A 106841-nucleotide genomic window follows, 5' to 3' on the forward strand; every position below is an offset into this window, starting at 1 on the left:
TGGGTTTATGCAGCCTTCTCTTCTCCAGGCTGACCCAGCCCAGCTCTCTCAGCCTGGCTCCAGAGCAGAGCTGCTCCAGCCCTCGCAGCATCCCCATGGCCTCCTCTGGCCTTGCTCCAACAAGTCCCTCTTGTGCTGTTGCCCCATAGCTGGACCAGGACTGCAGGAGTGGGGGGTTCTCACAGAGCACAGCAGAGGGGGAGAATCCCTTTATTCCACCTCAGACAACTCCTTGCAGCTTAATTTCTCCCTTCCTTCAAGCAGAGCCGTGCTTGGGAGGCTGGTGGGATGCTGTGTGTGAGGGGCAAGCACTGGGTCACAGGGCTGCTGTCTCACTGGTCAAACACTCCATTAGTGTGCTCAGGCAGGGGTACAGGACGTGTTGTTCACAGCATATGCAACTAGAGATGTTTTATAGAGCACCATTTCCAGTAAGGAGAGGAGGAGAGTTTACTCTTTGCCTCCTTTTTGGCCAGGAGTTGAAAAGGACTCAGGGGTGCTTTGTATTCCTTGATTTATGGAGAGCTTTTTGTCTTTGCTGTTTCCTTCCTCGATGAAGGGTTTATTATGGCCTGGATAAGTGTGGCTTTGCTTTTGAAGGTGGTGGGGCCGAGTGTGGGCTCAGCAGGGAAGGCAGATGTGGGCTCATGCAGGTGCTAAAAGCTGAGCGGGGGGGGGGGGGGGTAATCTCTCCAGTTGTTTCCATTCTTCTCCCTGTGCTTTCTGTAGCTCTTGCTTTGATTTTCCAAGCTTTAGCTCCAATCTTTTACAGTCTAAGCACTGCAATGTTGCTGAGCCCTTGAGTGAAGGATGTTCTTGTGGTTTGAGGCACAATTTGGGGAGGAATTTGGGGGACAAGCACTGTAAAGGGAAGGATGGTGATTTAAGTACCAGCCCTTCTCCATTTCCTAAGAGGCAGAGGCTTGAATGCCTTTTGCATTTCCAGATGCTGCCTTTTCCTTAAATCCTTTTAGGTCTCAGGGGCCTTTGAGCTCCTGCTTAGCCATGGTAACTGCCCTGAGGGAAATGGAGGCCGCCTTCTGGGGTGGCAAGGAGTAGATGTTGAGCTGGAATTGCTACTGTTTTGCACAGCTTGCGTGTAGTTAGTTTGTTATACACCTAAAGCAGATTAGGAGAGGTTTTCTTGTCTCTGTCTTACTGTGGTCTCCAGTTTGTGTTTGTCTGAATCGTTGTAATTCCCACTTACGGGGGATTCACAACTGCTGGTCCATTGTTCTTTTCCAGCCTAAGCAAATCCAGCCTTTACTTGCTGAGTTGAGCTTGCTCTATCTGCAGGTGAACCCTCTGGGGATTCCACTTAAGAAAGAGCACCCAGCTCACAGGAAGCAGGTAAAAGCACATCCATGCATTGTATTTTGCCTCTTCCTTACTCTTAAGTCTGCCTTTACCATGGTCTGCTCCATCTCAGCATCCTTTGTTGCTGCTGGGTGCCAGAAGTTATCCAAGATACATCTCCCCCAGGCCTTTTTTTCCTCATTGCTGGGGCATTTCTGCCTTTTCTATCTTAATGAACCCCTTCATCTGATTTTGGAGTTCAAGCCTAAGCCATGGCATTAAATCAGCCCTTTTTTAGGAGTCATTTCATTCCTCCACCAGCAGCTATTCCAAAGAGGACCCTTACAGCATGGGCAAGTTATGCACCTCCAGGACTTTGTAGCCTTTGCAGTCTGTCTCTTTGCATTGGGCATTATCGAAGCATTTGCATGTCTGAACCCAGGAGGTCACTTGGTCTATTTGTGGTCTCAAGTGAAGTGTAAGGAGATGGTTTGGTGATGGGTTTATTTTGCTTGCTTTCTTATTAAGGCTGCTTCTTCATGAAATAGCAGAATGGAAATAGTAACTCCTCAGCCATCCAAATGACTCTATTTGTGTTTCTTGCTGGATTTATTTCTACCTGGAAGCAGGGGGAGGGTGTGTGCTTCTATGTGGCACATGGATCTCAAATGCTTAGTCCTTTAATAGTACTAAAAATCATCTGTGATCTGCTGGCAAAGGTCAGCTGTGGACCAGCACATAGTTGGAGTTCCTGGGTGAGAAGTGTGAGCTGCGACTCGTGGTCCTGCGTCTCCCAGATGGAAAGTCATAGGACGGAGAGGAAGACTCTTGGTGGCAGGTTACTCTTTCCTTTTGAAGAATCTGAGAGCATCAGCTGCTCTCCCATGGATGCTGAGCCAGATGGACCAGTCCTGACAGTTCTTTTCCCAGTGCATTTGGAATGGGTCTGTGCCCTGATAGACAGGAAACAGGGAACCTAGAGCTCAGTTACTCCTTCCGTTTGCACCCACTTTTGATTTCCTTATCTTTTTCTTGTCCCCTTCCCTGTCTAGTTTCTTCTTTGTATGTTTTTGGTGGTGTTTTCCCCTCTTCCTAGCAGCGAGCATCCTGCTGCTTGAGCACCTTGTGGTGGACCGCGTCGGCCTCTTCTCGGGAGCATCCACACGGCATACAATGGCACACCATGGGATAAAAGCAGCAGAGCCCTTCTCAGCTCCTGCTATGTGCTTCCCAAAGCAGAAGGCAGAGAGCTGCCAGACTGAGTAAAGAATCCATCAGGGGTGTTTTGGTGGCTTTTATGGAGATGAGATGAAATGATAGGTTGGTTGTGCAGGGCCTTCCAGCAGTTGTCAGCTCAGCCCACTGAAGCCAACAGCTTCAGATGCGTCTGGAGCCATGCCGTCTTCTCCAGGTTCAGTTTCAGCCCACTATTTGCTTGATTTCTTGCTGGTTTAGGAGCACTGCTAAGACAAAGCAGGATGATTTGCTTTCTGCACTCTTGTAGAGCATGGTAAGTGACTTGTTGAGATGAACTGCGAGTCAGTGTTCAGTCTGACGTCCCTCGGCGCCTGGTTGCGCTGCTTGCAGCGCTGTCCCCAGGTCTCTGAGCTTGTGTTGCTTGTCAAATGGTTTCTCCATTAGGAAGAGCAGGTTGTATAAGAAACCATGTTAATGAAAAAGCCTGATAATGAAAGCTGTTGCCCCTGGAGGAGTCTCACTTTACTATTTGAATTTGGTTGAGGATTTAACATGATCCAGGGTGTTAAACTCAAGTGCCGGCTGGAGATAAAAACCCTTCAAGCAACTAGATTTTAAACAGGCAACACTGATGGGACAGTTTGTCCTCTAAAACAGGTAGAAAGTATGCTTTGGGTCTCTGACACTGTCTGCTGGCTACGTCAGCACACCTCATGAGGCTGAGCATTAATGTATTTCCCCATTTCCAGTGCTGTTACTTGGGATGACCCAGGAGCATTGCCCTTGCACCAGTAAGACCTTGCTTTGAGACATAACAGCTCTAACTGCTGCATCAAGGCTCATTGTCAGGTTCTTTGGTGCTCTTTGCTTCTGCAACCCCATTTCCTCCGTCTGCATCCTTCAAGACTTGCAGTTTGGCACCTTATGCTGAAGAAGGGAGCATCTTCTTGCAGCCTCGGTCCCAAGGATCACTACCTGCTCTTTCCTTTGCCCCTTTAGGTGTTGCTATTCCAGCTCCTCCACTCGTGGTGTCCCAGTTGTGTGGGGAAGGAAGCCCTTGGCCTGGCTGCCTCGCCTCAGAAGAATGCAGACAGTCTGGCAGAGGGCAGGTTAAATAAAGTTTGCCTTGGCAGGGCCCGTGCTCTTGGATGTACTATGAGCTGCCGGGGCGGAGTGGTGAGGGAATTGCAAGCACGAACACAGGCTGCCAAGAGGAACGGGGCTCCTGGCCCTGCTTCCCGACTGCTCTCCCATGGGACTCTTGTACTGGCCACATCACAAGCCTTATCTGTATGCCTGTGCCTATCCCAACCCCTTGCTGATGTTCCTTCTTTGCCCTGGAGGATGTTGCCAGCAGTGCTGCACCAGTGAGTCCTGGTCTTGCTGAGTGGATGGGGACCCTCCTGGTGGGCTCTGTGGCATCAGGGATTCAAATCCTTATTCAAGGGGGAAGGATTTTAGGCAGTGGCAAGTGTTTGACTGATGGCTGTAGCTTTTGCTGTGACATGGGGAAGTGATTTCATGTCTGGGCAAGGGGGTCTCACACCACTGGTTTAGTCACAGACTGGTTTGGGTTGGAAGAGACCTTAAAGCCCATCTAATTCCAACCCCCTGCCACAAGCAGGGGCACCTTCCACTAGAGCAGCTTGCTCCAAGCCCCTGTGTCCAATCTGGCCTTGAACACTGCCAGGGATGGGGCAGCCGCAGCCTCTCTGGGCACCCTGTGCCAGCACCTCAGCACCCTCACAGGGAAGAGCAGTTATAGGGCTTGTTTCAGAGTTAAAACACGACTGCCTGCAGCTCTCCGAATGGATATGACTTAGGAGGTTAAGGCCAGTCATATCCTTTAGCCATGCTCCCTTTAGGGACCAGTTATTTGGTTGCCTGTGACAGAAGGGTGATGGTGCTCCCCATGGCCTTTGCTTTTCCCCTGTGACTTTACAAATGTGTTTGCCTGTAAATTAAGGGCCATGTGTCTACTTCTGGTACATGGGGAGACTCTGTACTTGTGACACTGGTGTATAGACTTGCAAGCTGCATGTGAACTTCCCCAGTGAGCTGCTCTACCCCTCTAGGGCCTCTGATGGGCAGAAAGCTCCCACGTTGGTACCAAGCCTGTCTTTTCCTGACCTTTCCTTCTCTTTCCCTCTGCCCACAGGTGGCTGGAGGTGCAGGTAGTGAACCTGACCTGCACCCAGCACTGGGTCCAGTACCTCCAGTTGCTACAGGAATCCATCTGGCCTGGAGGGCTCTTACCAGCAGTGCCCAAACCAGCCAGGACAGAGGAACAGAAGAAAGCAGCAGCAGAGCAGGCCCTGCAGAGCCTCATGGGCATCTTGCCTAGTAAGTGTGTCCCAGGGATGTCATCTGCCCTTGAGAAAGGAGCTGTGCACCAGGCTGGGGAACCCTCAAGTGCATTGGAAAGGTGGTTAAACACTGGGAAATGCTCATGGCCTTAGGGTTGCAATGGTTTCCTGCAGGCAAAAGCCACTTTTCCGGTTGCATTTAGGGAGCAGCACAGCATAGAGAGACCCAACATGTGTCCTGGTGGTTCCCAGCTGAGGGTGGGCTCAGCAAAGCCAGCGCCACATTGTGGTCCCATCTGCTGCCAAAGGATTCCATTGCTGAGAGGAACTGTAAGGAAAAGCCTTTGGCTTCACTCTGAAGAGTGGCTTTTTCAATTGGGTTGCAGTCGTGCTGCAGTGGATTCCCCTCTCTTGAAGCTTGACACAAGGACCTTTGGCATTAAAGCAGCTGCTGCATAATCTATGTGAGTGTGCTCTGAACTTTGAGCTCTTTCCTGCAGCATAAGAGGCCTTTACTATCCTTTGGGGATGAAAAAGCACTACCATTAGATGCCCTTCCAGCCTGGAATGCTTTCCTGGCATTCAGTGCTGTCCCTGGCTGGTTTTTGTCATGGTAATGCTGAATGGGAGATGCCTCAGGCTTGAAGCAGCATCATAAACTTTGATTTACTATCCACCAGCTTCAGACTGACGCAGTTTTGCTACTGTGGAAATGTGCCATTCCTAAAACTTTCTCTGTTATTGACAGATGTGGTCCAGGAAATCCTTGGAACCAGTAAATGTCGGATGAGCTGGAATGTGGTCCTGGAGTCCCTGAGCCAGCCTGTCATCAATAGGTATGTGGGTTATGGTCTCTTTACCCTGATAGTCTTTGTGATAGGGATTGTAAGCTCCACTGAGGGCTTCACCGTGACATGAATGCTGCTTGGCACAGAACACATCTGGCTCATGAGGATGGATTTGGACTGTGAGAGGGCATCCGGCTGGCTTAGTATGAAGATGCATGTTTAGGACCTTGGTCTGGCTGGAGAACATGGAGCCAGTGTTGTTCATGAGTTTGTGGATATCAAGGGACTGTCAAGAGTTAGAGAACTGCTGGTTTAGTTTGGTTTCAGCTGAGCTTAGGGAGCTGCATTTGTGTTTGCTGTATACCCAACACTATGGAAAGCAATGTGATGAAATCTGTGTCACCTCACTCCAGGAGGTGCCTTTGTGTTCAAACACCCACTGCTTTGTGGGGTGGACAAAACCTGACCCATCCCTTCAAACCCTGCTTCTAGGGTACCAGATCTTTGGCACTCAGGCTACTTCTTCCTTGCGTGAGCTTTGGCTTCTGCATGTGTGGAGCTGCTCTCCCAGCTCTGCTCTGCCCTCACCAGCCTCAGCTTTGTCTTCTCTCCCTTTCAGGCACCTGGTTTTCTGCCTCTTGGACATCCTGCTGGAGTTCTTGGTTCTGAAGGGCTCCAGCGAGGAGCCTGGGACCTCATCTGTGTCACCATCAGCCCCCAGTGGCCTGGACAAAGCCCATTGAGCAGGGTTGCTGTAGCCAGCAGTGGAGGAGAGAAGCAGCCGCTGGCATGGGATGGTTTCATTTCCAGTGTTCACTGAACACATCTGGGAGCTGCTTGGAAAGAAATGGCCCAGACAGTGCTAAATGAGGCTGCTTCCAGGCTTCTTGTGGCTGGGTAAGGGATTCAACCCAGTGCCAGGGGCTATGTAGCATCTGTCCCATTGTTGGAGAGCCTGCAGTGAAGATGCCTGACCTGTGCTGAGCTGGACACTGAGGAGGATACTCAGGCTGCCCTCAAAGCCTGTTGTCTCACTGTGTTTCTAACATCTAAAGGCAGATGGCAGGTAGGGTTTGTTTCTGGCACACCATCAAGACTTGATGTGATAGGATGTGGATGATGGATGTTTCTCCAGGAGGACCAAATGCTCTCTAAGCAGCCTGCCCTGTGCCTCTGCCCCATCATCTCTTCTACGAGAAGGAAGCATGTGGAGCTTGGGAATGTGGTGACAGCCCTGAAGTGAATGCTAGGGACCCATCCCCACTGCCCAGAGAACTGGGAGGTGTGAAGCAGTGCAGACATCCAAGCTGCTCTTCTGCTTTAGGGACCAAGATAAGCTCCTTCCCACTGCCACTGCTCCTTCATGGTTGTGTTCTGGCATCTCTTCCTGCCTCAGTAGCAGGGTACAAGTAGGATAGGCTGTGGTTCTGATAGAGCTGTCCCCAGGCTCAGGAGGAGTGTTAGCATAGCTGCACTGCAGGATCACCTTGTGTTTTGCCTGCTGGGTCATGTTTTGAGCCCCAGAAGCTGTCACTTGGAATGCACAGGAGAAAAGGAGCTGCCCCGTGTGTGACGCTTTGCAAGTAAAGCAGCTCCTGCACACAAGTGCTTGTCACAGCAAGCTCTGGAAGAGGAGAGAGCACCTCTGAGCCCAGGAAGAATACCAGAGGCCTGGCATAGAGCACAATGATGGGCTTGAGAGCACCACCTCAGCTCTGTTGGTCATTGCTGTGTCACCGTGCCTTGCTGCAGCTGCAGTGTGCAGAGGAAGCTGCTCAAGGTCATGATGTCCAGTGCCACCCAGCACAGAATGAATGGCATGTCATCTTGCTAGCTGCTTTCCCAGCTCATCCAAGGCCTGAGTGGTTCTGCAAGCATATGCTGCCTGGCTGGCAGGTTTGGGACAGGGCACATGGACACAATATGCAGCAGCAGAGCAGTTTGGGGACTTGCTCCTGGTGGGAGAAAGATGAACCGAGCAGTGCTGGAGCTTCCTGATGGATAGGACACTGCTCTTGGTGTTCTCTACACATCAGAAGAGACTTTTCAAGAGGGAAGCCTGCAGGATACCAGCTAGTTCCTGTGTTCTAATGCCAAACAGTGCATTCCATCAGCGCAGTTCCTCAGACCTGGATACTCAGAGGCATTTTTGGAGAACAACATGGAAATCCAATGTGCTTACTACTGGAATTACTACAATACTTACTCCATTCTCCTTCCCAGGGACAGCTGCTTAATAATGGACACGCATAGTGTGTGCTGCTTCATGCTTCTGGTGTGTGAAAGTACAGGGAAGGATGAGCTTGCTGCCAGCATGTATGTTTTCAGGGAGCCCTAAGGCCATCCCAAGACTAGGCAGGTTCCAAGGTAATGAAGCAAAGAGGTTTGGCATCATTCAGCAGTGGCACTTGTGAGATGATGACTTGCTACCTGCTTGGAAAAGGAGGGAGTATGGCTTAAGTAGCTTAAGAGTAGGTTAGGCAAAGCATTGGAGATGGTCCCAAATGGCCAAGCAGCAGGATGGGAAGCAGGACTCCCATGTATCTTTAAGCACAATGTGTGTTTCACTGCCAGGCTTACTTCCCTTCTTGTTCTTACTACTTCCATTTACTCCATCAGCTCTTGAGGAGTGGGAGAAGGAGCCCTTCTGTGGCCCTGTTGAGCTTGGTGGCTTCCTAGGTGCTTGCCTGTTGTTTCCTTATGGATTTAATGTGTTTGGAGCTTCATGGATTTAGGGGTATCATCAGGAGGCTAAAAACCATCATTCAGAGATGGACTTCACACCATGGATGTGGCTTTGGAAGGATGAGCTCACGCTTCTCCTCCATTCAGCATCCCTGCTGTGTACCCTTATCTCTGACATAATGCACGTAATCCATTGTTCAACCCTCCTGATGGACATAAAGGGTGGTTTCTGCTGGAGTGCAGCTGCAGAGCCAGTGCTTCACTAGGATGCTGTGACAGTGAGCAAGGTTTGATCCCAAGGAAAGGCTGCAGGCTGCTGTTACGTTAGCTATAGAGCAGTAAACAGTTGGATGCTCATCTGCGTGTACAACACTCATTGCAGTGTATAGAGCTTCGGGACCCCACTGTAAGTTACATAGGAGTTGTGTTGAGCCAGAGCTTGGTGTTTTGGGGGTAAAGAGCCACCATGCGCTGACTCCCTGTTGTATTTCCTGTGTTCAAACCCTTGTAGCAGGTATTTGTGGTGCGATGCTTCAAGTCTGTGGAAGTGCCCTGTCTTGAAAGCCTGTTTTGTTCTGAAATGGGGAGCAAAGTGATGCTCCCAAGTACTTGTAACTTATGTCTCTGTGTACAATAATACTGCCTTTCAAACTTGTTTCTGTGTTGGGGTTTAAAATGGGCCTTTGCTCCTAAACTGCTTGTAAGCCCTTGGGAAGAGTAAGGAAGGGGGAGAGTGGGAGGGTGGGTGGCATTGGGGCTGGGATGCTCCTGGAACACAGTGGCATATCCATGGCAAAGACCCAATTCCTTAGAAGCTTGGTGAGGAATGGGGACAGTTTTTCCCCTCTCTGGTAGCATCAGCACTGCTTTTTCCTCCCTGACAAGCAGGGATTTAGGCTCTGCAGTGAGTGTGAGAGCAGAGATGTTTGGCCTTTCTCCTGCAGGGAAATGGAAGCCACCCAGGGTGATGCAGCCCCATCTCCACATCCTTTGGGCAGTGCTGCTTAGGAAGCTCCCCTTGCTATTGGGCCGGGAGGAGGAAAACTGGGAAGCTAAAAGGAAATGAAGAATGCCTGAAAATGAGCAATTCCACGTGAAAAGTGAAATATTACCTCTGAGGAAAAGAAATAGAGGGGAGGAAGCAAAACCTGATACAATGAGTACTTGGGGCATGTATTATTGTGGATTAGTTCTGCCAGTGGAAAGATCCCATCCACCCCATGAAATGCATTACCTCCGAGCCAGGGAGCATTTGTACAGCACATGATGTGGGGAGCGTGGTCGAAGCCAAGTTCCCCTTTATAACATCCACCCCAGGGGAGATTGGGCCATTTCCAGTGTCAGCAGCCAGAGGATGAAGCATTTATCTCTGCAGAGCAGTGGCTAATGAATACCAGATCCATTTAGGAGCTGTGCTCAAGAGAAGGAACCTGCTCCTGCCTATATTTGGGACTGAGTGGGGCTTTATTGCTCAGTGATGGGGAGTGGGATGCTCTGTTCTCTGCACTGCAAGGTTGAAGGCATTGCCTTGAGATCCAGGGATGCGATGGGAGGGCTTCCCAAAGGAAGCTGGGGGTGAGCTCTGCCTTTGTGGCCACGGGGATAGCTTTTAGGGGTGAAAACCTATCAGGAGAGCTTTCCTTCCAGCCCAGAGGTGGAAGAATGGAATCGGGATGCTGCTATTTGCCATCTTTCTGGATTTAAATGGAAAATGCAGGTTTTGGCCCTTCTGGTTTCTTGCAATCATGCTGTTGTGCTGGCCACAGGCCAGTTCAGGTAATTATATTCTTCCTACCTTAATGCCACTCCAGCCCCCCTGTCTCCACTGGATATTCTATACCCTAATTCCTGTCTGGAACTTGCTTATTATGTTACAAAGTCTTTATTTTTTCCCTCCTCTGGGTACAAGTTGTGCACGGAGCAGGAGCCAGCCCCAGCACTGCTGAGCTGCTAAAATACTTGAGAGAACCTGCATTAGGCATTTCACTGGGCCTGGGAGCATCTTCTCCTGAGCTGGGAAGGTGGATGATACATGAGATTGGAGAATCATGGAATGGTTTGTGTTGAAGGGACCTTAAAGCTCATCCACTTCCAACCCCTGCCACGGGCAGGGACACCTTCCACTAGAGCAGCTTGCTCCAAGCCCCTGTGTCCAACCTGGCCTTGAACACTGCCAGGGATGGGGCAGCCACAGCTTCTCTGGGCACCCTGTGCCAGCGCCTCAGCACCCTCACAGGGAAGAGCTTCTGCCTAAGAGCTCATCTCAGTCTCCCCTCTGGCAGGTTAAAGCCATTCCCCTTGGCCTGTCCCTACATCCCTTGTCCCAAGCCCCTCTCCAGGTTTCCTGCAGCCCCTTCAGGCACTGGAGCTGCTCTCAGGTCTCCCCTTCAGGAGCCTTCTCTTGTCCAGGCTGCCCCAGCCCAGCTCTCTCAGCCTGGCTCCAGAGCAGAGCTGCTCCAGCCCTTGCAGCAGCTCCATGGCCTTCTCTGGATGCCAGAGCTCAGTGCAGGACTTGAGAGCAAGTGTTGCCCTCCCATTGAACACAGTGGACTGCTAGAGACCCACTTCACAGTGTGCTTTAGGCTGGTGAGTGTGTTAATAGGAGGAAACTCGGGACTCCTGGATGCTTGTCTTACCTGTGTTGCCGTTGTTTCATGCTCAATTATGTCCTTACTTCCAGGTGGGGGAAGAGTCCTCATGTCTTTGAGAGCACTGTAACTGTGCCCAGACCTCTCTACTGATGCAGCAGCTCAATCCTGCCTTAATTTGAGGTTGGCATCCAACATAAAGAAACCCCATTTCCTGTCATGCATAAGCGATGCTGAAACTTGAATACCTGGTTTCCCTTTTGGAGTGCAGCTTGTCTGCATTGGTGGCTCGTTGGCCTTTCTCTCCCAGTGTTTTTCCCTTTGTACAAGTATTTCAAGTCTCCTTCATTCCTTTTCAATTAAACTTTCTTCAGGTCCCAGCCTCGCTGAGCACTTGAAAAGGCTGCTCAGGCGGTACTTGAGGAGAGTGTCCTGTAATTCCATGTACTTCCTTCCTGTTCCCAGGCCCCTTCCCTCTTCCATGGCCCTTGAGGGCAAGGAAGGTTTGAGGGATGTGCTGGGGGGGGCGGTTAGGATCAAAGACCATAAACTACTGCTTAAACCATAGGGTTACATTGGCAGAGCCTCATTAACCCACTGCTTCCCCTTCTTCCTCCTTTGCCCCTGCACTTCCACCAAGGCAAACATAAGCTGCCTTGATGGCTGAAGGCTCCAGTGTGGGTGTGCTCAGTGTGGCAAAGCAAAAGCAAAGCCCCTTTTCCATGCAGGCCTCTTCGCATTTATCCCCCCTGGAAGATGGAGCTCTTGAAATCCCGATGCTCTTTAACTTTGTCCCTTCCTCCCTTTGCAGGCTTCATTGTCCCCTTCCGCTCCACTCCTTGCTCTTTTGTCCTGGGAGAAGGAGGCTTTTAATCCCCTTGTACTGCAGATTAAAGCCATTAGAGCCTCCCCAAGCTGACAGGTTCTCAGAGGGGCTCACAGCCAGGTCTTTATGAGTGTTCTCTCTCTGTCTGCTGCTGCCTTTCTTCTCAGCACACGAAACCTCCCTCCCTGACCTTTCCCTCCAGAGGCAGGGGCTGTAATGCACAATCCCATGTAGGCAGTGACTGGGCGCAGCAGGGCTTGGGCTGCAGGAAATGAAGAGCATGGAAATGAGCAAGTAAGTAAGGAGAGGAAGGAAAGATGATGGGAATGAAGAGAGAGAAGCAAAGCGAGAGCCGTGTTTGGGAGCTAAATGCCAGGCTTGGGGCTGTGTATTGGGAATGCTCCTGTCTTTATCAGTAGCCAAACAACAAACCTGGGACTCATTTTTAGTACCTGAACCCCCAAATCCACTCCCACTTTGCATTTGGCCCAAGAGTAACGGATCCATGCACCTACATGTGCCCTTGTAGATGTTGAGTTTGTGAGCTTTTGGGTTCAGGGATGACTGTTAGTACTATGGGGCCCTGACAGCACCTTTGTTACTATGGGCCATCACATGATTGTACATCACCCCCTGAGACTGCAAAAGGGATGAACATGCTCCTTTGATGAGGGTAGCTGGCTAAAAGTAAGTATGCTGATGGCAGAAACATCTTTATTACAGGGTCTTCTGGCTCTTTCCATCAGTCCTGCCCCTGCAGAATGTGCTGCACGTGTCCCACAGTCGTTGGCAAAGCACCAAAGAAGGTGGAAAACTGGCCCTAAGGTGCATTCCCTAGGGAAATGGTGTAGAATTGCCTCAAACAGGTCCCTTTTCAGGTCAGTGTGCACCATACAAGGATGTGTTAGGGCCCAGGAGTGGTGTGTGATGCCAACACCCTTTTTGAGCAGGGAGGAGGCAGTTTGGATTCCTGTTCTCCAGGACCTCCTGCCTGATTTTGGCCATGGTATCAGGTTGATACCCTGCTCCAGAGCTGTGCAAACATCCCATTGCTGCAAAGCTTTGGATGCTGTGCTAACCCCTTCAGCTTGAGCTGAAGAATATCACGCAGTACCTATGGCGAGTGAGTCATGCTTCAGTCTTCACTCGCATCCATTTATCTGTGGGTTATGTTTGTACCTCCCTTGTGAAAGGACAGAGAGAGAATGTGCTTGTCTTTACAAGCACCTTGAGAGCACAGCCTGGCTTGAACGGTTCGCTCAGCATCTCCAAATTCAGCTAAAATAGGTGCTGACCGCATAGAAGAATTCCCATCCTTAGTGGCTGTAATAGTGAGCCAGCTTACAGCCCTTGTCCTCCCCATCCGAGGGCAGCAGTGAAACGCTTTCAAAGCAAGCAATAAAAGTGCAACTGTCCCCTTCTGGGAACTCATTTTGGGGCACAAGTTCCCCTGCCAGCCCAGCTGGCTGGGAATGAAATGGAGCCGGGAGCTCCCCTCCGGAGGGGCCGTACGTGTGAAACGTTGCCATGTCGAATCCATCCGAATCCTCCACCGGGGAAGCCCCCAGCTCTGTAATTACTGGGTTTCAAGCAGGCAGCCTTTTCTTTCTCTTTGTGTGGGCCTGCTTGCCCCCTGTGTGTGCCTTATAAGAGGATATCTGTAATGAAACTCACTGGGCAGAAGCAGGGAACAAAAGCCGGGCGCAGCGCGCTCGCCGGTGGGGATATGAGAGGCGCTGGGCTCCCAGTTGTGCCCAGTCTCTCTCTGCTGGGGCAGCACGGTGGGCTGGGGAGCCTCTTATTAACCTTAATCTGCAGAAAGGGGCTGGAGCCCCGCTGGGGCTTGGTTTCATAGCTACAGCAGCTCGCTCCCAAGCGTGCAGCCTTATGAAGGACCAGTCTCCCCAGCAACTCTTAATGCGGTTTTGCGCCGCGGTTGTCTAATCTGAGGGAGAAATGTCACCGTTGGCAGCTCCCAGCCATGGCCAGGGCTGGTAAGCACATATCCAGCTTCAACCTTCTGGTTGCTGGGGTGAAAGGGCCTCTTTATCTCCACGGGGAGAGGCAGATGAATCCCAGGCTCGAACAAGGAACCTGCTTTCCCTCCCCAGACGCTCCCCCTCTGCTTCAAGGTCTCTTTATTGCGTCTTTTAATTCTCAGCTGAGTGGGAAGGAGCAATAAGGCTGGAGAAATGGGGGGGGGGCAATAAGCCCCTCACAGTGGGGAAAGGCCCCAGCCACTGGTGTGTGAAAAGGGAGGGCAGCGCAGGGATTAAAACTGTCAGCTTCATGGGAAGCACTTGCTGTTTAATAGCTTCACTTGATTGCAGGGATGTGCACAATGCTGTAAGAGCAGCTCTGAGCCATGCCCCTCGGAGAAGTCATCATAGAATGGTTTGGAAGGGACCTCATCCAGCTCTAACCCCTTGCCACAGGCAGGGACACCTTCCACTAGAGCAGCTTGCTCCAAGCCCCTGTGTCCAGCCTGGCCTTGAAACACTGGGGCAGCCACAGCTTCTCTGTGCACCTTGTGCCAGTGCTTTTATAGTGAAGAATTGCAGTGATTCTGTTTCTGAGTGCCTTCTGAGCTATCATGATACAGGCTGATGAGAAAGAGTAGTTGAAACTGAACTATCACTTAAGATCAGGTTGTCAGGTTGCTTGTTCATCCTTTCATGTCTGGTTGATGCAGGATGCTCTGCTCCTTCTGCCACTAACCAAGCTGACAGCTCATGCCCTCCATCTGATGGCAGGTAGCAATTAGGACTTGTTCGTTGCACAAACCCCACCGCTGGATGGGCTCTCTGCATCGTGTTCTGTAGTTTGCTCATCTCTGAGGCCTTGTGGAGCATTAGCACTCAGTGATCTCTTCTCTGTGTGCTCTGATGCTGTCCAGTCGTGGCCACTGGAGGAACCTGTGTAATGGGAACATGTTCTTGTGCTGGTAAGGATCTTGTCAACGTCATTGTGTGAGTAGGCCAATATAAATCCTTGGATTGCCCCCTTGTCTGCACCATGCACATGCTGCAAGCACCAGTATGCTTAATTCCTCACCCACCTTGCCTCCTGTGCCTCTGTGGATGCGGTCTTGGGGGAGGAAGATGCTCCCCTAGGGAAATGACTGTTGTTACAATTGAGAGGATGGAGATTGCTCCTTCTGTGACAAAGCAGTGGAGACAGGTGATGACTGACTGGTAAAGAGCCTTCACAATGCTTTACATTGCTATCTGAAGAGGCAGTGTGCTGTTACTGAACAGCTTGGGGCTCCCTACACTCCATCAAGCTCTATTAAGCTCTTGCTTTTGTTCATGTAGGTGAGTTGTAATAAACTGGTTCATGGACTCCTTTTCAACACCCTGCAGCACAAACACATTCTGACATGGTTCAGGAGCTTTATTTATCTCAGATTGGTTCATGTTTATCCCAACTTTATGTGCATCTCCAAAGCAGCCCCTATGGACCACCTGAAAAGCCCCCTGTGCTTTGAGGCAATGGTCCTGTCATCACTGGCATGGAAAAGCAGGATGCAGGCCCTGTCCATCGCTTTGCTCTCCTGTCCTGAGGTATAAATAGCAGTATAAATAGGCATGATGGGCTGTGATGCTCCACCACCGAAAATAACCTGTTCTACCCTCCACCCCCTTCAGCAGGGTTCACCTGAAGCCCTAAAGCTGCCTTAGAACAGCTTGTGTTCAAGTACTTCACACCCCAAGGGCTTGGAAATCAACACCAGTGATGGTTCTTCTTGATCGCATTCCTTTCCACACCAGGCTGCCCATTTCCAAGCCAAGAATGACACTAACCTCTCCTGTTTCTCCTGGGATGCAGATTGAAGAGGCATTATCTCATCCATACTGAACAAGTGTTTGCAGGAGGCAGAGGATGCAGAAGGGGTGAAGGTGGGTGCACAGTGGTTAGGAATGAGGAAGTGGGATTGCACAGAGGAAGTGATGTGGGTGAGGCGAGGAATGGGCGTCAGGTACCCTGAAACATCCAGAGAGCAGATTAACATGAGAAACTGGCATTCCTTCTCTTGTGTTGCAAAGATGGAGCTAAAGCTCCATCTAAAGCTACCAATTCCCTTTGAAAAGCTCTTGGTCCTGTAGCTCATATTGTCCTTAAGCAAAGGTTCGTGGTTTCAGCTTGGCAGCAGCTCTGTTTGGCCTGGAGTGCTGCCCCAGCACTGGCAGATAAGGCAGCACTGAGGAGCTGTGCAGTCTGGGAACCCTCTGCATCGTTCCGGCCCCAGTTTCCCCACCATGTGGAAGTCAGAAGTGGTTGGAGTAGGGGAAGAAATCACTTGGGAAAGAACAGGGACTGCTTCATGTAAGCAAATCTCCCCCCGGCTCTGTGCTGAATGTGGGGCCAGCTTTGAAACTGCAGGTGGTGAAAGCCTTGGGACCACCATCAGCATGTTTGCAGTGAGCATCCTTCTGGAATAACCCTCAACTGCCCAAGAAGGTGGTATTTAACTCCTCCTGCCTCTAAGTTTTGCAACAGGTCATGGATGGAGAACCTTCCTTTGGCTTTGAACAGCTCTTGAAGGACCCTCGAGATGGCTTTTTGGAAGTGGATTTAGTGAATCAAAGAATCCCAGGCTGGTTTGGGTTGGAAAGGACCTTCAGATCATCCAGTTCCAGCCCTCCTGCCCATCCTGGTAGATTCTGAAATACTGCTCCATGCTCTGCAGCAGCAGGTCTGAGCCATCAAATCCAGACTTGTCCACCCATAGCATGGATCTCTGTCTGCACGATGAGGACCCAGGTTGTTGGGGATGGATTTGGCATGAACGTGCCATGTCCTGCTGCTCCAAAACGCTTCGCTTTGAGGAGCTGGCAAGCTGCAAGCTCAGGTTTGCCTTCGCTTCTTAGCCCCGCATATGAGGGGATGTGCAGAGCAATCTCAACCTGGTCGCTGTGAGCTGCGAGCTGCAGGAGCCGCGAGAGGGAGCCTTAGGGTTATCCCTTCGCCTTTTCCTCAGGCCAAGCTAAGGCACAAGGTGGTGCTGTTGTCTCAGCCATCGCTGCTGATGGGACACCTGGGAACCCCACCAGGCCACCACACCAACCTATAAACTAAGCGTGGGGCAGGTCCCAGGTGGGAGCTTCTCCCACACTGAAGCCCTTTTCCAGCTCTGTTTCAGGATTATACAGCAAGGTTCAGGAAGAAATGAGTGCTGAGGCACTGGAACACCCAGAGAAGCTGTGGCTGCCCCAGCCCTGGCAGTGTTCAAGGTGAGGCTGGACACAGAGGCTTGGACCAACCTGCTCTAGTGGAAGGTGTCCCTTCCCTTGCCGTGGTGATGGGGAGCAGAAGGTTCCAGCCTGGGTTTGAAGAACCTTTTCCCATGCAGTGGGTACGTTCCCACCAAGGGATTTGGTTTCAGGGTATCGGCATTTTCCGATGAGAAACCATCTCCTTGGAACATTCCCAAGCAGCAAAGAGAAACTCCCCAGTGGAGAAGGGAAGGGATCCTGTCGCATGCAGCGGGAATTCAATACCAATGGATTCTTGTGTCTGGAGGCCCTGGATAAAGAAAGACAAAACGCAGCCAACACTACTCGTGGCAGGAGGAGAAGCTGTGAAGTGCCACAGTTGAGCAGCTCTGCTGCTCCTTTTCGCACTTTCCTCTTAGTATTTCCCTTCCTCTGGGATGCTGCTGCTTCCTGTGCAGGCAGAGGATGCAGCATGCAAATGTTAGAGACCAGTGGGGCTCTTTCTGCTGCACTGTGGGACATTGCTGATGCTCTCTTAGGGGTTCTCTTATTGAGCAACCTGGTCTAGTGGAAGGTGTCCCTGACCATGGGACCACCACTTGATGATCTTCAAGGTCCTTTCCAGCTTAAACCATTCGAGGATTCTCTTCCTTCTCTTCTTAAGTGTCTTCATTGACTGCAAAGGAGGCATCAGTCTCAGATGTCCTCACATGGACTTGAGTACCTGCTCAATTGGAGGTTCCCTCTGCTCCCCGGGTGACCTGTGCTGCCTGCAGGAGGATTTCAGTCCTGCCCATGCAGTGCTATGGGCCTCCCCCACTGGGTATCCTCAGGGATAGAAGTGACACAGGGAAAAGAATTGAAACCACAGTCATGTTCTTTAATCCCCTCTCTCTGCCTAGGGTCTCCAGGCACCAAGGAATGTTCTTCCATCAGCCATCAAGCTGCACAAGGATGGAGGAGAACAGACCAGTCTTCTTTGTCCAGCCTGGTTTCAAGTGACTTCAGCCCCCATGGGATAACATACCCCAGCCTGCTGCATCTGAGCTGGGAAGCATGGCAGGTACTGCATCTGGGCTCCAAGTCTTCCTTCCCTCCGCATTCCTGGCGGCTGTGTCTCCAGCGGAGGTTAACACGTCCCTTTGTGAGGCCTGCACTTCTCACATGTTATGTCTGGAAGTTTGCTCTGGTTTCTTGCCTTGGGGGCCCTACAGAGGCTTTTCTGGGAACCCAAGTCCCCTTTTGACACCACTTCCTTGTGCTGTAGTTGCAGGTTGAGTTGCAGACGGGAACACTTTGGGGTTGGATATCTTTCATTGTCAAAGGGGATTAGGGCAGTGATTATTTACATGCACCTCTGTTACACTGGGTCTGTTTCTCTTCTGCTTTTTGCCTTTTCCCATGTAATTCTACATCATCTAGAAACTAAAGCAGGGGAGAGGGAGACAATGAAACTCCTACAAAGCGAAATGGGTACACGGAGATCTGTGATGCTAGGGGGAGCATCTTCTTCCACCCATACATAGACGTGGTGGCCGGGTTCATCCCAGGGCATCCCCTTTTTTCCCTGCCCTGGAGCTGGATACAGCAGGAGGCTGAATGCTTGGCATGATTTGGCCACTGGTTTGATCTAGGGCGGCTCCTCTGGAGCTTTGGCTCTTCCCCAAGAAAAGGGGATATTTTCCTTTAGAACCCAACATGCATGGCTTGATAGAAGTCCCATTTAGTCCTTTATTTGGCTTGGGAGGCTGCGGTGGAACAGATTTCTTTACATATCCTTGAGTGTTATTTGATGAAGGTTATGACTGCTCATAAACACTCTGAGGCTATTCTCCTTCCCCACCACTGGTGCCTGCATGGCACTACCCCTTTGTGTACCGCTGCAAGGGATCAGAGAGCTGATTCTGCTCCAACTTTACTCCATCGTTCTAATGGAAGAGAAACTAGACATGGGAGGGATGCCAGGAGGGATTCTGGCACAAGAACCACTTCACTTCCTTTTCCTCTGCCATTCCCAATCACAAGTTCTCCTAGAAAAGAGAAGAGCAGCCATTGCCCAGGAGGAGGAGAACTCCTATTGCTATGTGAGAAAATCTGTTTAATGTTTCAGGAAGCAAAAGAAGGGAAGCAATCGAGACACCTCAGCTACCCAGCACCACCCCAAGTGCAGCAGGGGATCTTGGGCAGTGCTTGGAGAAGGCTGGTAAGTGATTCATAGCCTTACTGTGGAGTAAGGAAAGATGCTCAGGCTCATCTAGGGGAACACAGACTGTGTGGAGAGAAAGAAGCAGAGCCTCAAGATGCTGCCTGCAGCCTGGGCAGTAATCAGGGATGCTGCAAAGGGGTTTAAAGTGATGGATGTGCCATTAGAATGAAATGAAACTGTGCCTGCAGGTACCCAGAAGGCAAACTCCGTGCAAATGAAACTTCACTCTGCACTGAGAACACACACTGGTGGCCAGCTCTGAATCCATAGGAGCACAGAGGTTGGAAACAGATGATCTTTAAGGTCCTCTCCAACCCAAGCCATTCAATGAGTCAATGATTCTGTTTGCACCAAGTCCTCATGCTCCCCTTTTCCCTGAAGGTCTGGGGCCTTGATGCCCTTTTCCTGGCCATGAAGCACAGTCTCTCCACAACATTGTGTCTGCACAGTGCTCTAATGGAAAGCTGTGTGGGCCAGTCCCTAATCCCAACCATCAGCTAAGCTGTCAGAGGGAGCCCTCACCCTCCATTGTTTCATTCTTAGCCTTAGGGCCTTGATGAGCAACAGTCAGGCATGAAAGGGCAACCTGAGCAGAGCATGGAGCCCTCCACTCCCTTAAAGCTCAAGGGGTTTTAGTTCTAGGCCTGGTTTCTCAGGTCTGGGGTTTACCTGTTGCAAGGAGGGAGCAGAAAGAGCTCCACAGGGCATGGATCACTTTGGGCACAAACAGCCCTTTTTCCACACATCCACCTTTTCAGGGCCTTCATGGTTTTGCAGACAAGAAACCATCCCCTTCACCTTAGGCTCCCTCCATAGAAGCTGAAGCACTTGCAGCACACTGGGTTTAGGTAGCGATGAGTCCAGCTCATGGTGTCTTTCAGCCACATCTGGATTTTAAAGTGCTCCAAAGGATGCTGTTCTCTGCTCTATGGTCCCTTTAAATTTGACACTAGAAACCAGAGCTGCAGCTGGTGGGGTTTAATGACAAGAGCACCAGTTTATTTGAGCTGGGGTCTTGATGGGGAGTGGTGTTTGTTTTCTCAGACCACACATTATTAACTGAGCCCTCGACTTTGTTTTCCCAGTCGCGTTGTGTGCAACCTCCCACTCTTCACCCCTTCCCTCTGTCAAAACGGCTTCGGCTCTGCGCTCATGGGGCAGCATCGTCCTAAACTGCTGCTGCCTGGGATGGATTTCCAGGCAGGGGTCCTGCCCCGGCTCCACTGTCTGACTGGGGAGGTCAGACTGGGAATGTCCTGGTGCTCTTTGGAAATGATCAGCTGTGGTCATTGCATATTCTGGTCTCTCTTGGTATGAAGGGGTAATAATATTTCATAGCATCCCAGAATGGTTTGGGTTGAAGGGACCTTAAAGCTCATCCAGCTCCAACCCCTGCCATGGGCAGGGACACCTTCCACTGGAGCAGCTTGCTCCAAGCCCCTGTGTCCAACCTGGCCTTGAACACTGCCGGGGATGGGGCAGCCACAGCCTCTCTGGGCACCCTGTGCCAGCGCCTCAGCACCCTCACAGGGAAGAGCTTCTGCCTAAGAGCTCATCTCAGTCTCCCCTCTGGCAGGTTAAAGCCATTCCCCTTGGCCTGTCCCTGCATCCCTTGTCCAAAGCCCCACTCCAGGTTCCCACTTTAGGCACTGGAGCTGCTCTAAGGTCTCCCCTTCAGGAGCCTTCTCTTGTCCAGGCTGACCCAGCCCAGCTCTCTCAGCCTGGCTCCAGAGCAGAGCTGCTCCAGCCCTCGCAGCATCCCCATGGCCTTCTCTGGCCTCGCTCCAACAACTCCATGTCCTTCTTGTGCTGTTGCCCCAGAGCTAGACCAGGACTGCAGGGGGGGTCTCACAGAGCACAACAGAGGGGGAGAATCCCCCCCCTTGGACCTGCTGCTCACGCTCTGGAGCTGCAGTTACACTCCCCTTCTATATGTGCCAACACATCCACCACATCCCACGCTGATTTCAACCCAGAGCCCTTCCAGCCGCAGCAGTGGGCTGTGAACAGAGTCTGCGTGTACACACACCCGCACACGTACGTGCACACACACACACACACACAGAGCACACACGTGCACACCCTTGTGTGCAAACTGCAGTCTCCCCTTTGTGTTTGCCTTGGCTGCACAGCCTGCTCTCCCCAGGCTCGGCCAGGAGATATCCAGGCTAAGATAAACAGCACACAGCTGCTGGGAGCCGGAGAGATCCTGTGATTAACAGCTGTGTGGGGCTCCACAACAGCCCCCCGACCTCCAGCAGCCCTCCAGAGCAGGCTGCTTCATGTCAGAGCTCTGTATGGATGGGAGCCATCGCAGGAGATGGGCTGCAATAGGCACAGGTGGGAAACCTGGTGAGGAGAAGCTTTGCCCCCATCCCTTCTCCTGTGCCAGCCTCATCAGTGCCTCTTGCTTATCACAAGGTTTCCCAAATCCATGAAGGAACAGTAACAATCCTAAGAGTGAAGCTTGTTCCCGAGGCATTTATGCTTTAGCATCACTGGGTACTTCAGAGGAAGGGCTTGCATGGAAGTGGTTCACTTTGGGCTCTTCACTTCTAGTACAGGCATGCAGCAAGTGGCAGTTGTGTCCTGGAAGAGGAGAAGGAGATAGAGCTGGGCTTTGGGATGAAACCAGGGCTGGTACATGGGGAAGGCAAAAGCAAAGAGAAACATGGAGCTGCTGGAATGAGTCCAGAGGAGGCCATGAAGATGCTAGGTATAGTGGAAGGTGTCCCATGGCAGGGTTGGAACTGGATGAGCTTTAAGGTCCCTTCCAACCCAAACCAGGCTGGGATGCTAATGTGTATGTGTTGTATGGGGTTTTAGGTGCGACTCACATAGGATCTCTTGCACAGGCATCCTATGGGCTTTGCAAATACATTGGAAAACCCCAGCACTTCCCAAGCCCCTGGTACCACTCAGCCATAGAGGGTTTAAAGTGGATCCAGAGGCAACTCCCTGGGCCACCTCTGCCTGTTTGGGCAGCAAGGAAGAAGAGAGCTGACGAAGCAAACTGTCCCACCTGCAGAGGTGGAGGAACCCGGTGGCTCCCATTAACCTGTCCTGCAGGGGGTGAGGAGTTTATAAACCAGGCTCAGTGGAGGCTGAGTTCTTTAGGGAAGGGATGAGAGAAGCAGCTCTCTTGGCATGTTTGAGATCCCCTTTGTGGTGAGAGCTTGCAGTGACCTTAGAGGTGGAAGACTTGAGGAGCAGCAAGGAGGCTGGGATTTCTCTGAAGACTTAAGCCTTTCCTTCCCCTCTGTTTCCAGGTCTTTTCTCCAACACTGAAAGCATCCTCAGCTACCACGTGGCAGCTTGATGCAGCAGAGAAAGCCCTGCTTGGATCTGCATTGCTGCGTGTGTGGTAAGGTAGGATCTGGGTGAACTTTGGGGACGGTTGGAACCAACGGGAGCTCTCTTTGAATGCCTTATCAATTGCTTGTGTCTGAGGAAGCATGAGGTTGCATTGCTGAACGCTGTAAAGCTCCAGACTAAAGGTTTTGCTGGTTTCACTTCCCTTTGAGTAGTTGGGTTTGTGTTTAATGTTGTTTTGGAGTGAAGGCTCCAGGTTTGCTGTTGCTGTGGCTCTCCCCTGAGGTTTCGAAGGCGAGCTTGAGACTGCTGTGTGCTCTGAGGGAGGCTGCAGTTGTGCTGTGGCTTCCATTGGGTGTGTGTGTGTGGGTTGGGGGAAGCTGGAGCCTGTGCTGAGCTGTGTTTTGGGCTCTGTAGCACTGAGGGGGTGTACTTCCTTAGCCCTCATTTCCCTCTGAGTACAGTGAGTGCCTTGAGTGGAGATTGTGCAACAAAGGCCAGGGCTTCTTCCCAAGCAGCTTGGCTGTGAATGCCCAGCCTTCCTTCAGGTTCAGCTCTGGTATTTATCAATCCAGGCACTCCAGAGCCTGGGAACAGCCCCAGCTGTCCTTCCCTGCAGTGTAGAGCACCCATTTCCTCCTGCCTTACCTCATCCTGCACTTACATCCCCCAGGGCAGCAGCCTGGACATCTGTCCCGTGGACATCTGTCCTCTGCATGCAGCAAAGCCTCAGAGGATAAAGGAATGGAGGAGGAAGGAGCCAGTTGCCCAGGAGTGGTGTTGAGGCAGATACAGGCTTGTGTTGTCCACCTGCAGACAGTGGGGGTTTGGAAAGCAGAGCTGGGGCTGAAGTGAAGGTAAGGAGCTGTCAGGATGCTTCTGCTGGAGAAAAGGAGTCACAGAGCTTGTAGTGGCTCCCGTTCTCACCAGCACTGACAAAGCCAGAGCCTTTGCTGTAGGTGAGAGACTTCTCCAAAGGGAGAGACCAGCTTTCTGGAAGGCAGAGGACAGGAAGGGAGGAGTTCATCTGGACCAGGCTCTGGTAAGTGACTAGTCAGCTGTTTCTGAACGTGCTGAGAGGATGTGGGAGATGATGCATGTGCAACGATAGCTCCTCCTGAGAAGCCAAGAGCCTCTTCTACACCAGAGGTGCAATCCCCTTCCTCTCCCAGTGCTTAACTGGAAGCCAGGCAGGGCAGGGTGTTGGGGATGGCCACACACCAGGGTTAAGATGCAGCCCTAAAGAGTGGAGATGGGGAGGGTTCAGCACTGGAGAAACACTCTGCATAGAATCACTGCTGTGCCTTGGGGAGATGATGGTGGGAATGGCTGAGGAGGCATTTGATGGCAGGCAGAGCTTGGAACTCTGCTATGGGGCTTTAATTCTTGCAACCTGATTGCCAGGGAGCATAACCTTCTGCCAAGCTGCATGGAGCTGGCAGGTTGGGCCTCTGCTTTTCTACAGAGCAGGAAGGAGGTGGGGGGATGTTTCTTAAGCATCCTGATGCTCAGGATCTATGTGGATCTATGCATCCTGAGGCTCAGGATCTATCCCTGTCCATCAGGTTGGGATGGGGCTTGGATGCCACAAACACTGGTGATGGGCCCAGATAGATCCTGACCATCAGGATGCACCTCTGCCTCCCCATCTTGGTGAGGGATATTTGTGCTGTTCCTAGGCCCTTCTCTCCATCCTCTCCCTGTCCTTCTGCTGCTGGTTAGTGTCAGCTGAGGACGTTTGGTAGCTCACTGTGGGGTGACAACATGCTTCCCATAAACCCAGGGGCATTGTTGCCTGCTTCAGTGTGCTCTAATTTAACCAACATGGGTGTTTTCCAACGAGTTTTGTTGCAGGAGTGACTCTCTGTGGTTAGAAAAGGGCTGTTTTTAGTGGAGAGGGTGTTCTGCCTTTGAGTTAAGCTTGCAGGTCTTAGAAGCAGAGCCTGTACAGAAACACACATGAAACCTCTTGTAGCAGCAGGCCCTGCAGCCCTGAGAGCTTCAGCCTGGTGGAGAGGGGGATTTCACACTGGAGTCCACTGGCACTGGCCCAAGGCCACTTGTATTGACCTGAGCTGCACTGAAAGCAAGCACTTAGGTGTGAAATAAATCCCCTGCTGCTCCCTGAGCTCTTTGGTCCCACCCAGTGTATTTTTGCAGTGCTTCTAATGAGCTGTCATTGAGCCAGGGCTTGCTTTGGAGCATTAAGGATGCTGGTAACAATGAGACCACGATGAGAAGGAGCAGAGGGCTTTGTGCTGGTTGGTTTTCTCTCTCCCTGCTTGGTCTGTGGCTGCTGGAGCCCTGCAGTGATGTCTAACATCTGGCCCAGCATCAACCCCATCCTATTGCTCTGTGCTGTGGGGAGCTGGGGGGACTTGGCAGCCAAGCAGCTGTGCTGGAGCCATGGATGAGCTCAGAGGGGGAAGGATTGAGGCTTGGATGGGAGAAACTCCATTTGTGGTGGCTTTTGACTTCCAAGGGAGAGGCTGAGAGTGCTGAGAGGATCCAGGCACGGCCTCAGCAGGTGCTGTTTGTGCTGCACCCTCCACATCTCCCCATTGCAGCACTTGGGGGGCTGCAGCAAGCACCTCACATCAGCCTGTGTGTGTGCCCCATGGCTCATACCTGCCCTGGAGCTCACATGCCGCTCTGCCTATGCACTCCAGGGCTGATAAGCAACAGGTCTTGGCTCTTCCCACTCTCATGCCCCACACAGGGTTGTTTGTGAGCTGTATTTCAGACCTGCTGACAGCCTGCTTTATGTTTTACGCTGCAGGACCTAAAGGACAGCTGCATTTCTTGCCACCAACATCCACAGTGCCTCTTGCAGCATCCTTCCTGTCCAGTCCCTTCATACCGGCACAGATCTAATATCTCAAGCTGGTGTGGTGTGGTGAGGCTGTTTTGGTACCATGCACAAGGCAGGGGTGAGTTTTCAGCCCGTATGCACGTCCTCCTAGATAGATCTGATAGACCTTGTGGTAGATGCTACATCGAGCTTACGTGGTGTGCAGGGTGTGTGTTTAAACAGCTTCATTAAGCTGTATAGACCCAGGTAAGTTCTAGCACAGTGTGAGGTGTGATTCCTGTCTTGCAGAGCATAAAGAGCTCACCAAACATAGTGATACCCCTCAGTAAAGCTGAGGGTAGGGGAGGTTCCACGTTCACCACAGTCACCTTGGGATTCTTTGGGCATGTTGATGATGTGTGGCAGGATGCTCTCCAGGACACTGCATGCATATGGTAGGGAAGGCTGAAACCCAGACTCCTGGGAGGCTCTGCATGCTGTGAGCGTTCATCCTGAGGAAGGTGAGGGGTTACACTGCTTCCCTCTGGATGTGGCAGTGTGTCTTCACTAGAGCTCTGCTCTTCCCCTTCCCTAGCAAGCCTTGACTTCCAGTGTGCTGGAACCCTGCAGAGGTGCAGGGTTGGGTGCTCTACCTTCATCTTAGCCACTGGCATCTAGAAAGCAGATGTTACTCCTGACCTGCCTCTTGATGCTTTTCCCTTGGTGACACTGCTCTCCTTCGCTTCATCCCCCAAAATGATGCAAAGGGATGAAGTTCTCTTGGACCTCTGGGTGCTGATTCCTGCAGGTTCTATCCCCAGTGATGCTCTGTGGGTGCTCAACCCCTTCTCCACTGCTGTGCTAAGGCATATGTGCCCTCATGTGCCCTCAGGAGAGGTGTTTGTGCTGCACCGCTTTGCTTTTGGAAGGGATAGACTAAAGAAGCCAAGCCTAATGCTTCCTTAAGTGGTGGTAAAGTGGTGGTTGGGTTTGGGCTTCTCAGGGCTTGTTTTCCTGAGGAACCACAAGAGGATGAAAGCCAACCACAGTGTTGGGGCAGTGGCAGAGTTCAGGGAGCGTGCAGCTTGGGACAAGCAACCTTTTGTAAGGGTTTGTTTAACCTTGCTGGTTATTGAAGGTCCCAGCTCCACATTTGTGGCTTTCCAGGCATCTGCCTGCAAGGAGCAGGCCAGGAAGCAGCTCTGGTGGTGGAAAACCAATATGTGGGAATAACACTTCTGGGTTTATTCAGATGCAAGTGCCCTGATGCTCTCTGGACCAGGCAGTTAGAGCAAGAAGCCTTTTGCTATGTACCTGGAGCAGCTTGGTTTAGGGGTGGGAGAGGGGGCCAGAGGAGAGGGATGTGGACTAGGGGAAGGTGGTCCTGGCTCTTCAGCATCCTGTGGACTTGCAGTAGTGAGGTCCAGGCTTACATGAAGGCAGCTGAGTGCCAAAGGGGCTGTTGGATGAGCTCGCTGTGTTTACCACAAGAGGGCCACCCTCTGTCCTCCTGGTTGTGGCTGCACACACCATAGATGCCTTCAGCTGTCTGGCACGCAGCTCTTTGTGCTGAGGGTAAGTTGAAACTGGAGTTCTACCAGTGTGACCTTGAACTTTGAATGAGGCTTTGGCTCTCTCACAACTTTCCCCTGCAATTGAAGAGGGAGCTGAGGCCTCTGGTTCTTTTTCTACCAACAAACCCTGCTTTGAGGTGTCCAAAGAGCACTAAAAGCTCAACTGCCTGAAAGTGGTTTCATTTGAGCTCTTGATTGCATGCATCCCCTGTAGAAGCCAGGATGGATGATGGTCCATCCTTTTGGAGCCCTCTAACATCTGTGAGTTATTTCTTTGGGGTCTAATCAGTTAATGTTTTGGTGGAGTGCTTTGAAGAGGTACAGCATCCTCAAATGATGAGTACTGTTTCATTCTTATTCCTATTTAACATCCCTCCATAGCCGAACTACTGTCAGACATCCTCACTTAAGAACGTATTTGGTGTCTGGATCTCTTCTGCAAAGGCAGGTTTTTGGCAAGGGGGATGGTGGGATGATATAATGGAGGTTGCAGTTATATACTACCTGTCAGCTGAGGCTCTCAACATTACTTTACAGGCCACTAGTTAATTCTCACCACTTGGTAGGGCAGGCTGGTTATCCATCATCTGGGATTCTGTGATCTCTGTGCTGATGGGGGAAGATGTGAGACCTTCTTGGGGTCAGACAGGAGGGGATTAGACCCAGACCCTCCAGATCCTGCTCTCCCCATTGCAGTGCCCTGGGCGAGTATGCCATTGCCTTCATCAGAACCCATCCTGCCCCTTAGGGACCTGGCAAATGCCATCTTAGATACACTTAGAGGTGCTGTTAGCAGCTGGAGCAGGCAGTCCATCATGGTTTAGACATGAACATCAAGCCTAGAAGACTTGGGAGGCACTTCTTCCCCCCAACCCACCCCAGGGACAACACAGAGCATGAAAACCCCCAAACTCACATGAAGTGGTGCTGCTTTTCTGACAGCTAAAGAGCATCTCTTCCTACAGGACCTCTGGGTATTCCTTGCTGCCGAGACCCATGTGAACAGGGGCCATTAGTGCCTTATCTCCCTGCAAACACAAGTGAGAGCTGACATCTCGTCTGTGAGACCCCATCACTCAACTGTGCTGTGGTGGAGAACATCTGGCTGGAGCTCCAGCTGTTCGCACCCTACGTGCGGAATCCTCCCTCCCATAGCCACGTGCTGGGACATGGGATTTACAGCTCCCTCCTAAGGGCTGAGGGACAGCGCCAGCAATGGGAGCAGGGGAAATGCCTCCTGCTTACTCAGAGCTCTTTGCAGGAGCTTTATCAAAGCTCTGCTTGATAAGCAGGCATTACAAAGAGCGTCGGTGGGGCTGGGAGTTGGGCTGTGCATCCTGAGGGCTGTGTTAACCACTGGCAGTGGATTTATCTTCCTAACATGAAGAGAACAGTGTTATCTGCATCTTAAAGGTAGGGAATAGAGTGTTAGCTGCCCTGAAGCCTCCTTCAGCCCTCTGTCTCCTCTTGGTGCTTTATTGGTGTCTGGCTTGCTCTTAAATGTCCCTTGCTCCCCCGTCTCACTACGTGCAGGGATTTGAAAGGGATTTAAGCTGGCTAAGTATGGTCCTTAAGGACTGCCCTAAAGTGCAGCCCTGGGAAGGGATGCAAACCAAAAGCTTCAGCCCTCAGCCCCTATAGAATTGCATTCCAAAGCCTCACAGGGTTCAATGGCCAGGTTTGGCAGCTGAGGGTTTTGAGGTTCAGATGTCTTCTGAAGGCAGCGCTGTGCAGCAGCATCTCTTATGGGCAGCTTCATAAGCGAAAGCATCCTAGAGTCAGCGTGGAACTTAAAGGCTGGGTCCTGCCTGTTCAGCTTGAAGCCAGTCAAGCCCATCTTGAAGCCTCTCTACGTTCTGAACTGTTCTTTCCTTGCTTGTTCAGCTCCTGGGAGGGAAGCCAGCTCTGGGAGTGAAGTAACGTTTGCAAATGGCTTTCTCCCCACAAAATTCCCATTGTAATTCCAAGCGGTTTAAAAACCACTCAGGAATCAACTGTTACGAACTTGGCCTCTGGATCTGTCCCTCCCAGCTGTCCTCAAGTGAAAAAAGAGGGGGAGAAAAAGAGACACTGGCACTGCAAGGCTCTTTTATGACCCAGGTTTTATTGTGTGGGATTCAGCGCATTGACAGGCTATAAAAGCTGATTGAAAGCAGACCCGGGCTGTCAATGGGCTGCCCAATGCCCCTGGCTGGGCTGCATCCTGGAGGAAGGAGCTGAGAGTTTGGGTTTTCCCTGCTTTTTTGGCTGTGTCATCCCCAAGGAGTGTTTCCTTGGAGGGGGGGGGAATGCCCACTGTGAGCCACCAGCGTTGGCAGAGGGCTGTCGTTCCTGTGTGGGGATCCATGGTGTTGATGACTGGTGTGGTGAGTCTTTTGGGCCTAAGCCCGTGCCTGAGGATACACATGCAAGTTGGTCTTTCTCACTTAAACTACTGCTGCTGTTAATGCAAGAGAAGCCTCAGTAGCTCCTCAGCGTCCCATATGGAGTGTACAAGGAGCATCCAGATCTCCAAACCCACCAGCTGAAAACCAAGGTCTCGAAGCACTTGTGTGCAGACAGCACCTGCCTTTGGCATTCTTCTGACCATGGAAGGGAGCTTTTCCTAGGAAGATGACTCTGTTTCAAGGGAAGGCTGCTCTCAATCTTGGATCATGGAATGGTTTGGGTTGGAAAGGACCTTAAGATCATTCAGTTCCAACCCCTTGCCATGGGCAGGGACACCTCACACTAAACCAGATCACCCAAGTTAGATCATATCACCCAATTCCTCCTTGCTTCAGCAAACCACCGTAGCATTGAGTTCAACTCTGGATGTACGGAAGGCTTAGGAGATGCCACCAAAGACGGTGTTAACTCATCCCTCTGGGCCTTCACACTTCATTCCAGCACCAGATTGATGTTCCTTATGAGGACCAGCAGCATGGACCAGCTCCATGGGGAATTGCTGCAGCAAAGCTTGTGAGCAATGGAGTGCAGGTCCACCAAGTGAGGAGCTGGGTGCCAGATGTGCATCACTCCCAGGTCGGTGAGCTGGAATAACCATATCCCTTGGAGCCAGGTCAGATCCTCCCAGCAGCAAAAGGCTGCAGCCCCCTCACCTTGTTGGCCTGTGTGAGTCTGGATGTGCTGTTGGGACCGGCAGAGCAGCATTAGGTCAGAGCCCTGCGTTTGTATCCACAACAGCGCGGGATCAAGGCTGCCGCGTGTCATCCCATCCCTCTGGCATGGGAGAAGCTCAGGTCTTGGAGCGGGGAACCTGGGTTTTAATAAAGGGAAAAGCTTTGCACTTCTCTGGTGCATCTGTCAGCACTTGGCTGAGCCCTGGAGCAGCTCAGCAAATGAGTACAGATGGTTTTGTGAGAGCTCGAGGGCTCGGTGATTTAATCCTGCCTGATATTGGATAGGGGACGCCCAGGGAATACGTGCTGGAAACCAGGAAGTAATCTGACATGAAATCCAAATAGAAACATGTTCCGAAAGGGTTAGGTAATTCCTTGCAATTTCCCCTCGTAGAGTTTGAAATGAGGTCTCTGCTTCTCCTCTGCTTCCTGCACTTGTTACAGGAGCAAAGGGGTGTTCCTCCGGAGCTGCATTCAGAAAGCCATGGGGTAAAATGTTCTTTTTCTGTGGGTTTGGGGTGGGGTTTGTGGGGTTTAGCTCAGCTGAGGAGCACACATTGAAAACACAAAAGGGAAACTCGGAGGTGAAGGAGGAAAGTAGCTTGAACCACCTTCAGGAAGCATTCAGGCATTGAGGCACACCATTTGTTGTGCCCTTTCTCGTTATTCCAACCCATAGAATCCCCAAGGATCAGTTGGGAAAATACATGGAGCTGGAGTTCTAACCAGGGGGATGAGCTGGATAAAACCTGAGCCCAAAAGCAGCTTTGATTCGTGGCTCAGGTATGTGTTGTAATGCTCTGACGTAGCCTAACAGACCCGCATCAGAGGAAGAGATGCATCTTCAGGAGGAGAGAGCACAGTGGAGGGACATCACTTCCCATAGGATCAAACTGGGTTGAGTTGAAGGGACCTTAAAGCTCATCCAGTTCCAACCAGGAGCAGGGACACCTTCCACTAGAGCAGGTTGCTCCAATCCCCCTCCAGCCTGGTCTTGTCTGTTGACATGCTTTTTTCCTGCAGGATTTGGAGGTTTCTTGGTTCCTGGTGGCCTGAAGGGCACAGTTCTGTTGGCGTTTTGCATCCTTGTATGAAACCAAAGGTAGAAAGGCAGATGAAGTCCTTCTGCACAAGTATTGAGCTGAGGCAACTTCTCTGAGTAGATGTATCATGACCATAAGCAGTATCTGCAGGTCCAGGTGCTTCTGACTTGACATTTAGGACCTCCTGATGTGTCACAGTGGTGTGAGTCTTTGCCCCATCTCCTGCATTGCTCAATGGCTTCACCGCTGCTGGGTTGGGTTTACCGATACCTCAGCAACTCACAGCAAGAGAATTCATTCCCACCCTCCAGAAACCACAAGATATGGAAAATGCATGTTACTCTTGACTCCCAAAAAACATAACAGGAACTGAGATGAAATCATGTGGGCTCAGCAACGGCCATCGGGGGATTCAGGGATTGTTCGGAGCCCCTTTGGAGGTGCCCAGGTGTTTGGCAGGAAGGGGATGATGCCCCGTGTGCTGTGTGCCTTTAGGGTGAAACATGGCTTTTCACCCCGACCTGCCCCTGCTCCACCTGGAGCTGGCAGGGATTCCACGCAGCAGTGCATCAAGAGGGAGATGACAGGGTTGTGGCTGTGTTTGGCTCCTGGGGTGGAAAAGTGGCTCTTTGCTAAAGGTCACACCATAGCTCACCTCCCAGGCTGGGCGAGGGATGTTGCTGGGGATGGAGCTCATCCTTTGTGTAACATCAGACCCAAATGAGGCAGTTTGGCTCTTCATCCCCCATTGCTTCATAGCAGAGCATGACACAAGCAGCAGCTTTCCCCCCACCACGTTTCTTGGGCAAGGACTCAAAACCTGCCTGATGTGGAATGAATTTACTAGTCCCTTACCAGCAGGATGCTGCTCTGTGCTGGCTCTCACTGCCATGTCTGAGCATCAGAGGCATATCTTCTGCTGCGTACCTGGAAGCATCGCTGCTCTTGACGCTTGGCCTTCAGTTTTATGGGGTTGGGTTCAACTAAATGAAGCTGTTACCAATGTCCTGTTGCTGCTGCACTGAGGACAAAAGGGATTAGAAGCCAATGGGCTTCTCCGAGGTGGAGGTGTTGAGCCAAGGAAATCCAGGGCTGGGAGTGATGATGTTGCGCGCTTCACACTGGGGAAATTCCTCTGATGGCTGCTCCTTTCCCAACGCAATTGTGCCTTTCCACAGCCATCTGAGGAGCTCCCATCCTTCTCCAGGGTTTCCTGGCTCACACAGGGATGCTGTAACTGTTTGGGTAGCCCTTGTGCAGGGATTGGAAGGCTGAGGTTTTGTAAGGCCTCAGCTGGCTTCAGCTTGTGTAAACTCTGTTCTCCTTTTACATGCAGCCTCAGGAACACGTTCAGCTCCCCCTAAATTCCCCAACTTAGTGACCAATCTGCTTCCTATAAACCCGAGCTGCTGGCATTTGCTGTTACCCTCCTTTAATGCTTTCTTAATGAAGTTCTTTTACAGCTGTTGCATTATTCCACCTGGGATAGAGTCAGGGTCACAGGTGGAGAATGATGTGGGTCATCCTGTTTCTATCCTCTTCAAACTCTGGCACAATATGAGCTTTCTTGCAGTGTTCCAAAGCCCTATTGCAAGCCCACATTAATGATTCAGAGCACTCTTTGGCCAGGTCCCTTTTAAATCTCAGATACAAGTTCTCTGGGCTTTGCTGCTTTCAAAAGACCTCATTTACTGGCTGTGGCTTAACATCCTCCTTAGTTCCTGTTGGATTAAGAGCTATTTCATCATGGCATGATACAAATAAAACCCACGGCTTCCTCTCAAACATAGAGTTGTTGTTTGTGGGATTACGATGCCTGGGTGCTGTGGATATATCCCTTTATTTGCTTGGCTAATTGTGGTGGTACTCATGGCATCGAGCCAGTCCTGTTGTTGAAGGGGGGGGGGGTGTTCCTTTAGAGTTACTTGAGGGGTCTGTCCCAAAGACATGGAATGAGACCCAAGGAGATGGAATGATGTGGAAATTATCATCCCAGACTGGTTTGGGTTGGAGGGGACTTATCCAGTTCCAACCCCTGCCATGGGCAGGGACACCTTCCACTAGAGCAGCTTGCTCCAAGCCTCATCCATCCAGGCTGCCTTGAGCACTGCCAGGGATGGGGCAGTGAAGAGTATGGCTTAGTGGGAGGATGGAGGGTGCCTTCATCTCCAGGCTCAGGCATCCTCTTTATGCTGGTAGAGTTTAACCCAGAGTGAGTCCCATGGACGCTTGGAGAGAAGCTGCTAGCACAGAAGTGGTAGGAGAGGAAGCAGACAAAGGAGCAGTGATTTAGGGGAAGCAGCAGCAAAACAGAGGCAGAATGGAAATCATCCTTTAATTACTGCCACATGGCTGTGCAGAGCTTGGCTCACCAGTGGAGGGACTGGCATTGCGCATCCCAGTGAGCTTGTGTTCTGGGAAAACTCGTGGAAGTGGGATGTGGAAAATCATGGCCCACAGACAGGGAGTGGGAGCAAGTGGGCAAAGTGGTGCAGTGTGGGTGTTGAGGTCTCTAGTCATGGAAAACTCAGTGAGTCCTGCATGAAATAGGAAGGAGGATGTTAACCGGTGTGTGGCTTGGCCAGACTGGTGAGCAAGGGGGAGTGCTCTGTACGTGGTGGTTTAGAGACGAGCATCGTGTTGGCAGAGTGTCACAGGGAAACATCTGCTGCATCACTTCTGCTGCTGCTTGTGCTTTGTCACAGGAGGTGTCTGAACCTTGTAAAAGAGGGAGCACTGCATTGGATGTGGGAGAGCTGCTTCTGGCACTCTATAGGTGAAAAGCAACTGCGTGCAGAATGGGAGCTCAGTGTCAGAGGTGGCTTCCAGCTTCCTATAAGGATGCTTTTCTGTCTGCTTGAGACAGCTTAACAGTAGCCTGGTTATAAATGGTGTGTTCTGGACACCTATATGGAGATGAAAAGCTTTATAGTGCAGCAGGTAAGCTGTTTGGGAATAAAAGCATGCCCAGAGCTTCCTTGCATGCTTCTGATGGCTTTTCCGGTTCATGGTTTGGATGGAATCATCTCCTAATGGAGTATGTGCTGTCCCAGGGTTTAACCTATTATAATAGATCCAGAGATAGAAATCTGGGGCAAGTTCACCATAAATAGAGCCCAGTTCACACCAACCTGCTCCCTGAGCATCTTGCCCATAACCATGGGCAGAGAAACTGTCCCTGTGACCTTGTGTTGCTTGTCATGACTCCGAAAGGGGGGTTGATGGATGTTTGAATTATGTGGGGTTTTGCTTGGTATTTACTCAAGTACTTGCTGTGATATAGGAGAGAATAAGGAAATCCAAGGAGTAATGGCTCTTACTGGGGATTTACTGTGAACCAGGTGACTCAGTTGCCTTTCCTGCTGGGTAACCAGATCTAAGGACAGGGAAGAGCAAACTTATAGGTCTTCAACTTGAAGACAGTCAGTGCTGCGTCGTGGGCCTTTCTCCAGCTTGGGAATCACAGCCTGGGTGCTGCTGCTAACAGGTAGATGTAAGCAGGGGAAAGCAGACAGAGCTGCCAGCGTAGGCTGGGATGTAAGGGGTTATCTTGCTACATGCACATCCACACTTAGGTGGGCAAGTCAGCCATATGTGTGTCTTAAGCTCTACATAAGACTTAAGCACGCACAAGGAGTGATGGAGAATGAGCCTGGTGGCACCTTCCCTCTGGAAACCAGCCTTTTGCTAAGCCTTACAGGAGAAAATGGTTCTGCTTCACAGCAGAGGTGGGAACTGGGCCTCTCCTGCCTCACTCTGCCAGCTTGGAGCCTGTGGCTGACCTCAAGCAAGGATGTGAGTTCCATCTGTGCCACCTCCTCACTATAACTCATGTGGAAAACTTGGCAATAGGGCCACGCTGGGAATCCAACCCCCAAACACTGGAATAGGTCACTGTGTTGCAAAGGATTTGTTCATTCTGCTTAAGGAAAACACCTTTAAGATTTCCTGGAAGGTGCTGGGTTGTTTCAGGGTTGCTGGAATCACTTGAGTGTTCCCATAGGATTTGAATGATGTGTTACAGAACAGTGTGCAGTGTCCAGTGTGCAGAAAGGAAGATGTTTGAGCTGGGAGTTGTTATAAACCAGGGCTCGATGTCAAATACTAATGAAACTGGAGGATTTGATGATAACATGAGTAGCAACAGGGCCCTTTCCTCTATGAGATGCCTTCAGTCTCCAAACCTGCATGGCCCTGCTAGTGGGGAAGGTGTAGGGAGAAGAGGTGCTGAATCCCAGCACGTGGGAGGGATGAGAACTGGGATGCTCAGCTCCTTCCCAGCACTGTGTGAGACTCCTGGGTAAGCTCTGAGTCCCAGCAGCCAGTGCTAGTGCTGATCCTTTGCTCTGGGAGGGAACATCCTCTTTCTATTCTCATCATTACCCTCATAGTGATGCTGTGGAGGGGGCCCAGTCCCAAACTTTGCCATATCTTCATGTCTGTTACTGCACTGTAATGAAAATGGCCCCATCTTCTAAGCAGCATCAATGGGAGCTGGCTGGAAACAAGCACCAGGCATTGATTGTGCTCCAAGACACCAGTGCCTTGGTGTCCCCAAAGGCTTCTGACTGCAAACCCCATCTTTCCCTCCATCTCTTAACCCAAAATGAGGTGTTCCCAAATGTCTGGGAGGAACATGAGTGCCTGGTGGTGTTGGGAAGCAGGATGTGAGTCGGAATGTTGCCCTGAAGAGAGGGGATCACTTAACATCCCAGCATGGAAAGGAGACTCAGCAATGCAAAGGTCACCAAGGAGAGGTTGTGCTCTGCAGGGTACCAGCATCTCTGCTTTGGTATCAAAACTGTGAGCAAACAACAAGCTAAACCACATCGTGCTGGTTTCCCAGGCCTGTGTTTGTGCTGGGGATTAAGCCTGGCTTAAGCTGTCAGGATAAACCAGCACAGATAGAGAACTGCTGATGTAATATTGGGTGTCAGCAGGCTGGAAGCAGAGGAAAAACTGGGTTCTCTTCTATTCTTTGTTACTAAAAGCTATGCAAGTGGTGGAAGATGAAGCACCTCATGGTTTGGCATCACTTGGCACTGTTAAGGATTCCCTATGGCACAGGGGTCAGGAGGAGACCAGTGTCGAGGAGGTCAAATGGAAGATGTGAATGGTAAGGGTGGGCTTGACAGTGTTAAAACATGTAATCCCAGCCTGGTTTGGGTTGGGAAGGACCTTAAGCTCATCCAGTTCCAACCCCCTGCCATGGGCAGGGACACTTCACATTAGAACGTGTTGCCCATAAAGCTTCAGACCCTTGGTTTTATCTGAATCCAGGCATAAAGATAAAGGGGTTTATTTTTCATGGAAGAGTTAAATCTGTTTGCCTTAAATGCTCTTGTTGGGAACCAAACCAAAGCAATCTCAAGGAAAACTGCCTTTCAAAACCAGCCCTTCAACCTGGGAAATGCTTCTTGGAGGCTGGTATTGAAGCAGATGCCAAGTTTCCCTCAGTGTTGTCTTTCCAAGTGCCTTGTTTAGTTTCACAGCCCTTCCTGGACACTGGAGAGAGGAGGAGGAGGAGGGAGATACTGCATCAACTTTGTCCCCAGCATCCAAATGCCGTAGTCCATAAAGTCGCTGATGTGCTACCTGTTATCCCAGGTAACTTTTCATATCCTGGTACTGAGACTCCTAAGCATCACCAGTGCTCTGAATGGAGTTAGCAAAGCAGTTGCAAATGGTTCTTCTCGTTGCATTTTTGTGCTGAAAACCAATCTGTTAGTTGGAAGTGCTGACAAAAGAGGGGGAAATCAGTGTTTCTGGGGTGGGATGCACAGGTAGGACCCTGCTGGTGATGTCTCCTGCAGCCCTGTGTTAGCTGGAGGCAGGTCTTTGTTTGTACCATCAACTCAAGCCTGTGGATCCTTTGTAGCCAAACCTAAGGGGAGAAGCTGTTGAGCACACAGGGCATCCCATGTGAAGGTGGTAAAACATGGTACTGAGTTGTGTATGACAGCTTTGTGTGCTCAAATCTGCTTTGCTTTACTTTACCATCAGAGACTTGTCTTGCCCTCTCCTATTTGCCAACTGTTTCCCCCCAGATAGCCTCATTTGGGGATGCTGGTGCCTCTTGAAGAGCTGGGCCCAGGCTGTTCCATCACCAACCACCTGTATTCCACCAGTGAGTCTTTGCTGATGGCTGCTTGCTGCTTCTCCTCCCCACCTCCTCCTCCCGACCATTGGCTGCAGTTTGCATTTCCCCTTTTATTGCCTTTGGCTCCGTTGCAATGGGCGGTGCGGGATTTGTGTTCTTCACTTCATAATCTTCTTGGCGGCTGGTGGACATCATTTCTCATTGTATTGGTGGAGGATTAGCTGAGATGATGGGAGATATTTCCTGCCTTAGCCAGTGGGATGGGCTTTGGAGGGCTTGGGCCTTCCTTTCACATAGTGTAATGCTTTGTTTGGGAATGTGCACAGGCAGCTCGTCTATGGGAAGAAAGCACAGCCCCTGCAGCACCGTTGCTTTGAGTTGTGGCAAGGAGCCATGGAGCAGGCGAAATTCCTGGTATTCCCAGGCTGGATACGCCACAGGGCTGGGAACTGGGTCCCTGAGGTTTGCTCATCCCCTCTGCATTGCAACAAGGAGGCAAGAGGGACGTGGAGCTGTTGGAGCAAGGCCAGAGGAGGCCATGGGGATGCTGCGAGGGCTGGAGCAGCTCTGCTCTGGAGCCAGGCTGAGAGAGCTGGGCTGGGGCAGCCTGGAGAAGGGAAGGCTCCTGAAAGGGAGACCTTAGAGCAGCTCCAGTGCTTGAAGGGGCTGCAGGAAACCTGGAGAGGGGCTTGGGACAAGGGATGTAGGGACAGGGGCAGGTGTCCCTGCAGTGGAAGGTGTCCCTGCCCATGGAACTGGATGAGCTTTAAGGTCCCTTCATCCCAAACCATTCTATGAAATAAGTTCCCTCTGTTTACCCCAAGCTTGTATCTGATCACTGTTCCTCCCTTGGAAGCATTGCTCAGCATCGGTGCTGCTGGTGCATCTGCTTTATACCTCAGGCTGTTACAGGAGTGAGGGGATGCTGCAAGGGCTGCTTTGAGGGTGTCTGCAGATGGTGACTGATGAAGGAGCAGAGGGGATCCAGTCGTGGCAACCAAAGTGTATCACAACAGGCACTCTATAGGGTGATGGTGAGCAAACTTTGCTGCACAACATAAAGCAATGCCTGGGAAAAGGGTAGAAGTCATTGGAGAAGGGTGGGTTTAGCTCTTGGTGACACTCTGAGGGTGCTTCAGTAACCTCAGCCCCTCTCAGCTTACTGTAGATTGGCCCAGATGGTATCTCCAAGGGAAGAGATGTGTTCCCTCCTCAGCTCTAACCACAGAGCCTTGTGTTTGCTCTCATCCAGCCGTAAGGCTTCACTGACTTGAAACTCCCTGAGGCTCTTTCTTCCTTGTGCTGTGTGTTATCAGAACACGAGGTAGTCTCCCTGTCCCATGGAGTCTGGAGTCCTGGATCCTGTATTCCTGTCTGCCGGCCCTTCCGTGGCTCTGGAAGGCGCTGGTGAGATCAGATGCCCAGTGGGGCTGATGTTACTGGAGAGAAGGGTTTAATGTTACTGGAGCTTGTAAGTGGAGACAATCTTAAGATGAAAAAAAGACCTTTCCTGCTTCCAAAGTGATGTATTTTCTTGTAACAATAAGTGATAGGTGCTGGGGGAGGGATTAGCCATGACATGATCCTTCTGCAATGCTTTGGGAAGGCAACAGCTACAGGCTTCTTTCATCTCCCTGCCAATTCCGAGCGTGGGATATGGTACCGAGTGCTGCAAACCCAGACAGTTCAGGAGGAGAAGAAGGAAGTTTCTGGAGGAAGCTGGGCTAAAAGTGCCTGGTGCTCCTTGTTGTATGGAGCTGATCTAGTCCCTAGGTGTACACTGTCTGTGATCCACAGCTCTAGCAAGCGGAGTGCTATGGGATTGGCATTCCAAGTAGTGCAGGAAAGCAAGGATTTGACTTCAGCAACCCCTGGATTTCTCTTTGTGGCCAGGTTTGCTTCCTTCCACATGAGTTTTTGCTTGCTTTTCCCAGTGAGCAAATGAAGAGGAACTTCCACACAGGTTACTCAGTGAGACGTGATGAGTACTCAGTGGTGGGACTTGGATAGGGCTGTCTTGTCAAACCCAGCTCCGTGCTGCTCGTTTGCAGTGATCAGAGGATGAAGAAGTGATTTCTTGGCCCAGGTTTGATAGACCACACTTGAAGTGGACATGAGCAGCAGAAACACACCTACAGGAGCTTTCTCATCTCTCTGAGAACAAGGAATAATTCATCTGTGAGAAATATGGCAAAGGGAATAGCTTGGAGAAGGGAACAGGAGCTCAACTGGGCTCTAAAAGCTCCTGCTGACGTTTCTAAGCTGTGCTGCTGTATCTCCCATTGACAGATGGCTTCAAAGTGCTGCTCGCTGCTCATGCTGCTCCTAAACCCACCTCTATTAGGAGAGAAAGACACTCTTCCAAAGCAGCTTATTCTATTCCCAGCCTAACACTGCAAACTGAAGAGCTTTAGAATAGAGCTGGCTGCAACTCCAGCATTTCCCCTGGAAGTGAGTTATGGGAAAATTCCCTTCTTTGACAGCTTTCCACCAAAACAAAAAGGGAATCCATTTGGATTTTCCCACAGGAAACTTGCACATTGTGGCTGAGTGGGGTTTTTTTCCTCACTTTCTTGCTCTTTCTAACTTTTTCCAGCTCAAGCTTCATGTTTTGGAGCATTCCTTTTGTTCTGAGCTGGCAGCAGTTGGCCAAGGGCAGTAGCATTGAGGCTTTTCCTCTCTGTTGGAACTCCGTGGATGTAGGCACCATTTGGAAGTGCATTTTGAACTGTACTAAAGTCTCTGTCTCATATTCTTCTTCTGAGATGAGAACTGATCCCTCAAAGGGGAAGGTGCCCTTGGTGGCTCTGTTGTGGGACCTGCAGGAGCATAAAGGCTCACTTGGATCTTCTCTGTACTGCTCTTCATGCAGTGAATGTATTCAGGGGTTACTGGGGATGAGCTGATGTGTGGTCCTCATCTACAACGGGATCATGAGGTGCCCTACCAGTGATGTAAAAGTAGTAGTCATAGTGGTCAGTTTGGCTTTTGCCATGTGAAGAAGTCATCTTAGGTTGAAACAACCATCTCCATGGTGGCACTGGGCTCTGTTACAGCAGAAACAAGGCACTGGAGAAGAGAAGATCCTGCTGGGGGCAGATGGACCCCTCAGTGCTGATGCTGCCTGATGTGGGTGAGGAGGTTTAAGCAAACCAAGCTGCTTTTCTCCCACACCAGGCTCCAGCTTTAGACGTGCAGCGAGAGGAGTGATGCAGAACAAAGGTCCCACCAGAGAGACCATCTCCTCGTTCAGTCTGGCAGACAGACCCATGGAGCATCCCTCACATAGGGAATGTTAACAGGGGTGTAATTTATGCGGGGCTTGGACTATTATTATTGGAGCTGCCAAGAGCTCCTTGCCAGCTTTCTCTCTGTTGGTTATTCTTAATCCTTGCTTATTTGTGTGCTCTCTCCCAGCCTCCTCAAGCTTTTCTGACCATGCGCTGCAAACACATGCTTCATAACTTCACTCACGTGAGTTGGCTTTGATGCTGACACCGAGTTAACTATGTGCTTTGGTGTTTATAAGACGGGGTCCTGAGTTTCTTAACCCTCAGCAAAGAAGTTGAGTTCCTGCAATAAATCCCTGTCTGCTCCATCCTGGAGAACAGCTTTGTGTTTCCCCCCACCTCTATTGGGAGACACGACAGATGTGTGATACTTGGCACTGTGGCCTTTTCCTTTCCTGCCCTTTGGTTTTGCTTAGGACCCGGTCTCTGGGTCTCCAGTATCATGTTTTCCCTCCTCTATGGCTCTGAATAATCAATTTGGAAAGCCAGGAAATAAATCAAAGCCTCAGATAGTAATGGAGAAAGAATGAAGGGGAAAGCAGACATATGGATTTCATCACCAATGCAGAATAACATGTCTAATCATAACAACAGAGTGTAAATGAGTCTATGTACTCACAGGAGGCTTGGCCAAAAGGATTGGGTTTGTACATGATTGGGGAAGTGAGTTTGTGGTTTCGGAGTTCCTTGGAACAACAGCATCCTGGCACTGCCTGAACTCCTTCCCAGCCCTGTTCTATGTAGCATGGCTCTGGTTGGGTGATGCTAAAGCTTTGCTGCACCCTGGGCTGGGTCCAGCACTTGAAGGCACTTGTCTGAAGAAGTGCTTGTGAGTGCTCAGCAGTGCTTTGTGGGGACATCAGTGGGGCTTGGAATTCGCTGCCACTCCCCGAAACGCAATCCATCCGAGTGCAAGTTCATCCCTGGCCAAGATAAATGCTGGAGAGGACAGTGTCCAGTGGGGGAAAGCAACCCCAGCTTTGTGTGTTTGCTTTGAAACCATAGATCCCTGTGCTTGTGTCAACAAACACAGTGGGTGTTGGAGAAGGGGCTGCAGAGCCCCTGCCATGGGGATGCTTCCTTGACTTGCACAATGGGTGTTGGAAACAGCGGTTTTGGTTGCTTTCCCCTGGAACAGGGTTCTTGCTTATATGTTCTTTTGCTTGTGTAATGGAAAGGCAAATAGGATGCTGGTGGGCACCATGATCTGGTAGAGCTAAAGCTATTGCAGACTTTTAGGCTGAAGTCATAGAATCACAGATGGTTTGGGTTGGAAGGGACCTCAAAGCTCATCCAGTCCCATGGGCAGGGACCCCTTCCACTGGAGCAGCTTGCTCCAAGCCCCTGGGTCCAACCTGGCCTTGAACACTGCCAGGGATGGGGCAGCCACAGCTTCTCTGGGCACCCTGTGCCAGTGCCTCAGCACCCTCACAGGGAAGAGCTGCTGCCTAAGAGCTCATCTCAGTCTCCCCTCTGGCAGGTTAAAGCCATTCCCTTTGGCCTGTCCCTATATCCCTTGTCCAAAGCCCCTCTCCAGGTTTCTTGTAGTGAAATCGGTGATGCTGTAGCATTTGGATGGGTTTAGAGGTTGCCTTTACCCCGCCCCTTCTTGGACATCATCTTCTCAACCTCTATCAATGGAGAAGTTGGCTTTCTTTTTCCTCTGTCTCCAATAAAATGTATGAGCTGATGCCCTTTTACTGGCTGGGTGGTGGGTGTTGAAACCCAGATGGCTTGTTTTTACAGCTTAGGGGATAATACCACAAACCATGACACCATCGAGAGGTGGGGAGATAATAGAAGCCAAGGGTGAGTTGTTCTTCATGGTGTGCTCATATGCAGCTGGAAAATGAAGCTCGTGCACTGTGCTGGTTACTAGGGTCTTGTAGAAGGGGTTTGGTGATGTGTTTCTCAGTCCCTGCAAATCCCTGGGGGAAACTTGAGGGTTTTCTATGGAAAAATCCAAAGGGAGGAATATTGAAGTCAGATATTGTGATTTCTGGTAACTTTATCAAAGCCCTTGTCAAATCCTTCTTATGAAACAACATCATCCTGAGGTTTTGCTGCTGTGATGTGGATCCTGCCCCACTTCATCCCATAGGGTCATAACTTCTCCCCAGCTCCTTTCCCAACCCTTTGAGTGCACATCCAGCCCCTTTCACCAGCAATAAACCCCACACATTGCTCTGCTTTTGCAACCGCCCCTAAAGAAACTCTTCCTGGCAGGATCCTGTCATTGCATTTCATTGTGAAACAGCTTTTCCTCAGTGAAACTCATGCCCTCTGTGCCAGTTCCGGCTGGGATAAGCTGGATGTGGATGTCAAAGCCTGAGCTTGGATGGGCTCTGGATCCTGTCAACGCTTGGAGGTTGTGTGACCACCTTCCATGGCCAGTGGAGGTGGGGAATGAAGGTAGGTAGGGTCAAAATGACAAACACATGATGGAGTGTAGGTCAGGAGCTCCAAACTGTCTCTCTGTGTCAGGTTCTGCAGGTCCAGAGGGTTTGTGGAAGCCAAACTTAGTTCTCAAGGCTTTGTCTGGGATGTAGCTCCTGGCACTGGAAGATGAAACCATTGCCAGGAGTGGAGCAGGCACTTTGGGTGCATTTAATGGTAGGTAATCTTTCACCCAGTGAAATTCACTGTCTCATCTGCTTTGAGTGCAACCCTGCAGCGTGGACGCTATCAGCAAGCCCTGAGACATCCATGCAAGGTTGGCCCATACTCTTAATACTGCAACTGCCGCGGTCCAGCCCTTGGGTTTGTGTTGTGCAGTGCTTCAGAAAGACCTGTGTTAGCCAGTATTTGAGTGTCCATTTCCCTTGCAGACCCCCCAGCTCCACCAAAGGCAACATGTACCAGCACGTCTGCTCTCCACAGTCTGGATTCAGCTTGGAGTAAGGGTTCCAGTTAGGAAATCTGTGCTATGTCTTACTGGAGAGCCCTTTATTGAGGGGCTGGAGGCACAGATGGGGAATTCACTTGGGTTTCTGGTACCATTAATCATTAATTCCTCAACGTGGGGAAGTCATAGAGCTTGCTCAATAGCATCGCAGTGCAGGGAAACATGGATTTGTCAAGCACTTTGGATTGGGTGGACACCTCTCAATACTTCTGGGTATTAAACTCTGAACTCAGCTTAAATTACAGTGGGCATCTCTCATTGTGGGCTTACGCCTCAGTTTCCCCACTCAATAAACGGCAATAGTAGCTGCTTCCAAAGCTACATCTCAGTCTCCCTTCTGGAGGTTAAAGCCATTCCCCTCGTCCTGTCCCTCTCCAGCTTTCTTCCGTGCTCCTGATCCTTTTGGAGCACCCCAGGGCCTCTGCTTCCCTCCCTGCCACCTGAAATCAGAGCCTTTGCTGGAGCAGGGACTGGATGCTTTGTTACCATCACACTGCAGAGCTGTGATGACAACACAGGGACCCTCCTGGGCTGTTCCTGCCTTGCACTGGCACCGTGTTGGGTCGGAGGAGTAGAAACACGTGTGTGTGTAATTCCTGCTGAGCCAATATGACTCACCCCGAACACGCAGGGCAGATGGTTGTGCTGATGAGGTGTCACTTTTACAGTTGCTTGCTGAATACAGCCGCGTTCGGAGGCTGCTTTCCATGCCTGAGGAGCACTTGTGCTGGAATCAGGGAAAGACACTGAGGCTGGAGTGGTCCAGAGCAAAGCTTCTGCATTCCCGATGAATTGGGAGTCTGTGGTTCATCCCAGCGTGGCTTTAGGGCCTTGGGCTGGCAGTCAGCGGGGTATAGATGATAGATCCTCAGTTATGTTGAAGATGATACCTCTGGTCCACTGTGATCTATTTATGTAGGCAGAGTACTTAGAAGTTCTTTAACCTCCCAGAACTTATGCGCACCCCTCACAGTGATGCAGATGGATTGGAGAAGTCAAACTAGCCCAAACCCAGCCCAAACCTTCAAATCAAATCAAGTAAAAACTCTTAAAGGAGTTCGCAGCACCAGTCCCCAGGGTGCTTTTGACCATCTTGCCAATGCAATATATGGTTTATGGTCCTTTTACAACGTGGGGAGTGTAATTGGGGTCAGTACATGTTTGCATTAGGAGCGGGGCTGCTGAATTAACCCTTCCAAGGTCTCAGCTACCTTTCCTCTTGGGCTCAATGTTACGTTTCCTATGGCCTTTCCAGGTTTCCAAGGGTGATATCTCCTTCTCCATGGCCCATACTGGACCTTCTCAAAACCCCTGTGCCATGATATGAGCGTGGCTTTAAGGAGATGGTTTGGGAGCATGGTCCCAATTCCTTCCCCTCACATTGGCAGCTCCTGGTTTCTGGGTTGTCTGGATCTGAGTCTTGTTTGCGAAGGAATAGGAAAGAGAGGATTCCAAAGTCTCTCTGCCTCCAGTGTAGCTTGGTATCTTCCACTTCAGTCCTTAGTTTTTCGGGAGCAAACCTCTATTGATCTACTTGGCAAACTCAAGCATTAATGAAGATGGGGTGAACTCTGCTCCACGGTGCATCTGGAATATCCCCTAAGGCATGAAGAGTGCGCAGAACTGGAGCTTTTCTCCTACCTACCACAAGAATAATGCTGAAATGATGCTTTTTTACCCAAGCTTTGGTGATTACAGCTCCGTAGTTGCCTTTCCCAAGCCATTTCAGAACTGGTTTGTGGGGATAACGATCACCACAACCCAAGCTGTCACCTCCTTGTATATTCATTGAGGACTGAGCAATAGGACAAGGGGTGATGGGTTCAAACTGAAACAGAGGAAGTTCAGGTTGGAGATAAGGAAGAAGCTCTTCCTTGTGAACTGGGACTGGCACAGGGTGCCCAGAGGAGCTGTGGCTGCCCCATCCCTCGCAGTGTTCAAGGCCAGGTTGGACCCAGGGGCTTGGAGCAAGCTGCTCTAGTGGAAGGTGCCCCTGTCCTTTCCAACCCAAACCATTCTAGGAGTCTATGGTTTAGCATCCAAACACTGAGGCCTCCAAACGTGCAGGCTCCCTTCTCAAACTATGGGCTGGAAAAACCCTCTCTCTGTGCCTTGGCTCCTCCTATGGAGAGAGGAGGACTCCTACCTCCCTCATAGAAGAGTTGTGGTCGATAATGTTCACCAAGTGCTTTTTAATCCCCTGCTGACAGGTTCTGTGCAAGTGTGAGTTATAATTATTACGTCAACGTGGCTCAGATTTTCCTGCACGAGCCCTCAGCTTGCCACAGAGATGTTTCCCCAGCCTTTATGTGGATGCCATTGGGTTTGCAGCTTCCTGGCCTGTTGCAGGCAGCTCTAGGAAGGCCCGAAAGAAAGAATTCAATCCTTCTCATCAGCTGTGAAAGCCAAACCAAACCCCACTCGCAGCAAGACTTTCCAAGAGGAAAATTGATTGGACATCAACAGGCAAGAGATGCAGCTTCGTTAAGGATAGGTGAATGGCTCTAGCTCCTACATCCAAGTGCCCATCAGGTTTAGCCCGTAGGTCACTTGGGTCTCCATGGGCAGCTGAGAAAACACGTTCTCCATCACATCAGCTCATCCAGCTAAAGTAAACCATGAGGTCATGCCACCAGCATAATGAGCACCTCTGCTTGGGTCCTCTGCACCCCCCAGCCCCAGCTTGCATACAGGTGTGTTGTTATTAAGCAGCTGGTATAACAACCCCATGCCAGTGCCAAGTATGAAACAGCTCTGGCCCTGTCCAAAACTAACACAGCCGGGGCTGGGAATGGGGTCCAGGGGGTGCAGTTCTGCCTCCTGGAGAGGAAAACAAATCATCCAGGTTCAAAAGCAGGAATTGGGGCAGCAGGCTTGGAGGAATCCCTGTGCCTCCCCCCAGGAGAAAAGGAGTTAATAGGTAGCCAAGGCAAAGGTTTAAAAATAGAGCTCTTTGCATAGCTGTTTGGTGAGGTCTCTGTCAGGTTGGCTGTGTTTGCTGCTCCGCTCTGGTCCCAGCAGGTTTGTCCTGGTGGGTGTTTGCAGGGATGGGGAATGGGGAAAATGGCCTTTGGAAAAAGTGATTTTGGAGCGCAGGTGATGGGCTGAGGTCTGGTCCTTGGTCCCCTTGGCACGGTCCCGCTGGAATGGACCAGGTGGATTTGAAACTGGAAGGCAGTTCATTGAGCCCGAGGTATGTTTCAAGGGGGGGGTGTTCCAAGAGGTCCTCCCTTCCCTTCTTGCATGAGGTTATTCCTCTTATTCTGTGGTCTTGAGACTTGCCTCACCCAGTGGAAATGCAGCTGATGCTCTTATCAGTGGGGATGTGCTGATTGATAGGAGATGTGACCACAGAGTGTCACTGCTGGGAGCTGAGGTCCCCAGAAGACCCCATTGCTCTCCAATAGGGGTTGGCACTGAAATGAGCTGCTCCTGCAAGTCCATTACTGAGCTGACAGCAATTCCTGTGTGTTGAGCACAGGGTATGATTGCCACTGAATGGGAAAGGTGATGCTGAACCTGGATTTGTGGACATGGGCTAAAGGATTGCTGTGATTTCCCCCCCCCATCCCCTTTTTCCCATTTACTTCACACACATCTCTGAGAGCCTGTTTAAAGATGCCCTGGGGAGATGGGGGATTAGATAGGAAACCAGATTAGCCCCTTAGGAGTTCAACAATGTGCTTTTGGTTTAATATAGAAGATATCATTTAATATGCATGTAGAAAAATGCACTGTTGCATAGCTGAGATGGCATTTTCCCATCCTGCTTCCCCTGCCATGGCTTTTTCCCCACTGGAGTGATCAATAAATACAGAGCAGGTGCTCACGGAATGTGGTCTGATCCGAAGGGAAGAGCTGGTGTCCGGTTTTATACCAGGACTTCTCGATTCCCTGCCTTCACTGCAGCTCGGTCCTGCTCCCATCAGGGAGGAGAGGGGGCTTGGGACGGAGCCTGAGCCAGCACAAGGTCTCATGCTCTGTTAACACTGTCCTTGTGCATCCTTCTGTCTCTGACACTGGGGAAAGGATGCAGAGAGCTTGGCCTGCCCATGCTAGAGCTTCCAGAAGGGTTTTACTGAGTCAACTGAAGGTGGTAATCCAAAGAGAGAGTCAGGGCACACTGAGAGAGGACTGCAGAGGCCTCCAAAGTGAATGGAGACTTGAACCACTGCACAAGGAGCTTGATTCCTTTAAGCTAATACAATCCAGAAAGACTCAGCTGACTATTCCTTAGTGTCCTGTGTCAACAAGGCCTTATCAGATGGTGGATCCTAGAAGCACTTGGGACGACCATCTTCCATGTGGAGTAAGAAAGAGGCATCCCATTGCCTCCCCTTTAGTCCCCATCACACTTGATAGCAGAGATTGCTGCCATGTAGTGTAGTTGCCAGTGAATTCTAGCCATATGATGTGTTTCTTTGCTGTCACACCAAGACCAGCAGGGAAGAGTATTCCCTAATCCCTGACCATGATGTCACCTGACATTCCAAGACCACTGAGTGTCCTAAATAGGCAGGAAGGGACCAGGAGCTTTGTCAGCCCATTCCTCCCACCACAGTGAAGGCCTGGCTGCCAAAAGCCTGTCACAGCCAATGAGGAGAGGATGATGCTTACATAGCCCTCGAGAGCAGGAGAAGGGATTCTGTGGAATAGCATGGGGAATGGGAAATGTCCCACAGATTGGCTTTTGTTACACCCCTGGATTGGATGGGGGGTTGGATTTGGCAGGGGTTTGAGTGTGTACCTAGGGTTAGAAGACCTAAAGTCCCTTAAACCCCAGTTTGGGATTGGAAGGGTTAGGACTGACACTAAGAATTTCCTCAGTTTTAGGCTGATTTATAGAATTTAGGTCAAAATTCCCAACTACAAATGAATTTCTCCATTGCAGAATGAAGCCAGGGTGGGCTTTAACCACAGATTTGGGAATCACCTTGCTGTAGGTCAATAGGATGGGATGACCAAGCCGTGCAGGCCAGAACTAAGGTGCCATTAAAGACAAATGGTGGTGAAAACCTTTCTCTTGGTGGAAGTTAGAGAGGAAGATTTAGGTAGCCAGAGCGTGAAGGGAAGGGCAGGGAGGTTAATTCCCATTATCCAGGCCTTGTAGCATCTCCATGGCCTCCTCTGGCCTCTCTCCAGCAGGTCCAAGTTGTGCAAGAGCAGAGAGAACAGGAGACTCATCTTGAGTGCCAGGATCCAGCTCTCGACTACTCAGACCTCCCTCCTTCCCCATTACCCACCCAGCAGCACCACTGAAAGCATTCCTGCAAGGACCAGCACCATTTCCCATCCATTGCCTCACCTTGGAGGAATGCATTGCCTTCCCAAGCCTGCCCTTGAGGTGGAGCTTGTGTTGCAAACACCCCTCTCTTGCTCTGGGATGTGTTTGGCATGGCTCCTGCTCTCCTGCTGGGATAGTCCTTGCTTTTCCCATTCGGGATGTGCCGTGCCGAGGCTGGATTTATTATTGGTGACTGGCCTCTGCTGTTGCCTCGCTGATTCCTGCTCTGATCTCAGAGGATAACTCTCTCCTAGGCTCATCCCAGAGCATTCCTTCCTTATCTCCCACCACCATGAGTTATGCTTGCAAGAATCAGCCCTTATTTCTTAGCACAGCCCAGCCAAAAGCCATCTCCAAGGGTTTCCAGTTGCATGTGCAAAAAGCCCACCTCCCTTTTCTTGCTCCTGTTAGGAATAACCTCCCCCTTCAGCGACCAGGATGCTCCTTCAAGGGTGTTGGGCTTCCCAGAGGCTTGGAGATGGTGTCCCAAAGGGGTTAGTGTATTCAGCTCATGTTTTCCCTTAATGGAGAGCAGTGAAATAAACACCAGGTCCCTTTATCTCTCCTTTAAGCTGTAAACTGAGGCAGGAAAGCTCAAATCCTGGATGCTCTGCATGTTCCCTGCTCCAGATTCAATCCAGCCTGGAGAAACTGATAACCTGCTTCTACTCCTGGTGCTTCCAAAGTTAAAGGAGAGGATCGTGGAGCCTGCCTTCAGCCCCATAGCGAAGCATCCTCCTTATTCCTCAGTGCTGGGGTGAGATGTGAAACAGAACTAATGGCAAATCCAACTGGATGAGGGGAGTTTGGCTTCAGTTGAAAGTCAGGGGGAGCCTCTGGTGCACAGAGGTGAGGAATTACAAAGGCAATGGAAGGGGCTGCAATCAGCAGGGGAAGAATAGGAAAGAGCCGAGGGGAAATTAGGTAAATCATGGTATCAAACAGCCTGAGAGTGTCAGCAGCTCCCAGAGACCAAGCAATCACTAGATATAGAAACACCAACGTGTGGAGGTGGTTGCAGTGCAGTAAACACAACCTGAGGAAGCCCTGGTTGTAGCTACAAGCTGCTGGAACTCTGCTATGGGGGAGCTGAAGCTGTCGGGAGCACAAAATGAATCCTGGGGCACGGATGCAGCAGGACATCAATTCCCCTCCTCATTTGGTCCTTTACTAGTGTCGCCCCATTGGTATGGGGAAAGTTACTCTTGTGTAGCGCTGATAATTCCTGCTTATGGTCCTTGCTGCCTCCAAGTGCATTGGCTTGGGTGGGTTTCCATGGCCAAACTCCTGCTGCAGGTAATGGAGAGTTATCCTGGATGCATGGTGTGTGATAGAAGGGGGTTTCATCAGGGAACGTGGAGAGGAGATAACCGAGCGCAGAGATGGTGACTGCTTTAAGAAAGTGAGCAATTGTGAAGGGAAAGGAGTTAAAAAGAACCCAGTTATTTAAAGAACCCAGATTATTTGGCCTGTGCTTCCCAGACAAGACATTTTTGATTCCAGTGCAAAGGAATACAGGCAGGACATCAAGTTACAAGCCAGAAATATCATGTAACCGGTAATGGCCCTTTATTGACATAGGAAATAGGGTGGTTTTGATCAAATAAGAGCCCACACAAATGATTTTCTGTGCTTAGGATTCACAAGGAAACCCTTTGAGGAGGTTTCTGGAGGAATGTGCTTGCTTATTTTGTTCCTGTGTTCTTTCAGCTTGTTCAGTTATTAAAGAGAGGAGTCGATTGCAGGAGGAGCTTCAGCATCCCCTCATACCCTGAGGCTTGCCCTCAAGTCCATCAGGTAGGAGCCTGGCTGAGGTGTAAACGGTGGGAATTGCTTCTCCCTAGTGGGAAACACTTGGAATAAGGCTGAATGTCCCTTTCCCGGGTGCCAGGCTTCATCCTCTGGCTGCAGTGGTTGTCAGGGCAAACACAAGTGCCCTGTTTCACTGCTGGAGAGGTTTTGGGGTGCTATTGGTGATGTCTGTGTTTGCAGGGGCAGCAGAACTAACCAGCCACTGAAGCCAGCAGTCCCGGTGTTGTGGTCCATCTCCGTGCCAGTTTTCCTCACCCATTTGGAGATCCAATGATTCATGAAGACCTCAATTAATTTGGGAAAGGGAATAAAATAGCGTTAAACGTGATGAACCTCGCGCTGCTGCCAACCCCACAGTCATTTCCGGACTCTTCCAGCTGGATTTGTGGATGGAATCCTTGAACTTCTTTGCTGACTGGCATCATTACAAGGTCGGTTGTGTTCCACTTCCTTCATTTCCTTTGGTGGTGGTGGTTTGGGAGGATGTGAAGTCACGAATGTAGGGAGAAGGGGAACGGGTCCCACCTGATCCGTGCTCCCTGCTTTAGTTGGCTGTTGGGAGGAAGAAGTAAACTCCGAGTGCCTCCATCTCACAGTTTACAAACACAAATAAGCCCTGCACAGCAACTTAGGCCATGCTGAAAGGTTCAAATATACACAAGGAGAGTGTTTATTTGAGTGGGCTCTCGGTTCCTCTGTCATTGTAGGAGAGCCAAAAAGCTAATTCCCGACAAGTGGTGCTCTGGAAGCAGCAGGGAAGGGCCTGAAGTTATTCATGGATCTGGGTTTTGGTGTCTTGAGTCAGTTCTTGGACAAAAGGTTGTTTTGGCTTCAGCCAAACCAGCCCTTTCCTGAGCTCTTCATTTAGATGCTCTGATGCACAACTGTATCCCAAGCCAGGCTCAGGCTTTTCTGCTTGCCAGGGCTGTTTTCCTCTCCACAGAAGGGTCTGCACTGCAGGGTCCAAGCCATGGACGGGTTTCCCTGGGATTCTGTTGGGTTTGGAATGGTGTGTGGAGCAGTCTTGGATCTGCTGGAGACACTTTCTCCTTGCTTAAACCTCTGCTGCGTGTAAGTGCACAGGCCTTACGCATTAGGCTGAGCTTTCACAGATGGACTGGGAAGAGTCAGTGCTGAAGCTGAAGCCAGCACAAGTGGAGTTTGGGAATAGCTGGCTCAGCAGGGAGGAGGGGTATAAACGGCAGGAAAGGAGGCAGATGAGGTGGGACAGTGCATCAAATCAGGGGAATGGGAATTATCTGTTATTAGGATGCACTGGAAAGCATCTGGGTCTGAATGGCTTCATACAGGGAGTTTGTCACATAGAATCATGGAATCCCAGCCTGGTTTGTGTTGGAAGGGACCTTAAAGCTCATCCAGTTCCAACCCCTGCCACGAGCAGGGACCCCTTCCACTAGAGCAGCTTGCTCCAAGCCCTTGTGTCCAACCTGGCCTTGAACGCTGCCAGGGATGGGGCAGCCACAGCTTCTCTGGGCACCCTGCACAGATTGCCTATGGATGATGTATGTAATAGTTCCCACTCCACTTGCTCTCGGCTACCTCCAGCCTCTTGTACCTATTTTAAAGGGCATCCCACAGCTGTAGGCTGCCCATGGCCAGGAAATGACCAGAGCATTCCACTCCCTGCTACCTTCCTGACAAGCCCTGAGGCTTTTACTGCTTTCCTTAGCTTGGTTCTTCCCCCCTGGAAGCTTTTCATGTCACAGAGTGTCAGGATTTAAGGCCAGCTTCAAGAGGCACCTCTGCTTTTCTTCCTTCAGCCCCATGTTGGCCTAGGTGGGGAGAGAAGGGGACCAAGAAGACACTGAGAGACCTCTGGAGCAAAGTGATGTGGGCTGTAGATCTATAGATTAAAGCAAGGGTGAAGGCCAAGTGGTTGTGTCAGTCGCAAGAGCCAGGGCCAGGAGCTGGCCTTAGCAGCACAAGTCTTTCCATTGCTGGTGAGTCACTTGCTGACACTTTTTGGCTGCCCTCCTGGGCTGGAAGGGGCTGAGGGAGAGCCATAGATGTGGGTTGGAAGGGACCATAAAGCTCATCCTTAAAGCCACAGGCAGGGATACCTCCCACTAGAGCAGGTTGCTCCAAGCTGGTTCTTCTAGCCACGGATAGAATCCCATCTGAAAAGGTTAAATGCAGCTTGTGTGTGCAAAGTGGGTTTTAGTGCTTGGTGGTGGGATGCTTTGAGAGGGAACCTTCCATCTGCGGGTGCATCCTCCTTTCACACCTGCAGGGTTATTTGCTGTCACGCTTCTAAAATAAGCTTTAAATCTGCACTTCAGTTCAGGCTTTCCAGATTTGGGAGCTGTGACAGAGTCAGAACTCCTCCTCTCGGGTGCAAATACCAACTCTCAGCTTTCAACAACAGGTTTGGGTTTGCTGCAGGGAAGGCATTTCCCCTTTTGGAAACCTCTTTTCCACGTAGAGGAAACAGGGAGAAAAGCAGGAGGGAAAAAAACCAATTTGGTGCAATTCCCTTTCTATTCCCAAAGGGAGGAACACCACAGGCTTGTGAGCAAAGGGACAATTCCCCTTTGGTGTGACCCTGGTGCCCAAGCGAGCGGCAGTTCCTTGTCTCATCTCTGGTCATTCCTTGTGCTCCCCGTGAAGGCAACAGAAGCCTTGCCATTAATTCCCAAGGCTTTCAGATTGCTGTACTCATGGAAATTAACGTGAGCATTCCATATCCTGTTGAGTCTGCTTGGCTCTTCCCAGCAAACATGTCAGTTAACGAAGCCCTTTCATTTCAGATGCTGTTTAGATGATGCATAGAATGGCCCTGAGAGCGCAGGCATCCAGCTGGCAGGCTGCTTAGAGGAGGTGTAAAACATGTTAGGAAGAACAAGACCCTCCTTAGGTCTGGGCTCTGCAGTGGGGTGGAAGGGGCCATGCATTGCATGGGGGTTAAAACCAGCTCCAGGCATCATGGAGCTGTCAGGGATGGCAGAAACCTTGGACCTCTTCTGTCTCGGATTGTTGTGGAATCCCAGAGTGGTTTAGGTTGGAAGGAACCTTTAAACTCATCTAGCTCCATGCCTTCCACTAGAGCAGATGCTCCAAGCCCCTGGCCTTGAACACTGCCAGGGATAGGGCTTAACTTTGGCTCCTTGCACCACGAATAGGTTGGATCTATGGGATGTTAGTGGGTTTAATCTCTCAGTGCAGGATAACCCTGGGAAGGGATGATTCCCACTGCTTTGGCACCTCGTGCCTGAAGTGATAGGTGAGCCCTGGGGTCCTCTTTGCCCAACCCTATTGAAAAGAGCTTTTTTGGGATGTACGAGGTGGCTTAGATCAGCTTGCACCAAGGAGGAGATACAAGAGCAGGGCTCTTTACCATGCCCTGCTGCCTGTTGGATGACTTCTGGCTCCTTCCTCCCTCGGTCCCCTCCACTGCATCCATGTGCAGAGCACGGAGCCGTGTGGAGTGTCTTTGGGAAGGGGCCAGCTCCATGTGTATAAGATTTCCATTAACTCAGGGAGTGCAAAGCTTGGGCTCAGGGCCCAGGCCATGCTGGAGAAGGCAGCGTGGCTGCAGTCATGGTACTTGTGTAGCACCCAGGACCACAGTGAGACCCCAGCATGGGTTCTCACACCTGCTTTGATGGGTGATGCCTTTACATGATGTGACAGCTCCTGGGACAGCATCACCCATCGCTGAGCTCCTCCTGAGCTCCTGGGGGATGTGGGTTGTGCTAAGGATGCTCTGGGTGCTGCCAGCTTCCCAACACAGCCCTGCCAACACAAGGCACCTTCTGCCAGCCCCTGGCATCATCCCTCTCGGGGCTGGCAAGGCAGGGAAGTGACAGCACTTAGCCAAAGGAGCTGGAATTCCTTCTCCCAGGCATGTGCAGAGCACATCTGGTCAGCAGGGACGCATGGTTTTGGGACCCTTTTTTCCTACACTGTGAGGCTGTCCCAGCTGGAGCCAGAACTCCTTTCCCCTGGGGACGTGCTGTGCTGACACATCCGCTCTGGCCACAACACAGCAAATCCTGTTTTCCTCTCCTTTTTAATCCTGCTCCAAGGCAGACAGTGCTCACTGGTTCCCTTTTCCAAAGGGTTTGGCCACGTCAGGTCCTGTGGGGATGGTGCTGTCTTCTAAAGGGGCTGCAAGAAACCTGGAGAGAGGCTTTGGATAAGGGATGTAGGGACAGGACAATGGGAATGGCTTTAACCTGCCAGAGGGGAGACTGAGATGAGCTCTTAGGCAGAAGCTCTTCCCTGTGAGGGTGCTGAGGTGCTGGCACAGGGTGCCCAGAGAAGCTGTGGCTGCCCCATCCCTGGCAGTGCTCAAGGCCAGGTTGGACACAGGGGCTTGGAGCAACCTGGTCCAGTGGAAGGTGTCACCAGATAGCTTTAAGGTCCCTTCCAATCCCAGCCAGTCTGTGATCTATGATTCCCTCCTTCCCATGCACACCAGAAGCCTCAGAGAGGGATGCGAGTGGGATGGGTCCCATCTCCAGCTGAGATGCCACCCATTTAACCAATGAAGCATCCCTGCTTCCATGGAAAACCAATACTTCCCCCATGGGACTCCACCTCAGGATCAGTAGTGCCCACCAAGAGCTGCTCCTGGTGTGCAGACCTTGCCCTTTGTGCTGTGGCTTTATTTGGTCCCCCCTAGTGCTCAGACTGCAGGAACTCCATCCTGGATCCCAACAGAATCCCTTTGCTGTCACTTCCACTTACAGATCACAGCGCTGACGTTGCTGCAGTGCAGAACAACAGGGCTTTGGCCACAATGGAATTGGAGAACCTGTATCTGGAAGAGGGACCTTTCTCTGTCCAGCAGAACCCTCTGGACCCCTCCAGGAAGGGCAGGACAAGGCAGCACTGATGCTCCCCGCTGTGTCTTTGCAGCCTGGCTTGGGTTGGTTTTGCTCCTGCAGCACAAAAGGACATTCTTGTCCCAAAGCATTTTTCCCTGCATACTTGCAGCGTGAGCAAAGCAGGAGGGGAGGGGGGGGGGATTGAAAGGTTGGGGGGAATGAATCTCACACAGGGCTTAGTTTACAAGGGACAGCTGAGTGTATAAACCCCGTCTCCAAAGAGGGCTGTTAGGAGCTTTTCTGGCAGCGGTTCCCCTCCTACCCCAGCCTCTGGCTTAAGCTGCTTGGAGGGAGAAGAAAAAGGGGAAGGATGGGGGGAGCAGTTGTGACTGCTCCAAAACTCAGGGCTCAGAATGAAACCCCGTGGGGCTGAGCACATAAACAGGGGGCAAGTGGGCTGAGTGGCTCTGGGGATGTGGGCAGAGTGGGGAAGGTGAGGGTTGTGCCTTGTGCAGCTGAGACATCGTTGTGTGATGGGGTGAATGGGTCCAAAGAGAGACAAAGGCCCCCTCATAGAATCCCAGAGTGGTTTGGGGTTGGAAGGGACCTTAAAGCTCATCCTTAAAGCCATGGGCAAGGACATCTTCCACTGGAGCAGGTTGCTCCAAGCCCCATCCATCCTGGCCTTGAACACTGCCAGGGATGGGGCAGCCACAACTAACCCTGGGCTATGGGAAGCAAGAGGCCTGTTGTTTGTAAAGGGCTTTGTCCTTCATATTGATGCTATCTCTGCATCTCACCAAGTCGTCTCTTGGGATAAAAACTCATTTTGAAGCCCCATGTGTAATTAGGGAGCAATGCTGGGCAGCAAGGGGGATGCAGCAGGGTTTGGACCCTGCCCTGTCCATCTCCCATACCAAACATCCTTAAAACTGTTATTAATGCAATGAAAAATCTCCCTTTTCCGAGGTAATGTATTTCCATCCCATCCCAAACAGCCACTAATGCTGCTTCTAAATGTGCATTTCATTTCCATCTCACAGGTCTGTGTGCACTGCCTCAGCTGGGGCACAAGTGCTTATTAAAACCATACTTGCCGTGCATTAACAACCCCATACACATGTATCTCTCATTAAACACTATGGGCTGGAAGGAGGATTGGTGCCCCAGGCTCTCTCTGTGAGATCTCTCAGCACCACATGCAATAAATATGGTTTTAATAAGCAGTCATTAATAACTGGACAATAACAGCTTTATTAAGCTTGGGAACCTTAATCCAGGACTATATGGTGTAATGGAATATACTGGAATTCAGCTTCAGTTTTCTTTTAGGCTTCTTGCTATTGGGGGGGGGGGGAAGATGCATTCCCTGAAGGTCTGATCCTGCCCTGGGATCTGCATGGAGCTCTTTATAGGGCTGGAGCACTCGAGCATCCTTCAGAGGAGGGATGCAGTGGGAACACAGCCACTGTTTGACTGGGGGGGATACTTGATACTGGGTAAGGAAGGAAACTGCTGTGTTGTTGATCACTGCTTGCAATAGTGATTTGGGAGGAGGAGGAGGCTGCTTTGGCCCCGCTGGCTCTTCCTCTCCCCATCTCTAGCAACTGCAGCGTGTTGCAACGCGACGTTAGGTCCCGACCTCGCTGCGTCTCCATGGGTGGGCATTGCAGAACCGGCCCTTTGGTTCCTTGTGGGGGCTGCAGCTCCTTGAGCAGGCAGATAAAGGCCACAGCACTCAGGTTCTGCTGCCTCTGCTTAACCCCTGCCTACCAAACCGCAGGGCTCTTTGCAGCATCAGGCTGGGTCTGGGCTCTGCTACCTCTCGGTTGTCTTTACCTTCAGGAAGCAGGGAGTCTGGAACGCAAGCCAGGGAGCACACATCGCTCTGGGACCCGAGCAAGGAGGCAGGAGCCAAGGATGCCAAAAAGGAATCCCACTCTTCATTAGATGATGATAAAACCATGGTAAAATAGCAATAAGAGCCTGGCACAACTATCCAAAGTACATTAAGCACAGAGGTTTGGCTGGAAAAATCCCAGGACAGCCTACAGCGCAATCCTAAGCTGTTGGAAAGCTATTGTAGCCTATCCCACCACTGGTTTACCACCCCTGCCTGCCTTACCATCCCTGACTGCCGAGCTCTGCGTTTTGCTTTCTTCGATGGGTTAGTTTCCATTTTACACTGTCTTCCTGGCACAGCAAACTGGTTTTCAAGCCTGTGACCATCAGCTCCAGTCCTTCCTAGGATCTCAATCTTCCCTGTATCGGGTTAAAGCCATTCCCCTTTGTCCTGTCCCTACAGGCCCTTGTATGCAGCAGGTTGCATTTCCCTGGCTGTGTTCCAGTTGCAACCCTGTATTTGGAGCTGATGTGGGAGATGTGTTGATCCAGGTAAGCTCAAACCTGGACCAGTTTGTACCCAGTGTCCCTGCTCCAGGGGTAAAAGGCACAGCAGGGTTGCTGGTTGCCTTGCTTTCAAAGACCTTAAGCTGACCTGCAAAGCTGACTCTGCATTGGTATGAATCAGACCTTCCTCCAAACCCAAAGCATGAGACTTGCATCAATGCTGTTCCCTTAAATCCACTTACATGTCCCTGTGACCTGGACCCCTTGAACTCCCTCTGCTCCTCTCCCGCTGCCTTGTAATCCTCCAAGCCCCAGCTGCATCCCCGGCCAGCCCTCATCCAGCATCTCCTGCCATCTGGTTGCTTCATTGACTCTCCAGCTCTTTATTTGTGAGAATTCCCCTCACTCCCAGTTCTTCCTGCATCCACACTAAGTGGATTACTGTGTCTCCAGTGTTCTAGGAATTCTATTGCAAAGTACAAGCTGTATTGGAGAAGCATTGGGCTCATTCAGCCCAACATGTGTTGTGCACAAGCATGTGTGAGCAGAGCTCTGATATCTGTGCTAGCTCAGAGCACACTGAAATCAGTGCAGGGAGGGCGTGAGATGAGAGCTGGGCTCTGCACTGCCTGTTCCTCTGACGTCTCTGCCTTCTAACTGGACAGAATGAACCCAATTCCTCCCTGAATCCATCGGCTCCTTGCCAGGGATGAACGGGATCCAGCAACAGGGAACTGGCTCTGGAGCTGGCTCCCTGAATATTCCACTTGAGAGTAAAATGGGTCGTTGCAGCATCAAGCATTGCTCTGAATTGGCTGGAAACCGAGAGGTTTCTGTAGAATAATTCAGTGTTTAATGGGAAAAAAAACCCAGTTGTGATGGGGGGGGGGATGAAAACAACAATAAAGCAAGCATCATGGTTGGCTGCAGCTCTTCCTGTTGTTCTTTCAGGGTGGCTTTTGAGGCTATTGGTAGTGTTCAAGTGAGGTGGAGTTTATTTGCAGAAGGTTCTGGGCTGTTTTGCTGCTCTGGTCTAAGATGTGTTGGGTTCAGCGCCAGCTACAATGTGGATGTGTTTAGGTCCTGTGTAACCACCAGCACCACTTTCCCCTTGTGGAAACAGAAGGATACAAAGCAGGCAAAAGGCTCTTTGCTTCAAAGCTTGTTCAGCAAGAAAAAACAAACTTCCCACCTCTGCTTTTTACAGGCTGCTTACTCCAGGCACGCCAAGTATTTGGCTCCAGCAGAAAAGCCTCTGTAGGGAATGGCATCCCGAAAGAGCAAGCTGAAGTGTTGCTAGGTAGACTCTGAGCTGGCTCCAGAGCCATCCACAAAGGTAAGGAGAGAAGAAACCCAGATTTCATATATAAAACTATAATGAAGGGTGGTGTTTTCCCATCAGTGAGAGTTTAATGATGCCCTAAAGTATCAAGCTGGAGGCTTCAGATTGATCCAGGTGCCCTGTGCAGATACAATACACCCCTTCTCCCTGCACTGAAGTGGGAGAAGGTGAGAGAAAGGGGTTTCCAGCCACTGTCCCATTCCACCCCGAGCCTGGAAATCCCATTTTGGTGTTAGGAGGTGACTAAGACTTGTCACACTTGGCAGTGTTGGAACTGAATGAGCTTTAATGTCCCTTCCAATGCAGACCAGAATGGGATTAATACCCAGCCTGGAAAGAGCGAGTTCTGTTCAGGGGTGGTAGAGTGGGGTTAACTTGAGTAAGGCTGAGCTTTGTAAGTCCTTCACACAATCCCTAAGTAAGTGATTTTGCTCAAGTGATGCAAGTGGTTTTGCTTAGTGTGAGTCACCCCGTGTCCTCCAGATCAAGAAGTGTCATGTGGGGCATGGGATAGCAGGATCAGGACCTGTTTCAATGTGAAATAACAGCCTCTTCCCATGTAAGCACGTCAAGGTGCTCTGTAGAATCAGGACCTGGAGTGCAAAGGATGGAGATCAGGGGCCTCACAGAAGTACAGAACAAGAGACAATTTGGGGCCAGGCTGCACTTAACTACTGGTCTGTTCCCTCTTAGGAACCATCTCCCCATTGCAGGGCTGGAATTTCAAGCTCCCATCAGAAGGGAACCTCCTAAAGCCAAACAACATGGTGAATCCTGGTGGGACTCCAGCCTTTGGCTCCAGTGTGTCTGGGGACAGAAAAGCTGATGATTAGATAAGTGGAATCCATCCTGCTGTTCCAGCTCCTGCTGGCTTTGATCAGGATGGGGATGAAGAGCACCAGGCTCCAGGCTTGTGATGCAATGAAGCCTCAGTTTATTGCAGCTCGAGTGCTTCACCTTGCCACTGGGTTGGGGCAAGCCTGGTTCAACGCTGGTTTGGTCTCCCCAGTGCTGTTGCTTTGGTTGCTTCTCTTCTCAGTGCCTAAGCCAGCGAGGAGGAGGATTTTCTGCTGGTGAAACATCGAGGCTGTTTCTGCTCGTGATGCCTTGAAAAAGCCTTGAGTGGAAGTGTTGGTCTCATCCCACACATGCTTCTGCTGCAGCAGAGAGGTCAATGGGGAAGATGGGACAAGCAGCAGGAAGGAGGAGGTAAAAAAGGATGGACAATGGGATTTAAGGAATCTAATGAAGTTCATCAGGGTGGGAGTGGGATCCAGCACACGGCCCAAGCCCCATCTGAGCCTCTTTCATCTCTCCTGGTGCCCATGTCCTTATCACCAGGGAAAGGGTTTGTTTCCTAAGTAGTCAGCAAGCCCATCTGTGCCTGGAGTGGTCTCCAGCTTGTGCTGCTGTGTTTTGCCTGGTTGCTAAGCTGGTCTCATGCGTGGTTAATGCCTGATGAGATCATGGTGCCATTGAGCACTTCATGGATAATGCGGGATTATTCATTAGCAGCATCGGGAACAAGCAGGTGCCTTCATGGAAAGAAGGAAAACAACAACTTTGGGGAATGGCATTGAGTTATTCAGGGACAACTGAAGTGGTGCTTGAGCCAAGGGAGCTTCAGGGAGTGGGGAGATGGAACTGAGTCTATTTGTGGCCATCTCTGTATGTGAAGAGGTCTTATCCCTATAATGTCCCTATAATGTGCTCTGGTGGTCTTGGAAGCATCGCCATGCTCAAGCATTGCTTTCAGATCCTTATCCAGGCAGTTGGAAACCAGAGTCCTGCGTGTTTCCAGTCCCATGGAGATGCCTGAATGTGGAGTTGAGGCCCATGTGCTGTTTGCCCAGGAAATATGTTCATCTGTGATGTGTCCAGGACAAAAGAACAAGGAAAATGTTGATTTTTGTTGGAAAAGCAATAAGGTGCCAATGGCCAAAGCTGGATCGTTCTGTGCTCGAAGTGGAATTTCTCAGTTTACAGGTTTGGGGCTTTTCCACTAACTCAAGTGAAACACTTTCAAGGAAATCAGATGTTTTCAGTGAGCTTTTCCCACTGAAATGAAAGCACGAGCTTCCCTTGGGAAAATGACCTCATGGACATCTTTGAAGCAATCCTAGCAGGGATTTTTGGTGTTGAGCCTGAAGGGAGGAAGCTCCATAGAAGAACCATGGAGCAAAGCAGAGCTTGGGGACTCTGTTATCAGCACCTGTAATTCCACCTCTTGCATTTAAGCCTTCACTGAGTGTTCAGTTGTCCCAGTGGTGTTTTTCCTGGGGCATGTAAATCCCAGGGGCAAATCCTAACTTGGAGAACTGGAGGCTTTGCCACAGGCATCCCAAGTGACTTTGGGCTGATTCAAAGAGTTGGGCTATTCCTGGGCTGTTGATGCTGCTGAGCCTCCCTAGAAATGCTCTTCTGTTGGATGAGGGAATGGGAATGGGCCACAAATGGTTTTGGGGTAGTAGAAGGGGGTTTGGTGTAGTAAAAGGGGGTTTGGGGTAGTAGAAGGGGGTTTGGGGTAGTAAAAGGGGGTTTGGTGTAGTAGAAGGGGGTTTGGGTCAGCAAAAGGGGGTTTGTTGTAGTAGAAGGGGTTTTGGGGTAGCAAAAGGGGGTTTGTTGTACTAAAAGGGGGTTTGGTGTAGTAGAAAGGGTTTGGGGTAGTAAAAGGGGGTTTGTTGTAGTAGAAGGGGTTTTGGGATAGCAAAAGGGGGTTTGGGGTAGTAAAAGGGGGTTTGGGGTAGTAGAAGGGGTTTTGGGATAGCAAAAGGGGGTTTGGGGTAGTAGAAGGGGGTTTGGGTCAGCAAAAGGGGGTTTGTTGTAGTAGAAGGGGTTTGGGGTAGTAAAAGGGGGTTTGGGGTAGTAAAAGGGGGATTGGTGTAGTAGAAGGGGTTTTGGGGTAGCAAAAGGGGTTTGGTGTAGGAAAAGGGGGTTTGGTGTAGGAAAAGGGGGATTGGTGTAGTAGAAGGGGTAGCAAAAGGGGTTTGGTGTAGTAAAAGGGGGTTTGGTGTAGTAAAAGGGGGTTTGGTGTAGTAGAAGGGGGTTTGGGGTAGTAAAAGGGGTTTTGTTGTAGTAAAAGGGGGGTTGGGGTAGCAAAAGGGGTTTGGTGTAGTAAAAGGGGGTTTGGGGTAGTAAAAGGGGGTTTGGTGTAGTAGAAGGGGTTTTGGGGTAGTAAAAGGGGGTTTGGTGTAGTAGAAGGGGTTTTGGGGTAGTAAAAGGGGGTTTGGTGTAGTAGAAGGGGTTGCGGGGTAGTAAAAGGGGGTTTGGGGTAGTAGAAGGCATTTTGGGGTAGCAAAAGGGGGTTGTAGTAGAAGGGGGTTTGGTGTAGCAAAAGGGAGTTTGGTGTAGTAGAAGGGGGTTTGGGGTAGCAAAAGGGGGTTTGCTGTAGTAAAAGGGGGTTTGCTGTAGTAGAAGGGGTTGTGGGGTAGTAAAAGGGGGTTTGGTGTAGTAGGGGTTTTGGTTTAGTCAAAGGGCGATTGGTATAGTAGAAGGGGTTTTGGGGTAGTAAAAGGGGGTTTGTTGTAGTAGAAGGGGTTTTGGGGTTGTAGAAGGGCATTTTGGGGTAGTAAAAGGGCGTCTGAGGTAGTAGAAGGGGTTTTGGGGTGATGTGCAGGATAGGGGGAAACTAATACATATTAAGGTCCTATTAATGCTTGAACTGGCTTCTTTGCAAGAGAGATGCCAGCACCACCAGTGGCTTTTCCTGCTGACCAATCCCATTTGCCGTGCCCTGCTTTGCCATGGAAATAACCCTCAACCCATATCTGCTGGACTAAGGTCTTCCTGCAGGTATATGGACAGGGAGTGAGGTGCGAGGGGGTTAGTGCTGGGTTTCATCTCTATTTTACACCCAGTTCACGCAGGGCCACGAAACAACAGCGGAGCACATAGGAGGTCTTTGAAACCCCTTTTCTTCTCCAGCAAGCCTGTTGCCGTGCCCCTGAGGTATATGTGCTCTCATTAGAGTGAGGTTAACCTTTCTTTTGCCTTGACAAATAGTAAATTCACTCGAGTACGTGCTGGAGCAATGAGTCACAAATACCAGGCTCATTTGGCAAGTCCTTTCTGGCCAGAAAAAAAAGGTCTCTTTTTATGATGATTATTATTATTTTGGATGGGGAGCTGTTTTCCTTCAACATTTCTCTAAATACACCCTTTTGACCCTGCTTTCTGGATGTGAAAACGTTCGCCTCCACTACAAGCATAAACCCAATTAAAAGAATGAATCAAAGGGGAACACAACACTGGGTTAAAGCAGAGAAAATATTACATTGACCCAAAGCAGTTGTGTGGAGATTTGCCTTTTAGCTCCTGAAAGCTCTCCAAAGACTCACTCCCTTTTGACCCAGAGTGCTTTGTTGTCTTTTTTTTTCCTTCCCTTGCCTCTATTTTAACCACTGAGGCCACAAACCTCTTGTGTGGAGCAGGAAAACTCCCCTCAAATCACAGCCGTGAGCTCTGCTCGCTCGCTCTTTTCTTCCCTTTGTTCCCATTTACATGGGTTTGCTGCTTTTCTGGTCAGGGAAACCCACTCTGAGGGCAGGAATGGTTAAAAAAGGAGTAATTCCATTAAAAAAGGAGTAAATCCATTAAAAGCTCCCTCCCGGCTACAGGAGCTATGGGGAGTTCATGGAATACCGGCTATTTCCCACATATCTGGGGGAAAAGCTGGAGGTGTGTGGCTGAAATAAGGAGCCCCATGCTTTATTTCCACCCTGGCTCACTGCTCTAAGGGGGTTTTAGAGGCCTCAGACCCCCTTGGGTATCATTACGGGCAGGCTTCCTCTAGGCTGCAGCCCACCGCATCCAGCACCCAGGCCCACCCAGCCCCACCACGCCTGCTTTAAATCATCCCCAAGCCATGTAAGTGGGGCTGAGGTCAGCCCTGCCGTGGCTGCCCATCACCTTTGCAGCTCGGGGTCCACCCAAACTTCCCCTCTCGACCTCCTCTGCTGCCAATTCCCACACCCCGGGCTTGGATACGAGGGGAGAGCATCCTGCATCCAAAGCACGTGTCGCAGGGATGACCGAACCTCGGTCTCCGGCACATCTGTTCTTTCCACACTTAGGAACTGTACATGGAAACAGCTTAAAAACTGCCTTAAACTTGAGCTAATGCTGTCATCTCATTAAACATGGAGCTTTTTTTATGAATGAATACCTAAAGGGGCTACGAGAAAGCTGGAGAGGGGCTTTGGATAAGGGATGTAGGAGCAGGACAAGGGAAATGGCTTCAACCTGCCAGAGGGGAGATTGAAATAGGGTATTAGGAGGGCAGTGAGGCCCAGAGAAGCTGTGGCTGCCCCATCCCTGGCAGTGTTTAAGGCCAGGTTGGACACAGGGGCTTGGAGCAAGCTGCTCTAATGGAATGTGTGGGTTTAAGGACGAGCTTTAAGGCCCCTTCCAACCCAAACCAAACCATTATGTGAATTCCAGCCCAAACCTCCTTATGGCATCTGCAGCTCTTCAGCTTAAATGGGCTGGAAGGACCCATCTGAAAAGCTTGGCTTAGCCTTCAGCAAGTCTTCAGCTCTGCCTTGTGCGAGGTGTCCCAGGGCAGGTACACGGAGCCTGACCTGGGTGAATGATGGTTCCCGGGGGGTTAAAAGCATTAAGAAAGTGTTTGTGGCTCAGGCCAAATCATGCTGTTGGCTTTTCTCAGCTAAGAAAAGGGCAAAACCTGAAGGGTTTCCTATCAAGTCAAGGCTTCAGCCTGTTGGGAATGCCTTGTCCTGTTTCCATTCCCATTCGTGCCGCTAAATTTAGGAGGTGACAATTTAGAAGTGCCGTTGTGCTTCGGATCACAAATTACAGGGCTGAGAGAATCCAAACCTGGGCTGAAGTTATCTGAAGAAGTCCTAAGGGACTATTTTTACCTTCTCAAAATTGCTTCCTTTTTGGAATGCTTTCCAAAAACCAGCGTGGACTTGTGGTTCCTTGTGCTGTTTGAGGACAAAACTGGCACACCGGTGGATCCAAGAGGATAATCCAGCCTTTTCCCCTCCTCTATCTCGCCATTCCAGTCTCCATATACCAGTGTTTTCCCTACAGGATGGCCAGTGGGTGCAGCGAACCCCTCAATGCAGGTGAAGAGTGGCTGGGAGCGGTGTAACCCCTCTTTTTGGGGTGGTTTTCCTGGCTTTTCCTGGCTCCTTGGCAGGAGAAGAGCATCCTGCTGTGCTGGGGGAGCTGAAAGCAAGGGAACCTTTTACTCGAGGCATCCAAAACCCCTCCTTTGTGTAGTGATTTGGGATGTGTTCAGTTACAGGCATCTCAGTGGGGCTATTCAGCTGGGAGCCCAAAGCCCTTTGCAGGGCGCAGATCCTCGGTTCCTGGTGGGGAAGCAGAGGTGACATGGCTGGGGAGCAGCCCATCACCATGTCCTCTGGTCTCACCCCCCGCTTTCATCTCTGCTGGATGCTGGTAAACGATGCTCCAAGGATTGCAGCAGCTCTGGAGCCAGGCTGAGAGAGCTGGGCTGGGTCAGCCTGGAGAAGAGAAGGCTCCTGAGGCGGAGACCTTAGAGCAGCTCCAGTGCCTAAAGGGGCTGCAGGAAACCTGGAGAGGGGCTTGGGACAAGGGATGCAGGGACAGGCCAAGGGGAATGGCTTTAACCTGCCCAAGGGGAGACTGAGATGAGCTCTTAGGCAGAAGCTCTTCCCTGTGAGGGTGCTGAGGCCCTGGCTAATGCCTTGGAAGAGCTGTTCTCCATCCCTTATCCTGAGTGTGTTTACTAGAAGGAACAACAGTGCTTGTGGTAGGGAAGGATTTGGCTGTGATGCTGTGACTTGGAAATAACCAGAGCAGAGGCTTAAAGCCCAAACTGTGGCTTTATTTTCGCTCCAAATGCACCTGAAGCTGGAACTTTGGGGAGAGTTTATGCCCAATGCTGAGAGCAACAGCAATGCAAAGCTTGGCATTTAACCCAAAGCATTGCAGGATCCTAGGATGGAGAACCAGGGAATGCCGCAAGCATCTCTTTGCATTGCAGCGCCTCATCTGCACCTTTGCTTGGTGCCACTTGTACATTGAGCTGTGTCTGGTAGGGATTAGGCAGAATTCCCTTTGCAAATCATGGAGCCTGGCATTCCAGAGTGCCCATTTTCTATCTGCTTGGTATTTCTTCCCTCTTCCCAACACTGTGGTTAGAAAAGCAAGAAGAAAAGGAGGGGGGGAAAGCCACTGTCAGGCATCTGTGTGAAGTATTCCTATATTTTCCCTAACCTTGTGCCTGATGTTTTTACCAAGTGCTTCCAGGGGAACTAGGCTTACTGAGTGCTTTTTCCACAAGTATGGAATCTCTTTGCTTTATGTATGGAGAGATATATATCCGTGTATGCACATAGAGAGCTTTATAGCACTGAGTGCGGCACGGGACATCAAACCTCCTGTCATTCCCCCCACCACCACCCCCCAGACCAATGACACATCTCTGGCATCCCGATTCCTTGAGCTATTCCAAAAATGTGGCTGATGTCTGCGCTCGGGATGGATGGAAAACTCCTCCTGTCAATGGCCTTTCCAGCTCCTCGGTAGCAGCTGTAACATTACAGTAGCTGTTAGCAGCTCGTATCAAAGAGGGGGGCCCTGTAGCACTGGGATCATCTAAGCAAAGGCCAAATCCATGTTACCTGCAAGCATCCATGTGGAAGAGTTCTTTCAGGAGAGAAGGAGATGGTGGTGGTCCTTAAATCCAGCCCAGTTCACACACAAAGCCATGCAGTGGGGTGTGAGAATCATTCCTGGGACGTGCTTCCAAGTTGTTGAAGAAATTAAGCCCTAAATCCCATTAGGATTAAAGGCTTTGGGGCACTTGGGAAAATGTTACTCTTTGGGAGCCAAAGAGCTGTGACTTTAGGCTGCAGCTCCAAGCTTTAGCAAAGGATTCCCTTCAGAATCATCCCAGACAAACCCCTCCACTCCATGCTTGCAGAGGGTTCGCAGTGCTCTGTCTGCCCGTTGGATTTATCTCTATCTCAGGCTGGATCTCCCCAGCAATGTGATCCTTTCGGTGGGAATTCGGCTCCCAAGAGGAGTTCTGGTGCCAGAAACCAAAATGCTTTTGGCTTTGCTGTGTTCCTTTTTAAAACAAAGGTCTGCAAAACTTGAAGGAAAGGGGGGAAGAGAAACGTAAATCACTTTGCTATGGGAAGAAGACACCACTCCCGAGCAGGTTGGGGATGTCGGATGCATCCAGACCTGAGGTTAGTCTCTCCCAGTTTCCCAAGGTGTTCAGGACCAGGATGGAGTCAGGTCACTGACTATGGGATGCTGGTTTGGTGCAAATTCAGGTTACTGCAGCTACCTCAGGGACCTCCTCTGGGCATCACCTCCCAGTGTCACCTCTTTGGAAGCACCTACTCCAGAAACCTTCCTGGAATACACCAAGACGTGACCAGCAGCCTGGAATGCTCTATTCCCAGCCCCACCAAGCTGTGATGGGAGCAAGGAGGCTGCTTTTATCTCCGTGGGTATTAGCACTGCTATAAACCTGATAACACTGGAGTTCCCATAAAGCCTCCAGAGGTGGGACTCCCATGGAAATCTGCTTCCCAGTGTTGGTGCTGCAGACGGAAACAGGGCAGAGGCTTAGTTGTAGCAGCCACAACTGCAATTTAAAGAAAGAGAGGTATTCCAACTATTTTGTCTTTAAAAGGAAATACTGAATAACTTATGGATAAGACATTAACCCAGGCCTGGACCACTGTGGTTGTTAAAGAGCCCTCAGCACTATTTGCAAGAGGGGGGGTGTTAGTCTTGGCCTCCTGCCTAAATTCCAATTTAAAGCAATGCAGCCCAACTACCTGATGTTCCACCTGCATTTTAACTCGGGATTGGGTCTGTGTTCCCAACCAGTGCTCCATAGGGCTGAGTCAGTGCTCCCAAACCAGTCTAGGGTTCTATGGTACAATGTGGGTAATTCAGCTGGGAACGTGGCGTTCATCCCCTCTAAGAGGAGCAAACCCCTTGCTTTCACAGTAAGGTTGATGGTTTGAATCTCAAGCCTTTAAAGGGAAAAGACTTGTTCAGAGGTGGAATAGGTCTTGTGGTGGAAACCTGGAATACCCAGTTATCAACCATACAGAGGGGAAAAGGACTGGAAGGGCTTGGGAGGGACCCAGCATCCCCATTCCATGTCCTGCACTGGTTTCTTTCATAGATGATGCTCTGTCCCTGTACAGCCTTACCTTATTGTTACTAGTTAGAGCCTGGCCTCACAGCCAGTGTTTCAAGACAGTGTTTGATGACCATTGCAGAGAAGTTGTCATTAATAACAGCATTAACAAAATGCTGAGCAACGCCAGCTCATCGCTTCAATGGGGTAAATCCATCCCTCCTGCATGGCAGAGCTGCTTGGCATTCCAGCCCAAAGGTGGCCACATCCATTCCCTGTAAAACCAGTTAAAAACAGCCCCTCTGGATGAAAGGTGGTGGTACTTGAAGACAGTTATTTTATCTTGCTTTGGCTCTGTTTATGGTTATTTATGACCTTACCCCTGCTCCACCCCACACATTACATGTTTGTGAGGCTTTTCAGTGGGGCTGTTACTGCTTTCAGAGCAGATCAAATCACGTTTTCCCACCCTTTTTTTCCTTGTTTGCACTTCAGCTTCTCCCTGTCCCAGCACTGGCACATTTTAATGGCAGGAATCAGCTTTACCTTCACAGCCCTTTCCTGGCTCAGGTTCCTGCACAGCTGCACCTTTAAGAGATGCTTTGGATTTGGCTATAAATGATAAAATGAAGCAGATTTCACCTTGTCCTTATGGATAATGATGTGCCTGCCTCTGCTACCCCAGTTTTCCCATTCACAGTCACCCCTGAAGGAAGTTTTGGGGATGTCTAACCCTTGTTTTGCAGCTCTCCATTTGAGATGAGGTGTGATGGAGGAGCTGGAGAGCTGGTTATGCCCCTGGCACAGCTTTGAACCAGCCCATCCTCTGTTTGATAGGGTAAATACCAGAAGAGGAACTTTACTGGCAAAGATGGTGATGGGACTGGGAGCAAAAGGGTGATTTCTTGGTCCCATGAGACCTGTGGCAATATATAACCGGTTGGTTTGGCAAGAGAGAAGACATCTTCAGGCAACGTGCGTGTGTTGGCGAGCCTGCGTGTCCTGAGCATCCTCCTCTGGGATGCGGGATGGCTGGGGATGGATGCCCACGAGAGGAGCAGGAGGTGGCACGTTTAGGAGCAGGTTGGGCTGTGAGTGTGCCTGGTCGAAGCTGACGTTGCTGTAAGAGCAGGGGAGGTTGAGTTTTTCCACCTTGCAGGCAATCGGGGAGGAAAGAGATTGTCTCACTCCTCGGTGTACGTATATCTCGTCTCCGAGTTGCCCAGGCAACGCTGTATATGTTTGCAGGCTGGAAGGATGTGGGGATGGAAAATGAAGCCAGGGAGTGGACTGAGGAGAGAAGTCCAGCAGGAATTTTCCCCTTGGTCTTTTGTGGCCCATTGCTGAGCGCTAATAGGAGCTGCTCTCCCCAGGGTTCGTCATCAAATCCAAGATTTCCAGCTTTATGACTTTAAATCAAGCCCCGTTGCTCTTGGGAGGCCGTTTTTCGTGCTCATAATTAACCTCACAGAGGTTTAGCTTGAGGGGGGGGGGCTGCAGGAGGGGAGCCAGCAGGCAGGGTAATACCATAGAAACACAAACAAGGTACAACATCTCACTCTATGGGCTGGTGGAGAGCTGAGCCCCTGGGGAGTAGCAGCTCCGCAGCAGTGCAGCTGCTCCTCCAACGTATCCCAGTGCCTCCTTCCTTGACAGGATCCCTGGAATGTCTCCATGGGCACTCAGGGCATGACTGTGGCTTGTGTATTGCTCTAGCACTTGGGGTTTTAGGATGCCCCAGGAGAAGCTGCTGCAAGGATGCTCCTGGATGGACCATAGCTTCTCCATGCTAAGGAAGCTCCTGGTTGCAGTCGATTGCCTGGGTTTAATTCCTAATATCTCATCTAAATCTGCCCTCTTTCAGCTCAAAGCCATTCTGGTGAAGGTTTAGCCAAGGTTCTTATTATCCCAGGTCATCACTTCCACATGGGATCTTGCTGCCTGTGTGCCATGGCCTTGAGTTTGCTCTTAGTGGTGTGGGATAGATGGATGCTGCCCCAGAGCTGCAGCATCCCTTGGGCAGGAGAAGGGAGGGAGCTCTAAAAGTAGGTTTGTGGGTGCCTTAAAGAGCTGAAAAAGGGCTTTAGTGAGTGTAATGAGTATAAGCTGAGGCACTCAGCACTGCCATAACCACACAGGCACCTCCTATCCATCCTTCCCACCGCTGTTTCCCCAAACCCATCTGGCACCTCACTGCGTCGTGGGCTTCCTGCATGATGAAAAAGCCCCTTCATCTCTCCAAATCATTTTGGGCCTTTCCCCAGGCAGAAATGACCCTTTTTCCACCTCTTCCCCTTGCACCCCTGCCTGTAAAAGCCAACTTGTGCTCCAGCTTCAAACCCTTTGGCATAAGGTTGGTGTTTCTGCCAGGCAGCTTCCCCCAGCTCTTCTGATCTCAAGCAAATAAATAAGGCAAGAAGTTCACAAGGAAAAGGCAAGTGATGCTGTCCTGTTGGAAAGCTGGCATTCCCCACCAGATAAGGATCAGAGCGGCCATCTGGTGCACGCAGTTCTAATCTCATCGTGTTACTTCATTGCATTGGGTTGCATTGATTTTAGCCCCTCCACTTCCCAAAGCCAATGCAGGCTCTATGTGGGCTCATCGTGCTCTAAGCTCTTCCCTTTCCAGCCTAAAGGAGGTTTTTAATGTGGGAGACCAGGTTGCATATCTAAATGTATGTCCTTAAAATCAAGCTTCCAAGAACAATGGTGGAAGCAGCCCAAAAATGTGCTAAGAAGGATGAATACGTTAGGACTGGAGTCCAAGCAAAATATCAGAAGGGTGAATCAGAAAGAAGGAAAGGAAGGAGGGAAAAGAAATGGAAACGTATGGAGTTCTTACAAAGCTGGCTTTGCTTTTAATGGCAATGGCAGCTTTTCAGGTTGAGCTTTGAGTGCCGGAGAAATGCGTCAACTGCTCCTGCCCCAGCCATAGACTGGGGGGATGCAAAAGCGCTGTTGCGGTGACACGTTCATGCTGGTTTCAATCCAGCCCCATTTAGAGTCAGCCTGAGAGTGGTTTGGGTTGCAAGAGGCTTTAAAGCTCACCCAGTCGCTGGGATGAGCAGGGGATGGAGCCTGGCAATGCTGCAGGTGGAGCTGGGCTGCTTCACACATCTTCCTTGGGCAGGACAATGGGAGATGCACCCGCGGGTGCTGCATGGTGAAGCTGTTGGTTGAGCAGGTCAGGAGCCCAGCAGGAAGAGTATGGGGGTGATGCTAAATGTGCTAAGGAGCATTTTCTGGAGCAGGGATAGCCCTGTGTCCTTTGGAAGTGCCATGTGAGCATCACACTGCTGTTAGCCTGGTGCCTTATAACTGGTTATAGCATATATCTATGGTTATCTATATATAGCATATTTAACTGGTTATAGCATATATCTGTGGTTATATATATAGTATATATAACTACTTATAGCATATATCTATGGTTATCTATATATAGCATATATCTGATTATATATATGGTATATATATATATAGCATATATATAGCATATATAACTGGTTATAGCATATATCTATGGTTATATATATGCAGTATATATAACTAGTTATAGCATATATCTATGGTTATCTATATATAGCATATATAACTAGTTATAGCATATATCTATGGTTATCTATATACAGCATATATAACTGGTTATATGGTGTCTGCTCTCTTGGGCATCACCATATGCTTTCTGGTAAGTCCCCTAATCCAGTTGAGTGCTTTGGGCAGGCTAAACCTAAGCTGTCTTCTCCTTATCATTCATTCTCCTTCCTTTTAGCGTTGTTTGACCTGTCCCATCACTTCTCTTGCAGCTTCCCCACGTTACAGGAGGCTCCAGCTGAAAGAGGGCTGGTTGCAGAGGGCAGCTGATATAGCCAGGAAACACTCTAGTCATGAACCCTTGTGTTTCAGTGCATGACAAGGGGAGAGAACTGTGTTCTCCAGGCTGGTGTGGTGGCGACAGGCAGAGAGGGAGGAGAAAGGGGGAGATGAACCCCAAATCTGGCCTTCCTCCTGGTGCCTGCAACACTGGTCAGGGTGAAAGACAGGCTGTGTCTCATTAATCTTCTATAAGCAGAGGGCGATGCAGTGGAACAGAGCAGTGGCACTGGATGAATGGCCTGCCCTTGGAAAACAAACACTTCAGGCTCTGCCTCAGCGTTTATTAACGCTGAATTCCTTTGCTATGCCCAAGTTGTGCTGCCCAAATCCAACCCAGGAGCTTGGGATGCGGGTGGGAAACACCAATGTGCGATGAGCGCATTGGAGCAGCCACAGCATTCGTCTGGCCTGGGAGTTGCCATGCTTCAGCTCCAAGCTGAAGGGTTTCTCCTGCTCTGAGGGGGTTCTCTCCCCATCACAGCAATGGGGTTGGAATGAGATGGCCTTCAAGGGCCATTCCAACCCAAAGCATTCATGGTTCTCGGCAGCAGGCGGGGAATGCAGCAGCGTGGTTGGGTTTGCAGATGGGGATGCTTCTCCTCACCTTGGTCCCAGTGAGCCAGGGAGGTGGCACTTGCTCTGTCTCCATCCATCTTCATGCACCACGGGATTCCCACAAGCAGCACTTGTTTTCTCTTCAAATCTCTTCTGCCTGGTGGGGTTTTCATTCCCTTCCTTTGCAGAACCCCTCCAGGTGCTGTCTGGAGTCCACACGCACCCAAACACGCCTCTAATTCTGATTTAGAGCGATGGTTATAATCTATAATAATATATAGATGTGGCTTTAATCATGGCAGGGTTTCACATAGGATACCTGTCCTGTGTAATACAATGTCTAGCTGTATAAAGAATTGCAAGTTTGGGGCATTTTGTCCTACAGGTTCATTCACTTCTACTGCTCAGGAAGGCAAAACCACAAGAAGATGGTTGAAGTCAGGCATCCAACATCCCACTTCCCCCCAGGATCCCGGTTGGTGTTTGCTGGCCAAGGCCCTGCACCAGGAGAAGGGTTTGCTGAGAGAGGTGAGTAGCTTCTGCTCCAGCCATGGACCTGCTACTTGCCTGGTTTTAACATTGCTCAGTGCATCTTGTTCTACCTTTGCCGTGCTCAGGGTGTAAGAGCAGCAAGACAACGTGTAGAGAGCTTTGTCAGTGCTTACACCTGCAGTATCAGAGCAACAACCCATCCCTTTATCATCTGGAGACAGGCTTTGGACAAGGGATGTAGGGACAGGACAAGGGGGAACGGCTTTAACCTGACAGAGGAGATTGAGATGAGCTCTCAGTTCTTCCCTGTGAGGGTGGCAAGGTGCTGGGATTCCATGGAACCAGGCTGGGATTCCGTGATCTCCGTGTGCAGCATTTCCATCTGCAGAGCAGGAGCTCAGCAGAAGGACACAAAGAGCACACATCCATAGGCAGAGCAGTGCGTGTGCCCCCTCCCGTGTATCTGCCATCAGGAATAGCAAATTCCATAAGCAGTGACGTTTGGGGCTTTACCTTCCTGGTGGTGAGAAGAAAACAAGCACCCCCCAGCTATGCTGGGTTGGAAAATACATGACATAACCTACACTGGCTCTTCATGTGCTTCCTGCCATGCCAGCTTGGTTCCCATCCAGCTGAGCAGCCAGTCCTGAGGATGGGAGAGGTTGAGAAGGGGGGAATTTCCACTAAACTCGATTATGTTAGCTGGAAAAATAAACTCTTGCTGCAGCTCGAAGCAGATTCCTGCCTGGTGCCTCCCCTGCTTCACGTGAGATGCTGCCATGCAGCCAGAGGACGCATGCTGCTCCGCTTGTGTCATGTATCCCTTGGTCCTCAATAGCCAAAGCTTCACAGGGAAGGGGCAGCAGCCCTTTGCCTTTTGGAATGCCAGCATCCTGGTGGGAAGCCATCACTCCTGGGTACAGCAGCCCTGTCTGACCCCCCCTTTTGTCTATGGGTCTCCAAACTAATGCTTTTTGTTCCCGAAACCACACTGCCCCACTACTCCCTGTCCCTTTGCTTGAGGAGGAGCTGTCGGAGTAGGACAAGGGGCTATTCTTCGTGGAGAACAGTGGGGGATCTCATAAGGGGGTGCCTGGCCCTCAGCCATCACCCACCACTGCCCTTCACACCTAGGTCACGTCTGGGTGCTGGCATTTATCAGGACTGGGGCTGGTTTGGGTACCAGGAGTGGATTGTGCACAGAGGGAGGATGGAGAGATGGGGTCAGCGCTCGGGGATGGCCTCTGGGTGTGCAGAAGGGTCCTGAGCTCAGCACTTGAGCACAACTGATGCCATAGGCAGAGGTTTTAGCTTGTTTTCCTAATACACGTGCAGGTTTCTGGGGGGAGACGATGGCTTCTTGCTACGAGTGCAGATGAAGCATCCCCACTGGACCGAAGGGCAGCACTGCAAGCCCAGAGGCAGGCAGGGCAGCAAGAGTTAAGGGCTATAGTTCCTTTGCCATGTCCCCCTCACACTCCAAGGTGGCTGGGAGCCCCACAGCCCCATGTGCTGGTGCTTGGAGCAGTGCTGTTTGCTTTGGAAGGAGGGAGGCTTTGTCTGCGGAGCCGCCGGCCAGTTTTCCACAGCCCACCTTAGGAACTCTCCCCAGCACAGGCAAATATCCTCCTTTCCAGGTGCTAATTCCATGCCTGACCTCCCAGCAGAGGCAGATGTCAGTGTGTGTGTGGGATATTTGCAGGGATGGAGAGACCTGCCACCCTCATCCCTCCTCATGATCCCATCCCGCGCGGCTCGCTCGTCTCTTCCTTTCTGCGTGGTATTTCCCCTCGTTGCTTCATGTATCTTCTGCAAGGTGATGAGTCCAAGAAATCGTGGAATCATGGAATTGGAAGGGACCTTAAAGCTCATCCAGTTCCAAACCCTGCCATGGGCAGGGACACTTTCCATTAGACCAGGTTGCTCCAAAGCTCTGCAGTGGTCATGGCACAGAGTGTGATGGGTACCAGGAGCCTGGGGAGGATGCAGGAGGATGCAGGAAGAGAGTGAGGATGCTCAAGAGCTTCAGTGGACAATGCAGAAAGGGGATAAAACTCAGGGTTTTGACTAAGGCCAGTCAAGGTTGGTAGTTCCATCCACACAGAACTTTTCCTATGTGGAATGCTGTCTTTACTGTGTATTTTGAGTGGCTAAAATCCCAGAAGGAGCAAGGTCTAGGGGAAAGGGAGCTGAGGGAAGCAGTACCGTAGCTCCAGGCTGGGGGGGGTTAATGGCTTAGGGCTATAAAGGACTGCCTTTGGGCTAGTGCTGTGTCCCTGTCTGTGGGTCAGGGCTGGGGGCAGTGTGCAGGGGATGGGCAGCTTTAACAAACCTTTGGTTTAGGTTTTCCTTCTTTCCCGTTAGGAAAAGCTCATCTGGGATGGTTTTCACACCACAGGCAAGCCAAGCAGAAAGTTCCTCGAGGGTGGCCGACTTTCCATAGCTGCTTTCCAGGGGGATTTCTTCCCCATTCCTCTCAGCAGCTGTATTCACAGTATTCCCACAGCCAGGAGCAACGGCCTAGATCGCTGCAGCCATCTGGAAAGGAGCTGTAGGGAATCACAGCCCTGATGTACCAAAGGTGAGTTCTCCCTATCCCAACACAGAGCCTCATCCATGCTTTGTCCTTAGTTGGTCCCCACTTCTCCATCTCTGGGTATCCTGAAATCATGTTCCTTCTGCAGTTTGATTCCCTCTTGGATGTCTCTGAGGTTCTCAGTGAGTCTCAGAGCTGGAAACGTTTCCTTCTTCAGCACTGAAGGTGCTAAGGACATGATTGAGTCGCAGCATGAATTGAACAGCACTGCAATAGGGATGTCTCTGTGTGGGGTTGTCAGAACGCAGCAAGAAGTTGGTGTTACCCCAAACCCATGTATTGGGGGCTGTTAGGGCTGTTTCCTCTACTGTGGGGTTCTGAAGGCACTCAGAGTGGGTGCAGAGCTTTAGGAGCAATCTGCCTATGCCTTTGGGTTGGGAAGGGTATGGGGGTGTCTGTTAAAGCACAGCCCTGAGATGATGCCCATTGTGGTCTGGAATGCTCCTGGGAAGCATGTAAAGGGAGGAAGACAGCCATGTGCAAGAAAGCAGCTCCCAGGACATGGGGATGCTCATCTGGGACCTTGCTCCTCAGTGCCTGTGTGCTGTGCTATTCCTGTTCATGCTGGTACCCGGGGTCAGGAGAAGCCGTGTCCCTCTCCAGTGCTGCCAGAAGCCTTGCTGAGGATACAGAGGCATTTCAGAACATCACCAGGCTCACTGGAAGCTCCAGGTTCACTTTCTCACGGGAAGAGCAGACTTGGCCCCTCCAATAGACCCAGGCTTCCAAATTCCCCCCTGCCTGTGTCTGTTTGTGCATGTGCAGCTCCCTGACATCCCGAGCCCCCGCTGTCCATCCCCGTGGCCTCGGGTGACTCCGTGAGCACTCCTAAGGTGAGTTATGAGGAGGGGGCTGGTTCCACCAGCAGCCCAGTGAACCCAGCATCCCCCCCCCCTCCCCCAGAGCCATCTGACAGCTCAAGTGGAAATAGATACAGTCCCCATGCAGGCCTTGTGTTGTTGTTGGCACAGGGACCCAGAGGCCTCCAGGTTGAGAGCATAAGCGGAGGAAAATTGTTCTCATCTGAATAAACATGATGAGCTCTTTGCCAGCAGCTCCAGTGCCCCAGCAGAGGAGCCACAGCTGGGCCATTCCCTCCCTTTGGGGTAACTGGTTCGACAGGCAGCCTTGTTTCTCCTTGGGGATGGTGTGTTGCTTGTCCTTGCTCCAGCCTGGAGCTGATGCAGACACCCGTGAGCATCGTCCTGCTCTTGATACAGGGCAGGTTTCTGCAGTCGTGGTTCCCCAAAAGATGGGAAAGCAGGAGCTCAAAGCAGGATGAGGTGGTCCATTCTATGATATCTTCATAGGTATCATAGACTGCATGCATGTCAGGTTAAACAGTGCCTAGGTTGTTGGATGGTGGCTGTTTTAGTGGGGAACCTTCCCTAGAAAGCCCCACCTGGCTACGACTCCAACCAGCCCTAAACCCTGCTTAAGAGTCTCGTATAGCTTCAGTCTGTTCCTGCTTGCCATAAAGCCAACCCCTGCTTGCTTTATGCTTCCTACCACCCACCAGGCCTTTTCTCCCACTGAACTTCATAGCTTTAAGCTCATTCTTGTGTCTTGCAGGAGATGGTAGCGATTTCTAAAGCATCTGACAAAGCCCCATTCCAAACCCTCCCTGAAGTGGGAGCCTTGAGCACCCGGGGGGTGAAGGACACATTTCATGTTCTAACATCTTCTCCTGCACCATTCTGGGTCCCTTCTGGCACCACAAAGGGCAGGAAAGGCCACAAAGCTCCTTAAATTGTGAGTAGTTTTCCCTCTTTTAAACTGCATCAGTGCGTGGAAACGGCATCTGCGTTCCCCTTTTACTGCTCGCTATTTGGGGATGAAGGAAACAGGGGAGGTGGGGGCACTCATTCCTGACCTTGGGAAAAGCAGGGGGCTTATAAAAGCTCTTAAGTGCTGCAGGAATTATGAGGCAATTAAAGAAATCAGGCCAGAGCTGGGGCCGTGTCAATGAAACTGAGAGGAACTGATGTCAGCTCCACGCAGGATGCACGCATTGATGCTTCTGCCTTCTCCTCCCAGCACTGAGCCCATGGGCTTGGTGATGCTGAGGCCTCGTGCTTCCCACTGGCATACACTTGGAAATGCAGGAGTGATTTTAGGGCTTGGGGGGGGGCTCTTTTTGGTTGTGCCTTTGGGGTTCCATTTCCCATTGTCTCTCAGATGTGGGTCATTCCCAGAGTGTGGCCTCGTGTCCTCAGATGAGGTTGTGGCTCGGGATTGTCACGCTGGGCTTTGAATGTTCCTCTTAGGTGTAAGTGATTTCTCGTGCACTCCACTCGAGCTGAAGTGCTGGTGACATGGAAAGAACCCTCTCCTCTGCTTCCTCTTCACCAAATCCCAGAGATCTATTGCTGGGCTCTTAGGAACGGGGAGAGCATTTGCCAACGTCCTCTGCCCAGCTTTAAAACAAGGGGAAGGGGGGGGGAAGAAAGTGTGGGGTTCAGTCTGTGTTTGCTAAGCAGCTTTACTTAAGCTTTAGTCATTTATTTGCTTACCTACAAGTGCTGGCTGGATCAGAGCGATGCAGATGGGTTTCTTTAGGGTAGATGAGGACTTAGAATAAACCCCTGATGTCGCAAGAGGTGCAGCACGAGCTCCTTTGGGTTTGGGCTCGGTTTGGCAGCTCCCTCCTTATGTTTCTCCCTTCCTCCAGGGAGAAGGAAGTGGAAGCACTTCACATGAAGTGAAGGGACACAGACTGAGGAGGGTGATGGGGATCACTTGGGAATGAAAGGGGTGGGTGGGCTGGCAGCAAGCTGGGAGCCGCCTCACGCTGTTGCTCTTAGGGGCTGTCTCACTGGCACCTACTAATGCGATAAAACCCATGCTGAGATGCTGGCTGGGATGGAGGGTGGGCAGAGTGCAGACCCCCAGCCCCAACCCCTCCATCCAGCCCCAAATGGGACCATAGACTCTTCCCTTAGGTGTAGAGCTGCTCTTTGCGTGGGGTCTGGCATCTCTTAAGCTCTGGTAGCCCTGGTTAGCAGCCCCTGGTGCTGCAGGGACCAAGCAGGCACCAGTCCCTTGCCCCAGGCCATCCTTGCCTTTTGCAGCTTGGTTTTTATGGGCACCGAGAGCAGCTCATTAGCTCCCCTGCTTGCTCAGGTTATATTTGCTGGCTTTCCCTCCCTATAAACCAGGAATGCACAAACAGAGGCTCGTGCTAAGGGAGCAGGTTATGGGGCTGGAGGGGAATGACCCCAGCAGCGAGGCTGTGCCGCCTCTCAGCTCAGCACAGGGTCCCCAGGGGCTTCCTATGGGGTCCCAGCAAGCAGAGGGTCAAGCTGGGGAGCTGAGGGCCCATCCATGTGTCCCTGCAGGCTGTTGGGTTTGATACAAACCTCAGGAGCCCTTTAGCAGTAGGATTTGCTCCAAGCCTTTTTCAGAGGTGGGGAAATCGTGGCACAATCGGAGCCAGGATGGCTTCAGGAATGGGGAAGAGAGAGGAGTTTGTCCTATGCCCTTCATGTCATAGAACCCCAGACTGGTTTGGGTCGGAAGGGACCTGCTCTAAGGTCTCTCCCCTTAAGGAGCCTTCTCTTTCCAGGCTGAACCAGCCCAGCTCTCTCAGCTGAGGCTCAGCCTGTCCCTGAGCCTTTCCCACATGTTCATGCTCTGTGTGTCGGTGACAGCCCCAGAGCACAGCATTCGGCTCTTATCTCCTCTCCCTGTCTGGTTCCCCCGGTGCCAGCTCCAGATCAAACACAAGGAAGCCCCAAGGGCCTGGGCTATCACTGCTGGGAAGCAGACAGCAAACTGCATCTGCTAAAGTTCACAGCTTGAATGGCAGCAGCTCTGGCAGCGAGGGAAGATGTTGCTTCCTCTCCCCCTCTTCCATATAGGTATCAAATACCCAGTAAGGACACACATGGTGGGTACTGAATGCCCAGTAAGGACACACATGGTGGGTACTGGATGCCAGCAGCTCTTCTCCTAGGCTTTGGCCCTGGTGGGAATGAAACCCCTGCCTTTAACAGCCCCTTCAGCACATTGCCATCCCCACATAACTGTTCTTGTATCCATATAACCTGCTTTACAGCACAACAGCTTTTGGGCTGTCAGCAGGGAAAGGAAGGTCCTAGATCATAGGAGGCCAGCCTGGTTTGGGTCTCACCCAGTTCCAACCCCCTGTCGTGGGCAGGGACACCTTCCACTAGACCAGGTTGCTCCAAGCCCCATCCAACCTGGCCTTGATGCTTTTGTCCTCGGATTTTGGTGATGATTAATAACACCTTTAGTGTTTTCTGTATGAAAGATGTGGGATGTAACAGCTTCCTGGTGGGAAAAAAGAGAGTTTATTCCAAATCTAAAGGCTTTGCATATGCAACACCTTGTTTCTGATACCTTTTCACTTGGTTTCCAGCACTTTGTCTTGCTCTTGTAAAAAACCTGCCAGTGTGAAGTACCTTTTTAGCTCATTTGCCTTGGTTTCGGTGAGATTTTGATGTATTTAGCATAGAGCTGCCTGCTTTTAATGAATGATTGGGTACTAGAAGGAAGTATTTCTGCCTGGGTAAGAGGGGATGCTGCCCAAAAGAGGCACTGCAGCTACTCGTAGCGAAACAGAGGATGCTGGAACATCCCAGAGACGTGCCACATCCCCCTTGTCACCCCAGTCCTGCGCATGGAAGATGGGGGTACCCAGCGAGGATGCAGGAGCATCGCTCCTGCCTATGTACTCATTGTAGCTGCTGGTCTCTACCTTGTGATGAATCCCTGATGATTTCTCAGCCTGAGCCACGGAGTCACTTGCGTTAGATTAGAACCTGGAACTTGTACAGGCTGGCTGTGGGGTTTGTGGCTTCCTTTCCCTCTCTCTGTCTCCAGAGCCCATGGTTCGTAATAAATCACCTCCAGCCTGAGCTGAGGTTTGCTGCTTTAAGCTGAAGCAGCTTAGTTTTGTGCTGATAAGCCAGGCTTTGAATCCTTCCCAAGATCACGGGTTGGGGCCGGTAATATCACGAAGGAGAGGCTGTTAATCATGATATATCACATGCCGATGGGAGCGTGAGCAGCACATTCCCCTTAGATCAGCAGTTACAGCACTTGGATCTGCTGGAGCCAGTGGGAGGGAAGAACCCGGGCTCCCACCAGATATAAATTAGGGGTTTTATCAGACCCAACTTAACAGTAAATAATGTGAGGGAGAAATGGACCCCAATGGCAGGAGAATGTTGTGGTAAGCACCTATTTCTTACAGCAGTGCCAACAACTTCTTAAGGCCTTGATCTTGGTTCCCTCTTGCGCTGTCTCCCATCCAAAGAGACCCAAATCCACTCAAGGGGGGACCAAGGCACGGAGAGAACCTGCTGCAACCTCTTGTTTCCCTTATTCTTCTTTGCCAGCACCCTGTCAGCACATACATTCCTTATCCTTTAGCTCCAGGCAAACATGGGGCATGTTCAGATCCATCATGATCCTTCTCTCCCAACATCACTGTTGACTTTGGCCAACTGCTTCCATGGCTGTGCTGCCGTGGCTGTGTCTGCTGAGCCCTCCTCCTCGGGGCTCCTATCACATCCCATGGAGACAGAGCTCTCAAGCTGCATTCCCATAGGATTAACCCTGCAAAGACCAATTTAGCACACAGCATAGTCACCCTTATGGAGAGGCACCAAGCTCTCTGAGGGGTTTGCACCCAGCAGGTTTGACTGGTCTGAGGTGGGAGGTGGAGGAGGCCTCCTTGAGGCATGTCCTGTGCTGACAGCCTATGGAAAGGTTGGATTAGTCAGGATTACAAGTATCCTGATGCCAGCAGCCGGGCAGGAGCCATGAGACGTGTGCATGGGGTTATGGTTCCCAGCCCTGCTCTCCCTCTGCTAATGCCTGGTACCATGCCCACCCCATCTGCCTTTGGGCTGGCTGTGACCCCCCCAGCCTCACTCATCCTCCCATCTTAAGCAAAAAACCCCATCCCTTCATCCGCTCGGTGCGGACGGTGATGGAGCATCTTTTATCCCGCTTGGTCCAGCAGGATTCCTGCTCCTTTGTGATGGGAATGGGAGCATCTCAGTGCCCCTCAGCTCCCTGTGTCACACGGATCAGATGGTTTGTTGCCTTGGAACATGTTCGCTGCTCGCCCAGCTGGGGGCTGGAGATGAGCCAGGGTCCAGCCGTGCCTCTGCGGGAAGGCAAGATGGGAAGATGAAGGGAAGCTCTGGGCTTTGCTGCCTTCATGGGAATCTGTCTCGCTTTCCCTTTCCTTATTTCCCTTTTGGGGGGCTATTTTAAACCATAAGGACACTGGTTTTGTTCTACAGTTCAGAAAGGTCAGCGGCTGTGAGCTAACGGCATCCATCCCATCCGTGCTGCCTTCTTACCAGCACCACCAGCACGTGCAGCACCGACACCTTCCCCTTCTTCTTCAGTACAGCATTTTGGCTGGCAAAGGCTGGGACCACCTCGGAGTTGGGTTGTGCTCCTCCCCAATTCATCCTGTCAGCAGCATCCCTCTGTGCTCGGTGGGATTTGCAGGGCTGATGCAGCTTGGTGAGCTCCAGCTCCCATCCCGCCTCGCCTCACTGAAGCCATCGCTTTGCGTTGAAGTCCCAGGGTGAATCCCTCCAAGAGGGGGAGAGCTTCATCAAGCCTCTGCTGATGGATGGATGCGTGTTTTCCTTGGCCTTCCCGCCTTGTGGCTGTGATGTGAGTGATGAATTCATCTGTGCAGGGACCCTCAAGTCACGGGGGCAGAGGGGAAGCATCTATTACAGCAGCTTGGCGCGAGGGAGGAGGAATAGCAGAGAGGAGGCTGGTGGTGGTTGCACATCAAAGCTTTCGGAGCCTATCTCCTCGATTTCATCTGCCTGTGGTGAAACCACAGGCTCAAGGGAGAGGTCTTGGCCATGAGAGGCTCCTGTGTGCAGGAAGAGCAGGGAATTTCTTAATGCCTGCTATGCTGGGCATGTTCATTCCTCCTTCTATTTTGCCATGGGGTGGAGAGCCCTGCTGCAACCGCTGGACATGCTTTGGCTCTGGGCCACCATGCCTGTCACAAGCGCGATGGAGGTGGTTTGGGATTGCAGCTTGGATCACGTACAGTGTGCCCAGGCATCAGCATCCGTGGCTCCATCCAGCCCTGGGGCTGGGGCTGGGGCTGCTCCACATCCCAAGCAGAGGCAGCAGCTCCACAGATTCCAGCAGCAGGGAGAAGGGAGCAGCACAAACCAGGAGGTTCTCAGAAGGGCACCATGGGCTTTCAATGTCCTGCTGTGAGGTTCTGTAAGGCTCAGTGGATGCATGGGCAGTGATCTCCCTGTGAGCTGAAACCCAAATCCTTGTTGCCTTCAAGGCCAGGTTGGATGGGGCTTGGAGCAAGCTGCTCTAGTGGAAGGTGTCCCTGCTCGTGGCAGGGGTTGGAGCTGGATGAGCTTTAAGGTCCCTTCCAACCCAGACCATTCTGGGATGCAAAGCACTCTCCATGACTGGGGACCTTTTGCCAGCATTGAGCAACGCTGGCTCCCGCTCCCCTTGAACTTTAGTCCTCCTTTAATCCCTGCCACGGCAGCCTCTGGGGGGAAGGAATGTTGCTGATTCCCCATTTCAGCTGCTATCGAAACCTTCCAGCTCCATCCGGGGCCATTGTTGTGTGTGTCCTGTCACCCACATTGGCCATGGACCAGCATTCCCGTCGCCATCCCTGCAGGCTGCCAGCAAAGCGATCTTCCAGCTGGGATGTAAAACCAGCCTCGTCCCCGGCTCCCGATAGCCCCGCACAAAGCCAGGCTGAACTTGGAGATGTTTGTTTGTTTGCTTGTTTTGGCAGGAGGGACATGGAAGCTTGGGGGAACGTTTCCTGCATCCTTCATCTCGTGTTGTGGCTCCGGCTGGAAAAGCCGTTCCCGGTTTCCTCCCCTTATCGCTTGATGAGGTGGTTGATGTGGGAAAGGCAGCTGGACAGCCATGTGTTAGGCGTTATTGCTCCAGCTATTCATAGCCTCGCTCTTGGGCAATGATTCTGGGCAAGGCTGCATCCAGGAATGGTGGATTTTAGGAGCGTGGAGCAAGGGATGCAAGGGCTGCTTTTAGGGGGCTCTCCCTGAGTTCTCCCAGCAGCTCCCTTCCAACAGGGAACTGGAGGAGCTTCCTGGAAGAAGCCTTTGGTGTCAACCCTCGTGCTGCCCTTCTCCATCCCAGAGAGCTTCTTCCATGGAATCCGGCTCTTCCAGAACCTCTCCGGATCAGTTGCCTGGTGTCCATCTCACCCGGAGCCAGATGGATTTTGCCAGCAAGGGATGTGATGCCAGGCGTTGGGAATGGGATCTGGTTGGGGTCCCCCCCCCCCCCCCATTACTTCTTCTTTTGTTTGTTCAGGTCCAGATTTATGAAGACCACGGGGTCAGCCCATCTCCACGTGCTCATGGGCTGTGATTGAAGGGCTTGGAAGGGGACATGGAAGAGAAATGCTGTAGTAAGGGCATGAATTTAATTGGCAGGATGGTTCTACGTGTGGATATAGGATCCCTACTCCCAGAGCATCCTTGAGGAGGTAAAACATTCCCTGCTCTGCATCTGTATTTGCAGATAAGGCCAAGTCATTTAAGTGATGCAAAACAGCCTAAATGACATCAAGGCCTTTCCCAAACTTATCCTCAGTTGGAGAGATCCTCATCGTAAATCCTATAGGCACCCTTGAAAACACTAGGAGAGAAGTTTGACCCAATGGGTGCGTAAGGACTAAGTCTGGGTGGATTTCCTTACTCAAAGTCTGTGCCTGTGTGTTATCTATTCAACCAGGGTGTCCGTGTCCTGCAGACTTGGCTGGAAAAGTGGGAATTGAGCCTGGAGGAAAGCTCCATCAGGAATGAAAGGAGAAAATTCCTCCAAGCCCTGTTCCGTGTGTGAATTGAGCCAGGAGGGACCACACTGCATCCCTTGTGTGCACAGGGCAGGACACTCACCCCAACGTGGTCCCACCACCTTCCCTGAGGCTGGGGATGCCCATTGTGGGCCAGACAATGGGCATGGAGCATGAATGGAAAATGATCTCCTGTGTTGGGCTGACAACAGGCTCTCTGTTGCCCAGGCAAGTTCTCAGCTCCTGGGCTAAGGGAGCGCTCCCACCCCAGGCAATCCCTGCTTTCATCTTTTCCTATGGATGCATTGCTTGTTCCTACTGCTCCTGAATAATCCAGTGTGTTAAACAGTAAGAGAGGAGAGGGAAAATGTTCTTGTACAGCCTCATTTCCTGGTTGTTCTTCAGGAGTCCCCCATGGAGCCTGCTTACAGGAAGGAGATGGAGAGGAGGGAGAGCCATCTGGGGTACCCAGGCTGTCGGATGATGCTCACACAAGACTCCTGTGTACCTGAAGGCATCTCAGCCACCTCTTACAGTGCTGAGAGCACAAATTCACCTTCGATATATAGAGAACAGAGGGGTTTAGCATTTTCACATGCTGCTTCTTGCATGTTGTCAAGAATCAGGGGGTTAGCTGGGGAACAAAGGTGTTTGGGGACCATGTGTGATGATGGGAGCTCAGGATGAGGTTTTGTCCTAGCTGATGCTACCCCAAAATCATGATAAACTCTGGCCCCTCCTTACCCAGCCTGCGAAATCCCTATCTGCCTGCCTCTGCTTTACATCCCATGGTGATGGAGAGCAGGGAATAGAGCCGTATCTGGCTTGTTCCTGTGCAAAAGTGCCAGAGGAAAGGGCTGGGATGAAGGAGATCCAAGCCCCTCCATGGCTTTCCAACCATGCTCTCCCAGTTTGCACACTGACCAAGGGGCAGAAAGCTTTGGGGAATGGTGGCTGGGGGCACATACATGACAAAATACGACTTGCCAGACCTATTTTCTCTGCTTTTCTACCTTTTTTCTTCTCTGATGTCCAGCTGAAGAATGCCCGAACCTAGGAAGCTTTAGCCCAGAAGGAATTCTATCCAAAGAATTTATGAGCAACTTGAAAAGAGGAGGCAGTGAGGAGAAACTAAAAGCCAGATGTAGCTGCAGCTCGAGATGGCTCGGAGCTGAGTTTCAGGTCTTGCAGGGGCTCTGACTGGGAGCTGTTGGATTTCTGCAGGGTCCACAGGCGGGTATTGAGGCAACGGTGAACTTTTGATGGCTTCTTTTCCTGGTCTTGTGCCCATCCAACAGGGAGGATCTGACTGTCTCTCATCAACCTCGTGCTTCTGGATGCTGCTCTAAGGAAGAGAGGAACAGGGATCAGCAAACAGAGCTGTGAGACGCTCTGAAATGCTGCACTTGGGAGCTGGGAAACGCCGCCGAGACATGCTCCTTTTGAAGACACATCATGGGAGCGTGGCTCCAGAGGAGGAAACAACTCAGAATGCACAGGTAAGCGAGGTCTCGTGTGTTGTATTTCAATATATACTCATCCTCTGGCATGAGCTGATTGCAGACTTCCCTGTGAGGGTGCTGAGGCGCTGGCACAGGGTGCCCAGAGAAGCTGTGGCTGCCCCATCCCTGGCAGTGTTCAAGGATGGGGCTTGGAGCAAGCTGCTCTAGTGGAAGGTGTCCCTGCCTATGGCAGGGGGTTGGGAATGGATGAGCTTTAAGGTCCCTTCCAACCCAAACCAGGCTGGGATTCCATGAAGCACAAAGCATTGGATGTTGGATCTTAAACTGGTACCGTTCTGGGGGTCAGTCACTATGGGAGCTGGAGAAGTCAGGGACAGTGCTCTGATGGATGAAACAGGAAACCTAGGCTATAAACCAGGGTAGAGGAAACTTGCACAGTGAAATGATAAGGGATAATGAGGATTGGGAAGGCATCAGCTCCTACTTCACATCCTTTCCTTTGCTTTGAAGTAGAATATACTTTGGAAGTATCCCTGGGTGATCTGGGGGGTGGTGATGCACAAGCTGGGGGTGAGCAGCCTCCTCCTCCTCTCTCCCCTGTACCCCCAGCAGCATCAGGACCTGGTGTGTTCAGCCTCACCGTGTGCTTTGCCAGAGCCTGTGATGAAGAAATGAGGCTCTGCCTTTTGATCCCTGCTCTGAGCGTCTGCCTGATGTCATTCCGTCTGGCAACCGACAGGAGCTCCCCTGGGAGCCATTGCTCAAAGCAACAGCCAGCCAGAAACGAATAATACCCCATTAAACAGCCTAAAAGGCCCAAAGCACACAGTCTGCCTGCTAAATGGAAAGGCAGCAGAACCCAGCACCGAAACCTGCCTCCTGCATTCACCCAGAGCAGGGTTGCAGCATCTCCTGTGCTTACCTGGATCATTACATCAACTGGAGCTATTTGAAAGGCTGGGATCACAAGGCTCCAGTCCTTTCCATTCCATGTATATGGAATCCCAGATTGGTTTGTGTTGGAAGGGACCTTAAAGCTCATCCAGCTCCAACCCCCTGCTGTGGGCAGGGACACCTTCCACTAGAGCAGCTTGCTCCAAGCCCTGTCCGACTTGCTGGTGTAGTTTTGTGTTCCTGGCTTTAGCCATAGCAAAGGGGTTTGTGTTCAGAGCAATATAGACTCAGCTAGAAGTAGGGGTCCAGAGCTCTCTGTAAATGGCTCTAGATGTCTACCTGCATCTTTGGGACCTAATCACTGTGAGTGCTTGGCCCTGCATCCCTGTCCTGGACTTGTTCCACCCAGCTTTCCATCAGAGACCATTATATTCTGGATGATTATATATAATATATATATTATGATATATATGTAATGATGGGTATATCATCATAGAATAGAATCACAGATCGGTTTGGGTTGGAAAAGACCTTAAAACTCATCAAAGTGAAGAATTTTGTCCTAAGATCTCATCTCAATGCCTCCATCAGTTTAAAGCCATTCCCCCTTGCCCCATCACTACACATAAATTTGGCCAGCAACACCCCTGCCATCATCCCCCCCTACCCCGCACCTGTGTCACACTGAGACCTGCACATCAAGCAGGTTTAGCTCTTCATGTTTCCAAGCACAGTGGGTTGGCTTTTTCCCCCTTGCATAAGGCACACGTGCACCTGCAAAGCAAACTCTGCCTCAGCTCGTCCACATCCTTTCCCCCTGCAGGTTACAGCAGTGACAAACACCCTGTTGGAAGCCTGTGTAGCAGTTTTGGCAGCTCTGCTTGTGATTTGTGGGGCACTGGCAGAGTCCTGAGGGACCAAAAGGAGTTAATGCAACGGGATGCAAAGCTTTATCCCCCTCAGGCTGGGGAAAGAGTCCCCTAACTGCTGCAACACTTCCATAGGGATTTGGAAGTCACCGATGGGAGGAATGGGGTTGAATCTGTCAGAGGGGCTGTTGTGACACTGGTGACAAGCTGCCCGTTTGAGCTGGATCCCAGCTGGCATTACCTTGGATCCATCACTCACACATCCGTCGCTCCTCCTTCCCAAGCCGCTTCTCCCCGGAGCACTCCACAGAGGTCCTTCCTCTTTGCAAGCCTCATTCCCTTCGGCCTTGCAAACCTCTCTGCCGTGTTCTTCCCTCCTGCTGGGAGCTTTCGGGCCCTTCAGCACAACCTCTCCCCTTTTTCCTGTAGGAAACAGCCCGTTCTTCCCTTGGCTTTGCTGGGAAGCTCCCCACGAGCAGCCCCAAACCCCACGTCCATTTCCATCAGAGGGGCCCGGAGCAATGAGCAGAGCTGGCTCCTGCTGACAACCTTGAGGCTTGGGGGGCAGCATCCCACAGCCCCACAATGAGGCGTCAGTGGTTTCCTTGTGGCTTCACAGGGTCACTGCTGCAAGGCTGAGATGAAAACCACTGCAGAAGCTTCCCAGCTTAAGGAGCGCTCCTGACCTGCAGCAGGATTGTTCCCAGAGCATCCCTGCTTAACCAAGGGATGCAGCGACCTCACGGGACACCTGCACTGTTTCTGTTCATTCCCAGGGTGGGGAAACCTGTGGGAATTCCTGGGAAATGTCTCTTTTTCCCTGCTGCTTGAGGCCAGTTTCCTTCCTTGCAGACTGCAATAGAAACAGCAGCTTCCCAGGCAGAACAGAGCATCCCTGTGGGGTTTTCATCCATTCACACCTTCCCAAGGCAGCACCGTGCACTCCCTGCCACCAGCTGTTTCCTTTGCAGTGAGAGGGGAAACTGAGGCACAAACCTCACCTTTTCTATCGAAGGAAGGGACCTCCTCCAGCCCTCTGCCCCATCTGAAGACATGGAGCAGATACCCCCATGTACCACACAGGGATGCTGCCGCATTTATATGGCCAGCATTGGGGCAGAATTGAGGCTGGCTGCAAGCAGAGCAGTGACAAGGTAAATAGGGTCCAAGCTAAGCCAGTCTGTGCATTCTATGTTCAATGTGGGAGCAGAGGATGTGGATAAAGGACAATTCCAGCTCCACTTCTTATCTCTGCCTCAGTTTCCCCTCCAATAAGGACTTTCTCTGTCGCATCCTCTGCTGTGGGAGGAAAACATCTTCATTCCCAGTGTTCTTAAGTGGGATCTTCCCTCCCAAACCCTGCAGTGAAACCCTTCTGAAAGGAGCTGGTATCTCTCACACTTGGCTGGGCTTGCTGCAAGGTTTTTCAATCATCTGCTAATGCAAGGAAAAGCAGCTTTTATTCCCTCTCTCCCCCCAGTCTTGGCAGGAAAGGTGGAATGTGGATCAGGAGAGGTGCAGCACCTTCCAGCCCAACAGCTGCTTTGGGGGATGTGGTACATGAACGTGCAGGATTCCCAAGCAGCCCCACACATCCCAGCCAGGGGTTCAGCAGGGCAGGGGAATGGATGACTCCAGTATTCCCATGTTCATCTTGGGTGATCCCGGCTCGTGAATCCACTGCAGAGGCATCCCTTGGCAGCTTAGGATGCAAAAGGAGATGGCAGAGAGACAACCAGGTCAGCTGGCTTTGGGAAGAGCTGAAACACAAAGGGATCTCCTGCAGGACATCTCTTCTGGATGCTAGGGCTGTCCCTGTGGGAGGAATCACCCCTGCTTCAAAGCATTTGCCTACAGAACAAGACCAAGGTGTGTTTGCCCTCCCCTGCCTTGCACAGGGGGAGCAGGGAAGGACACAGCAGGCCTCGGGAATGGCTTTCCAGGTGCTTCCCTATTAACACATTGCTCTTGGGCCACCCGCTTTCCACTTTGCCATGTCACTGAAGCACCTCAGCCACCAGCACAGCGTGCAATGAGGTGTTACCTCTTGTGGGTGACGATTTATGCATCAAGAGATCTTGTAACTGTCCCTAAAGGCGCTACAGGAAACCTGGAGAGGGGCTTTGGACAAGGGATGCAGGGATAGGACAAGGGGAATGGCTTTAACCTGACAGAGGGGAGACTGAGATGAGCTCTTAGGCAGAAGCTCTTCCCTGTGAGGGTGCTGAGGCGCTGGCACAGGGTGCCCAGAGAAGCTGTGGCTGCCCCATCCCTGGCAGTGCTCAAGGCCAGGTTGGACACAGGGGCTTGGAGCAAGCTGCTCCAGTGGAAGGGGTCCCTGCCTATGGAACTGGATGAGCTTTAAGGTCCCTTCATCCCAAACCATTCCACGATCTTGTGGGAAGCATGGATTTCTTCCTCTGCTCCCTCTCTCCTCTCCAGCCACCTCCTTCCCGCTTCCCACCCGCCCAGCTTCACGTGCAGTGGGGAAGGAAGCAGCCCCAGGGAAACACCCTGGTCTGCATTTCCATCTGGGCACAGTCTGACACAGCCCTGGGAACGGCCAGGCACAGCGGGATCTTCCACCCTTCGCAATCAAAGCAAGGCAAAAGCTCCCTCTCCTTTTCCCCTGTTGCCAAAGGGCAGAAATCCCACCGAGATCCAAAGCGTATCATTCCAGTGGGAGATTTCCCCTGGGAGGATTGGGTATTTGATGACTGGCTTGTTCTGTAAGGTCTCAATATCCCCTTTTTTTCTCTGTACAGCAGAGGAACATGCACGAGAGCGGAGCTGCGCCGTTCGCGCAGCGAGCAGGTGATAAATCACAGGGCCATTGATTCAAACCATTCCAGGGAATGGGAAACACATGGACCCTCTTTCTAATTAACTGTTTGATAGGGCTGCACGGAGCTTCGGGTGTAGTTTTCCAGTGTTTTGCATTTGGCTTGTCTCAGCCCTCTCCATGGTAACTGCAGTTTACTGGAAAGGGAGAAAATCCTGCGCTGGGGAGAGCTGCAGGGACTTGATGCAGCTCAGCCCAACCACAAGAAGAGAGGAAAGGATTAAAACCCCCGTTAAAGAGGGTGTTTCCTCCGTGGGAACGTTCCCTTCTCTTCCCAGCTGCAACAACAAACCAAAGGGGCCTTCTTTATCTGTAAAACTCCACTTTCTGATGGGTTATGGAGCACTCAGACCCTCCAAGGCAGAGGTTGAGGTTTGCTTCCTTCTTGTTCCCACTTCTTGTAGCCACGCAGCCTATCTGGCACCTCTTCTTGGTCCATCAACACCCATACTGGTCACACATCAGTCTGTGCACCCCAGTGCAGACACATCTACATGGGGGGTTATTTGTAGGGTGTCACCGGGTGGGTCTGGAGTGGCAGAGCACTATGGAGGGGATTTAATTCAAGGCTTTAATTCGTGGTGAATTCACAGTGATTCTTCAACTCAGGAAGCTCTGAGAGGGATCTGCATCAGGAAGAGGAGCAAGCCGAGCCTTGCAGAAGATACAGAGACATTCAACCTGCCTGCTTCTCCCATGGGAGACAGGAGCTGAGCAGTACCCATGGGACAAACACCAGGAGATGTCCAACTGCCTGGAAAAGGAGCTGCTTTGGGGACCATCCCAGCACTGAAATCGGGATGGAGCTGACCTGAAGGAGTAAGAGGTAACACAGGGCTCAAGGACCAGGTGTTGTAGGTGGCAAAAGTGGGTTGTAAATAACAGGAGGGTGGGAAAGGGTGCATGAGGCTTGGAGCAAGCTGCTCTAGTGGAAGGTGTCCCTGCCTGTGGCAGGGGGTTGGAGCTGGATGAGCTTCATGGTCCCTTCCAACCCAAACCATGCTGGGATTCTATGATAAGGAGATGCCACCTGTGGGCATGGTTAGCAGGACACCCTGGGGACCCTCACCCCAACCTCATTCCATCCCAGCGTGTGTCCCACCAACACCTCCAGAGCATTCAGATGTAATTCAGACAGGAATAAAGGTTTAACCCACCTGGGTTTGAAACAGGCTTTTCCCATATCCTGCTTTTGGCACGTCCCCCTCGGCCAGGGCATTGCACCTCACTCCATAACAGGGGCACAGCTGCTGCACACGAGGTTGGGATGTTAATATTTTAGGTTTTATGGGCTTCTTTTTCCCCTTCCCCCCCCCCATTTCACCCTTGCTGCACCACAACTCCCTGGGGCCTCTATGGAACATCTGGCCAAGCCACTTCTGCTTCCATTTACTGGCACATAATGTATTTGTGGATCAGCAGGGAAAAGTGACCCACGCATTTACTGGAGCTATATTGGGTGACCCCTTGGTGATGCTTCCTTGAACATGGGGGTTTTGAGGTGTTTGGGGCCTGATCCAGACCCAAGGAAGTCAAATGCAGATCTCCCCTTTAAGATCCAGGACTGTTAGATCCTGATCCAAAAACACTAAGGGAAATTAGTCAAATAAATGCTCGGTGAATATTATTCCATATTATTCATTCTCTGGGAATATTTGAAGGTATTATTCACTCCTTGTGCATGTTATTAAAGCAGCTCCCACTTGAAGAAAGAAGTTCAATGGTAAAACCCATTCTCTCTGTCCTTTTATCTCTTTTCTGCTCTTTTTCCTCCCCATCCCTTCCTTCCAACCTTCATTTCCAGCAGTCTGCAAGCCCAGGAGAAGGCAGGAGCAGCCCAAATCCTTGTGGATGAGCAGTTTAATGCAGGGATGGTCTTCCGGATCCATGCTTCCACAGCACCTATCACTGCAAGGGCTCGTGTGTCCTCCCTCCTGCTTGTCTTGCAGCAGCCAGCTCCACTCATTGCATCTGAAAGGTGACAACAGGCCAATCCTCCCATGTCAGCAGACTCCTCAAAGCTCTCTTAAGCCCTTCCAATGGCCACGGATCCAATTCCAAGTCAGTTCCCCACGTTTGGCTAAACTCAGGCAGCTTTCAAAGCTAAAAGTGATTCCTTGCACAATCCAAAGCGTGGGCTTCCTTTGCTTGGAATCCAAACACAGGAGGCGTTTTCCAAGGAGATATTTTGGGGGGAAAAAGCATGAATATGTGGCAAATCTTGCAAGCAACACCGATGGAGCCCTTTCCCCAGGGAGGAGCTTCATTCACTGCTGGCATTGCCACGCATACCAGTGGTCACCCCCATCGGACACGTGGCTCATCACGAAACAGGATTCTCTGCATGGGCCTTTGGGAATGCTTCACCTCCGGGCACATCAGTGCACAAATACCCTCTTAGATGCACAAGGCAGCACAAGGAATCCCAGTGGTTTTCCCATGGACCAGCAGGACCCAGGAGCCGACAGTTGATCCCCATGGTGGTGGCTGAGAAGCTTCCCAGCACTTCCAAAACACTGAAGAAAAGCAATTTCCCCTGTTCCTGGATAGCACCTGGGGCCTGTTCTTCCTTTTTACAGACTCAGCTGCTTTCCAGCTTCCCCTGCACGTTTGTAGCAGCCTTAACATCAAACTGTTAACACCCCGCCTGGCTCTCAGCCACCATCCCACCGGGAATGTGTCCGCAGGGATGGATGGAGCAGCATCCTTTGCTCAGTCAGGGATGGGAATGCTTTTTCCTCACGTGCTCCATGTGGATGGGGCTGTGATGGGGAGTTGCTGCTTCTCCCAGGGGCTGTTTGAGGGCTGGTAAAGCCCTGCAGAAGGGCACAGAGGGATTTCAGTCCACCTTGGATGGCTTTTAACAGAGGGTGCGAAGAGCATCCCATAGCCCCACATGAAGCTTGTGCCCACGAGATCATGGAACCATAGAACAGGCTCGGTTAGGAAAGACTTCAGGATCATCAGGAGATGCTGGAGGACAGCAGGAGCTGCCCCTCTTCTTGGGATCGTGCAGGAAGTTTCCTTTCCATCTGCACAGCCCAAGCCTAACATCAGATCTCACAGCTCTGGCTCTCATGGGGGGATTTTCAGCTCTAACAAAGAGCAGCTTTTCCTGCTTCTGACCAAATCCAAACAGTTACAGAGGAAAAAAAGCAAGGAAAGAAAGAAATCCAGGCCAGGAAGGAAATCACCACGTGCTTTCATAGCTTGGTAGCACTTTGTGAAGGGTTTCAGCCCTCTACTGTCCTTTGCTATTCAACTTGGAGAGGGACCAGTGGGACGATGCGATGAAGAGACTTCCCAGAGACCAACTGTTCCATGTGATATCCACCCTTCCTGATGGATATTTGTTTGGAAAAGAGAGTGAGCTCTAAGTGATGATGGATGTTGACAGGCCCCAGGGTGGACTTATTTATGGTGAAACAATTGGGAACTGAAGACTAAGAACCTCTTCTCATCCAGAGGGACAACTGGCTGCTGCTTTGCACTCCAGCACTGACTTACTGTGGGACCTCGGTCATGTCATCTCATCTTCCTTGTTTCATCTGGGATGCTCATGGAGATGCTGCCTTTCCCCATCCAACAGGCTCTGGAAAGCCAAGGATCAGTGTTTTTCAAGGCAGTAGCCACAGTGATGTTTTCTTCCCTGTGTTCCTGCATGTCTAAATCCCGAGCTCTTTTCATTTCTTGGGAAAGCATCTGGTTTCCAGCTCCGGGTCTCTCCAATCTGTCATTTTACACAAATATACAAACATCCCTCTTTGTGGATGATGGATTAAGGCTGCACTTTGGCTTGGATCACACAGCCCAGACTGGAAAAGGGGCTTTGAAGTCCTGAAAACTCCACATTCCTGTAGTGGCAGCAGAACAGCACACAGGAGAGATGGACATGCTGGGAAACAGACTCCTTTACGCTGCTCCAGAGTCATCCCGTATAACATTGCACACTTGGTCAGTACACCTAAAGGGCATCATTACCCTCTGCTTCCTCTGCGGTTAACTGGGATCTCACATGGATTCACACTGGGTTTTGAGGGACCACGCACAGGGACAAGGACCCCTTCCACTGGAGCAGCTTGCTCCAAGCCCCTGTGTCCAACCTGGCCTTGAACACTGCCAGGGATGGGGCAGCCACAGCTTCTCTGGGCACCCTGTGCCAGCGCCTCAGCACCCTCACAAGGAAGAGCTTCTGCCTAAGAGCTCATCTCAGTCTCCCCTCTGTCAGGTTAAAGCCATTCCCCTTGTCCTATCCCTGCATCCCTTGTCCAAAGCCCCTCTAAAGGTTTCTTGGAGCCCCTTTAGGTATTGGAAGACACGGGTGAGAGCAGCCTGTGGTTTGTCTCCCCATGCGAGCCCAGGGCTGTTGCTCTCAGTCCCAGGACCTTTCACCTTGCACATGAGAAGGAAAACATCAGTTTGCACTGCCATGATTTTGTGCTGATTCCCTTGCTGAAGCTGTAAATCAACACGGGTCCCAGGCTTGAGTTACGTGCCTGTGCTGGAGATGGATGGAGCCAGCTGCCAGCAGGAATTAACCGAGCAGCAAAGTGGAGTCTGGACTCATTGGTTTAGGCCTCAGGGCGAGCTCAGGTATTCAGGTGCTTTATACAGGAGGAAACTGATTGATGTCCCGCAGTAAAACCCTCCTGGTTTTCATCTCCCACTCGGGAAGGACGCCACCGATGGAATGAACTGAAGCTCTGCATTCCCCATTATGATTAGTTTATGGGTGAAGTCCTGCCCTCAAGGGGAGATTTTGCCTTGCTCTTGTGCAGAGCAACAGTTTGCCCATCACCTGCTGCTTTTCTCATCCCACCTTTTATGTGTTGTTTCAGGTCCTGTCCATGCGGAACACCCACAGAAAGCCTCAGGGATCGGCAGGGATGAGCAAGACCACATGGAGAAGAGGTTGTTTGCCAGTTCAGCAAAGCAATGAGGATGTCCCATGTCACCTCCAGGTAAAGAGTGAGTTAATACGTAAGGTGCAAGTAGATGGTGCTTGGTAATTCACAGCATCCTCACCAGGATGAAGTGGGCCATCCCCAGCAAAAGCTGGTCAGGAGGAGGATTAAAAGGCATTTGTTGCTCCGAAAGTGCCACTGCAGATAGAGCAAACTGAGGCAGCATCACACTGACCTCATCTCAAACACAGCAGGCAGAAATAAGTACCTCAGGCCCTGATCCTGCTGCTTGTTGGCATCAGAGGTTTTATTTGTTCAGAAAGCATCCAGAGAGGGAAAAGGACATGAAAAAAGACATTTCACTTCAGTGTCCAAAGAGTATCTCAACAGGAAGATAAAGCTTCTAATCATAGCACGTTCTCTTCTTTTAGATGTTCCACTTCCATTAGGATGTTCCACTTCCATCCCAAAGTCACTGCAGTGGTTGCTTTGGTTTTACTCATGTGGAAATGGAAGAGTATGGAATGCAATGGTTCAGGTAAGCAAGGAGTTGAGTGTTTTCCTTTCTTCTCTTCCCATGGCTGGTGCTTTCCCGGGGATCCATTTGCCTTGGACACCTTCATCCCTGTCCCCGTTCCCTCCTTGCCTGCCTCCTGGATTGCCCCATGGTCACGGAGGAGCTGACAGTGACACTGAATTTCTCCACTGTTCCAGCCTCAAGTGAGCTTGGCACAACATTCAGATGCTGCAGGAAGAGCCCATCAACAACAGATCCTCCTCCTTCAGACCCAGATTCCAGGCACAGGGATCAGGCACCGGCCGTGTGGGCACCAAGCCCTCTAAGGATGCTCCAGCCTGTGAAACACCCCAGGATAAAGAAGTTGTGCAAACAACTTAGAGCAGGAATGCACGTTTTTGGACAGGGCTGGTGCCCAACCTGCCAGGAAAAACAGCCTGATCCCGAGGGAGCAATGTCATTAGCTCGTTTCCCATTGGCACAGAGAGCAGTGCAGTGTTTGCAGGGCAGTGTGGAACACCCCAGGGACATCCATCCTCCCCCCCCCACCCCGGAACGGACCAGCATCCCCATCCTGCAGCATGGCACAGGCAGCAGGTGCAGGGATGGAGGCAGGAAGCTGTTTATGGAGCTTAGGAAAAGCTGAGGTTTCTGGCAGGTTCCTGAGACATTCTCTTTGGCCCGGAGCTCTCTGCTGTATAAGCTGTGGAATTAAGAGTCAAACATGAAACCAGAGCAATAGGCCAAAGGCAGAGCTGGCAGCTGGCTGGGGCTTGGATTTTCCTCCATGCAAGCATGTCCAAGCCAGGCTTTTGGAAGGGAGAAAGGTGAGGAACAGGGAAACAAAAGAAAAAGGAGCCCCAAATGGGGATGGAAATAGCCCCTAAAGGAAGAGGGATGGAGCAGCAAGCGATGGAGAAGTTGATGCAGTGACTGCATAGGCAGAAGCAGCTGCCAAGCAATGTGGTCCAGGGGATGGAGGAAGCCTGAGGAGCATCTCCAGGTTGATGCCACCAGCCCTGACACTGGGTGACACCTGGGGGCCTCCGCTCTGCTCCCGCATGAGCAGGAGGGTGCTTCTCCACTGGTTCGTACTGGTTTTGCTGGGGATGTGATTGTGCTTTTCAAGATCAGGCCCATGCCCTGGGTTGACCTCCAGCCATGTGGTTTGGATTAGCTGACTCATTGTTTATGGTGGGGCTGAGACACAGAAAACATCATCTGTGCTGGGCACGGAGGGAGATGTTGTCTGCAGAGCATCGGTGTGTTGTGAGATAGGCAGGGAAGCAGGGCTTTCCTGGGAGCTTTCATAGAGGGTTTCTGATGTGCTGCAGGTAGCCCCCAGGACCAAGGGGTTAAAGTGATTCCCAGCAGCAGAAACCTTATCTCCATCCTCCCAGCTTTAGCTTTCTCTCAGCAGTCATCCAGACGTGCTGGGGATAGAAGTCAGATGTGGTCTGTATCGATGTGAGGAATTCAAGCAGGGAAAATCATGCCATGTGCATGAAGCAGGAATTTGGGAACAGAGCTGCTCGGTCCTGACATTGCCTCCTTCTTCCTGTGGTTATCTACAGAGCCCTTCCTCTAATCAGGTGCCCCCTGAGCTCAGCAGTGGGATCTCAGCAAGCCAGGCTTTCATCAAGGCCAAGCAAAGCATCAATCACCACTCCTTGGTGGTGCCATCATCCCTGCGCATCACCAGATCCCCATAGTTGTGGCCTGGTGTGATCCCTCCTGCAGCCAGGTAGGGCTTTGCTGAACAAACCCACTCTTCATCTGCAGCAAGCACACTGGGTCAGGTCCATGTCCTGGTGTCTGCAGGGTCTGGGGGCATTTCTATTGCAGAACCCTTCCAGCCCTGTTGAAACCTCCATTGACTTCAGCATGGCTTCCATAAGGAGAGGAGCAAGAGCGAGGTCCTTGCATGGGTTCCAGCAGTGAGAGGGGTGCTTTAGGAGTTATTTAGAAGCCTTGTGCCAGCAGATTTTGGGGTAATCAGTGACAGTGGCTGCACCTTTTGGTGTTTTGCAAGTCAAGGGATGGAAACTCATGAGAGTAAAGGGGGAGCATCCCCTCCCTCGACCTGTGCTCACGCTGCTGGTGACACAGCCAGGATATGGTTGTTTCTAGGCTGTCTTGACCTCTCTACCACCACTCCAAGCTGTCCTCTGCTCTATGCTGTGCCCTTAGCAGACAATGCCCCATTGATTTCCCAAGGAGCTCATGCCAAAGGAGAGGGTCGTGCTGACACTCCACATCATGGCCAGGCCCTGAGCTGCCCTTGGGAATGCCTCTCACAATGCACAGCCTGTGTACGTCGGCGCATCGTAGCACCAAGGCAGTGTCACTGCCGCCTGGTGATCAGGGGCACAAAAAGGGTCTTATGGTGGCAGGGCACAGACGTGCCTTTCTCATGGATGTCACTGGCTTGGGCCCTTTTCTCACTGGAAACAAAATGCCCTTTAACAAGAAAGCAAAAGAGCTGAACTGGCTGTGCTGTGGGGCTGAATAGCGCCGGTCCATCCCCCCCCGTGCGTGGCCTTTCTGTAGGGTGCCCGATAACCCCGGCTCACGCTGGCCCACATCCCTAGGGAAAAGGGAATTAGCACTTCATATTTCTACCCCTGCAAGAGCCCAGACGGCCGGGATCCAGGCTGCTGCTGTTCCACGCTGGAATTCCTCCTGCTGTCTGCCAGCGGCTCCGGTTGGGCTTCATCTGAGCCCATCTCCCTGGAGAGCCACCAGCATCAGCATCACCCCCTTCCCTCACCATGGAAGCAGGAGGTGAAAGCCTGGGGTAGGGCTTTGTAAAGGGTCGAACGCTGAGGAGAGCTCAACTAGAGCAACATAAAGCCATGAAACACGGGGAAGGGCTGGCTCCTATTGAGCTCTCCATCATCCAGCACCGTCCTTGGGGTCGTGCAGACTTTGTTCTGCTCAGCGCTGGCTTGTTGGTGATGCTGCTTTTTGGGTTTGATCTTTAATCCCCTGTTATTTCTATAGAAGCCTCTTTCCAAACCAGGGCTTATAAAACCCCAGCCCCTCTCCCTGCTCCTTCATCCCCAAGTAAATATTTTCCTGCTCTCATAAACACAGGGCATTAAGTCCTCCAGAATGAAACCGATGCTCAGGGGAGGCACCACTCCAGGGACACCCCACGTTCCTCTCCATGCAGAGATGCTTAAAGCACAACCCAGAATCACCCCTTTAATTTCCAAGCCTTGCTATTGGGACCCACCAACTGCTCAACCCAAGCCGTTTCCCTCCTTCACGGGGAGCTGGGAGGAGGCAAAGCTCTGCCAAGCAGGTCCTAAACTGGGATTTTTCACAGGAAAACCAAAGGAATGAGCTGGCCGGAGCTCAGGGGGTTGCAGCTCATCCCAGAACATCCCAGAGCTTGGAAACCCCTCATCTCAATTGTTAATTCCCCTGATCCTGTGCTGGATGCTGGATATAAGGATGCTTTGATGCCTGGATCGTGTCCCGATGAGGTGCTGTCTTTGGGTTTAGATAAGAGATGGGGAAAACTGAACTCTACAGTGTGAAACCCCAGTGCAGGTCTTTGATTCCCCCTTTTCCATGAGCTTTCCTGCTGTTCTTGCCCGAGTTTGCACCATCCAGTGCCCCATCCCAGCTTTAATCCCAGGATCCCTGCAGTCTGCACCAATTTTGCCTTGAATTGATGGAAAATGCCCCTTATTTTCCCCCTTCCCAGTCAAAACGTGGCCTTATGGGGAAATCTGAGCAGCCACAGCTTGAGGCCAATGCCCTGGTTTAGACACATAGCACAGGGAGCCGCAAAGGAGGTCAGTCAGTTGCCCACAAGGATCATCCCAGTGAGAAATCCCATCCAATTCCCAGCTCTTGGCATTCGACCCAGGTTGTGCAATGGAGCAGGAGGGCTGGGATTGTGCCGAGGAGCACAAGATGTCCCCAGGCAAGGGGACATCCAGAAAAGGCTGGAGGAAGCCAGCAGTGCCGGGAAAGGACACTGGGAAAGCCTTTGTTGAGAGCAGATACGACGTTGGCTTGGATGCAGGAGGGCTTTGAAGAAGTAAGGGGCTAAGGACATGGTTTGGGGATAGAAAGTGGCTTTTGGGGCTGGTTGGGGGGGTTCAAGCTATCCGACTCGATGGCCTTGTAGGGCAGGGCAAGGTCTAGAGACAGGCTGGGACGAGGGCTTAGTGGCACGGCTTAAATGGAGCAGGATCAGAGCTGGGCTCCCAGCCAAGGTTCAGGGCAAGGCACAACCCTCCTGGGTTTGCAGCCTCTGGAGAGCACATTCCCATGATGGATTCCCAGCAGCAGAAGCAGCAAGCTTCCCAAAAGGGCCCGCATCCCATCGGCTGAGCAGCCCCCTTCTCAGGCTGCTTGGGATCTTGGGATCTCTGGAGAAAGCAGGGAATAAGAAGGAATTTCTCCTTCCTTTGAGGCTCTCGTTTCCCTCCTCCCTAGGGACCACCCCTTCCCCCTGCAGCAATGCAAGTCTGAGGCCAACCCATCAAGCTGCCCGGGGCTCTTCCCACCATCCCTCTGCTCCCAAAAGCTTCCTGCTGGGAAACCATCCCCTTGCCATCCGCTGCAGTCAGAGCCCTGCTTGCTTCCTCCATTGGCTTTTATAGGATGTGCTGGGATGTGATGTGAACATTTAGGGTTTGGAGTCTCTTAAGTAGTGGCTGAAAGCTCAGGAGCATCCCAGTTTGTGGTTGTATGTCTAGAGTGTCTCCATCACTAATTCTTTCCCTCCTGCTTCAATCCCACACCCTCACTTTCACCTTTACAGGGGAATAGGGGTATCCATGAGGATGAGAGAGCTGGATGGGGCTTGGAGCAACCTGCTGTAGTGGAAGGTGTCCCTTCCCATGGATGAGCTTTAAGGTCCCTTCAACCCAAACCAGTCCGAGCCCTCGAGCATCACCTCCTCTCCCAACCCTGAGACAGGAGGGGTCTTGTCACCAATGGGGGTGACGCCAACTGGGAATGCTGCATCTCTGCCTCCTTCACAGCAACATCCATGTGTCATCCTCCTGCCCCGTTCCTTTTCCTCTCCCTGTTTTATTCACACCCCGATCCATGGGTTGGGTTAGGTGTCCCGGAAGCAAGGTGATGCCAAGCTTGGGGACAGAAGTCACATTGCCCTGCGTCCTCCCAAACCCACCCACAGGCATTTTCCTGCTGGATCAGCTTTAAACAATCCCGATGTGAGTATACATGGAAGCAGGGATTGCAAAGCCTATACAAACACTCCCGGCTAACTGGGTTAGACCCAGCAGATGTTAATGTTTAGCAGGCAGGGATGTGCCAGGAGGGTAAGGGAGAAGGTTTTCCTCCATAGTGAGAAGGGAAAGGGGATGTGGCTGCTGGTGCTGCTGCAACTGGTCCTTTTTTTGGGTGGTGATGGGATGCAGGAGGCAGTGGTGCAGCCTGGAGCATCCTCAAACCCCCTCACCTAGCCTGGTACCTCTTGTTTGGCTCCAGTTCAGCCCAGCATGCCACTCAAATCATGGAATCATAGAACAGTTTGGCTTGGAAGGGACCTTCAAGGTCCTCCAGTCCAACCTGCAATGAGCAGGAACATCTTCAACTGGATCAGGTTGCCCAAATCATCCGTGCTGGGATGGATGTCACCATTGCAGGGCACGCTCCAGAGGGTTTGTTAGTCAGGAATACTTTGTCTCCATAAGGAGCCAAGCTGCAGCATGTGCAGGAAAGCAGCCACCATCCTAAACAAATGTTATCGTAGCAAATGGGTTTGTTATGGCTGTGGGCTTCCTTGAGGAGCGGTTCTTAATCTAGGAAAGCCACAGTCCCAACACAGAGGGAAGCTTTTCATTATCGGCTCCAGGAGCTTGGAGATGGGAGATTAGGGGCAAAACCACACAAATCCTCTTCTCCAGGAAAGGAAAACACGGGCTCTCTCTTCAGTGAGATGTGAAAAGGCCTTGGAAACACTGGCTGCATCCAGATGTGAACTCGGGTAGCCCAAACCATGGTGGGGGTGAGCAGATGTGGGCAATGAGCTACTGCCTGTGGTGCTTTAGCACATAAAACCTGGCAGCAAGTGGAGAAAGGAGGAGCCCCACACCCATGGCAATGCCATTTCCTCATTTTGCTGCTTTCTTTGCATCATTCTCCACAGTATTTTAGCCAAACCCTAAGTATTTCTACCCATAGAAGCACAATATTGGCTCTTTGCATATATAACGTAGGCTTGAACCTGGCTTTGAGTGGGAACTCGAGATTGCTTCTAGCTTCAGAGGTTGTTTGGCACAAAACCCTACAGCCACAAGACTACAAGATGGATAGATAGATAGATAATAGATAGAGATGATAGATAGATGATAGAGATGATAGATGATAGAGATGATAGATAGATAGATAGATAGATAGATAGATAGATAGATAGATAGATAGATAGATAGATAGATAGATAGATAGATGGAGATGATAGATAGATAGATAGATAGATAGATAGATAGATAGATAGATAGATAGATAGATAGATAGATAGATAGATAGATAGATAGATAGATAGATAGATAAAATGGATGGATGGATAGATAAGTAGATAGATGGATAGATAAGATAGATGATAGATAAGGGGATGGATAGATAGATAAGATAGATACAAACACTTGCTCATATTAAGGTGAAATATCTCACTGCTGCTCCATAAAGGGTTTATCCACAAGTATTTGGACTCTGTACCCACAATAAGGAGGATCTGGGGCCTTTTCCTACATGTCTGTGCTAAATTCCCACCCAGCATCCCTCTGTCCCAAAGTGGGGCTTGGTTTATTCAGTGCCACGGGGGGAATGTTATCGGGGGTTTCTTTTTCATCTCCTTCCCTCTCCACTTCTATCAGTTATTCAGTGTGTGGGTTTATTGCTTTCCATGTTCACTTTGGGTCTCGTTACTCCATCCCCAAGGCTGCTGAAGCAGAAAATACAGGACAAACCATGATTCTTCCGTGTTCTCTGGAGCAAGCCAAGGAAAAGTCTCCAGGGAGAGGGTGGGATTCGCCTCTGTTTGCTTTTTTTCACAGGCAATATTAAAAGGAAAAATGGGAAGAGGCAGCTGGAAGTTAACCCTTGCTGGGGCTGCATCCCCACCCCATGGAGGGGGAGGAGGAAAAGGATGACCCAGGAGGAATCAGAAACAGGAGTCCTGGTGCTCTGTGGCTCTGCAGCAGCAGGAAGAATGCAAAAGCGAGATGGAAGAGGAGGCACAGTGTGGTACCCAAAGCAAAGCAAGGGGCAGGGATGTGCCTTTGTGATGGGTTGGTTGTTCTTCACTGAAAGGAAGCAAGCCCATTGACTCCTCCACACATGCACATGAAGTGCTGAGTGCTTTTCTTGGTCAGGTCCAAATGGGAAGCGTTGGTAGTGACTGGGAAACCACCTTCTGTTGGATTCCTATAGGTCATTGGGGCTTGTCTAATTGCATCTACATGGGGATGGGAGCGAAGGGGAAGGGGAAAGGAAAAGGGAAAGGGAAAGGAAGAGGGAAAGGGGAAAAGAGAAAGGGGAAAGTGAAAAGGGAAAGGGAAGAGGGAAAGGGGAAAGGGAAAGGGGAAAGTGGAAAGGGAAAAGGAAAAGGAAAAAGGGAAAGGAAAAGGGGAAAGGGGAAAAGGAAGGATCATATATACTGGAGATGGACTTTGTTTTAAATAAAGAGCAGCTTAAATGCTTTAAATTTAAGTGCTTCACAAGTTCTTCAAGACATGAGGTCCTTGCTCTGGAGGGGACAATCCAAAGGGCTGGAAGGCAGATCCATGTTGTCTCTTTTTGCTTCCCTTTCTCTTCCTCAAAAGCAGGGGGAGAATAGGCTTAAAAGGGATTGAGCCGAAGATTCCTTCTCATTTCAAACAGCAAAACAAGCCCACTGCTAACAGCATGAAAGTGATTTCCCTTCCTCCCCATCACCTTTGGCAGCTTTGTTCCTTGCCCCTCTGCAGGCATCAGCTCATGGAGAGGCTCCGGCTGCTCTGCACTGCTCCAGGGATGCAGAGAAGCCAAAACTCCCTGGATTCAGGTGGGATAACAGCTGCTTTGCATTAGCATCTCCCTCTTGGGCTTCCCCTTTGTTTTTCTTCTTTCTCCTTGTTTCCTTTGCTCTCCGCTCGCTCCTTTGGGATTGCAAAGCACAGCGCAGGTTTTCCCTGTCTTTCAGTGTCCGTGTTTGTTTTCCTGCCTAATATATCCTCACCTCCAAAGTGAGTGCTGAAGCCAGGGGTTAATGGGCAACTTGGGAATACCATGATCAAGGCCATACTTTTCTGCAGTGATCCTGCATGACCCCAAGTAAGACCTGTAAACCCCAGATCTCACCTCACCCTGAATCCTGGAGGAACCTGAAGATGGATGAAGACGTGGCCTTATGCTCCCTAATTTCACTTAATTCTAGTGTGGGATATTGTGTTTTTTTTTCCCCCAGATTCCCTGGGATTTCTTTAAGATGCTCACATGGACCAGGCTTAAGTAGACTCAGTCCACTCATTCCTTATCACCTCGCTGCATCTTCCCCTGCATCCCTGCCTCTGTTCCCTGTCCTTCCCCTGCGTTTCTATAGGATATGGGGCTGCTTCTGGACAACACATGCCACAAAGAGCTTGAATTCTCTTTGTCATGAGGATGTGGTCCCTGTAGTGACCATAATTTGGGATGATAGAGAGTTGCAGAGGCCAAAGCTGTGTATTAGCAAGCAAAAAGAGCTCATTCTATGCCATGGGGAGGGATATATTTAGGCTAGCTTCTCAGCTCTATATACCCCAAAGGCTTTTGAGTCAGCAACTCCCAGCATGTGTGGGAAGTACTTTGCTTACAGGCTGCATGGAGCAGGGAGGTGTTGAAGTGAATGAAGAACATATTTAAGGGCTGAGGAAGATGTGCAGTCTTTAAGCATCAATAGCAGCTATGCACTGAAATGGGATCCTGAGGGCGGCTCAGGATCAGAGCATCACTCAGCCAGCTCCAACCATTCCCAATGGCCACCTGGAAGCATCCCAGCTGCTTTGCTGAATCCCTTTGCTCTCTATCTTATAATTGAGACCAAAAAAGCAACCGTTAGTGCAAATCATTCCCCTTACCCTCGATCCCATACAGCCTTGTTCCTTCCATGCCCCCACAACAGCTTTTCCTTCAGGGCTTAATATTTCCAGCGCTGTCAATCCAACACCTCTCACCAGGATTAAATTCAGTTACAAGGGGATGGGGTTGGGGAGGGGGGGGAACTTGAAATAACAAATAATCAAGCCACATTAAATAACCCTTTGGGAGCCCATCCACCTCCCAGCCTTGCTTGGCTGGAGTTGAGATGAATTAGGCTAAATCCAAGCACAGCATCTTCCCCGGGAGGCGCTGGGAAGCCGTTTCCAAGGGCTTTACCTAGTTAAGGGTTATAATCTTTACCAGCTGCCTGATGTACTCAGCTCCGAGGTGCTGACGTGGTCCTCGGCCCACAAACACCATCTCCCTCTCTGTGCCATCGCTTCCTTGAGGATTATACATCCATAGGAGCAAAAGGATGGGATGGAGACCTCCGGAATGATAGAACCCTGCTCCTGCCACCAGTAAGGAGGTGGGAGTTTGCGTGCCGTAAATCCATGGGCTTTGCTCGCCGGGTTGGAGTCGGCCGCAGGGATTTGGCACCGATGCGTTGTGTAATTAGAGAGAACTCCCTAAAGCAGCCCCAGCACCAGCCCCCAGAGCAGCAGCAACTGTGGGAACGTGTCACTGTGCTGCCTGAGGAGGTGACGAGGGCAAGTTTAGTCTGGTGCAGGTCACCAGCGAGCACCGGCAGCACCAGGGGGTTGGCAGCGGCTCCTGCGGTGATGCTGGAGCTCGTTTCCATCACCCCACGGCAGCAAAGCTGCCCCGGCTCAGTCCTCACCCGGGGTTACCATCACTGACACGTCCTCAGCGCTGCCCGAGTCGGGAAAAGGCTTTTTTTCTGCTTGGAAAGCAGGATTTATCCTGCTGGATTTGGGCAGGACCCAGCACAGCCTCTGCTCTGCAGTTATTGTGATGGAGAGGTGACGGGATCTGTCATCCCTGCTCCACATCAGCATTTCATTTGGCATCCCCAACCCCAGGTGGACATCCCCCTTTTCCCTGGGTTGCCCTTCCCAGTTTATTCCCCTCCATCCCAGAGGATGCACGTTCTGCAGGACATGTGTTAGCAATTAGGTCTGTTTGTTCAACCTACGTCTGGTTTTGCTTTTGCCTCCTGGCAAAACCCACTAATAATAATAATAGTAATAATAATAGCAACAATAAGAGCAATGATAACAGCAAGGCAAGATCCCAGCCTCGGGAGCAGATCCACAGCCACGTGGAAACCCTGGACCAGAAAGCCATGACCCTCGATGGTTTCTCTCCCTGATGTTACACAGATGATGGCTCAAATAACCCCTATTTTCTCAAGCTTCTTGGGTTTCAGCTTAGGACAAAGGCAAATAAACAGCTTTGCCATCGGTCCCCAGGAGCAGGATGGAGTTCTCAGCTCATAAAGGCATTTGGGATGCGCTGCCATCAAGCCAGGGATGGGTTTGGAGCGAAGCACAAGTGGTTTGGCTGGAGCACCACAGGACACTCCTGTATTAAATCACTGCAAGAGTTCAGCACTTGCTCTGTGGGTTACCACGAGAGCTTCGGAGGCTGGATATCAACATATCCCATCAGGAGCACCTCATTCCACTGCGCCACAGGGGGTACAATCACTTTTCATGCCATTTGTACTGCTTAAGATGGAATTAAAGGTGTTTGGAGCGGAGCAGAGGTTGGTCTCATCCAGCATCTTTCTCCCAAGGTGGCCAAAAGGAGATGCATTGAGAGGAGCTTGATGGGGACTCCTGGACACAGCTCCTAAGGGGATGAGTCTCATTCCCACCTTCAGTTCCCTGGGGTTTAACCTTGTTTCAACCACAGCAAAGCTGAGGTTTGGAAGCTGCAGGTTTCCTTCCCCTGCAGGATCACTGTCCCATTGCATCAGTGTCCCATGCAGGGAAAAATGTAAGGATTAGCCTTATATTATCTACTAGAGAAGACAAATTAACAGCCAAGGGAAGCGAAACACA

The 106841-nt window shown here is 51.0% G+C and overlaps 1 protein-coding gene and 2 long non-coding RNA genes across 7 annotated transcripts in view; all 3 read left to right on the plus strand.

The window, feature by feature from the left end:
* SNX19 (sorting nexin 19) overlaps positions 1 to 8927 on the plus strand; it is a 20423-nt gene extending 11496 nt beyond the window's left edge. Inside the window, exons 9-11 of one of the 3 annotated variants that reach the window (XM_062619908.1) lie at positions 4652 to 4836; positions 5548 to 5635; positions 6207 to 8927. In XM_062619908.1, coding sequence (XP_062475892.1) covers positions 4652 to 4836; positions 5548 to 5635; positions 6207 to 6330 — 397 coding nt within the window. In that variant the 3' untranslated portion in view covers positions 6331 to 8927. Of the gene's footprint in view, positions 1 to 1245; positions 1351 to 4651; positions 4837 to 5547; positions 5636 to 6206 lie in introns of those variants that run through there. The other 2 variants (XR_009965093.1, XR_009965094.1) reach the window with 2 other exon arrangements.
* Positions 8928 to 22110: 13183 nt separating this feature from the next.
* On the plus strand, positions 22111 to 84497 carry LOC134164331 (uncharacterized). The gene is made up of 8 exons (XR_009965104.1): positions 22111 to 22301; positions 22378 to 22477; positions 50522 to 50772; positions 52123 to 52302; positions 72757 to 72899; positions 75228 to 75444; positions 77032 to 77211; positions 84214 to 84497. It is a non-coding gene; the product is annotated as an uncharacterized LOC134164331 (long non-coding RNA).
* A 741-nt stretch (positions 84498 to 85238) lies between these two features.
* Positions 85239 to 103196, plus strand: LOC134164312 (uncharacterized). Of its 3 annotated transcripts, XR_009965096.1 has the most exons (6): positions 85239 to 85773; positions 89943 to 90314; positions 90936 to 91168; positions 92150 to 94340; positions 95181 to 95303; positions 102810 to 103196. It is a non-coding gene; the product is annotated as an uncharacterized LOC134164312 (long non-coding RNA). The 3 variants fall into 3 exon arrangements; XR_009965095.1 differs by lacking the exon at positions 92150 to 94340; XR_009965097.1 differs by lacking the exon at positions 92150 to 94340 and having other exon boundaries at positions 90266 to 90314; positions 102810 to 103195.
* Positions 103197 to 106841: the final 3645 nt, after the last annotated feature.

Source organism: Pezoporus occidentalis, unplaced genomic scaffold (genome assembly GCF_034315485.1).
Source record: "Pezoporus occidentalis ecotype Australia unplaced genomic scaffold, CSIRO_AGI_Poc_V1 ctg216, whole genome shotgun sequence".
Taxonomy (NCBI): domain Eukaryota; kingdom Metazoa; phylum Chordata; class Aves; order Psittaciformes; family Psittacidae; genus Pezoporus; species Pezoporus occidentalis.